Raw genomic sequence first — 125,379 nt, 5'->3', positions numbered from 1 at the left:
ATTTTTTTAAGAGGTTAAATAAACAAAAAAAATAATAAAAAAAAGTTTTTTTTTGTAATTACTAATTAGGAAGGACACTTGAAATCATTGCAGTCCTTTTCTAAAATTATGTGTCAAGATAATATTTTAAAACAATGCTCGCAGTTGTCCTTGGTGTTTTACCACATTAGTTTAATTTGAAAATGACTCCCACAATAATAATTTAGGAATAGGAGAAATGAGACATGGGATCAGATGGACAATAGACTTGTGTGGGACGGCAAATACTTATTTGTCGTAAAACAATCACTACTTATTTAGAGTGACATTTGTAATGAATTTTTGCTTTTTGCTGGGATATTAGTTTTCGCCGAATATAATTTGTTTTTTGGAACTCTACCTTCATCCACCATGAGTGGTACATTAACCTGATAATTCCCATTCTCCCAGCTGATTATTCCCTACAACACTATGTGTTGGGGGTATTATAAGTTTGATTGGGCCAACAATTTTGTAACACCTCGAAATATTGGTTTTCCCACATAGGAAAGTATATATGAATCTTCCTATCTCGCCGAGCTGAGTCGATCTAGTTATGTATGTCCGTCCGTATGTCCATCTGTCCATGTTAATTTGTAATCACTCTACAGGTCGCAATTATGGCCCGAAATTTCGAATGGAGGGCCAGAATAGAAGCCTATTGCTTTTGTAAATGATCGCATAATATTTAGGGGTTGAAATGGACCAAAAACTGAAAAATTTCCTGATTTTGCAGTTGCTCTACAGGTCACAATCATAGACCAACCGCCGCAAAAGTTAACATGGGGCTAGAACTTAGGGCTGGGCAGAAGTCATCGGGTAATATTTAGTGGGTATCCAGAATATTTGTGTTAAATAAAAGTCAAAATTTCCATTAAACCGCAAATATTTTTAATCGCTGTGAAATCACAAGTCAATTCTGACCGTTACATAGATGCCAATGGTAAATATATCGGATATATATCGAAATATATACAATGTATATATACAAAGGAAAAGGATGTTAGCTAGAATGCTTATATCTCAAGAATGGCTGGGCCAAATTTTGTCAAATCAGAATGCCCTCTTGGCATAAAAGTATAAAATCTAAAAAAAAATCGCATAAAAAGATGTCCATAATGATGTTAATATATATTTTGTAGTATTTTGTGACATATTTTTATTTTTTCATATTTCACATGCGATTTTTTCAATTTGACTTATAATATAGAAGTGCACATTTCGAAATATTTTTTCACATTCCAACACAGGTTGGGGTTATTATATACAGATTGCAATTATCGCCCGATTCTTACGAAAATTTTCACAAGGGTAGGGTTAGACTCACAAGGGCTAGGCTTATTGTTTTCAAAGATGTCCGCAATATATTTATGGGTTGAAATGGACCAACAACTAAAAATGTTCCTGGTTTTGCGGCCGTTATAAAGGTCATCAATAGAAACCAAAGGACACGAACTCTCGCATGAAATTAGATTTTCCATTCTACCGAAACGCTGAAAATAACTTACTGGCAATATCCAAAATGCTGATTTCATTAACGAATATAACCAATAATGATGTTGTTATTATTTTTTAAGAAAAATAAAACAACATAATTTTATTTCACGAGTATCTCTTTATTAAATTGCGGTAATGCGCAATTATAGCCAAGATGAAAACTAAAACTATATGTTTTTGTGTCTCTTATTTATATCAATAATCATAGAATGGAAAAGAGGAAATGGGCTCATTTGGCTAGACAAAATACCGGGAATTGTTTATTTGTTAAATAGCTGATAGTTCAATATTCACATTAATTAATTATAGTCAGCCACGATTAAAGTGATACAAAGCAATTTCAATGAATTATTGGATCAACTTTGGTTGCGAAAAAGAAGTGCATTTGCGTATTAAGAATTTTATATGTGAATATTGGGTGATTGCAAAAAGTAAATTTCCAAGGAATTAATATTTTGTCGATTTTGACTGTTGCAAAAGTGCATGTTACTATTTTGTCGTTTGGACAATGAAAATTAGTGGCCTGATAAAATTCTGGGTAATTATTGGAAGACTGATTCGGATTGTGGCGGTTGTGTTACACGTGCCGACATACAAAAGAAATTACATACATACATATGCTAAAGTGTGTGTATGTGTTCATTATATTGTGAATACTGGCGTGGCCGTAACTCCCCCACCGTTAGTTTGAGGCTCCGATGAAGACAATATGTAAATCCTCTTGTTCATTCTAGTATAAATAAGAAAAATAATGGATATAATGACAATAAAGGCACTTATATTACTACTGATATTTAACATATTATTACTATATAGTTTTCTGTTTACAAGGGTTATAGTGTATTTTTTTTTTTGTTTTTTAGTTTTAATTGATTTAAATGTAGTTCTGGAAATGATTCATTATTCTCATTAAGTTTTTGTATAAAATTTTCTAAAATAAACATTTCTATGACATTAATTTTAAAGTTTTCGTAGGATGAATGTTTTGTTTTCACATGACAATTTTCGAATTTTATAAGGAATGTTTTCATCTTTCCAAAGTTTACAGTAGTATTACAATTAGTTTCAATTCTGCTATTATAATTTTTAATTATCAATAATCCAGGGTGTATTTCTTTTTCTTCCTCTATGCTTAAATCTTTCATTTTGCAATTGGTTCTTCATTTTTTACAATTTTCTATATGCAACAGTTTTTTGACTTTTGTAACTTTTTATATTCATAGAAATCTGTATTGTATATTTCATTGTTGTGTATTAGAAAAGTATTATCATTGATATCTAGTGATCTGTTGGATTTGTTCGGAATCAGTTCTATTAGAATTTCAGCAAATGTTTCGTTTAAGAATCTGGGAATTTGCAGAATCAACATAACTATGTTCTGTCTGAATTGTATAGAAACATTAGTATGTAGACATGATTCTATTTCATCCATGAATTTTGTATTCTTCTATTGTCAGTATGTTGGATAGTATTTTGATAGGTTAGTTTGTCAATTTCTGACGATGTCTCGTTATTAAAGTTGTCTATTCGGGAAAAATGGTTCAGTATTTTTTCTTCGTCTTCGCTGTCCATTGTTCCGGTAACGTATTTTAGTCCCTTTCCTAATATGTTAATAATGCCGCGTTTCTGTCTAAATTTAGGTATAAGGTTATCAATTTTTGTCCTACAAAGGTCCATGCTCTTCTTGACGCTTTCTAATAGAGGAGTTACATTAGTGTATGTATTGGATAATTTTGAATATTGTAGTTTATCTTATTTGCCGTGTCTATGTATATAGTTGTGTTGATCACATGTATAATTTTTATGTAGTAGTCTATTATATCTACGTCTTTTATTTTTATGGGAAGATATCCGTGATTGTTGCTTAGAACTGTACGTTCAATATCTGTAGTTCAACTATACCAAGTAGGAGTAGAATACTTATAGGTTTCATCATTTCGTTTCTGAAAATAAGGGAGGAATTATTGAAAAGCTTTTTTCCTTTTAAGGTGGGATTTATAATATATATGTCCGTTTTTAGTAATGACATGATTTTCATCGAGTTCCTCCACATTAACTTTTCGAAACTTTGAGTGATTTTTCCCGCCCCGATCCTGTTTTATATAGACCTCACCGATTTGATTTTTGTTTCGCATTCTGCAGTTTTTCTTTTATAGTAAGGTACCTATCTTGTCCTATTTTCCCGTTTATAAAGTCTGACGTCGGAATTGGATGAATGATTGTTATTTGATGTGAAGTGAATTTCTATATTTCTTTCCTTTAGGAACTCCAAAAGGGGTAAAGCTTTAAATCCTAACTCATTATCTGTAACAATTTTCTTTATACTTCCCATAATACCTAAGTACTGAGTGGGTGCTCTTCTAAATTCAATCCATGTTCGATTTTCAATTTTGATTGCCTGTGCAAATTTGCTGAATTTATCGATAAATGTTAGGAATAAGGTTTTTCCTAATCTGTAAAATAAGTCTAAATGTATTATTTGTCATGGTCCGTCTGGTGTTTCCGCGATTTGAAGTTTCGGTTTTATGGGGTTCCTATCGTATTTTTCTCTATTACAGATGTCGCAATTATTTATGAATTGTGTTATTCGTTTTCTGAGCTTGGGATGATATATAGTGAATTTCAGTTGCTGGAAGTTTTCATTTATGCCTCTGTGATTATTTCTCGTATGTTCCTTTTTTATGTGTTCCGCAAATTCATTTTCATCAGTAATATCCGTGAGTATAGGATCGTTAACGAGTGGAGTCTTCAGTGTCGAGGATTTCATCTATGTTTGGTATGGGGTAGCGATCGTCTATAGTTTTCTCGTTTAGTTTACGGTAATCTACCACTAATCTCTATTTTTTCCTGTCCACTCGCATCATGTTTTTTGGGTACTATCCATATTGGAGCAGGATATGGTGAATTTGATGGTCTAATTATTTTATTTTTAGCATTTCCTGAATTTGTCGAGTCACCTCTTCCTTGTGTATGTACGGGTAACGATACGTTTTGGAATGGATAGGAATGTCATCAATAGTATTAATTTATTCGTAGTTCGTCTGATAGAACAAAGGGGAATATTTGCTTATTAAATGTGTAAATGTTGATTTTTCCTCGCAATTTAAATGGTCCATCCTGATTTGATTTAATAATGGTAGGTCACTACAAATTTCACCCGCCGTCATTTCGTCTGTCATTTAATAGTTGTCCATATTTACTGGCCATAAATTTCCAGGTTGCACGTGAATTATTCCGGGACATTTGATATTTGTGTCTGTTTCGACCTCGAAATTGTGGGAATTGTATATTCCTTCCCTAAGAATCAATTCCCCGCTTTGAGAACGGAAATCTGTAATGTGTGTTAGTCCGCACTCTACAGTGGTGACAAATTTAATGGTACGGGTACTTGGAAACTTCAGGGGAATAAGTTGGTTATTTATTTTCAAAATGTTTTGATCGTAATCTAGAGTTGCTTTGAATTTACGCAAAACATCATTCCCGATGACGCCATCGTATGTGTCATGGAATTTACACTCGATTAAATAAATCCAGTCCTGTGGGTTCCCTAACTCAGAAAACATTGGTATTTTATATACGGTGTCAGTTTTTACGTTACTTTGTAGTGTTTTGATATTCAATGGGGGAACATTGATTTTCCACTTGGGATTACATAGTCCTGGGTTAACAATCGAATGTGTGGCACCAGTATCTACTAGGAATTTTAGTTCGTTTTTTAATATTATATACGGTAGTTCGGCGGAGAGGCTGCTAAAGGAAAATTTTGAAAGTTTTCATTGTTATATTCGAATGGAGACGGTTGGTCGTCCACCGGTTCGGTTATGTTGTCGTCATTTTTATCAAAATTTTGTTCTAACAATTCATCTTGGAATATGTTTGATTCATCGGAATTTTCGACGAGGTTGACGTCCATAGGTTCAGGGGCTGGTACATTATTTTCCCTTGGGACGTACTGATGATTGTTCAATTGTCGTTGCTGAATATTCGGATTTGGATTACCCTGGTAGGTTCGGTTGGGATAATTAGGATTATACTGTCGCAAATTTTGGTTATTAAATTGTCTGTTGTAATTCTGATATGTTCGTCCGTCTGTTTGTACCTTTGTGTTATTGTCTGTCTTAATCTTATTATTTGATTTGACTGGTTTTACGCTGTAATACGCGTATCCTGACTTAAATAATATTTCCATGGCATCCTCTAGGCTGCTTGGATTACGACAGGCCAGAATAGTTTTCATGGGCTCTGGTATTTTTTCTTTAAAGATATTTAAGGCGCTTTGCATATTATTTAAAGCGGTTTGGCTAACTCCAGCGTTATTACCAATGATCATGCTGCTTTTATTGTTCAGATTCCTCAATCTATCTTTAATTTCATTATAAAAATCAAGTGTGTTTGTTTTAAAAGTAACTGATCTCATACGGTCAAATAGATCTTCTACGCTATACTTCTCCCCGAAGTTATTCATCAATATATTTTTTACATCGATCCAGGACTGAGCATGAAAATTGTTTTCAATGGTTTCCCTAGCTTTGCCCCTAAGACGACTTTTGATTAAATCGGAAAATACAAGCTGAGACATTTCATCGTATTGCCTGAGAAGCGGGTGTAACCTATCCACTAATGTTACAAAGTTGTATAGGTCTCGTTTGTCTCCGTTGAATTCGGGAAGTCTTTCAAGGTATTTGATAGGGCAAGTGATATTGTTGGGGCGTTATGTTGTTATTTTGAAAGAGTGTTAAATTAAAATGTATTAGAGGAAAAAAATGTATTTTGCCTTATTGTCCCAATCTCTGATGTGTTCGTTGACCTCTGTCAAGTATCCGTCATTAGAATCAAACCCTGGATCTAAGTCTATTTGCTGTAATTCTATAGACTCCTCTAATTCCAGATCTGACACGTAGTTTGAAGTTGTACTATCTGTATCACTCATATAAATACGAACTAAAATTAAAGTTCTATATTAGGGCTTACGGATTACAGGTTTTTGTTGATTGGTGGTATTTTTTCTTGGCTCCCTCTTCACGATCACGGTTCTTCTACAAGGCTTATATATATTTAAGGACTTCTCTTTTCCTGATGATTTGTTGGCTTCACAACTTCTCCTTTTCACAATCGTCGGTCTTCACTATTTTCACAGTATTACAAGAGTCAGTTCCTTTTTTTACGTATATATTGATCACACAGGCCCTTAGTATTGTAAGGGTAGTGTTTTTATTATATTTCTTTTGTTCTTGCTTTTTTCACAGGTCCAGAGTATTATAAGGACAGTGTTCTACTTCTAAGTTCTTAGTTAATTTTTTTACAAGGATTATAAGGATTTTTTGTTACGGATCCTTAGTATTGTAAGGATTTTTTTTCACAGATCCTTAGTATTATAAGGTTAGTGTTTTTGAGTCCTTTTTGGGTTATGACTTCACACATCCTTAGTAATGTAAAGATAACGTTCGCGATTCGCGGTAGGCCTTGGTAATGCAAGGTTCGATTTTTTAAAAAGATACGCGTTACTTTCGTTGATACGAAAAAAGAGTAATGTCTTTACGCATATCCTACCGACTGCGCCAGATGTTGTTATTATTTTTTAAGAAAAATAAAACAACATTATTTTATTTCACGAGTAACTCTTAAATTGCGGTAATGCGCAATTATCTTATTTATATCAATAATCATAGAATGGAAAAGAGGAAATGGGCTCATTTGGCCAGTCAAAATACCGGGAATTGTTTATTTGTTAAATAGCTGATAGTTCAATATTCACATTGATAAATTATAGCCAGCCACGATCAAAGTGATACAAAGCAATTACAATGAATTATTGGATCAACTTTGGTTGCGAAAAAGAACTGCATTTGCATATTAAGAATTTTATATGTGAATATTGGGTAATTGCAAAAAGTAAATTTCCAAGGAAGTAATATTTGGTCGATTTTGACTGTTGCAAAAGAGCATGTTACTATTTTGTCGTTTGGACAATGAAAATTAGTGGCCTGATAAAATTCTGGGTAATTATTGGAAGACTGATTCGGAATACATAAAGCGCTTATTTGGCTGGCTTATGTCATCGGCTGGCTTCTTCGGAAATGAACAAAGGAGCCTAGGGCCAAAATCGAACTAGGTCAACCTAAAACTCCTTTGTTCATCTACGAAGAAGCCAGCCAAATATGGGCTTTATGTATTTCCAGCCTTACACGTGCCGGAATACAAAAGCGGAATCTTCCAAAATGGATTTGGACAAAAAGGGGCTTCTAACATATTGTACTGTTGTAGGGTATCACGTGGTCGGCCCCGCACGACTATAGTCTTTGCTTACTTGTTTTAATATGTTTGTGAGTGTTTAAATCATTTTAAAAATTAAAAAAGAAACATTTAAATAATAATAAAAAAACAACTTGTTGAATCTCATTTTGAAAAATTCTGACAGAAAGCGGCATAGTATTAGGGCATGATTATTCCATTTAGAAGACCTCGGAATGTTGGTGGGACATCAATAAAGTATGTATTCATGATCAGTACGCAATTGTAAACCCATCGATTGAAATAAGGAATTCTCAACTAAATTGAATGTAATTTGCTGTTTTTTAATTATCAAAAGACATAAATACTTCCCGCGGAGCATTGTCAATGTCTGCCCTCGTATTGACATACATCCTTAATATTTCGTCGGTTTTAGTGATATTTCGCAGCCCATTTAGCTATCCTGCTACTTTTTATATCCTTAGCCATATGTCTATATCATTTGATATATGTGATATATAAACGTGACTAATCGAAATAACGGTTTTACACCCCAGGTTTCTTGGACCAAATCCATTTCAGGACATTTGGAATCGATCTAGGGTTGTCCGTCCGTCTGGCTGATGCCCACGATAACTCTCGAAGAGATTATCCGATTTGTCCTAAACTTGGTACATCGTAATATTATTATCAAACTTCGGAGATGGTCAATATCCATCCACTCCTTCTGGTACCTCCCCCACAAAAGTTCACAATTTTCGATTTTCAAAATTTCGAATAGCCAAAAGCTCGTAAACCGCGAATATTGTCTTAGAGGTGTAAATCAGTTAACATTGGTAACTATGTTGTTATGATATCATAACAACAGAGGTATTTTCACAGGGTTGCCATATTATGACTAACAGCTTATGACAGGGGCATGTTAATATAAAAACTACACTTACAGAAACGAATGACAAATAAAAGTTTGAAAAATGTAAAAATGTGATTTCAAAAATTCTATTCCATAGACCTTTCCAAAAATTTGCATATTGCCTTAGCGTTTTAAATCAGTTAACATTATAACAACAGAATTATATTCACAGGGTTACCTTATTTTGACTCTATCTTGTCCTATATTTTACTGAGTGTGTGATAGTGTTTCTCTGGTCTTTCTTTTCACTGCGAACTTCATATCAGTTCGTCTCGAAAGAAAAATAAACATATAAAATCGGTCTTTAAAACGCTATTTGAAACAATAGGACTCTGCTGCAGAGTTGCATTTTTATACCCTACACCACAAGGTGGTCAGGGTATTATGTCTTTGTGCATTTGTTTGTAACGGGCAGAAGGAAACGAGATAGACCCATAGTTCCTTTTGATGATCTGCATAGAATCACATTCTGAGTCGATTTATGCATGTCCGTCCGTCCGTCCGTCTGTCCGTCCGTCCGTCTGTCCATGTATTTTTGTAAACAAAGTACAGGTCGCATTTATTGCCCGATCCAGATGAAATTTTGCACAGATCATTTGTTTGGCCCAAGGACGAACCCTATTGAAATTGGAAATAATCGGTCAAAATTTAGATATAGCTCCCATATATATCTTCGTCCGATTTGCCTTTTATTGTGCCCCAAACGTGTAATATCTGCCCGAATTGTATGGAATTTTGCATATACACCCAGATTAGGTCTGAAAATATGTATGCCAAATTTCATCGAAATCGGTTCAGATATAGCTATAGCTCCCATATATATTGTTCATCCGATTTGTTATTTGTGTCCACCGCCGCCGTAATATGCACTCTGCAACAACAATATTTGGGGAAATATTGAAGTGAGTCTAGAAGCTATTATGTCAAATTTGGTGAAGATCGGTTCAGATGTAGCTATAGCTCCCATATATTCTGTTCATCCGATTTGTTATATTTGTTACCCACAGCCGTCATATGCACTCCGTAACAACGATATTCAATATATCAAATACAGCTAAGAAATATCTTTGCCAAATTTTATCGAGATCGGTTCAGATTTGGATAGTTCCCATATATATTTTTATCCGATTTCAAATTAATTTCACACCAAATGGGCAATACAAGTCCGAATTTTAAAGATACAAATGCTTCGGCATATTTAGTCCGTTGAACTTTAAGTTATAATTATAATCATAGCGTGTATGATTGAATTCTCCCATAAAAACTTTTAATTGTTATGTGGAGCTCTACTAAATTAGCAAAGTGGTGTAGGGTATCATAAAGTCGGCCCCGAACGACTTTAAGACTTTCTTTACTGGTTTTACATAGAAATGGAGGGTGTATTATTTTGTCATTCCGTGTGAAAATATCTACTTTATGGAGTCTACCATAAAGTATATATATTCATGAGCAGGCCAAAATTCAATGTCGATTTAACTATGTCCGTTTGTCTGCCTGTATATTTTATTGTCCGTCTCTTGAGGTTTGAAATTTGGCACGATAGTTTGTATTATGTCTAGGATGGTTGGTATTGAAAATAATATATATTGGTTCACGTTTTGGTATGGCCCCCAATAACCCTTATATAACGGTACCTGCAGATATTCAGTATTTTTACAATTTTAGTCCAAATTTTGTATCGGGGTTGTATCAAATGCGGTCTTTGTAGTTCACAATGGGATCTACGACCGGTGTCAAAACATTGTCCAAATCGGTCCACGATTTCCACATAACTGTACCCACCAATGTTTTAATGATCCTAGTCAAATTTTTCCACAGTGTTTTGAATTCGGTTCACTGATATTTCGATCTCTCTGAAATTAGCAATTATAGTGAAACACGTTTGAGTCCAGATACTTTCATTAAAAACAATTTTACCTAACGGAGGGCGTTGAATGATTTTTACTTCTTCCTATTTCCTTCGATATTGTATTACCTTGCTGGTTGTGCCTTCAATATATTGCTATATGGTGCCACTCTAAATAATGTACTAGGAACATTGCTGCAGATCGGGTTCATATCCTTTGAAAACTTGAACCGTCCAATAAAAGTAAATTTTGTAGAAAAATGTATCAAGAACTTATCAAATCCTTTATAGAAAAGGGGGGGGGGGGGGGGGGTATACATTGGCAAAAGTTTTTTTTTTATCAATACATAAGCAATACATAAACGTGGTGCAAGTTTATCCATTTTCAATTTTGTACCAACTTTCAAATTCCCTCAGAGGGCTTAGAAACTGAGACAGACGGACGCGCTAGATAAACTTAAAATTATTCGTCGATGAGGAATGTATATACATTCTAGGGTCTAACATATTATTTCGAGGAGTTACAAATGATATAACAAAGTTAATATACCTTTCATAGTGTAGTGGATGGTATAAAAAAAAAAAACATTTGAAACTATTTCAAATTCAGTTGCAACAAAAAACCAGTTAGGAAAAGCCAAAAGTCGGGCGGAGCCGACTATATGATACCCTACACCACTATGCATATTTAGTAGAGCTCCCGTAAGAAAAGAATTTATATTGGGAATTTATTTGAAGTAGATCATACCACCCAACAACCGTTGGCTTTAGAGCAGTTATAATTTGGTTTGAGAGGGAGCTAATATATGGGAGGCATATCCAATTCTGAATTGATTTTCCCCAAATTTGACGAAGACATTTTTATATTTAATACCACATTACATTGCTATAGAGTGAATGATATCACTTCGAGAAGGATTATATTAAAAAACCAGTAAGGAAAGCTTAAACGTCGGGCGGGCCCGACTATATGATGCCCTACACCACTATGCATATTTAGTAGTATGCATGTTTAGTAAAAGAAAGGCTTATATAGGGCATTTCTGAGCTCTATGAGATATTTGGTACAAAATATGATTATGGTAGAGTGCATATTCCGAAAGTTGGAGATTTAAACACCAAATCGGATGAAACATATACAAGGAGCTAGAGCTATATCTGAACCGATTTTCACCAAGTTTTAAATGTTAACTTCTAGAATGAATTCGCTCGGTAATGCAACTTTTCACTCACTTTGGGCTGAAATTAGCCATTTGGTGCACAAGATATCTAGAATCGAACGAAGATATGTAGGGAAGCTATATCCAAATCTGAACCGAATTTGATAAAATTTGATCTATGAATTGCTAGGCTGTATCTGATATCTGGTGTTAAATATCAGTCTTGTGTAGTGCATATAACGAATGTAAGGGACTTAAACACCAAAATCGGATGAAACACATATATGGGAGCTATAGCTATATCTGAACCGTTTTTCTGATGTACTTGCTTCTAGACTGAATTCGATCGGATGTGCCGAAATTCAGGTCATTTGGATTGATATTGATCATTTGGTGCACAATTAACCGGAAATGAAGATATATATGGGAGCTTTATCCAAATCTGAACCGATCGTGATAAAATTGGATAGAGGTATTTCTGATCTGTATTTAATATATAGCACCAGATATCATTTTTGTGGAGTGTATATTACGAATGTGTGGGACTTAAATGAAACATATGTATGGGAGATATATCCAAATCTGAACTGATCTTGACAAAAGTTGTCAGAGTTATTTCTGGGCTGTATTTGATTTCTGGTACCAAATATCATTCTTATGGAGTGCATAATATGAATGTGAGGGACTTAACAACTAAATCGGATGAAACATATATATGGGAGCTGTAACTATATCTGAACCTATTTTCTCCAAATTTGATTTACTTGCTTCTAGAGTCATTTGAATTGATATTGGTCATTTGGTGCACAATTAACGCGAAATCGGTTGAAGATATGTATAACTACATCCAAATCTGAACCGATCTTCATAAAATTATGCAGAGGTATTTATGTGAGCTATATCTAAATTTGAACCGATTATCCCCTAGTTTGTATTGTGTCTAGTATGGTTGATACTGAAAATGAGATATATCGGTCCACGTTTCGATATAGCCGCCATATAACGGTGCCTCCCGATATTGGCGTATTGATGATTTTCGCAACTTGTTTCAAAGATTTGTCTATAAAATGGTATTTATAGTTCATAATGGGTTCTAGCTCCGGTGGCGGGATATCTATATCTATAAAAGAGGAATATGTTTGTATGTTTGGTTGTAATTTATGGTCTCGAAAACCGCTGAACAGATTTTCCTGAAAATAATACAACATCGCCTGAAAGTAACATAGGCTATATACATTTTTGAAATTCCACTTGAAACTGGAGGTATGGCATCACCTCCAAAATTTTGATTTTATATGCACATATCTATTGATCGATTACCGATACAGTCTTCAAATTTAGAATGTGTAACGGAATTTGGAACAAAAATAAATTTGCCAAATTATATTGAAATCGGTTTTTCATATGGATATAGCACCCATATATATTTTCGGCCGATATAATGTATTAAACTAACATCAAACAAGAAAGCAAAGGAATGTTGAAATGTCCAAGGTCTGCGCCAAAATGTTTGCGTGCCCAAAGCTTTAATACACCCTTCCGAATATTTTCGCGATAATATTCTGATGCCACGGTCGATTAATACGAGCGGAGAACGATCATCGGCTGTTATGGCGGCCCACACCATAACCATGGCCGACGCTTGAGTGCTGGTGGCCAACCCAATTGGCACATTTTCAGCTGACCTCTTTGGCAAGTGAACACGATCACTTTGTTTGTTTACAAACTGCTAGACAACGAATGTTTTCTCATCGGAAAACCAACCTCGGCAGTTCACCACTATCGGCCAAGCGAAGCAACTATTTAGCTCAATTGAATCTATTTTCTCTCTGTTGCGGTGAAAGTTCTTGCGCTTTTTGGAATTTCAATGACTTTACCCCGAGCTTATTTTTCAATCTTTGCCGAATGGAACATTGCGGCATGTTCAGCTCATGAGCCATTTTTCGGCCACTGCGACGCGGGTTTCGATCAAGTCGCTTCTTTACTTTTCGAACCATTTCAGATGATGTTGCTGTTTTCTTCCGGCCACTTCCTTGACGTCGGGCTACGCTACCAGTATCACGGTAACGAGCAATGATACGAAACACAAAAGACATCTAAATGCTGGAGTCCTCTAACGATAACCACTTGTGGATTTCCAGCCAAATATAAAGAAATCACACTACCACGCCTGAATTCCATCACGAATAACTTTTTTTTTTGGAAAATTCTCACCAAAATGCTTTTATACGCTTGTAAACAATAAAGTGAGCTATCACTGGAATAATTTTAACAGCAGTCGGACGAGTGGCTTAGAAATGACAGCGGGTCTGAAGTTGGTTGCAGTTTTTTCATCTCACCCTGTACTACTGAGTATTTTCTTTAATGAAAATGTTATTGTACTGGCTGTTTTTAATTGTTGGTCAATTAATGTAATTTGCGTAAGATAATTACAGTAATTATGGTATGGAAAGCCAAAGATTAATCAACCGATCGAAGATATGCACAAATATTTATACAATTGCAATCATAATTACACAATTATCTTGTGACTAACTTATGTAGAATGCGTCAGTTAAAGTAAAATTAATTAATACCAAAAGAAACTAAAGACTAATTTTCATTGGCAATCGTGACCGACAGTTTAATACCCTATACCGGCACTGGTATTTATAAAAAAATAATAATTGGCTTGCTTTCCTTAAAATCACAAGGGTTATTTTTTATATAAATGTTATATCTAGAGTCTTCTTGATTATAATGCCAACTCTAATCACAAACGGAACCCTATTGTGGCTTCGAAATGAGAAGAACTAAAAAATATAAGAATAAAGCTAAGATTTACATACATTTGAATTCTGCTGTATTTTTCCTTTATTCTTTTACCAGAAATGTAGCCAAGCAGGACATACTACTTATAAGTATTTTCCTTTAATCATACAAAAGGACTTCAATTATTTTACTAATTCTCTCCACATCATTGAATTTTGTTACGATCGACATTATATCCATGTTACAAATCCATACACAACACAAAATGACATTCAACAAAATAGGACTGGTATAATTTCCATATAAATACAGCAGAAAACTGTATTTTTTAACACTATCGAAATGAAACTTTTTGTAGTCATAGGGGTGTTAGCCCTTTTGGCTGTGGGTCAAGCCCAAGTGAGTAAAACTGTAATGGTATATCAACCCTTGAATGTGAAAAACTAAGAAATACATATATTTGCAGGACGAAGGTGCTGAAACAACTACTGTTGATCCCACAGAAGATGATGGAGAAACGTCATCTCCCCCACCACCACCTCCACCACCATCTAAAAGGCCAGGACCACCTGGACCTCCTGGACACCACAGATCGCATGGTCCTCCCGAGCATCATAGACCACATGGTCCTCCCGAACATCAAGGACCACATGGTCCTCTAGTAAATAGGATTCCCGGACCACCCGGTCGTCCTTTCAGACCAGAACATGGAGAAACTGGATCTTTTGGAGGACCAGGACATAGAGTGCAAGGATTATTTGAAGAGTTGAGAAATAGGCCAGCACAAGGATCACGTCCTGGTCCGTTTGGAAGCCGATATGAAAATGAACGTCCTAGTGAGCGTCGTCATTTCCCCAGACGTTTACCAGTTCTCTTTGATTTTGGATCTGGCAATGATTTTGGCGTGGGGAACATATTTGGCGGAAGAGATGGTGAACTACCAACAACAACAACTACTACCGCAGATCCTAGATACTGATTTTTAATTACGTAAAATAAATCATATTCATGAAATTCAATAAAAATGTTGACATATTTTAGACAGCAAATACAAATTGTCTTTACGCTCTTAACCTCTTCACAGAGATGTTGCAAGGAGTCACACTTGTTGTTGTTCCAACAGCTACACATATTTGTTAGATTTCTGCTAACTGCAGTATCAACAATTCGGCTACCTCCACGGGTTGTAAACAAAGACCTTCTGGATTGAGTGGGTAGGTTTTGTAGGGCTATTAAAGAGTACCACATAATTTGTGCCCAATACGAATTGAGATGCGGGGTGGACTCCATGAACGGCATTCATACTTTAATTGCTGATGGGATCTGTAAATGCCACTTAGACCTGTCTGATAGGGTTGAACCTCCCTTTATATCATGTATGTGCTTCCTGACACTCCCCCTGGGGGGAGTTTATCCACCATTGATGGTTTGGTTGGCTCCCACCCAAACAGGCAACAAAAGTATGTGGATATGATGTTATAAGAGGCCAAAAAATCTCTTTGTCCGCAACCCAAGTTCTGCCCGAGATACGCCTCGCCGTTGTCCTCGTATTTTTTTTTTGCAATCGTTTCATTTAGTGTGAGGATACAATTCCCATCCCCCACTCCGTCAGAATAAGACATATAGTATTGACATCGATTTTGAAAATTGTTCGTAAACAACACAAACTTTCGTTATAAATTGGAAATTTTTATTGAGCGGTTCAAATAATTTGAAAGATGTGAAATAAATATAAAGAATCATTAATATCGTTACAATGTATAAAAGGGATACTCGTTTATATTTTAATGATTTTCTTAGACAAAGACATAAATAAATTACTAAATATTTGTAACAACGAATACAAATGTAATGTTAAGAATCATACGCAAAAAATAAGTCTTTAATTCTGCTTTCCTCACGCAATACGATTATGACTTATTGTGAAAATGTGTGAAATATAAAAAGAACACCATCGACTTTATGTAAAAAAGCACAAAATGCTGACTTTATATGAAATGCTTCTATTTCTTTTTCTTGTTTTTGCCTTGAGCATTTGCATCTGGAGCCCCAGTCAAAGCGGACAATTGTTTTTTGAGAGCCAATAGAATCTCCACTTCTGGTTTCCATACTGATGCATCACCAGCCGCCTTCAATGTGCGTACCTTTTCACCCTATTTATATAAAATGCAAGTTATTGAATAATATATATATAAAGCTTTGATATTCTTAAAACTGTACCTGTTTGGCTATTTTATCCTCAAGTTCTTTGACTTGATTTGCATCAGATGCTGGGGCAGGATTTGTTGGGGCGGGAGTGGAAGTTCCAGATTGTGCAGCAGCCAATTGTTTCTTTAAATCCAAAAGTTTATTGACTTCTGGCTGCCATACGGACTTGTCTTTAGTTTGTGCCTTCAATTGCCTCACTTTTTCACCCTGCGCCTGAACAGCTGCTTCCAAATCTTTGACTGATGAGGTACCATTCTGCTTGTTCTCACCAGCAGCTTTTGCCTCAGATAGTTGTTTCTTTAAATCTAATAGCTTATCGATCTCTGGCTGCAATACTGCCTTGTCTTTTGTTGTTGATTTTAGCTGTCTTAGTTTTTCACCTTGTTCTTGAACAGCCTTCTCCAGATCAGCAACAGATAGGCCAGATCCTGAAGATGTAGTAACTTGGGGTCCAGAATACTTCTTTTTCATTTCATCAATGAACTGTTGTTCTAACTTGGCAAACAGAGGGGCTGGTTTACCAATCTTGTGTCCAGTTTGCAACAAAATAGAGACGTATGGTTTTCTGCAATTATAAATATTAAACAAAGATTTAGTTTAAGAGTTATTAAAAATGGCGAATGAACTTACTCTGCATTCAGTAATATCTGTTTTGTGTTTAATTGTTCAAACATAGTGCGTGCAGTGGAAGGCATGTAAGGGAATATCAAGTTGGCTAACCAGCAGGCGATGTTTACGCAAATACCAATAATTGTTGCTGCTCTGGCCTTTTGTTCTTCACTTCCCTTGAGCAGCACCCAAGGTTGCTGACTTTGCAAATAGCCATTGCCATGTCTTGATATGGATAACAAGTGACGAATACCGTCGCGCAAACGAGCCTTCTCCAGCGAACTAATGTATCCACGTAATTCACGGTTGATGAGAGCCAAGAGAACCTCCTCGTCATTGGTGAGAGTCATGGCCGGCACGGTACCGTTGAAGTTCTTTTCACAGAAAACCAGGGCACGGTTAACAAAGTTACCCAGATTGTTGAGAAGTTCAGAGTTATTACGGGCCGCCAAGTCATTCCAACTGAAGCTTGAATCTTGGCCTTCGGGACGAGCACAAGCCAAGTAGAAACGCCATACATCAGCAGGTATACCAGTATCCTAAAATAACATCTCAATTAGCAACCAAATGTTTAACAATGCTCCAGTGAACATTAAACTTAAGAGCGACTCTCATAAAAATCGACTTTATTCTTTTCAAACCAACCTGAGCATCATTACCAAAAACACCAATTCCACGGCTCTTGCTGAACTTGCCATCTTCATAATTCAAATATTCTGTTGCCATTATATGCGACACCATGGTGTTGCCCTTGTTTATGGCCAACAAAGCACTAGGCCAGACCACTGAATGGAACGGAACATTGTCCTTGGCCATGAATTGGTATAGTTCTACGTCAACACCCTTTTCGGGCTGCCACCATTGTTTGAAGTCCTTGGTGTAACGTTTAGTCATGGAGACATAACCAAATGGTGCATCAAACCAAACGTAGAATACTTTATTTTCAAATCCTTTGTGTGGTACAGGAATACCCCACTTCAAATCGCGAGTAATGCAACGGGGTTTCAAACCTTCACGTAGCCAAGCACGTGTGATGACTCGAGCATTGTTCGTCCAACCGTGTTCTGCGCGTTCAATCCATTCACGCAACTGTGGTTCAACTTTAGGCAAATCAAGGAACAATTGGTCTGAAGAACGTATGACTGGGGCAGTATTACAAACTTTACAACGAGGTCTTATCAGTTCAGTGGCGTTAACGAGTTTACCACATTTGTCACATTGATCGCCCCGGGCATCTTCATAACCGCAACCGGGATGGGGGCATGTGCCCTCAACAAATCTGTAAAAGGCATATAAAATAATAAATAATTTTAGGCACATGCTCAATTGTATGCATTACATACCGATCTGCCAAAAACCTATCGCATTTTTGGCACAACAATTGCTCAACACTTTCAGTTAGAATGTAACCGTTGTTATAGACATCATGGAAGGCCTCTTGGACAATTCTAGAAAGAAACATAAATTAAAAAAGTTTTAATTTGGAGGTTTGAACTTTGACTTACTCTGTTTGTTCCTGAGTTGTGGTACGTCCAAAGTAATCGAAACCGATGCCAAACCAACGGTAAATACCATTGTGTAATTCGAAGTATTTATCACAAATTTCCCTGGGAGTTAATCCTTCGGCTAAGGCTTTGTTTTCGGTGGCGGTGCCATACTCATCTGTGCCACAAATCAATAGAGTATTATAGCCCACTGAACGTGAATATCTAGACGTGGAAATAAAAAGATTTGACGAAGTTTTTAGTTATACGATCATAGATAAATCATAAATAATCGTATGTATTACCTTGCAAATATATCCGCAGATAGCACACAGCCAATTATGTTGCCCAAATGCGGTACATTATTAACGTAAGGTAGGGCAGATGTGATCAAGACATTGCGTTCACCAGCCTTTGGCAGAACTGTACGAGGCTCTTGACGTTCAGCAGGTTTCTTGTAAACAAAGTTATTTCGTGCCGATGTTATTTCCTCCTCCGTTACAGTATCAGCTATATTAGAACCAGCATCGGCCAAGAATTTACCGGCATCAGCTGATGAAGCAGATACTTTCAAAGGAACATGGTAAAGGCCGCCAAAACGATTCGAGTTTTGCAAAGCATTGAATGTCAAATCTTTCAATGGTTCTGTTGCCAGTACTGCTTGCACTTCTGGCATGGCACAAATTTTCCTATACCACACCAGAAGATTATCAATCTGTTGAGCACCTTTTAGGGTGCCATCAGGGGCCAATAAAGACCACACAGAGATATCGGCAGCTGACAATTTATCACCTATTAAAAATGGTGTTTTAGATAAAGTGTCTTCTAGTTTCTTTACTAAAGCATTGAGGACGGGCGAGGCATTTGGATTAGCACGGTGGCCCACACCCATTTTGTGAACTAATGCAGGCGCCAGCAATGTAGTGGACCACTCCAACCACTGCAAAACAAAGATAGGTGTCAATTAGTGTAACCTTGACAAGGTCAATAGGCATAGCAATGAAATATTTTCCATCTATAAACCGATTTTATTTGACAAACCTCATCCCTCTGCAATCCTTCTTCAGGAAAGAGATATTTTGCTACAGCATCTGTGGAAAACAACTTGATACCATTTTCCAGTTCATATGTTGGCAACAAAAGAAAATCCTTGCCGTTTGCATCTGCAATAATAAAGAGACATTTCGTAATTTTATTAAGAAAAAATTCCTGGAAATTCTATTATTTCACCGCGGTCTTTTTGCCTTAATTAAAAAATGTAAACACTCCCCCCTGCATCGAATGTAAAATGCCCCCTTTCCTATACTTACCATTTAGGTTAACTTTTTCCACAACCACCTCACGTTTTGCGAACTTGGCCAAAAGTTGCAGTTTAAGTCCAAAGGGATTCCCTTCATTTGTGTAGATCTTCATATTGAAATTGTTATTCAAAGACCAAAATCAATTAAATTCTGCGGTTTAATTCAGCAAATAACGTGGCAAAAAGGGTTAAAAATTCGTAGCACCAATATTTTCTTCTGCCAATTAGACAAATCTCACCAAGAATATATTTGACATTCGAATAATCGACTTTCAGTAGGAAAAATCGATAACAATTCTTATACAGTATAGGCCAACTACAGAACACAACAAAATAAGCACTGCCTGCATGGTAGATGAATACAGGTAGTCGCATCGAAACAGCTGTTGGGACAATGAACTGCCAAACCAATTTTATATTTGAAAATTTTGAATGAAAAATTATTCAAATTTGTCAAAAATGTAGAAAACTGCATATAATAAAAACTTCAGATTGGGGTCGTATAACAAAACATATAAAAATCCACTTATTATTGCAAAAAAAAAAAAAAACATTTTAAAACTTCTGACATTTCAATGTACCCAAGCGCTGATGCATCTACATGAATTCTTCTTCCGTCATTGCAAGCGTGGTACAATCGTGGTAGAAGGTAAAGTGATTGCCGATGTTTACAATTTTTTTAACATTATTATTTTGATAACATCTCATTGTCAAAATGCACATTTATAAATCCATTGTACATACACAAATCAGAGATGGGAACCTATTTTCTAAGCAGTGAAATTTAACAAGGTAACTTACAGAAAAGGCAGAGATGGGTATGTTTATTTGAAATGACTACAAACAAACACCGTTTTTGATTTCATGATTTTTCCTTCTTGATTCTACAATATTTGTTGTCTGAAAGTATATAAAGTTAAATTTGGGGGAAATACATCAATAAAGATTATAAATTCTTAAAAGGTACAATATAATAACAATGCAATCAATTCGAAATAAAAAACATGTGTAACTGCGTGATAGCAAAAATTATGAGTTATATATAAAATAGGAATTTTGACATACACAAAGAAATACACGTGGATAATAAAAATAATAGCACATATGTAAAACCCATTCCGTCTGATAATGCCTTAAAGCAAAGACCACAAGGAGACGTTTAGTGTCGAAAATCGGTCTCCCTGTTGTTCTTTTACCTACAATAATACACTAAATGGCCCATTGTGCCCTCTCTTTTAAGCCCTTTAATAATTTACAATATGAAAATGGATGCGCTGCGATACGAAAAAACATGTAGCACGTCCATTCTGTTATGCCATTGAGATTTATTTTTATTCTACAATGAAAAATTAGATCCAAGTGTGCCATAACAGTAATAATTCTGTCTGTTCCAGAACTGCAAGAATATAAAAGTTTTTACTACGATAACCGAATTTTCCATTTTGGTATCGAAAAATATTCCAAAACTAGCAGATTCTTCCAGGTTCTGAAAAAGATCAACTGTTGGGCAACGTTTACATTAAAGCCTTTTACCAGGACAATTAACTATTCAAAAATTCCTTCTTTATTGTTTTTATTCAGATTTGATTTATTATGATAAATTATTGTAAAACCACACTTGATGTTACATTTAAGAATTGTACCAATGATAATATGATCACTTGAAAAAATGTCATCTAGTGCAAATGTAAAGCCATGGTACGATTAAATCACGGTAGGTAAATAATAATATACAGCTCTGCAATTTTCTGTAATTTACGGTATCATATTTAACATTACTGAAAACAGTTTTCCACCTCTGATTTGTCTATATACAATGGATTTATGAATAAAAATGTTGACAATGAAATGTTGTTAAATGCATGGCTTACTTACAGAAGGTAGAACCATGGTGCAATAAAAAGGTAGGTAGAGCCATGGTACAATGAAGAGAAGGTAGGTCAACTTTGAAAAAATTGCAAGTATAGAGGTCTACCTGTTTGGCTTGTAATGTCAGAATTACTATCAAAACAAAACAAAAAGCAAACAACATGTTGCATTGATTTTGAATAAATAATTTAAAACCGCGAAAACTGAATGAATGGTCAAAATTTCTTTTCAATATCATGTTCTATATATATTTTATGGTTTATTTCGCGACAAAAACTGTAAATTTTGTCGATGCATTCGTTGCAATAAGTATTTTGAAAACACCCGAATTTGAATATTTTCTGAACAATTTTTTATTATTGAAAAGAAGACACACACACAAGCAAATGAAGTTGACATATTAAGCCAGAAAAATAAAAAAATTTAAATCATATGGTAGTTCTGCCCTACCTTGAATTCATTGTACCATGGGTAGAGCCATGGTACAATGATATCAAGGTAGGGCTATGATACCATATGATTTTAATTTTTTTAGTTTATTGGCCTAATACGTCATCTTTTTTGTTTATGTGTGTGTTTTCTTTTCAATAACAAAAAATGGTTCAGAAAACATTCAAATTCGGGTGTTTTCAAAATGTTTATTTCAACGTATGCATCGACAAAATCTAGAGTTTTTGTAGCAAAATAATCCTTTAGAGATATATAGTACATGATTTTGAAAAGAAGTGTTGACCTTTCATTCAGTTATCGCGGTTTTCAATTATTTATTCAAAATAAATGCAACAAGTTGTTTGATTTTTTATTGTTTTGATAGACTAAACCTCTATACTTGCAATTTTTTCAAAGTTGACCTACCTTCTCTTCATTGTACCATGGGTAGAGTTATCAGCTGTTTACGATTTTTTTTCTGTGTGTGCCCGACTTCTGCTAATTTTGTAAATGTATTTATTGTTTTAAAAATGAAAAAAAAATCCAAAACCAATGATTGGAAGACACGTACATTGTGGCTCGCGCAATAAAGCTATTAACCAGTGTAGCAATTAAATTAAAAGATTGAACAGTTTGGATAATTTTTTTGGGATAAAATTCGGACATTTCATTCATTTTTGGCGCTATTTGACTCATTAATAAATGAGGGAAAGTATGAAAAAAATGAAAACTACTTGTTTCGTAAAATTTTGAATGAATCTGAAAGAAATCGGGCATAGCCTCAGGGCTGTATTTCTGTAGTTTTACGAAGCTGTTCTACCTCCTTATTGTTCCATGAACCAAGCTACCCTAATTTTTTTCTTTTTGTGCCCTTTCTCTGTCAAAACGTGTACATATTTTGTGTATGTGTGTGTATTGTTTTGAATAAAAAATACAATAATTTCAAATTTGGTTGCAAAATAAATACAAATTTTCTACGAAATGGGTAAGAAATTGTACACTTTTGTGATAGAAATGTATTGTCCTACTATTTTAGATTTCATATTGTGGAATAACACCGAAATTCCATTCTTGTTTCGCGGGTTTTTCCAAATATAAGAATTTTGTTAAAAAAAAAAAAATAAAAATTAACAAATCAAACCATTTCCATTCTACAATCATGGTACAATTAAGAAGGTAACCCGGTGCAATCCTATTTTTACAACTTTTTTAAAATTATACTAAAATTACATTAAAACATCCATTGTAAATGCACAAATCAAAGTCAAGGTAACTTGCAGAAAATGTGGAGACGGATATGGTTATTTGCCATGAGTTTACTTTCTGCACTCTACAATGGGTACAATATCAGAAGTATGAATGCTAAAAGCAAAATGCGATATTTTATAACTTGGACAATATTTTATTTAAGAACATTTCATAAGAAATACTTCTTTAGTTTGTTATGGCATATAGCAACGTTTTCTTGCATCACTATTTTTTGTATGTTTTATATCGCAAAGTTGGACTAGTTTAGAGAAATAAATCACAAAGAGTATAAATTTTAATTTTTTCCACATTTTAAACTGTGTTAAAAATAGCGATAGAAAAATGATATTCCGGAATTTTCTTTATAGAATTGGATCTAAATAATTCTATAATTAAATTCAATTTCAAAGCTAGTTATTATCTTTAATGCGGCTCTCGCACTTTTTGTTTCTTTTAAATATTGATTTTCAAAATTCTTTGGTTTTATTTTCCTAACCACAAAAAATAGCAGAAGCGGGGCACAACCAGAAAATTTTTGTAATCATCTGGTTTTTTCACCATACCTTATTATTGTACCATGGGATAAGTGGAGTGTGCCTTATGAATAAACCATGGTTACAGGTAGACACAGCTGCTGGGACAATGAACTGTCAAACCAATTTTGTAATTGAAAATGTTGAATGAAAAATTATTTAAATTTGTACAAATTCTTCAAAAATGCATATCATAACAACCTCCGATTGACGTCGTATAAGAAAACATATAAAAATCTATTCATTTTTGAAAAAATTAAAATTTTTTGACATATCAATGTTCTCAAGCGTTGATGCATCTACATGTATTCTTCTACCATGCAATAATCCATGGTACAATGAAGAGAAGGTAGGTCAACGTTGAAAAAATTGCAAGTATAGAGGTCTACCTGTTTGGCTTGTAATGTCAGAATTACTATCAAAACAATATAAAAGCAAACAACTTGTTGCACTGATTTTGAATAAATAATTTAAAAACGCGAAAACTCAATGAAAGATCAACATTTCTTTTCAAAATCATGTTCTATATATCTCTTATGGTTTATTTCGCGACAAAAACTGTAGATTTTGTCGATGCATACGTCGCAATAAGCATTTTGAAAACACCTAAATTTGAATATTTTCTGAATAATTTTTATATTATTGAAAAGAATACACACACATAAACAAATGAAGTTGACATATTAAGCCAGAATAATAAAAAAATTGAAATCATATGGTAGTTCTGCCCTACCTTGAATTCATTGTACCATGGAATAAACTGCAAATAAAATCATATATTAAAAGGGTTGGCAACTCTTTTAGATGCACAGCTGATAGATTGTTTACATTTGTGTTTGATCACAGACATTTTGTGCGTTGCTCCTTTTAGTGAATAGCCCTATTGTGTCAATGTTTGTTTCCAAACGTTTTTTGAACTATCGAACCACTCCTGATAAATCAAACCATTGGAGCTACGAAAAATCTTCAGTTGAATACAAAAGGGAGATAATAGACAATATTTGGGAGAGCTGTACAAGTATTGGATCTAATCTCCCAGTTGCCAATTTGTATAAAAAGGAATAATAAAGCCTATTTCTGGTATGGAAACAACGCAAAACGTATACCTAAACAGATGCATTTTTCATCTTATTTTCTAATTGTTTCAGCTAATCGCAGTAATAACTAAACTAGGAAATCCTACATTAACGAAGTCGGTTAAGATTTGCAAAGATGGGTGAACGCAAGGGACAGAATAAATATTACCCCCCGGATTATGATCCACGAAAGGGAGGTCTTAATAAATTCCAAGGCACACATGCCCTTCGTGAAAGAGCCCGGAAAATTCACCTGGGCATAATTATTATACGGTTTGAAATGCCCTATAATATTTGGTGCGATGGTTGTAAAAATCACATTGGAATGGGAGTGCGATATAATGCGGAAAAGACCAAAGTGGGCATGTACTATTCCACGCCAATCTACAAATTTCGCATGAAGTGTCATTTATGTGATAATCACTTTGAAATACAAACGGATCCAGGTAATCTGGATTATGTGATATTGTCTGGTGCCCGAAGGCAAGAAAATCGATGGGATCCAACACAGAACGAACAAGTTGTACCAGAGACCAAGGAGGTACAAAAGCGTTTGTTTGATGATGCGATGTACAAACTGGAACATCAGGCTAAGGATATAGTTGCCGGTGAAAAGGCAAAGCCAATATTGGAGAAATTGATAGATCGAAATAAAACACTTTGGAATGATTGCTATGAGGCAAATTGCAAATTAAGATCAGAATTTAGGGTATGTATACAACGTCACTAAGTGCCTGTTTCTGTAAGACCATTCAAAGGTATTAAGAAAAAAAAAACAATGATTGCAACAACTGTGTGCATTTTCCATTTTTTTATTTGCTTTCGCATTCGATTCAACATACTTAAACGGACCCAAAAAATACTGAATTTAAGTAAATTGACCAATTATTCATTTTAATTGCAGAGCAAGAAAAAAGAACTCAAGGCCCTCAAGGAAATTGATGATAAATTACTGGCAAAAAGTAGCTTGGACATTGATTTACTACCCGAAACGCAACAAGATCGTCAAATGGCTTCTTTAATGAAACTGCAAAGTAAATCTGCCCATGAACGCGAAGAAGAAAGACGTCTAGATATCCTAATGAAACCTGCCTTACCTAGTGCCACACAGACTACATTCGGTGGTTTGAAGAGACAAAAAGCTTTAAATTCACAACTGCAATATGAGCAATTGGGTATAAAAAGAAAATTAAACACAGCTGAAACTGAAGCAAATACAAGTGAGGAGTTTGTTGAGGCTAAAAAGGTATCAAACCCAAGTGAGGTTCGTAATGAAAACGAAAATACCAAGGACAAGTCCAGAGATGATGAAAACATTTCTCAACACCAAACAGTTCCTGTATTAGTAGATTTACCCAAAAGTTTAGCCTTAGTTTGTGATTATGCCAGTTCAAATTCATCGTCGCCGTCTCCATCCCAACATTCAGATAATGATGGTGAATAAAGAGCTGTATCTATTGTATATTCTTAATTTTATATTTTATTAACATAACATTTATTAATACCAATTATGAAAAGTGAACAAAAATATATTATAAATATTTCATATATCAGTTTCTAATGATAATGCTGGCATCATTTCTTGTGCAAGATCATCAACAGGGCCTGGGGGAGTGTCATCTGTAGCATAGAGTATGGTCAAAGCACGATTACACCACTCAACGAAGATATTATTCTGCACTGACTCATTGAGGCTAGGAAAAAAGAGAAAAAGTAATACATTAAAAATTCAAAATTATAAAACAATGAATGATGTGCTTCAATGGCACAGTTAATGTAATTAGAATTCCACGAAGGACGTGAAGTATAAATACATAATAATTCGACTGCACAAATCTGATTTGTTTTTTTAAAATCAACTCGTATGCATCCATTGTAGTCATACATGCCAAATTAAGAGCAAATCATGAAAAAATATTAAAGTGAAGCTTCAAAAATACAGTAGCAAAAAAAGTCATAGGCATATTTGATTGGAGATTTATACTGGTTATGAAAGCTTCAGGAAATGATCTTGCTCTGCTGTTTTGACTATAACAAGCGCCATCTTGATGTTAACTAAACAAAATAAAATAGGGAGTATAGTTTTAGGCGGCCAACATTTAGCTCAATGCTGAATGTGATTTTAGAATGTTTACAGAACTAATTTAAAGAAAAGTTAATGTGACTGGTATTAAAATATATTTAAACAGTAAAACATATAATTCAATTAGAGTTAGAAGACACGAAAAATGGTCACCACTTACTAACAGGGCTTAATACAGGGTGAAATTAAAAAACTGCAACCAATTTCAAACTCCTGTCATTTCTAAACCACTCGTCCGACAGCTGTTAAAATTATTCCAATCACAGCTCATTATATTGTTTACAAACGTACGTAAGCATTTTGATGAGAATTTTATAGGAAAAAAGTTATTCGTGATTGAATTCAAGCGTGATAGTGTGATGTTTTTAAATTGGAAAACCACAAGTGGATATCGTTAGTTAGACCACTCCAGCGTTTAAATGTGAATAAATCTTTTGTGTCTCGTGCCATGGCTCGTTACCGTTATACCGGTAGCGTAGCCCGACGTCAAGGAAGTGGACCGAAGAAAACAGCAACATCAGCAGAAATGGTTCTAAAAGTAAAGAAGCGACTTGGTCGAAACCAGCGTCGCAGTGAACATATCGCAATATTCCATTCGGCAAATATTGAAAAATAAGATCGGGATAAAGCCATTAAAATTCCAAAAAGTGCAAGAACTTACACCACAACAAAAAGAAAATTGATTCAAAAGAGCTAAAGAGTTGCTTCGCTTGGCCGAAAGTAAACTGCCGAATTTGGTTTTCTCCGGTGAGAAGACATTAGTTGTCTAGCAGTTTGTAAAGAAACAAAATGATCGTGTTTACTTACCAAAGAGGTCAGCTGAAAATGTGCATCTTCGGTTGGTGTGGGTGTCATAACTGTCGATGGTCGCTCTCCGCTCGTATTAATGATATTATGAAAGGTGTATTAAAGCTTTGGAAAAGCGCTTCCCTTGACAAGCGCTTCGCCGGGATAGGCCAAAATACCGCAGAGCAACATTCGGGCAGCGTGTGACGGTTTCATTGGCCGTTTGAAGGCCATAATTCGTGCCAAAGGTGACCAATTCGAACAAATCTATCAAATCAGTTTTTTCTCACCCTGTATTTCATATTGAAAACAAATATATTCCTAAAACCAAGTTCTACGTATTCTATATGGTACACCAATTCCTCAGAAACTGCAAGAATCTACAAGTTGCACAATATTAGGCAATTTTCGCTTTGTAAAATGAAAATTTGAAAAGTTTTACCAGTTTTTGGTAGGAAAACCCCCTTAGAAATTTGGAAAATTTCTGACGTTTACCACTTTTTCTACATCTTAAAAGCCGAACTAAAATAGTTCGGTGGATGTGTCGATAAGTATGGTATTTTGTATTATCGGCAAGTAAATAATCTCTACGCAAAAGTGTAATTTTCATTTTATTGAAAGCATCATAGAGCTTTCAAGGACACAATACATTATTTGATAGATCAATTTTGTTGATCTTTACCACCATAATTACTATACCAAGAACTTCTCTCAAAATATGTTATTCATTTGAGTTATTATCAAATATGGGTCTAGAGATTTCGTCCAATCTATTGATGCATTTTAGTATTTTAAATTGATTTTTTTTTTTTTGGTGGGTACTTACATAACTTCAATTTCGGCCAATTTCTTATAATATGTATCTCTTTCATGTTCAACAGACAGTATTTGCTCGGCCAATTGTTCTTGTGTCTCTTGCAGGGTGCGTATTGTCGAAGGTGATACCTGGCGTTCGCCATGTTGTTGTGTACCTTTAGGAGTTTTCAGCATGTCTGGTTTTGCCGCAGGCGTTTTGGCGCTACCCAATGTTTGATTGCCAGGCTTCTTAATAGGTTTCGGAGCATTTTGTGCTGCTGCCGCCATGGCAGCTGGAACTCTCAGGTTCTCCTTACCGGCCGAATGAGTATCGAAGAACTTTTTGAACCATTGTAGAAATTCGAAATTATCTTGAAACTTTCCCTTCATTAAGCGATCAATGGGAACAGATTTATCGAAATTAAGTTTTATGAATGCCGCTTGGAATAGTTTCAAATTGTAGAGAAATTCATGTTCCAATTTCGCAGATGTTTTGATTCGTTTCAAACCAATGCAATTGGGAAATAATAATTCCATCATTTGACAGTAGGCCACACCTAAGGATGTAAAAGGAAAAATTAATCATGCACAAAGCATTCAATCTTCCTTATAATTACTCACCGGAGCACAGCTCTTCAATTTTCTTGTGTTGGCCATGAACTGTACTGTTAACCCACTCCAGCATATCATGACGTGACATTTTGTCCACTGTGGCGCTGGTAAGAGCCACAGTTGGCTTCAGTTCGGTTTTATTCATGCTGAGGGGGAAGTTTTGTTCTAATTTTATTTTTGACTAATTAAATATTTAGATGGCGATCGATGAATGATTCGATTTGTAATGAAGATCAATATCTAACGGTATCACGATTAATGTGTTATGTAAATTGTTTTTTTTTTTTCTTCTTATAATGTTGGTACCGGCACTAACTCGCTGGATGTGTGCTTATGTCTCCTACTTTGATCGATATGAATTCGGTTTTTGTTTGTGGGTAGGTAGGTATGTATGTACTGCAACTCTTCTTTTTTCTTGTTGCACTCTATTCTTAGGATTCTCACAAATGATGAGTGCAGAGACGGGATTTGTGAATGCATGCCTTGTGCAAAAAACAATGCAAATAAAATCCGAATGACAGGCAAAGGATAGCAAAACATGGAAAAACACAGTGGTGGCTAAATGTTACCGTATACATGTGTACATATGTATGTAGAAGGGATGATCTCTTTGTTGATACTTAGATATTTTGGGATCATTCAGCCAATTATTAACTATTACCTTTTTTAATTATTTTATCATGCAAAATATAGAAAACATTTTGCAAATAATCTTTAAGTACCTAAATAAAAATACCTATAATAAATAAAAGTACCTAAATAAAAATAAATCCTAAATAAATCCTCCTTGCGAAAATAAGAAAATAATTCGCAAAAGTATGATACAGAAACGAAAATACGAGACACGAAGCAGTCGAAAGCATGTGTTTTATGAAATTTATTAAAACGTATTCTGAAATAAAATCTTGTGATCTAAGAAAGCATAACTTTGCTGCTGCTTTTCCATAACTAAGTCGACATAAGCATTTTGTTGGTCACAGTCAGAGATGCCAACTGCTCCGACTTAAAAATCCCTAGTGATAAGTTTAAAAAAACACTATGAGAATTTGTAAAAACAGAAGAAAGAAGAAAAAAAAAAACAAAAATCATAATTATATTTATGTTATTTTAATCTGTCTTGAACATAAAGCAAATAAAAAATCAGTAAAAGTACGTTTATATATATGAGGGTTAACCCACTGGATTTGGATTTAAATTGTCATATCCATTACTTTTACTTCAAATAAATCCTCTCAAAGTAGGTTAACCCTACAAAAAGTTCTAACGTAAACATGGCATAAGTTCGGTTGGACCAAATTTGCAAATTTTCAAAAAAAAAAAAAAAAAAAAAAAAAAAAACGTTTGCAAAATATTCCTAAATTTATAAAAATATTAAAAATGGACTACGGAAATTTTCTGTCAAAGACGGTAGCACTCATTAGGCGCCTCGAATAGGAAATTTGAAAAAATTCCAGTGAATAATGTCGTTAAAATCATCAAATATAGGGAGGTACCATTATATGGGGGCTATACAAAGACGTGGACCTGCATAGGCAATTTTCTGTCGTAGATGGTAGTACCCATTAGGAACTTTAAATTAGAAATTTGAAAGATTTCCGACGAAAAGATAGTTATATGGGATACAGTTATATGGGGTCTATATCAAAAATTAGACCTACATTGACAGTTTTACGGAGGGATGTTTCTTACGTAAGGGGAACATATGCTGCCAATTTACAAATTGTGACTAAAGCAGCCAAAAAAAACTTAAAAATATATATACTTTTGAAAACAAAGACCGTCTATGGGGAGGCACTAGAATGAGTGAGTTTATATAGGCGCTCTCTTCGCGAACCTTATTCATACTTATAACTTAGGACGCTATACGTTTGGCCTAACAGCGATATGTCGATAACACCTTTTAGGCTTATCAAATATATATCCTCTGCAGCGTTAAAAGAAAATATCCTATGCCATTATCATTACATAATTTCACTATATCATATGTCCGTAATATTTATATATTAACATTTCTAAATTTTAATTTCCGACTCTGCTCAATTATATTGCTCATTCTGCCCGCTCGATGGAGGGTCTTGTACATATCTGCAAACGTATTAATCCGTAATTATTATTAATAGGAAATTACGCAGCAAGCCATTTATGACTTGTCGACGAATGACACACCATTATGGTATTTAACGGCTAGAGTCAATGTTATTATGTTATCATGAAAGACACTGAATTTGTGGTCAGAACATTCATATATGTATATCTATGGTATTCTGCAGAATATTTAAATTAACTAATAATGGGTTATTTGGCTCGTGCAGCTTCCAAGTTCTTGCTGCGTGACATATTATAATATTGTACATAAATATGTAGGCTCCATTACAGTACATTTTTATTGGTAAACGTAGCAAAAGAGAGAGCTATCAAAAATTGTTTTTATACGCTTTCATAAAAAAATTGTTGAAGAAGTACGGGAACGGAAAAGTTTTACAAAAATGAATCTAATTAATCTTATACGGGGTGAGATAGAAAAGCTGCAACAAAGTCAAACGCCATAATTTTTACATTTTTTTAAATTTTATTGAATGAAAGAAAAATGTCGGAAATAGTATTAAATTTTAGAATAAGTTTAGATCTGTTCGAATTGGTCACCTTTGGCACGAATTGTAGCCTTCAAACGGCCAATGAAACCGTCATATGCTGCCCAAATGTTGCTCTGCGATATTTTGGGCCATTTCGGGCGAAGCGCTTGCTTGAGGTGATCGACACTTTGGTATTTTTTAGTGCCAACCTTGTTTCCAAAATACCCCAAACAAGGATTGGTATCCGGAGATGTTGGGGGCCATTTTGCCCTGGAAATGAAGCGAGGAAAATCATTTTGTAACCATTCTTGGGTCGCGCGAGATGAATGCGATGGTGCTGAGTCCTGTTGGAATGTCCAAGGTCTGCTGCCAAAATGTTTGCATGCCCAAGTATTTCATACACCCTCCAGAATATTTTCACAATGATATTTGACACTTATTCCGAAGCCGCGGTCGATTAATACGAGCGGAGAGAGACCATCGGCAGTTATGGTGGCCCACACCATCACCATGCCCGCCGCTTGAGGGTGCACATTTTTAGATGACCTCTTTGGCAAGTAAACACGATCATTTTGTTTGTTTACAAACTGCTGGACAACGAATGTTTTCTCATCGGAGAGAATCCAATTCGGCAGTTCACCACTTTCGGCCAAGCGAAGCAACTCTTTAGCTCTTTTAAGTCTATTTTCTTTCTGTTGCGGTGTAAGTTCTTGCACTTTTTGGAATTTCAATGGCTTATCCCTGAGCTCATTTTTCAATATTTGCTGAATGGAATATTGCGATATGTTTAGCTCACGAGCCATTTTTCGGTCACTGTGACGCGGGTTTCGATCAAGTCGCTTCTTTACTTTTCGAACCATTTCTGCTGATGTTGCTGTTTTCTTTCCTCCACTTCCTTGACGTCGGGCTACGCTACCAGTAATAACTTTTTTCCTGGAAAATTCTTACTAAAATGCTTTGGTACGCTTGTAAACTATATAATGAGCTGTCATTGGAATAATTTTAACAGCTGTCGGACGAGTGGCTTAGAAATGGCAGCAGTCTGAAGTTGGTTGCAGTTTTTTTCATCTCATCCTGTATATGTTGTACTATAAACCGTTTCCTTTCAGATGACAAACTTTGTGAAGTGCCTTAAAGTATGTTATAACCAGTAAGGAAAGCTCAAATGTCGGGAGGGACCGACTTTGCAAATTTAGTAGTACTATGCATATTTAGTAGTACTCTCGTAAAAAAAGGTTTATATGCAATTTGTGAGCTCTATGGCATATCTGGTACAAAATATCATTATGGTAGAGTGCATATTCCGATAGTTGGAGATTTAAAAACAAAATCATATGAAACATATGTATGGAGCAAATTTGAAATTCTTCCTTCTATGTTAAACTCGGTTGAATTTCGAAAATTCACTTCATTTGGGCTTATATTAGCTATTTGTGCACAATAAACCAGAAATCGAATATCTGAGCCGATCTTCATAAAATTGAAAACAGGTATTTCTTGGCTGCATCTGATATCTGGTACCAAATATTATTCTTGTATCGTGCACCAAATATGAAGTACTTATTTCTATACTAAATTCGGTCTAAAGTGTCAAAATTCACACCATTTGGACTGATATTAGCCATTTGGTGCACAAAAAACCTAAAATCGGATGAAGATATGTATGGGAGCTATATCCAAATCGGAAACGATCTTGATAAAATTCGAATCATTAATTGCTAGGCTCTATCTGATATCTGGTGAAAAATATCAGTTTCGTGGTGTACATATTACGAATGTGAGGGACTTAAACACCAAATCAGATGAAACATATATATGGGAGCTATAGCTATATCTCAATCGATTTTCACCAAATTTGAAGCACATGCTTGTAGGCTGAATTCGGTCGGATGTAGCAAAATTCACACCATTTGGACTGATATTAGCCATTTGGTGAACAAGAAACCTAAAATCGGATGAAGATATATATGGGAGCTTTATCTAAATTTGGACCGATTTTCACCAATTTCAATAGGGTTTGTCCTTGAGCCAAACAAATGTCATTTAGAAAATTTCATCTCAATCGAATAATAAATGCGACCTGCATTTTGTTTATAAAAATACATGGGCAGACGGACGGACATGCATAAATCGACTCAAAATGTTATTCTATGCTGATCACCAAAAGGAACTATGGGCTTGTCTCACAAAGACATAATACCCTTACCACAATGTGGTGTAGGGTATAAAAATGCATAATATAAATGTAAAAAATGTAGATTTACATAAGTCTCTAACATTATGTATAAGGCTATATACATACGTAGCCATTGAGTCAAAAATGAACTTCTTCGAGCAATGGCAAAAAGTTCCATTACCAAATAATGGGGGTTTAATCCGTTTTAGTAAACGGAACTGATTACAAATTAATCTAATCTAACTCATTATATTTACAAATTCATATCAAGCTAAATGTAATTTGTTCATTGCATATTAATGTGAAATTATAAAAGCTTTGTGAGCGGCTATGACATCTCTTTCTGATATGTCACCAAATATGCCATGCCATGATGCCAAGTTGCTTGTGTATCATCTTCTCTACACCTTGGCTCGTATTTTATTTCCAACACACTGGTAATGCGCTAGATTGTTTGTTTACAGTAAATTTGGAAGACCCCCATTATTTTGAGACTGCTGGTAATACAGAAAATAGTTAAAATAGAAAATATTTAAAAAATAGAAAATAGTACATTTCAGGACCAGTGAACGGCAGTACAATTGCTGTTTACAATGATGCTTTCCGTTAATATTAAAGATATTTTTTGGCATGGCTCACTGGTTAAATAAATGCGGATTAAACAATAATCAGTCTTTGTTGGGTTGATCCACCGTGGAAGAATATAGGTAGCCGCATCGACACAACTGATGGGACAATGAACTGCCAAACCAATTTGAATATGTATATGGAAATTTTTGGAATGAAAAGTTATTAAAATTTATAAAATTTTCATCATCACAACCTCCGATTGGCGTTGTATAGGAAAACATTTGCAAATCTACTCACTTTAAAAAAAAAAAAAACAAAACTTACAACCAATTGATATTTTCAATAGTTGTTTCTGTTCTACTACTCCTTTTAAGTTGTTAATTGTCACAATATCCCATAAAAACAAAATAAAATAAAATATTTTTTTATTTTTTTTGAAAAATCTTTAAAAATAAGAAATAAGACTTGAAAACTATCGTCTTATTTACAGTTCTCTCTTGTAGCCAGTAATTTTCTTCACCTTCTCCACTTTCTTAACAAATTCAATAAAATCTAGATATAACACATTTGAAACCTCCATGGCCGCAAAGTGGCCACCCTCCTTGTAGTAGGTGCTGTGTATCAGATTTTTGTACTTATCCTTCAATTGAAGATCCAAGAAATGCATCATTTCATTCTGAAAGCGGGCACAGCCAGTGGGTACATTCGTAGGAACGCGATCCAATTTCAAAGCACGTTGTTCCTCGGACACTGCCTCTTTGTAAATACGCACCGATGTGGTAATGGAATTTGTTAGATAATAAATCATGACATTATCCAGCAGAGCGTCTAATTTATAACGTTTCTTGAGACCACCATCGGGCAGATGACGATAGGTGGCATTTGTCCACGTTGAGAATTTTTCCAGTATATAGGCTGCCAAGCCGATTGGATTGTCATGCAAAGCACTTCCCAATGTATCGGGTTTGGTGGACTGTAAATGGGCATAACCAGTTTCTTCCAAGAGATATTGTATTTTTTCTGATACTGGCGAAAAGAAGTCTTCGTAGCCCTTTGGTGCAAAGAGTCCAGGGAAAGTGCCAGCTATCAAACCTTTTACCATTGATTTGGGACTTGAAACAGTGCACATATTCGAGTGGTAGCCAAGCACATTCTCCGGAAACAGTGTGGCAATGTGTGAGCCAATAATAGAACCCCAATCACCGCCTTGAATAAAGAATTTTTTATAACCCAAACGTAACATCAGATTTCTCATCATTACAGCGATTTGAGCTGGACCAAGACCACGTTTCGATGTGCCCTGAAATGAATAAAAAAGTGTACATTTGTATGTGTGTGTGTATTACAACATAAATTTGTATCTATATGTGTTGCTTTATTTATTTATTGAAAGGTTGAGTTGCATTAACTAACCTGTCGTATAATTTAATCTTTGGACTATTATTTATAATTGATTATAAATAAGCATTAACAATGTATTATTTTAATTAGAAATTGTTTTCTACAGCATTTGCGGAAATAATATGTACATTAGGTATAAAACTTTTTATAACCTTCCCCATAATATATGTGAAGGGTATATTAAATTTGCCATTCCGGTCGCAACTCCTCCAAATAAGCATTGTAGACCCTTCAAAGTGTGTATATTCTTGATCAGCATAAAATTCTATATCAATTTAGCTGTCTGTCTGTTCGTAGGTCCGTAGAATTTTTTATATCGCTTTGGTATAGCCCCTATATAACGGTACCGTAAGATTTAAGGTGTTTTGGGTGTTCCAATCATTGTTTTAAGTCGAATTTGCTTTAAACTGAAGTTTGTATTCCCAGTATGTAGAGAAATCCCCACAAAGAATAGGCCGAAGTCGAAGCTTTGAAATAGTCCTCATATAACTGTTTCTTAGAATCTTTTACGTCTACGTTTCCCACCCTTATGGGGGTAGCACTCGTTTTTTATCGTATAGCCCCCAAATAATAGTGCCTCCCGATATTCGGTATTTTGACGATTTAGATCATATTACATTTAAGACAGAATTGTCTTAAACTGGGTACTTTAAGTTTGTAACGGATTCCACCTCCTATGGCCCAACATTGTCTATATAGGTTAATTTTTCTTATTGCCCCATATAATTGTACCTCCCCACAATTAAAGCCAATTTTTCAAACGGAATTGTTTAATATTCGAAATTTAAAACTTGTAACGTTGATTTGGGATTCTGACGGTTTTGGCCAAATTTCCCAGTGAAGTCGTGGAAAATTCGGTATGTGGAGTTTATAATGGGTTCTGTCTTCTTTGACAGAAGACTGCTGGGGCTGGATTCTTGTTCTATGAAGATATGAAGTGAAAAATATTTCCTTTATACAATTTCTCACTTGACATTTCTTTCCTTTAAAAAAAAATTCATTTCACATTTTCATAGAACAAGAATTGAGGCCCTGGATTATTAATATTTTTTATCACTGATATTACAAAATATTTGAGGTTTTGTTGGGTTTAGCCACATTTTTAAACAGATTCTTTTCTAATTTGATTTAGATTTTGGATTTAAATCCCGAAATAGATAACAACCACTGTAGCAGGAAAATGGTACCATCAACATTACGTTATTCTTAAGACTTTACCAACCGATTTCACTGGCATAAATTCAATATTCAATCCCAATTCTTTTATATTTAAAACGGTGGAGGGTGGGTTTGAGGTTCAGCCATTCCAAACTTAATGCTTTTTTACTTGTTTTTTTTTTTTAATTGTGTCAGTGCGGAAACTATACGACTTTGGAATGTACCGTAAAAGTAATCTGGAACCCAGTGATGTTTTACGTTAATATGTAGATTTTACACCGGATTTAAAATAAAACGGGTTGAATAAATCCGGTTTAAGCAAATCCTGATAATTTGGGTTAATCGAGATAATAGATAATTTAATGCGGTATGGGTTGAAAATGTTAGGGCGACATTCTCTTAAATTAAAACATTAAGGAAAAAGTTCAAAAAAATCTCAAATAAACTAAATGTTGCATTTGTTATTATTAAATTTGAAGTCACAATGAACTAGCTTGTGAGGTATCTGATCGTATTATTTAGATAAGACATAGGTCAAGGTGTGAAAATGGACGCCACAAAGGGTCAAAATCTTGCAATCAACCTGTGGTCATTGTCCGATTTGAATCATACTTAGCACATTTTAATATTTTTGGCTATTTTGAAACCATTGTTAAAATGGAATTTATTGGTCTTTTAATTCTGGTACCTCTTAAAGGGCATAAATATTACCAAAAGAAAACCAACAAAGAGAGTCCAAAAGTCCCCCCTTGCATATTAAGTAGAGTTTCATTTAACAAATAAAAATATAACAAATCTGATGAACAATATATATGGGTCTATTGCTATATCTGAACAAATTGGACGAAGATATATGTGGGGCTAAATCCAAATCTGAACCAATCGCGATTAAATTTGGGAGACGTATTTCTGTGCTGTATTTGTTACATTTCCCCTAATATCGTTGTTACAGAGTTCATGTTACGGCTGCAGAGGACAAAAATAACAAATCGGATGAAAAATGTATATGGGGGATATAACTATATCTGAACCGATTTCGATCAAATTCGGCATACACATTTTCAGGCCTAATTTGGGTGTATATGCAAAATTCCATACAATTCGGGCTGATATTACACGTTTGGTGCACAATAAAAAGCAAATCGGACGATGATATATATGGGAGCTATATCTAACTTTTTTTGTGTAAAATTTCATCTGGATCGAGCAATAAATACGGCTTGTACTTTGTTTACAAAAATGCATGGACAGACGGACAGACAGACGGACGGGCATGCATAAATCGACTCAGAATGTGATTCTCTGCAGATCATCAAAAGGAACTATGGGTCTATCTCGTTTCCTTTTGCTCGTTACGGACAAATACACAAAGACATAATACCCTGACAACCTTGTGGTGTAGGGTATAAACATAAAAACCTCATAATGAGAGATGGAACTTTCCAATATTGTTAAAACTTGGCAAATAATGTTTAGATAAAATATAGGTCAAGCCTAATACTTCAAAAAAAAAAAAAAAAAATGAATCGCGTATCCGTGGTAGTATTGACGTCAGACTTAAGTCAAGAGCGAACATCGGAAAAAACATTGATTCACTGTGTATTGTCCTCCCCCCCCCAAAAGATAATGTGAAATCAGTGTCCAATTTACTTTAAACTTCGCATATCCCAATCGGTTCACCCCCTATGTTACATTTCCTACAAAGGGCCAACAATTTTAGTAAATTATATCTCTTGTTTCGTTCATTTATTTATGGAAACGCCCATATACTTTACGCTAAAAAGTTCTACCGCATTCGCTGCGTTGAAAACGAAAACGTAAACATATTTGGTAGATATGCAAAAATTATGGCACCGTGCGTGACAGCAATTCAAATTTATACATATTTTGAAAATAACTTATACTATCCAACAATATTAAAAAAAAACAACAAACAATTAGATATATTTCATTGCAAAATCTTATGTTTCTTCTCTGGAGAACTGGATTCGTAGAAGCCTATTTCGTGTGGGGACTAATAATAGCCAGGAAAGATCTCAGGATTTACTTAATAGTATGGTAGAGTAATTTTTTTCTTAGTGTGTCCCTTTATATCGAGACGGAGAAGACTACTTGCGGCCACGAGAGTTGAAGCTGCACTTCGGATCAGAATGGATACCAATCCGTAAACATCCTCCTCATCCGATTCAGTATGTGGACGAAGTTGGCAAGTGTAAATAAACCAGCGTCACTGAAAAGTTTATACTGCTGATCTCCTACATATATTACATCAAATTAAAAAGTTTCAGTCGAGTATGACAGATGTATACCCTCAGCAAAAGTTCGTTTATATTTTGACCTGCGTTATTATTATTATTCAAAATGTTGAGGTTCCGTGCAAGATTTGGACTATTTCGTCTACTTTCTTCACTTTATATGGGATATGTAATAACTTTTGAAAAATTTTAAAATGTGTGTGAGATACCAGACAAAGTGGACCGAAGTATTTCACTTCGTCTAATACTGATAAAAATATTGGAATGTAAATTTCATACGAATAATTGCAAATCAAAATTTAAAATTTTTGAGGAGGAGGTGCCAGAAGCATTGGGCAGATAAATTAGCGACTCTTTGTGAGGGTGGTATCTTGTGTTAGTAGAAACATTGAGATGTCTGAAATTGGAAGAGTATTGGATGCTTATTTCGCATTTTTGAGCGTTTGGTTATTCAAAATTTTGACCCTTTGTGGGGAAGGTACCAGAAGGAGTAAACCTATATTGGTTTACTCCTTCTGGTTCACAGATATTGAAGAAGAGTATCTAATGCAATTATTCAAAATTTTGACCCTCTTAGGGGAAGGCACCAGATGAAGTGGTCCGACAAATTCTATCTTTACATCTGATCTTGTACTAATAAAAATATTTGAATGTTGGAAATATTGGAAAATAATCGGATACTCATTTCGCGCTTAATGATATTCATTGTTATTCAAAATGTCGACCCTTTTGTGGGGGAGGTACCTGAAGAAGTAGATCGATATCTGCTCAATCTTCACACCTGACCTTGTGCTAGTAGAAATATTGGAATGTGTGAAATTTGAAGAAAATCTGATTAATTGTTCAAAATGTTGACCATTTGTGGGGGAGGAGTGGGCCGATGTTATCCATTTTTCCAGTTGACATAGTACTGATACAAACATTAAGTTTGCACAAAATTGGATTATATTTTTTTTGTTCTATACGATAAATTATAGTGGAGTTATTAGAAGGAGTGAACCGATATTACCCATCTCCCAATTCGATCTAAGTTTGACAATACTATGGCGATATACCAAGTTTGGATCAACTCGGATACTCCTTTCGATAGTTATCGTGCAAACTAATAAGAGAGACCGTACACAGCACAGCTTTAGGACAGATCGACTATAAATGTCCTGAAACGGATTTTGTGCAAAGGGAGGTCTAAAACCGTTATTTCGTTTAGGCACGTTTTGGCCGTATCAAATGGTCCTGAGATGAAAAAACTGCAACCAACTTCAGACTGCTGTCATTTCTAAGCCACTCGCCCGACAGCTGTTAAAATTTTTCCAGTCATAGCTATTATATTATTTACAAGCGTACAAAATCATTTTGGTGAGAATTTTCCAAAAAAAAAAAAAAAAAAAAAAATATTCATGATCCCAACATGCCAAAATGGCTTGAGAATAATATTACAATAAGCTTATGAACATAAGCCTTAAGCTTGAGAAAATCTTGAGAAAACATTGAAAAATGTTTGTGTTACAAGTATAGAATAATCGAAACGGAACCCTTATTTATAAGCTTACGAAAATAATATTATATTAAGCTTATTTGTGTAATAGTATAAAATATTTTTTTTTTAATTTTTAATCATATTTCACATTTTTTTCTTGATGGACATCCCAGTAGTCACTGCCTCATGTGGCCTTCATACCCTGACGCTTTTTTCTCCCTTATTTGAGCTTCTGCATCTCTTCCACTTAGACTACACATCGATTGAATTCCTGAAACTTTTTTGATGCTTCCAATCTGAAATGGGATTGGAATAATTTATGTGAAAGATTCCCGGATTTTTTATTCATCCATACCTTAAGAGTTCGGTCCAGAAATGGGTTCTAAATTCGCATGATTTTGTTTTTTACCAAAGAAAATAATTTCTTGCTGACAATTTTTACAAAAAATCCAAACTAATTTGTCAACAAAGGACAGATTTGAGAAAAGTTTGTGGAACATAAGTGTTTCTCAAGCATTGTTGAAAAATTATATTTTTATAATATTGTTCTCAAGCTGTATTGTATTTTTGGTATGTTGGGATGGGATTCAAACGTGATAGTGTGATTTCTTTATAATTGGCTGGAAAACCACAAGTGGAAAACCACAAGTCGTTAGAGCACTCCAGCATTTAAATATCGACAAATTTTGAAAAATAAGCTCGGGGTAAAGCCATTAAAATTCCAAAAGTGCAAGAACTTACACCGAAACAGAAAGAAAATGGACCCAAAAGAGCTAAAGAGTTGCTGTCGAATTTTTGGTTTTCTCCGATGAGAAAACATTCGTTATCCAGCAGTTTGTAAACAAACAAAATGATCGTGTTTACTTGTCAAAGAAGTCAGCTGAAAATGTGCAACTTCGGTTGGCCACCAGAACTCAAGCGCCGGCCATGGTGATGGTGTGAGCCGCCATAACAGCCGATGGTCACTCTCCGCTCGTATTAATCGGCCGTGGCATCAGAATAAATACCGAATATTATCGCGAAAAATTTCTGGAGGGTGTATTAAAGCCTTGGACTCGATCACCTCAAGCAAGCGCTTCGCCAGGAACGGGTCAAAATACTGCAGAGGAACCTTCGGGCAGTGTGCGACGGTTTCATTGGCAGTTTGAAGGCCATAATTCGTGCCAAAGATGACCAATTCGAACAAATCTAAACTTATTATACTAAAATTTGATGTTATTTCCGACATTTTTTGCTTTCATTCAATAAAATTTTTAAAAAAAAATATGACGTTTGACTTTGTTGGAGTTTTTTATATCACCCTTTTGTAGCCATATGGCTGTCACTCCTTCATCGTTCTTTACTAATTTAATTTGGTCACTAATTCAAAAAATTGCGTAGAAAATTCCACTATTGACCAAACTTGCATATGGTGGAAAATATCTCTTTGAAAATAAGTTTTTCTCAGTTTTTAGAAGTGGTCTAAATTTTGTTAAATCTTTCATACAATTCTACTACTTCAATTCCATTTCAAACTTACCTGTGACCAAGCAAATCCTGGCAAACTTGGCACAATGACATTGAAGATATATTTGTTGTTTTTGTCCTTTTTCGTTTGATGCAATTTATGGATTAGACTATAAAACTCCCGAACTGAGCTGGGCCAGCCATGAAGCAGGAGAACTGGATAATGGTGTCTATCGACGGTGTATTCATCATAGACCATCAAATGGAGGAAGTGCATACGTAGGCTGTATAGGATTTTTTTTAAATTAGAAGAGAATCACAAATCCAGGTGATAAGAAATGATTGACAGTTAACAAAAACAACAACATCAACGAATAGTGATAAGACACTCGGACACATGTTTGTGTATAAAAACCTTACCCTTGAATATCGGTGGTAAAGTGATTGAACTGCCATAGGAAAACTTCACGTTCACGCCAACGCGGCATATAGTCATCGCGCCAATACTCAACCAATTCTTGCAAGAACTTGGAATTGAAACCGTATTCGAAGTTAACATCTTCCAGAGGTTCAGTTAAATGCAAAGTTCTGTTAAGTAGTGATTTCAAATCGTCCAGTGTCTGAGGAAAAACGAAAATTAACACATCACACACACACGCAAACCACAATCAATCACTTGTTCGAAATCAATTTTAAAACATTATTCTATTACCGTATCGGAATACATTAAACGATTGCCAATTACTTCCGATGAATTGGCCAAATAGGCCTGCCAGTCTTTGGGTTCTTCTTCATCGCCCCACCATTGATTCAGCGGCAGTTGGGGTGCCTCCACATCACCCATTGTGTCGGAGATTTTCTTGTAGAGCATTCCGCCAGCCATGGCGAGCGCAAGGATCAAGATACGTGTTATGGGCGACATTGTTATCACCTGTTGTAGTGACGTGTCTGCGAAAATTTATTACCCAAGCGTGCCACCGTTATGTTCCAGGTATTATAGACAACTGCCATCCAAAGCATTTACTAGCGTTTATAGCACGGCGCGATTGAGTGCTGCTACTACAACCCTAATCGTCATTATTAGCTGGATTGTTTATTTGTTATTGTTTTCCCTATTGGCCGTCCGTCTGCTGTTCGGGTTCTATTCCTAAACAAAAACAGTGACGACGTATCTATTTAGACTTGAATATTGTTATCGCATGATAAGTGCATTAAGCCATAAACGATCTCTATGGGCGATCATACCCCACTTCGTCGTATCTCGTTCCAGCCACAAAATGTACGTATGTACGTACATTTTGTTCACATTGTTGTGGGCAGAAGTCGGTTTTGTTGTTTATGATACGTGTATGTACCTCTTTCGTCCGTTTATTCGTTGGCCCAGTGCGTCCATTGATTTGATTTGTTCTTATCAAATTCTTTTGGCGTTTTTGCTAGTGAATGAGTAAAGTACATCAATGAACACAATTATAGCACAGCGTTTAAGAGTATATTATATAACCAAACATTTTTTCCACTCATTTATACTCTTGCTCTATTTCGAGCGATTTTGCTCCGACTTTAATTTTTCATGACTCGGAAGAGCATCCACTCAAAACAAATGATTGAAGAGTATGCTCCGTAAAAAACTCCTACACTTCTAACAATCAAATCTAGCAATGCCCGTAAGCAAGTTTCGCTCCTGAGCGAAAATGAGCAATTCTGTGCTATGTATTTTCTAAATGTTCAGCATAATATTTTTTCATGATTGACCCTTGAGCAAAATTGAGCATACTCGATCTCGTTTTTTACTGGCAGGAGTGCTCCCACTCGAATTCGAGTAGAGAGTAAAATGTTGTTTTAGAATCTTCTAGAATGTTTTCAGGCAGTTATAATTAATATAGTTATTCCAATTGTAATAATTTAATGAAGAATTTTGTTGAGCCCATTAAACAAAGAACAAGGATAGCTAAAATTGAAATGAGGGTCACTGATGGAGTGTATGATGGATGTACCAAAGGGTTTTTGGAAACTCGCACTATAAGTTTACGAAGAGCACTAAAATGTACTACATTTGGTATTATGTAAACGGATAGAGCTAAAAACTTGAGATTAAGTATGAGAATCAACATTTGGAAAGTAAGTTTGATATATGAAGGTGGTTTAAGAAATGTGTACTTAATGTGCGAACTTTACAAAATGGTACTAAATTCGGAACAAATTGTTTAGGGTAAACGGATGAAGGATGAATTTTGAAATTTTGTATTGGGGTCTCTGTTGGTGGTAGGTTTGTGACAAAGAGGTGAGTTTGGAAATTTGCTATAAGTGCACGAAAAGTATTAAGTAGTACTATATTTGGTACAAATTGGTTTTGGGTGAACAGAGAGGGCTGAAATTTTGTATTAGAGTCGATATTAATGTGTAGCCTGGACATATGGAGTTGGTTTCGGAAATGTGTACTATAACTGCAGGGAACTTACTAAATTTGGTATTGGGTGAATAAATAGAACTAAACCCTTGAAATTTGATAAAGATGTCAGTGTTTGTGTCTGTGGTTGAGATATGGAGGTGGTTTTGAAAAGTACTAAATAGTAGCAAATTTGGTGTTGGTTGGTTGAGTGGTTAGTGTCTGTGGTTGGCAGAAGCAGCTGGTTTTGGAAATGTGTACTATAATTGTTCAAAAAGAACTAAGTGGTTTTAAATTGGGTATTGGGCGAATGTATGGGGCTGGAATTCTCAAATTTGATATTAAGGTCTCTGTTGATAAGTGGGATTGATATATAGTTTTTTTTTATTATTTTTTTTTTTTTTTTTGAAAATGTGTATTATAATTATACTGAAAGTATTAAAGGGTTCTATAATGGATCACTGTATCTGTGCTTAAGATATGGATGTGGTTTTAGAAACGTGTACTGTAGTTGTATAAAACTGGAATCTCGAAATTATATATTGAACTCTATTTTGGCATCTGGTTGGGGTTTTGCAAATAATTTACAAAAGTTCTAAATGGTACTAATTTTGGATTACTGTTGGTGTTGAGGATGTAGATGAAGAAGATGCATATTGGTTTGAATATGTTACTAAATTTGTTATTGGGTGAAGGGGTAGAGCTGAAATTTGTAATTAAGTTCACTGTCGGTTTCTAGGGTTTACATATGGAGACGTTAAAATAGTTTTAGGCAGAAAAATTTGAGGTTAGTCCATTCTGCAACGGTTTTAGTAGTGTCCTCCTCGGATTAAGAAATTTTGTCAAACTTAACAAATTGAAAAACTATTTGGCATTTGCCAGTGGTTGATAAAATTTATAAGGTATTTGAAAAATTTGAATGCGGATATGGTTCCCTAAAGAGAAGAAAACTTTAGCTATTGCACACGGTTATAATTTCACCGATTCTAGTTCCGCAGAAAACTTATTTTCTAATAACCAACCCACGCTTCCATCACAGTATTCGGCTGCAACAACTAACATATTTTTATTCCGTTTGTTACTCCTCGAAATACTCATGTCAGACCCAAGAAAGTATATATATTCTTGATCAGCGTAAAGTTCTAAGTCGATTTTGCGATGTCCGCCTGTCTGTTGTAATCACGCTAACGAATTGAAATAAAAGGCTAAAATTTTGCACACATGTTTATTTTGTCAATAGGCAGGTTAAGTTCGTAAATAGGTGATGAAGGTCCATGTTTTCATATAGCCCCCATATAACGGTACCCCCGATATTCGGTATTTTGATGATTTTAGCGACATTATTCACCGGAATTGTTTCAAATTTGATATTTGAAGTTCAAAATGGATACTACAGCCTAAGACAGAAAATTGTCTGTGCAGGTCCACGTCTTCGTATAGCCCTTTTATAACGGTACTTCCCAATATTCGATATTTTGATGATTTTAGCGTCATTTTTCAACGGAGTAATTTCGAATTACGTATTTATAGTTCGTAATGGTATTTCGGTATTTTGACGATTTTAGGTACAATATTCACCGAAATTGTTTGAGATGTCGTATTTGAAGTTCGTAATGGATGCTACAGCCTGTGACAGAAAATTTTCTATGCAGGTCCAGCTCTTCGTATGGCTCCGATATAACGGTACCTCCCTATATACAGTATTTTGATGATTTTAACCACATTATTCACCGTTTATTTCAAGTTTCGAATTTGAATATGGTAATGGCTTATGACAAACAGTGTTTATGTAGGTCCACGTCTTATAGACCCCAATATAACGGCTTTATTCGGTTTTTTAAGATTTTAACAGAAATTTTAACGGATTTTTTTTGAATTTTTCCAATTTTTTTTCAAATGATGGAGGGTATTCAATGTTCGGCCCGGCCGAACTTACTGCTTTTTAACTTGTTTTTAATTTATGTTATTTGTTGCAGACGAATACTGCAATCGAAGTTCAATCTTCAGAAACAGTTCTAGTTCTAAATTGCCTTCAGCCATATAACTAGCACCTGTTAGTACACCGTGAAGTTCATAAAAACCGAAATCAACATCCGATTCTATTCCAGACATGGTACATCTTAATCTTCCCATCAATACAAGATGTTTTATAAAGATGGTAGAGATCGGACCATTTCTTTGGCTACCTGCTCCACATAGTGTTCAAGATTTTGAAAAACGAAACGCTCAAAATAAGCGAAATAAGCATCCAACTCTCAAATTTCACACACACACAATCATTTTTGTTAACACAAGATCTGTTGTGAAGATGCTATATATCTGCGAACCCCTTCTAGTACTTCACCCACAAAGGGACACAATTTTCAATACTTTTATCTGCCATAAATTGCGAAACAACTCAGCGATTCTTTACAACTTGCTATATCTAGGTCTAATTATTTAGGTCCGATACGAAATGGACAATATAGACCCATTCTTTAAAAACCCACTCCACAGAGGTTCAAGAGGGCTGAGGGTATACATCTGTCGACAAAACCGAGTGATATTTTTTAATAGTTAATCTAAAAACAAATACTTAATAGCATAGTATAAATAAATATTATGGATACAGGCATATTCTGTGTGCACCACACTGTGGTACAGATTATTATGATGAGTAGGTCCATAGTTCCTTTTGACGAACTCCATAGAAACACGTTCGGGGTCGATTTATATACGTACATTCGTCTGCCGGTCTTTCTATATTTGTCGCATTCATGTTCGATTGGGAGTGGGATTGAAATGTTGGACAGCACATTTGTTTGGCCCAGAGACGAAATCTATTGAAATTGCTGATAATCAGTTACAGATATGTACGCTCAATTTCACTTTTATTGTACGCTAAATGCTTAATATGTGACAAAATACAATTGATTTTGGCTCATATGACCGAATTCAATCTTGAAATATATATATGAAATTTTGAATAAAATAACTCCCATATATGCGTTTCATCCGATTCGTTAACAATCTTGTTTAGCAATCATATTCGACACAACACATCAAATTCAGCCTCTGTCAAATGTTGTCCGATTTAAATATATATATATATATATATATATATATATATATATATATATATATATATATATATATATATATATATATATATATATATATATATATATATTTAAATCGGACAACATTTGACAGAGGCTGAATTTGATGTGTTGTGTCGAATATGATTGCTAAACAAGATTGTTAACGAATCGAATATATTTTATATATTTCCCTTCAATTTTTCATAAATCATATACCAACCATACAACGTACTAGTCTATCAAGTGTATTTCAGAATTAAAGTTAAACTTTATAACCTTTGTTGTTGTTTTATAAAATATATTTCATTCCATGAAAAACAAAAGTTATAAAACATTCCAAAAAAACTAACCAACTAACTATGAAATATTTTGAATCACATCCACAATTATTAATAGAAAAACAAAATAATAATTTATAATTAACATATCGATCAAATTTATAAATTAGCTTTCTTAACAAATTCGATGAAATCATTGTACAATACTTGTGGCAACTCCATTGCAGCGAAATGGCCACCATCTTCGTAGTATGTGCTTGTAACCAAATTCACGAACTTGTCTTTCAACTGGCAATCGGTTGTGTGCCAGAGGTCATGGAGGAAACGAGCACAGCCAGTTGGTGCTTTAACTGCAACACGATCCATTTGCAGTTCCATTTGTGGCTTGTTGAATGCTTCGGCATAGAGACGTTGAGAGGTCGTGATTGAATTGGTCAGATAATAGATCATAACATTGTCGAGCAGACCGTCGAGAGTGTAACGTTTGGTCAGGCCACCATCGGGTAAATGTTTGAATTCAACATTGGTCCACGTGGAGAATTTTTCCATGATGTAGGCAGCCAAGCCAACTGGATTATGGGCCAGAGCAGTACCAATAGTATCAGGTTTGGTGGCTTGCAGATGCATGTAGCCGCTTTCTTCCATCATATAGCCGAAGAAATCGCCCAAAGGTTTAAAGAATTTCGAATATTGTTTTTCATAGAAGAAGCTTGGTAGGAAGTTGGAAGCAAGCATTTTAATCATGCTAACAGGACTCATGGTGCCGCACATATTAGAGTGGTATCCAAGTGTGTTTTCGGGGAATAGGGAGGCCAAGTTGGAGCCAATAATGGAACCCCAGTCACCGCCTTGGATGAGGAATTTGTTGTGACCCAAACGCAACATAAGATTGCGCATCACAACAGACATCTCAGCTGGACCAAAGTTTTTCTTAGAAGCAGGCTAAAAAATTGGAGAATGCATACTTGAGTATATGAAAATTGCGTGTGTGGAGGACAAATTATAATTTACCTGCGACCAACCATAACCTACCAAGCTGGGAGCAACAACTTCAAAGACATAGTCACTCTTGTCATTGGGTGTCGTCAACAAGGGAATAATGTCGTAGAATTCGCGTACAGAGCCTGGCCAGCCATGCAATAAGAGTAAGGGCAATACCTTTTTACCTTCAGTCTTCTTGGGCTTTACATGGATGAAATGAATTTTCAATCTGGAATAAAAAACAAAAATTTCAAATTAGAGATTAGATGGACACATTGTATTCACTATAACAGCGAGATAAATAAATATTTTTTAAACACTACATGACAGATCTTTATTGACTTTCATTGCAGACAAAACATCTAAAAGAGATTTTTAACAAGGCGTGGTTCTAGAATGCAGAAAACCTATTTTGCTTTGGGCGCCAGAATTGTACTACGTAGAAGGATATGATAAAGCTGGCGCATTGGCGAAATATACTTAAAACTTTAGGAGTCACAACTTCCAATTCAGGCCTTTTGTGTTATTTTTTGGAGCCCAAGATTTCGTTTTGCTTTGGTACCCCAACCCATGGTGCAAGGAATCAAAATTTATTTGTTAGAGGTAGAAGTTTAACCAGAAATATTAGGCTTTGCTGTGAGGTGTGGCAGTTTGAGACAGAGTACAGATTGACGCGTTTTTACTCAGGAGTGAAACTTGCTCGTGAGCGAAAGTGCGAGATTTATAAGAAGATCACTCTCTACTCTTCTGTTTTGTACACCAAAGTCAAGAAAAGAAAAACTGCAGAGGCAATGAGTAGCGATATTATTAACCGGAATCGTTTCAAGTTTCGTATTTGAATATCGGACTGGCCTATGACAAAAATTGCATATACAGGATGAGATGAAAAAAGTGCAACCAACTTCAGACTGCTGTCATTTCTAAGCCACACCACAGCTGTTTAAATTATTCAAGTGACAACTCATTATATTTTTTACAAGCGCACAAAAGCATTTCGGTGAGAATTTCCCAAAAAAAAGTTATTCGTGATGGAATTCAAGCGAGATAGTGTGATTTCTTTATATTTGGCTGGAAAACCACAAGTGGTTATCGTTAGAGCGCTCCAGCATTTAAATGTGAATAAATCTTTTGTGTCTCGTACCATCGCTCGTTACCGTGATGCTGGTAGCGTAGTTCGACGTCAAGGAAGTGGACGGAAGGAAACAGCAACATCAGCAAAAATGGTTCGAAAAGTAAAGAAGCGACTTGATCGAAACCCGCGTTGCAGTGGCCGAAAAATGGCTCGTGAATGAAAAATGAGCTCGGGGTAAAGCCAATGAAATTCCAAAAAGTGCAAGAACTTACACCGCAACAGAAAGAAAATAGACTCAAAAGAGCTAAAGGGTTGTTAGCTTGATCAAAAGTGGTGAACTGCCGAATTTGGTTTTCTCCGATGAGAAAACATTCGTTGTCCAGCAGTTTGTAAACAAACAAAATGATCGTGTTTACTTGCCAAAGAGGTCAGCTGAAAATATGCAACTTTGGTTGGGCATCAGAACTCAAGCGCCGGCCATGGTGATGACGTGGGCCGTCATAACAGACGATGGTTGCTCTCCGCTCGTATTAATTGACCGTGGCATCAGAATAAATGCGAAAATGATTGCGAAAATATTCTGGAGGGTGTATTAAAGCCTTGGGCACACAAACATTTTTGTTGCAGACCTTGGACATTCGAACAGGACCCTGCAACATCGCACTCAGCACACGCCACCCAAGAATGGTTACAAAATGAGGTTCCTCGCTTCATTTCCAGTGCACAATGGCCACCAAAATTTCCGCATACCAATCCGTTGGACTATTGTGTTTGGAGTATTTTAGAAAGCAAGGTTGGCACTAAAAAATGCCAAGCGCTTCGCCGGGAATGGGTCAAAATACCGCAGAGCAACATTCGTTTGACGGTTTCATTTGCCGTTTGAAGGTCATAATTCGTGCCAAAGGTGACCAATTCGAACAAATCTAAACTTATTCTAAAATTAATGTTATTTCCGACATTTTTTGTTTTCATTCAATAAAATATTAAAAAAATTTAAAAATTATGGCGATTGACTTTGTGGCAGATTTTTATCTCATCCTGTACAGATCCATGTCTTCGTATATTTTTTTTTGATTTACTTTTGTTTTGAAAATTTGCAATATCTTTCTAAATAGTAAAGGGGATTTAAAGACCGTCCGGCCAAACTAACTGCTTCTTTTATTTGTTTTAGTTCGACTGAGTTCCACTCTCTACTCGAATTTGAGAGGGAGAACTGTAGGGAATAGAAAAAATCGAGCCTATTCTGTTTTCGATTTCACTCGAATAAGAACGAGCATGCTTTCGAGGGTATGGGCACAATTTAAAGGTCATATGTGATTTGTGAACAAATAGATGGGGCAAATAAAGTAGCCAATCTTAACCTGTTGTGAAATATAATTAAAATGACGATGTCTAAATGTATCATTACACAGCAGAATCTTATAATCCAAATTTTGACACGTAATATTTCCCTTCTGATATGCTATAATTATTTTATTTCCTTTTTTTTAATATCAACCCTAAAACCATATGGGATTCAAATTCCAAAAGTCTCAATTGCTATCACATATGCAGGGTCATACTAAATTTAGTCAAGTCATTAATTGAGCTATTTTTAAATTATGTCTACTATTCTTATCAACATTTAACTACCAAAGTTTTACGATAGAACAACAGATTCACCAGCCATTAAATAAACACCCAAACTTTATAGAATCTTCTCGAATCTTTGGACGTGCTTCAGCACGTTTCTTATCACATTTTATTGATAAATTGGCAAACCTAAATCCAATAAAACAAAAACATAATTGAAATTCAATCAACGGCTACTGTTCGTCGTCGATTGGCGGAAAGTATTTTGAATAAAACACGTCCCCTCCGCCAATTACCATCAGGTGTGTTTGAACGCACCTTGAACTATAAACTTTGAATAAAAATTTTTAATGGACTTATAAGTGGTGGATGTTGTGTGTACAAAATAATTGTAAACATATCAATAACAATCATTAAAATTTATCGGTATGGTCGCCGTAATAGCTTAACCTACAGCTGACCAAAAATGCACCAAGTGGTCAATGGCCCACCAAGCAGCTGACGCTGCGCATGTTGATACAATGTATGGAGCTTCTGTGCATACATAATTAGGAAACCAAATCAAAATTAAAGACAGATAAATACACTCGCAAAAAATCAACACAAAATTAATGGAATACTGGGAAATTGACTTAAGTTTAGAAAATTTGCTTAAAATTATTTGGATTTTTAATTAATCCTTGTGTTGAAATCAGAAACGTAGATGAATTAACCTAAGAGGACAAGGGCAGGTTACTAATTTCTAACATATATGTTTTAAACATTCCATGATGCGGCAGAGTCCGTTATATTGTATGGATAAAATTTCGAAATCGAATACAAATTAAAGGTGTTGGCGTGGCGTACTCCAAAAGAAGTCTATTTGGTCAGGGTATTATGTCTTTGTGGGTTTATTTGTATAGGATGGAATTTGGCTCATACGACCAAACTGAGCTTAGAAACAAGAATCACAAAGCTATAGCTCCCATATATATTGTTCATCCGATTTGTTATTTGTGTTCTCCGCAGCCGAAGTATGCACTCTGTAACAACGATATTTGGGAAAATATATCAAATACTGCTCAGAAATACCTTTGCTTAATTTTATGGAGATCGGTTCAGATTTGGATACAGGGTGAGCTGAAAAAACTGCCACCAACCTCAGACTGCTGTCATTTCTAAGCCGCTCGTCCGACAGCTGTTAAAATTATTCCAGCTCATTATATTGTTTACAAGCGGACAAAGGCATTTTGGTGAGAATTTCCCAGGAAAAAAGTTATTCGTGATGCAATTCAAGTGTGATAGTGTGATTTCTTTATATTTGACTGGAAAACCCCAAGTGGCTATCGTTAGAGCACTCCAGGATATAAATATGAATAAATCTTTTGTGTCTCGTACCATAGCTCGTTATCGTGATACTGGTAGCGTAGCCCGATGTCGGACGGAACAAAACAGCAACATCAGCAGAAATGGTTCGAAAAGTAAAAAAGCCGAAAAATCGCTGGAGAGCTGAACATATCGCAATATTCCATTCGGCAAATATTGAAAAATGAGCTCGGGGTAAAGCCATTGAAATTCCAAAAAGTGCAAGAACTTACACCGCAACAGAAAGAAAATGGACACAAAGGAGCTAAAGAGTTGCTTCTCTTGGCCGAAAGTGGTGAACTGCCGAATTTGGTTTTCTCTGATGAGAAAACATCCGTTGTCCAGCAGTTTGTAAATAAACAAAATGATCATGTTTACTTGCCAAAGAGGTCAGCTAAAAATGTGCACCTTCGGTTGGCCACCAGAACTCAAGCGCCAGCCATGATGGTGGCCGAAGACCTTGGACATTCCAACAGGACGCAGCACGTGCCACTTAAGAATGAATACAAAATAAGGTTCCTCGCTTCATTTCCAGCGCACAATGGCCACCAAAATCTTCGGGTACCAATCCGTTGGACTATTGTGTCTGGAGTATTTTGGAAAGCAAGGTTGACACTAAAAATACCCAAGTGTCGATCACCTCAAGCCAGCGCTTCGCCGGACCAAAATACCACAGAGGAACACTCGGGCAGCTTGTGACGGTTTCATTGGCCGTTTCATTCAATAATGCTTTCATTCAATAAAAGGAAAAGTTATAGCGTTTGACTTTGTTCAGTTGTTTATATCACCTTGTATTTAGGTATGACTTAGGTCACGTCCGAAAATGGACAATATTGGCTCTCTGTTTTTGTATCTCCCCCACAAAAAGTAAAGAATATGAGAAATACCTCTGTAAAATAAGAAATGAAAATCCGATTTGTTCATACTCAAAATTTTACAAGAACATAAAAATCTCATATTGATGCCAGGTAGTATGTGATGTTGTTCCATCATGTCACATACTAATGTTTAGATAAGACTTAGGTAGCTGCCCTAACCTTTTTGTACCTTCCCCAAAATTTTGATTAATAACTGTCTTGAAGGGGAAAATCAATGTCCGTGTTATCTATACTTTTTAGTATCGGTACACTCTTTCTGGTGCTTCAAAAATATGAATAAATCTTTATAAACATCATTCTCCACTAATAAACAAACGTTGTTTTTATAAAAACAACAATAAAGGAATTAAGCCTGACCATTTTGCAACAACAAAATGTCTCATATAGTTCAAATATCTCATATTGTTCAAAATTTTTATAAGACCTTCTGCTTTACTTTTGCACATTGCAATATTTCTACTAACATTAATCTAAGCTAAAGATACGATATGTGGGTTCAATATTCATGGGTCGTCAAATGCTGGGGGCACAATTTAATTTCTCAACAATCACTAGACCGTTTCTTATTCTTTATAGCATGTTTCCATTGGAAACCGAACAACGTTGTTCGCTCTCAGAATTATGTACACGAATTAACCCGTTCATACGGCACGATTCGTAATTCATAGTAAAATAATTCCTTTTTTCAAAAATTTTGTTTGTTGATTTTAATGGGAATTTATACGAAAATACATGAAATTCTCACTAATATGAATAGAAGAAATGATTGTTTTTCTCCCAAAGATTTATTATATCATTAATTTTATAATTTTCATTCACGTTTTCAACTTTTTGTGTAAATGTTGACATTTTGAACATATTTTTATATTTTTCTATTTTTAAATTTTGCTGGAGAGACACTTGTCAAACATTTTTTCTGCCGATACAAAGTTTTTGAAAATATTGCCTCTTTTGTTTGCAGTTTTCTGTGGAAATTTCAACTCGTGGATAAAATGCGTACCTCGAATGAGAGAGAAAACAAAATGTACTTTCGTTTGAATGTACATACGCCATTCAACATTGTAGTTTTCATTCATAATTTTCAGTCTTCCCAAAAAATTTTAAAATTTCATTAAATTTTTCTATTTTTAATTTTTAAATGTCATAATTTATTTTTCGATAAATGCTCTCATTTGTTAGGGATGGGACATATTTTTTCGTTGTTCTGAGAGTGATTTGATTTGAACAACGTACAAATATGAGTGTTCGCTCAGGTAATTTTGTGTGAAGAATAATGTAGTTTTTTCATAGTTAAGGGTCAAACAACGAATAGAGAGCGAATCAAGTGCAGTGGAAACGCTACATTAAGTAATGAAATATACTTGCATTATTCGTGTTCGACATTCTTTAATATTACTATTCTTCTAATTAATGATACTCAGTACAATGTTATCAGTTTCACAATCATTTTCTCATTTTCTCTATGCCCACAAGCTAATTTTAAATTGTTCATTAAATATTATGTTTTACTGTAATATTACATTAACACCTCAAGGATGCTGTTAAAACAAAAATATTTCTCCGCCTCATTGGACTACACTCATATTTACATTCCACTTAGACTAGTTTCTATGCAAAAATCAAAATGCAAATTGTTTTGCAATATGAAAAGTGAAAAAGTAAACTGAAATAGCTTCATTAACATGTGGTTTTTATAAGAAACCAACAGCTTACTCATAACAGATTATTTAACCAAAATGGAGCGGACAAACTTACAACTAACTACCACTAGTCTCTAGTCGATTAATGCTTTTTTGTTTTTTATTTCTCTTTTTATCTTTGGCATTTTCATAATCATCGACTTGAACTTACCCTTGAATTTCGGTTTGGAAATGATTGAATTTTTTCAAAAAACTTTCACGTTCCGACCACTTTGCCAGATAATCATCACGCCAGTATTTGATAACTTTTTGCAAATATTTCGAGTTGAAACCATATTCGAATGCCACATCTTCCAATGGATCATGTAATTTGTATGGTCGCTGTAGTTGTAATTTAAGATCTTCAATAATCTGGAGAGGAGAAAAAAATGGGAAATTTATTATTGTTGGAAATTGGAGTTAGAGTAAATCAATAAACAAATGTGAAATTAAAAACTGATAAAAATTCGTAATGTGACCTCGATGGTATGTAACTACTACGGGTAGCACAGATGTTTCTGGATTCTTCTATTTGTATAACTAATTTAATGTATTCAAAATTTAACAATATAAAAATCATTAATTATGGACGGCCCTAGTTTACCTAATAATAATAATAAAAACGATTTATTTTAGGATTATCTAACATCGACAATATTCCAAAAGAGTCTGAAAAATATATGATATTTTGACATTTGTTATTTCAAATAATATGAAAGACGATTACTTCTCAAAGATGCCATTGATTTTAATCGAAATTATAAAAATATACAATTTTTTGCCTGTCAAAAAGTAATTAAGAAAAGAGGAAAATAAAAAATCCCCGATACGTATCTGGGTTAATAACAAAATTTTGCATAATTAAGTGGTGGCCGAAACATAACAACTTCAAAGTTGGGTCAATGCGATCTAATCTGAAAACGAGTTTGGGAAATTTCATACAACTTGAGAGAAAAGGTCACTGGCCGTATTGCAATGGATTCAAGTTCGGCGATGTTAAGTAAAACAATACAACATGTTTGGTGGTGTGTGAGGCATACTTATCAACAACCAATTTATGTTTATAAATAAATATGAAAAAAAGAAACAAATAACCAAAATATATTAGTTATCGTATCTTTTGACAGTTATTAATAATTTCCTTTATATATTTTTTTTCAAGAGTCGCATCGAATAACGAAAAATGTGAATCTATGGGCCTAGATTCTTTTATTTAAAACATTTGAAGTCTAATTTCGAAATGTTTGCAAGTGAGACCAGCAACGAATGAGAATTTGGGAAATGTGAAATGAAAAGTGGGCGAAAATCTAAGATATGGTAAAAAAAACTTTTTGCACATTGTGTGTATGTAGTGTGCAATTAGACCATACAATTTGAACATGGCTAATATAACTTTGACATTACTGGTGGTGGATGATACTAATGACCAATTGTGGAACACATGAGTTATATCTTTAACAATATTTCATAACTATGTCAAGTTTGTGAAGATTGGCCGAAGTTTCATAAGCCACAGCATATGTACACTCACATAGTTAGTATAAGTATGCCATGTTACCATTGTTTATTCAATTATTGAAATATTCACATGCAGAACTGTAATTATTTGCAATATGTTCATTGTGGTACCACTTTTCCACAAGACAAGCAAACAAGTTTTCTACGGTACGCTTACAACATTTTACCAATCAGCTAGTTTTTTTTTTTTCAAGTTATTTATCTAATAATCTATCTGTGTAAGAGTGTGTACAAAAAACATGTTGCAAAATGCATGAGACATACAAATTTATGTTGTTGCAACATAATGTGACATTTCAATAACGACACACAGCGTGCATACCGTTTGCAATAGCACCGTACTAATGAAATATTGATATTTTGAATATGTACGGATGGGCGGTGACTTAATAAATTTCAGACGTTTCTGCTTATATTTTTTTTTTATTTTTGTCGATAAATAATAGACCGAGCGATCACAGACCTTTTTTATTTTTCTTATTTCAGTTCCTCACAAGAACACTATTTCTACGATATATTTCATTTTCAGACTTGGTCTATATAGCCTTGCACAATTTTTTAACTGACGATGAATATATTCCATTCTCGAGTGGGTCTGAATGATACGCAGGAATTGTCCGGCAAAATCTTTCTGAGAGAGTAAGGTAGTTTTATTCTCTTTTGCGAGGAAAATGCAGCTGATTTGTCAAAACAAACCAATTTGCCCCCATTAAAAGAAAGAAAGAGTCACCAATTTTAAAATTTTTATAAATAAAAAGGAAATTAGCAATAAAATAAAAATATGAGCAATAAAAGGAAGATAGATTTGATGTGTTCCCCGGAATCCCTTAAACATGTTGCTAATGGCGTTTGTGTAAAAATGTTGGAAATATTTTGTGTTTTTATGGCTTTTATACACTCTATTTAAGAAGAATCTATATCTATAAAAGAGGAAAATGTTTGTACGTTTGTTTGTTTGTTTGTTTGTTTGTTTGTTTGTAATTTATGGACTCGAAAACTGCTGAATAGATTTTTCTGAAAATTTCCATATATACTGCAACATCGCCTGAAAGTAACATAGGCTATATACATTTTTGAATTTCCACTTGGAACTGGAGATATAGCATCAGAATCGGAGGTACCTTCCAAAAATTTAGATTTTATATGCACATATCTATTGATCGGTTAAAGATACAGTCTCCAAATTTGGAATGTGTAACGGAATTTGGAACAAAAATAAGTTTGCTAAATTATATTGTAATCGGTTCAGATTTGGATATAGCTCCAATATATATTTTCGACCGATTTCGTTCATTTGATGCCTCAAACACAATATGAATGTTCGATTCCAATGAAACTTGGAATATGTGACGGGATTTGATCCGAAAATAAATTTGTCAAATTATATTGAAATCGGTTCAGATTTGGATATAGCTCCCATATATATTTTCGGCCGATTTCAAGCATTTGATGCACCAAACACGCTATGTATCCCCAATTTCAATGAAATTTGAAACGTGTGATAGATTTTATCTAAAAAAAATTATTTCCCAAATTATATTGAAATCGGTTCAGATTTGGATATAGCTCCCATATACATTTTCGGCCGATTTCATGTATTTGGTGGACCAAACAAGATATGTATGTCCAAATTTAATGGAATTTAAAATAAGTAACGGAATCGGGAGCAAAAATGAATGAAATCGGTTCAGATTTGGATATAGCTCCCATATATATTTTCGACCGATTTCATGTATTTGATGCACCAAACACGCTATGTATCTCTAATTTCAATGAAATTTGAAATGTGTAGCGGAAATTAAAACAAATATACATTTGTCAAATTATATTAAAATCGGTTCAGATTTGGATATAGCTCTCATATATATTTTCGACCGATTTATGCACCATACACGATATGTATGTTCGATTCCAAAGAAATTTGGAATATGTAACGGGATTTTGATTAGAAAATAAATTAGTCAAATTATATTAAAATCGGTTCAGATTTGGATAGCTCCCATATATATTATCCGCCGATTTCACATATTTGATGCACATTTGACAAATTATATTCAAATACGCTCAGATGTGATTATAGCTCCATATATATACTCAGCCGATTTCACATATTTGATGCACCCAAAGCGAGAGAGACAAAATCTGGCACCAGCAAAAATTGCCAAATTATATTGAAATCAGTTGAGGTTTGGATATAGCTAACATATATATTTCGGCCGATTTCATACATATTATGCACCAAACACGATATATATGACCGATTCCAATGAAATTCAGAATGTGTAGCGGAATTTGGTTACAATAATAAATGTGACAAATTAATTGGAAATTAGTTAAGATTTGGATATAGCTCCCATATATATATTCTCGGCCGATTTCACATATTTGACGCACCAATTTCAATTAAATATGAAAGGTGTGGCGGAGTTTGGTGTAAAAGTAATTTTTTTTAAATTATATTTAAATCGGATCAGATTGGGATATGATTTTAATAAGAACCATTGACCCACAACGCCTTAGGCTAACACTAAAAAACAACACAACAATTTATTTGAAATACGCTTATTACGGCGAAGTATGTTGCTATCTCGAATTCACTACTTGCAATAGAAATGCCACTCTACCTAAAAAAATTGCAGTTTCCTGCACTTTGGTATTTGCTATGAAATAAATAAATCCAAAGGACAAACCCTTCGTGTATGTATGTCATGTTACTGCTTTTCTAATGGTTTTGGTTATTTACGCATTAAATTAGTGCAATATTTTTTTTAATTTTTAAATTTGTTTTTCTTTATCCAACATATATTCGTAAATAAAATTTTGAATGCATATAAAATCAAAAGGGGTAGCGAAGCGCACCGGGTTCAGCTAGTATATTCTAAAGCAGAAAAGTAAGATATTATTAGCCCCATAAGTAATGTGAGACTTGATTTTGGAATGGTTGAATTTTGCTTCAAAGTATAATCATTCTGATTTTACTCTAAATCAAATTTGTAGGGTAAGTGCGCTTAAGTTAGGCATGTCCCAGTAGCCGGCATTTTTCCTATTTTAACTCAAATAAATAATAATGTTTATAAGTAAATGTAAATAAAAGGTTATATTAGCTTCGAATATAATTTAATATATTTTGGGTAAAATTTCGCCAAGGAAAAATTATGTATTCTATTTTTGTCTATAAAGGTCATTCAGCACGAACGAGACATTGCACATTCTTAAGAAATAGTGGAGAACTCAACTATTAAAGACGTTCTGATAATGGCGTATGCGATTCTGCATCATACATTGTGCTATTAACTTATTGGTTCTATTTTTTATGGACAGTCACCATTTTTGGTATTCGACATTTCCAAGAATTTCTGTAAAAATGTTCAAACGCGTGGAATTAGCAAATAAATGGATTAAATGTTGTTCTGATTATCTTTAATTCTGCTATAACTTATTGGTTCTATTTTTTATTGATAGTCAAAATTATTGGGATATCGACATTTTTACGAATTTCTGTAAAATTGTTAAAACGTGTGGAATTATCAAATCATTAAATGTCTTTCTGACAATGGCGTATGCGATTCTGCAACATTCATTCTGTTATAAACGTATTGGTTCTATTTTTTATGGACAGTCAAAAAATAACTATGTTGTGGCCCGAACTTTCAAAAAATTCCGAAAACTACCACTTAAATGAAAACCGTTTTATGGGGACTCTACGAAGACGTGGATATGTATACGAAATGGAATGTCATAGGCTGTAATGCCCATTACTAACTTCAAATACGAAATTTATTACAACTACGGTGAATAATGTCGCAAAAATCATGAAAATACGGAGTATCGGGAGGTACCGAAGACGTGGATCTGCACAGACAATTTTCTATCTTAGGTTGTAGTACCCATTATGATCTTCCAGTAGGAAATTTGAAACAATTCTGGTGAATAATGTTACCGTTATATGAGAGCTATACATTTACGAACTTAACCTGCCTACTTATAAACTATGCATGTATGCAGAATTTTAGCCTCCTATTTCAATTCGTTCGAAAGACAGACAGACGGACATCGCTAGATCGTCTTAGAATTTTACGCTGATCCAGAATATATATAATTTGTATGGCCTATTATGAATATTTTGAGGAGTTGCAAACGGAATGACAAAGTTAATATATTCTCCATAGAATGGTGGAGGGGATAAAAAATGTACACAGTCTTTTTGATACTGTCAAAAGAACTATTTAGACGAGGATATTTTTGTAAAATTGTTATAACTATGCAATTTTTTCTGATGTCGACCAGTGGAACACAAAACATTAAGACGTAGCCTAAAGTCGATTTGTAGGTGGAAAACATGGACATAACTACAACCCAAAAAATTAAATAATTTTTAAATTTAAATACTTAGGAATAATTTTAAATATTTAAAGTTCGATCGTATTTACTACGAGCCCAGCGTCAACTTTCAAAACATTCGGGAGGATAACTTTATTTCATTGCCCTCACGAATGTTAATGCGAATTCTAATTTAAATTTGCATCGCTTGAAACAAAAACATAAGAGCACTGTAATCTCAGTAAAACTGGACCCTGGTATTTTTTAGTAATACACAGGGTCCAAAGGTCTATATCTGTACATACACTGCCTCATATAAGTATCAGCAATTACTAGATCAACTACCTGTGCGTTGCAATCATTTGTGAATTCTCCTCAAGGTTAACTAACCAGCATTAGTTACGCACTCTTAAATGTAAGTTTATTTTCCAAAGAGACGAACAAAATTTATTTTTCCGTCATACTATTTTTCCCAAGACAGTAGTCCTTCTAAAACAGCTAATATCACCCTCAAACTCACCTCCGGCTTAGCGGCAATATCGAATGGTTTAATGGAAACATCTTCCTTATAATCAGCTCCACTACCTGGCCCCCAGTATTGTTTCTCGTCTAATTTTGGTGCAGGAATGGGTTGATTTAGTAGACGGTAATTCTGATACAAGGCGGCCAGACCCAAGCAAAGGCCTGCAATTAATACTCTGACCATTACACCCATGGCTAGATATTTGGCAGGAATGACGTTCTCCTTGCTTTTTGTGGTTTTTTGTTTGTTTGTCTTTTTGCGACCGTTTTCTACCGAATACGACGACGATGGGGGAACACCGAAACGCACGGAGACGATTAGTATGTACCTAACGCTTCGAGTAGGTAAAAACAACTGAAACAGCGACTTCAAGCATTTGTTTCTTGTTAAATTAATAAAAAAAAACTTTTGAAAAAGCACATCACTTCATACATTTCCAAACGCACACACCTCCAAACATACGTACATACATGAGCCGGCATATGCTTTTCAATTTTTTATTCGCATCATGCGAATTGCATGAACGATCCCAAAAATTAGATAAGAGAAGAAGAGAGTGTTAATATATTAATGTCGTTCATATACAATAGCCGCGTTTTATAAAAATGTTCTGGGCTATTGATATTTTTAGCAATACGAATGGAAATTATTTGACTTAAACTTCTCAATTCCATGGAAACTCAAAATGAAAAATAGTAGTATTGTGCAATATTAGAAAATGAAATTTATTTAGCAAAACACATCTACTTTGGTTGATATAATCAAGGCTGCTCAACAACATTTATCATTTACATATTTTAAATCGATCGTGTTAAATTATAACAAGTAAAAAAGCACCTAATTTTGGTCGGGCCGAACTTTGAATACCCTCCGTCATTTGGAAGTCATATGGGGGCTATATGAAGACGAGGACCTGCATAAGTAATTTCATTGGCTGTAGCATCGATTCCGAACATCAAACACGAAATTTAAAACAATTCCGGTGAATAATGTCGCTAAAATCCTCAAAATATCGAATATTATCGTTATTCGTATAGCCCCCATATACGAAGACGTGGACCTGTATATGAAATTTTTTGCAATAGGTTGTAGTACCCATATGATCTTCCAATACGAAATTTGAAACAATTTCGGTCTTTAACGTCACTACCGTTGTATGGTAGGTTCACGAAAACCAGATTCATAAACGCCCAGAAGAAAAGGTTCAAACACGAATCTAGAAAATTAGGCAAAGGTTAACTTTGGGGCAGAGGTAACATAATTCTGCGTTTTCGAAATTGCTTATATAAGGGTAAAGAGTATACACTGAGTGGGTACGCTTGTCTATGATAAGCAATAAGTTGTTTGGAAAAACATTTTAGACGTACAAGAGAGTACGAAATGGACTAAATACGGCAATGTTGGGGAACAGACAGAGCAAGAGTGCGGAATCTTAGCAACAGAATTCACTGATGGATTTTTATCATAAATCTACCAAATGGTTGTACGGAAATTCGAATTTGAAGTGTACGAAAAGTACACTTATACCTATATGTATAAATTTTAACGGGCCTAAAATCTTGACATTTTATGTGGGAATCAAAATTTTTGAGGTATGCCTGATATAAGGAAGTAATTTAGGAAATGTGTACTCAAGTGTATCAATCGTTTTGAATAGTACTTATTATTGTACAAAATGGTGCTCTTAATAATGAAATTTGCTGTTAAGATAGTTGTGCATGCGAAGTCTTGAAATAAGGTGTACATATGAAAAGTATTAAATGGTGCTAAACTTGGTATATAGTGTGGGAAAAGAGCTGGAATTGTGCCTTTTGGTATTAGAATCACTAAGAGTATCTAGTTTATAGATAAGGGGGTGCATTTATAGTGCACGAAAAATATTAAATGGAACTTGATGCTATATAGTGTACGAAAAGTACTAACATTTTGTATAAGGGTCCATTAACAAGTTGAATTATACGGACAATGCGATTTTTTAGACCATATTTCAACCGAACTTCCAGTTATGGAGTACCCATATAGTGGAGACTCAAGCCGAATTTTTCCGCGGAATTATTTGAAGTTTTCAATAAGGTAACGCCTTTTCTAATTGATAAATGGTCATATAGGTCAACGTTTTCGTATAGTTCTTATATAACTGTACAACACGATATAGGGTATTCTTATAATTTAAGCGCCATTATTCAACAGATTTTTTTAATTCTGTTGCTTTATGCAAGTTTCTCATACGTCCTCTTTATCACTCATACATGTATGTTCTGACTTTCAACCTTTTCCAAACCAACATTCTCGAAACTTAGCTAGTTTTATTTTAGAACGAACATAATTGCATCATCCCAAATCTATCCTTGTTGAATAAACATAGCATGGTTCAATGTGAATCAATTTCGTTTAAATTTGAAAGAATTATTTCCAAGCTCTATGTGATATCTTGCACATAATATTGTTATCGCAATCCTCTTGGTATGACTAAGAATCACAAAAGGTTTCACATTAATCACACATGCAATTAATTAATAATTTATTGGGAATTCGGTAAAACGTGTTACTTCCTCTTAGCGCGAAAGACCAATTAAATATAAAGTGAGGAAAGTATTTAAAGACTAAGTTGAATTTCAAAATTGTTCTTCGTCTTGGCACTAATGTCTAAAATGCATAATATGTTTTAATACTTTTTGAGTATATACTTATGCTAATGTGCTGGGCGAGGATTTCCACCTCTAGATATTCTTCCATCTAAGATGTTCATGATATAGAGGGAGAGTCTTACATTAGAGATAGTTGAACATTTTTTCAAAATGATACTTTTGTGGAAGAACAGACAAATACAGAGTTTAAATCGTCTTAGATATCTTCCGGTAGCCTTTGTTCGTTAAACCATTCAATTTTATACTATCTTGGCATAATATAATGAAAACTGCAGCACATGTTCTTTAATATTCATTCTTTAATAAGGTAATAGACCTTTGAACTTAATTCAACCTTGTTCAATGTCATATAATGTATATGTTATCAATAATATCATAGACATTTTTGTGTCGGTATAATATGTACATATATACGTAACAATGTATATTCGATTTGGGATTTAATTAATATCAACGAATTATGCAGTTTTGAAATGCATAAGACACAATGGAGAGAGCAAACAAAAAAGTATGATCGAAACAGCACAATATGACAATTTTGAATTAAAACACAACTAATGTCGTTTAGTTTGTCTCGCTCATTCTCTATCCGCTCTCCGTGATCTGAAAAGCTTTTGTTTGTTTCGATCTTTGCACTTTCGTATATTTTGTTGAGATTATTTTTAGGGAGAGTTCGGTCAATGAAAACAACAACAAATTTATGTTTGTATTCCTGTTTAGAATGAGAAGCCGGCATTTTTTTTTTAGAGGGAATGAATTGGCATTTTTTATTTGACTACTTTTTTTAGGTTTTGCCATCTCATGCCGGCTTCCAGAAAATACTTCAAGTACACGCTCCTAAACAAATTGTGTGTTATGTACAGTCACGAAAAATTGTATTCGTACATCCCTTAAAAGTGTTTCACAAAAATTAAAAACTTTAAAATAATCACCCAAAGGGATAGAAGAAAAAGAGAAATATAAATGTCGTTGTAGTAATTGGCATGCACAACCCAGTAGGAACAAGTAACCAATAAAGAAAGGCCCAAAGTCGGGCGGGCCGACTTTATGATACCCTACACAAATCTGCATATTTAATAGAAAAATAAACGTTTTTATGGGGGATTTATGATCGTTTTTGGATGTGTATTATGGCTTTAAAGTAGATATATATGGGAGCTATATCCAAATCTGAACCGATCTCGATAAAATTTTCAGATTTCTTTATATTTGGCTGGAAAACCACAAGTGACTATCGTTAGAGCACTCCAGCATTAAAATGTGAAAAATCTTTTGTGTCTCGTACCATCGCTCGTTACCGTGATACTGGTAGCGTAGCCCGATGTCAAGGAAGTGGACGGAAGAAAACAGCAACATATGCAGAAATGCTTCGAAATGTAAAAAAGCGACTTGATCGAAACCCGTGTCGCGGTGGCCGAAAAATAGGTCGTGAGCTGAACATATCGCAATATTCCATTCGGCAAATATTAAAAAATGAGCTTGGAGTTAAGCCATTGAAATTCCAAAAAGTGCAAATACTTACACCGGAATAAAAATAGACTCAAGAGAGCTAAAGAGTTGCTTCGCTTGGCCGAAAGTGGTGAACTGCCGAATTTAGTTTTCTTCGATGAGAAAACATTCGCTGTCCAGCAGTTTGTAAACAAACAAAATGATCGTGTTTACTTGCCAAAGAAGTCTGGCAAGTGCTCAAAATGTGCACCTTCGGTTGGCCACCAGAACTCAAGTGCCGCCATGGTGATGATGTGGGCCGTCATAACAGCCGATGGTCGCTCTCCGCTCGTATTAATCGACCGTGGCATCAAAATAAATGTCGAATATTATCGCGTAAATATTCCGGAGGGTGTATTAAATCCTTGGGCACACAAACATCTTGGCCGCAGACCTTGGACATTCCAACAGGACTCAACACCATCGCACTCAGCACACGCCACCCAAGAATGGGTACAAAATGAGGTACCTTGCTTCATTTCCAGCGCATAATGGCCACCAAAATCTCCGGATACCAGTCCGTTGGACTATTGTGTCTGAAGTATATTGGAAAGCAAGGTTGGCACTAAAAAATACCGCAGAGCAACATTTGGGCAGCATGTGACAGTTTCATTGGCCGTTTGAAGGCCATAATTCGTGGCAAAGGTGACCAATTCGAACAATTCTAAACTTATTCTAAAATTTGATACTATTTCCGACATTTTTTGCTTTCATTCGATGAAATTTAAAAAAAAAAATGTAAAAATTATGGCGTTTGACTTTGTTGCAGTATATTTACCTCATCTTGTATAGCTATAGCTAACATATGTATGTTTCATCCGATTTGATGCTAAGTCCCCCACATGCGTAATATACATTCCACAACAATGATATTTGATACCGGACATCAGATACAGCTCGAAAAATCAAATTTTATCAAGATCGGTTCCGATTTTTGGGTACCTTCGATGTACATCTTCATCCGATTTTATGGTTATTGTCCACCATATATGTAATATCAGCCCAAAGTGGATAGGTTTTTTTATATTCAAGCGAATTTTACCATTTAGTGAAATTCAGTCCGGTATATCTATTACCCCAAAAAAATATTTTTTAATGTTATTTGACATCAGAGATCCCATCAGAGCCATAATGCACATTCAAATTAGGTTAATAGTTTTTTTATTACGGGAGATCTACTATATACGCATAGTGGTGTAGGGTATCATATAGTCGGTCCCGCCAGACTTTTGACTTTTCCTTACTGTTCTTTTTTTAACAAAATCCTCGTTGTATCTCAATATTTTCAACAAAGAAGTAAAAACTTGGCTTTGAATTCCTTAACAATCACTGGATCTATTTTTTATGAAACATAGATTGAAGGAAAGCTTAAGATTTCACAAATCCAGCAAAATTATGAAAATATCTTTGCTGTTTAAAAGTTATTGATTTTGGGCCAGGGAAAATGTTTCTTAAGCACTGTGCGCCGTAAGCAAATTCAAATTTTTGTCACAGCAATTAATACAAAAACAGTCATTTATTAAATTGAATCATTAAAAAAAAAAAACAATAAATATTCTGTACAAAACAAAAACAACAATATTTAAAGAAATAACATATTTCATCCGATGCTCTCGATTTACTTGAATTCGATTTTATTGACAAATTCCGCAAAATCAATGTACAGCATTACGGGTGCCTCCAATGCGGCAAAGTGGCCGACTTGATTGAAGTATTTGCTGTGGATCAAATTTGGATACTTATCCAACAACTGCCAGTCGAGAGCTGGTGGCAAATCATAGCGGAAACGGGCACAACCCATTGGCACTGGCGTTTGGACACGTTCCAATTGTAAGCCCAAATATTCCTTTTGCATGTTCTCCTTGTAGAAGCGGCCTGCAGTGGTGGCACTGTTGGTCAGATAATAAATCATGACATTGTCCAAAATCGCATCGAATGTGAACACTTTGCTGATGGCATCAAATCGTTGATTGTGGACCGGGCCAGTTGCCGCCTGAAATTTTTCAATGTAATACGAGGCAAGTCCAACTGGGCTAGTGAGCAGAGCTGTACCAATAGTATCGGGTTTGGTGGCTTGAATGTGGAAATAACCACTTTCTTCCAAATAGAATTTCAATTTTTCCGATAACGGGAAGTGATGGTCATGGAAAAAGCGGGACGGCAGGAATTTTTCGGGCATAAAACTGGCCACAATGCTCTTCATAATGGCCAGGGGAGTTTGCATCACGCACATATTTGAATGGTAGCCCAAAACGTTTTCCGGGAAAAGTGTGGCAACATTACTGCCAATAATGGAGCCCCAGTCGCCGCCTTGCACCAAGAACTTTTCAAATCCCAGACGCAGCATAAGATTACGCATAACAATGGCCATTTCGGCAGCATTGAAACCAACTTTGCGGGCGGGCTGAAAAAGGGTAAGATTGCATTATTGGATTCGCAAGATTTGAGTTTGTTAGACTTACATCTGACCAACCATAACCCACTAAGGATGGTGCAATAACTTCAAAGACATAGTCACTCATCTCAGCCGGTTCAGTCAGAATGGGAATGAAATCGTAAAATTCCCTCACCGAACCGGGCCAACCGTGCAACAAAAGTACAGGTAGGACTTTTTTCTTTTCCAAAGCATCAGCACTGGGTTTGGCATGAATGAAGTGGATTTTTAATCTGAAAAAAGGGAACAGAAAAGTGTAAAATTGCATATGAGTAAGGAAGCTACAATTAACCTTTGAGGAAATACAATTTAATTTAATGCTGCAGATACCATAAATCGGAAGTAAATGCAATAAAAAGTTTGCCTAATAGTATTGGATCTTAGAAAAAAGCCAAACCGATAAATACAAGCATTCGAGAAGTGTTTCTCCCATTCAGCAGAATTTATCACAAAACTTGGGCTTGTGTTCCTGAGCGTTTTAAAATAGTTTAATTGCCTAATTGAGGGATTGACTTTTTGATTTTCCCTGACATATTTAATACTGAAAATGGAATATATCGCCCCACGTTTAGGTATATTACTGTACATCAGTTGCCCCATATTTTCTCTTTTTGTTTTTTGCACGACAAATATTAGTTTTTCCTTTAGTTTTCAAGTTGATCATTTTCTTTATTGAAATGTATCAATACATTTTTCAACCTTGTTAGCCCTGCCAATTAAATGTCAAATTTACAATATGCACATTTCTGCTCGGCCAAATTCATGTAGCTAAAACAAGCAGAAATGTACACCACTCAGCGCCATTTTTTTCTCGAGAGAGCTGCAAGTTTTGCTAGTTTTTGGAGTACGGGAACGCGTTGTAGCAGAATTAGTGCTAATAAGTACTAAATTGCAGGTTCTGGAACACAACTAATGTTACAATCCCATGTAAAGCTACGTTTTCTATAACAATCTTTAAGGCGCTTCAAATAAATTGTTTTGTGAAAGGAAACGCTTTATTGTGTAGTAAATATTGATATATTCATAGTATATGTGCAATATAAATATTATATAGCATTGTACATTATATATTTCAAAAAGTATAGCGTTGCGTTTAAGTTTTAAAGTTGATGGGCACGCTTAAAATTCTGCTTCAAAATTGTTAATAACAAAATGTTAAAAAATCACCTTACATATGGCACTAACAACATGTGGAAGCCTAGCCTTTAGTGCGTAATACGGTATCTCCTGATACACAAACTTCCAACCACATAAATTTGAATATTATATTTCGGGTTCTTTGTGGGTAGATCAGCCGATAGCTTTTACTGCTAGTGCTTTTTTAATATTATTTTAATATAATTTATAACAAAAAAAAAAAAAAAAAAAAAATAAATAAATAAATAAATAAATAACTCATCCCAAATAAACTAAAATCAAAGTAGCTGCATTATAATTATGAAACATATTAAGTTCAGTGGAAATTCAAAGAGTTCACACAGGAACTGGATTCCGATCTTAGTTGTCTTTTGTTATCTACAGTTTTTTATTCAGCGAAGAATCTTCCATAACATACTATTCTTAATCGTCCACGTACATGTATATATTTTTGAAATTGGTATATATTTTTAATGAAAACAATTTGACAGCAAAAGAAGGCAGCAGTCACTTTTATCCTATCATCTTCGAAAATAGAACACTATAACAGTAACCGTTGCACGTTTCCTTTATAGTTTGAAATGCATTGGGATTATATTTCTCTGTAATATCAATTGTTAAAAAACATGGCATACATTAAGGCGGCTGTCTTTACGTTAAGGGGTTACCCCATTTGCAATTTTGGAAGCCCCAAATATTTAATCATTGGGAACCACCAGTTTTACTATTTTTACTGCTGATATTTATTAATTTTGGTATTTAGTGACTGAAATATCGGCGTTACTATGTTTACCAAAATATCAGGGAATATACATTTCAAATTGAAGAAGATCGATTGAGGTATGCTATTGAAAAAAAGGAATTCGTTGTGACAACGATAAAAATCAAAAATTTATTGACGAGGTTATTAGACAACTTGAAACCTAAATAATTATTCTTCTTGCATGCTTGAGAATAAATAAAGATTAAAAAGTCCAATAAGTAAACAAGTAAAAACAGTACAGAAAAGCCAAAGTCGAGATGGACCACTTTGCACATATAGTAGAGCTACATATAACAGATAAACTTTTTTATGGGGAATTTATGAGAATTAAAACATACCAAGTATGATGGGTTCTGAATGCGTATTATTCATAAAAATATATCCTATTTGAGCTGATATTGTACTTTTTAGGCAAAATAAACGTGAAAACGTGTGAATATATATTATGGGACCTATATCCAAATCTGAATCGATCTCTAAAAAACTTAACAGAAGTATTTCTCTGATTAAACGTATAGCTTTATCTTAATCGAATTTAACCAAATTTGATACACTTTCTGCCAGGCTAAATTCGTTCGTATGTGCCATTCAGTTCGGGTTTATATTTACCATATGGTGCACAATGAACTTCAAATCGAATAAATATATGTGTGGGAGCTATATCCAAATCTGAACTGATCTCGATAAAATTTTGCAAAAGTATTTCTAATATGTATTTGATATATTTCCACGAGTATCGTTGTTACGGAGTGCATATTACGGCTGTGAGAGAGAAATTTAACAAATCGGATGAAGAATATATTGGGAGCTATATCTAAACTGATTACCACAAAATTGGACACTCTTGTTTCTAGGCTCAATTTTGTTATTTGGACTAATATTGCATATTTAATGCATAAAAAAAGGCAAATCGGACGAACATATATGTGGGAGCTATATCTAAATTTTGATTATCTCCAACTTCAAGGGTTCGTCCTTGGACCAAACAAATGTTTTGTGCTAAATTTTATCTTGATCGGCAATAAATGTGTTTATTTGTTTACAAAAATACATGAACATACGGACGGACATGCGTAAATCGACTCAGAATGTGATTCTATACAGATCATCAATATTAACTATGGGCCTAACTCTATGTTACAAACAAATTCCTTTAAAAAATGAAGCTATAACTTTATGAATTTTGAATATTTGGTGTTACACGGGGCTATACGAAAACATGGACCTCTAAAGTAAATTATTTGCCAGAGAAGGGGGTGCCTTTTGCTCCAAACACACAATTTCAATCATCAAAATACCGAATATAGGGAGGTACCATTATGTACTGGAAATTGTCTGTCATTGGTTGTAGTAGTACTCCAAATACCAAATTCGATACGGTTCCGGTGAAAATTGTGACACAAATCAACAAAATACTGAATTTCTGAGGCACAATTACACGAGGACTACACAAAATCTCGATCTATATGCACAGTTCTATGCAAAGACGTTTGACGTTAATAGTAGTTTTCAGTTTTAGTATTGTCTGGGTAGAAAATTTCTGTGAGAGTGATTTGAAAACCCGATATTTTATCATTAAAAAAATTCAAAATTCATTCTCATACTAAATGGTTTTTGTGTTATGTATGACCTATCTTGAAGTTAGTTTACCATGATCGACTCAACTCTTTTTATATTTTTCAATGTTTATTTTCGTTTACAGTTTGAAATTGCACTGTCCGGCAATTTTCAAGCGAAATCATCAAGATATGCCAAAAGTATTGCATACTTCTAGGCATAGAGTTAAATACTGCCGTAAGTTTTGTTTTCATTCACGTTTAGATTTATTGGCAAGGAAGAACACAATATTCTACAATTGAATAATATCAATACGAAAATGCAATGCAGTCTAAGTATATTCGACAGGTGGCAATCAACTGTTTTCATTTTCCTTTTTTTCACGTTTCAAATTACCGACATTTTGCCACCAAAGTTTTCGACAAAAAGGATGGGTTCTATCACGACTAAACTATGTCTGCGAGCATATATGACTTTTCTTATTCTATTTTATGAACCAACCAAAAGAAAGTTCAGGCGCTGTTTTTTGCGTAGCAAAAGTTTATTGTCCACTCAAATTCGTTTATTATTAATGGCTCAATAAACAATTGATTGCTAGTTTAAATCACCCATTGCTGTTAACTTTTCACGCATATAAACGATTGAATTATTGATTTCGTTTTACTTACCCCTGAATTTCAGTTGTAAACTGTGGCAAACTATTTAGCAGAGCCTCACGTTCTGGCCATTTGGCCAAGTAGGTGTCACGCCAATATTTCACCACCTGTGTCATTGCCTCGGTGTTGTAGCCATATTCGAATTTCACACCTTCCAGAGGTTCAGTTAATTTTAATGTGCGGTTTAATTGTTTTTGTAAATCGGTAATGATCTGGAAAAAAATAGATGGAAGAAGAAAAACAAAATATATGTGAGAATACTGATGTTTTGGGTTGGAAATACAAGTGCTTATCAATCACAACAGTAGCATCCAATCAAATTGTAATGCGTTGTTGTTCACAACCATACGGTGCAACTTAACTATAGAAATCTAAGATTTTGCACAGAGCAGAATTTTGTCGGCAGACGGGTCAAATTCGAAGGTGGGCTATATCGTTCCATTATATCGTATAGACCCCAGATAACATTATATAGATGATTGGAGTCACTGTTTTAAAGGAATTGTTTAAAATTTAGTATTTGAAGTTCGTAATGAGTAGTTATCCCACTGGTGTCCGATTTCATTAGTCCGTGTATAACGAAAGATCCAATATTCTACATTATAATGATTTGGGGATAAATTTTGAAATAAACATCTCTAAAATTGGCATCTGAAGTTCGAAATGGGAATTAAACCATGTGACAGAAAATTGTCTAAATGGGTCTAGGTTTTCGTATATTATCCATATTACGGTATAACATTTCCCCAGATATTTTGATAATTATAGCAACCCTATATCTTAAGGTAAACAAGGCCTACAAAATTCGACAACTTTAAACATTATTCTATGGAACTGATGCTGATGTGCGGTTGTTGAGTTCGAGAAAAGGACCAAATTATCTGTCCGAATTGTCTGGAAGACTTTTGTCTTAAAAACGTAAGTTTAAAATATTAAGTTCCGTCGGGCCGAAGTTTTAGTATCCTCCACCTTCGGATAAAGAAAATATATTTTTATAAAAGTATCTGAATTCAATCGTGTTCCACTTTAAACTACAAATGCCTGTAAGACCGTTTGGATAATTCTGTTAAACTTTTCAAAAAATAGTAAATTGGGGAGGCCATTGTATGTGGACCATTCCAAAATGGGAACCTCTATAGCAGGGTTGGGCATATTGCACTAAATTTTTAGTGCACTAAGAATTAAATAATTAGTGGTAGTGCAATTTCTAATTCCACTACCACTAAAGGGTTAGTGGTAGTGAAAAATAAATTGCACTACCACTAACCCTTTAGTGATATTTAAAAAAAAAATTGCACTACCACTAAATTTTAGCGAAGCCAAAAAAGCACTATGTATATAATTATTATACCAGGTATAATGAAGTTTATTGAAGTGAGTAGGGAACAACAATCCAGAATATATAGTACATATTAATAAAATTTGATTACTTTTCTAAATAGCACTAATTTAGTGTTATTTTTTATGAAATACCACTAATTTAGTGCAAGTTTTTTTAAATACCACTAAATTTAGTGGTAGTGCTATTGAAATTTCACTACCACTAAAATTTAGTGGTAGTGCAATTTTTTTTTAAATATCACTAAAGGGTTAGTGGTAGTGCAATTTATTTTTCACTACCACTAACCCTTTAGTGGCAGTGGAATTAAAAATTGCACTACCACTAAATGAACAGTGATAGTGAAATGATTAGTGCACTAAAAATACAGTGCATTATGCCCATCTCTGCTCTATAGTCAATTCTATACTTCAAGGATTGTCATCTACCAAATCTTCCAATGTACCAAATTTGAAACAATTTCGTGGGTAAATGTGACTAGCTTTTTAAAAACACCGAATATCGGGAGGTACCGTTGTACCTATGTATACAATGTTGCGCCAACGGATCTAGAACGTATTATGACCAACAACAATCCATTTTTAGACAAATCCGTGAAAAAAATGTGGCGAAAATCATCAAAATGCCGGATATCGGGAGGTACCGTTATATGTCGGCTATACCAAAATATGGACCGATATATCTCATTTTCAACACCAACCATTCTAGTCATTATGAATATATATACTATATGGAGTCTATGGCGAATATTTAGGGATGTTACAAACGGAATGACAGAGTTAATATACCCTCCTTTCAAAGGTAGAGGGTACAAAAATTTTTATATAGGGAATATTATACATTTTGGATCTTAATTCAACATTATGGTGTTACATTCACATGTAAAGTGATTTTTTGATATTTAATAATTAACACTTTCGTAGCAGACTTTTTACTTAAGCGAAGCGCTGTTCTGTAAAAAATGTATACTTCAAATAAGTCTTATACTATGAATATATTAATAAATCATCTATATCTAGTTTTTTTGGTAATTTATAGACTCAAAAACTGCTGAACAGATTTTTCTAAATTCATCATTCACTCATCAGAATCGGAGGAAAATCCAAAAAAAATTATTTTTTGTATGGACATATCTATTGATCAGTATAGATGCAGTCTTCACATATGGAACGTGTGATGGGATGCGGTACAAAAATAAATTCGCCAAATTATATTGAAATCAGTTTAGATTATGATATAGTCGCCATGTATATTTTCGGCCGATTTCATATATTTGATGGACCAAACACGATATGCATCCACAATTTCAATGAAATTTGGAAGGCGTAACGGAATTTGGCACTACAATTAATTTGCCGAATTTTATTGAAATTGCTTCAGATTTGATTGTAGCTCCCATATATATACATATATTTTCGGCGGTTTCACATATTTTATGCACCAAACACGATATGTATGTCGGATTCTAATGAAATTCGGAATGAGTGATGAAATTTGGCACAAAAATAAATTTGCCAAATTATATTGACATTGTTTCAGATTTAAATATAGTTCCCATATACATTTTAGGCCGATTTCATGAATTTGGTGTACCGATTTCAATGAAATTTGGAGATCAAATTATATTGAGATCGGTTCAGATTTGGATATAGCTCCTATGTATATTTCCGACCGATTTCGTGTGTTTGATGGACAAAACACGATATTTATCTTCAGTTTCAATGAAATTTGAATTTGTAACGGAATTTGGCACAAAAATAAATTTGCCAAATGATATTGAAATCGGTTCAGATTTAGATATAGCTCCCATATAAATTTTCGTCCGATTTCACATGTTTTATCCACCAAACACGATATGTATGTCGGATTCTAATGAAATACGGAATGAGTGATGAAATTTGGCACAAAAATAAATTTGCCAAATTATATTGACATTTTTTTCAGATTTGAATAAAGTTCCCATGTACATTTTAGGCCGATTTCATGAATTTGATGCACCAAACACGCTTTGTATCCCCAATTTCAATGAAATTTGGAGAGTGTGATTGAATTTGGTCTTAATATTTATTTGCCAAATTGTATTGAAATTGTTTCAGATTTGGATATAGCTCCCACTCATATTTTCGGCCGTTTTCATGTATTTGATGGACCAAACACCATAAGTATTTCGGATTTTCGACCGATTTCATGTATTTGATATAAAAGTATTTTTTGTCAAATTATATTGAAATAGGTTCGGATTTTGATACTATTTTATTAGGAAACATAGTCCCACCATACATTTGCAATGGTATTAGGCTAATACGAGTAATAAAAGAATTTCACAACAATTTAATTGATTATTGCGGGGAAGCATTACAATAAAAATGTTTTTTTTTTTAATTATTGAATTTGTTTTTTTTTTTTTTATTTAAAAGCCACAAAATAATCATAAATAAAGTTTTAAATACATATCAAATCGAAAAGGGTAGCGAAGAGCCCCGAATTTAGCTAGTATAAACGTAAAACTCTACAGGGTTGCCCATATTCGACTGAAATTTGCGCACTTTGGGCCCATTCCAATCGACGAGGCTTGTAAGCAGGCAACATTCTTTGCGTCAATTGAATTTTGTAAGAATAATAACTTTTAAACTTTTGATTTATTTGATTTCATTTTAGTATTGCTTTCTCAGAATGGTAATCTCCAAATTTGAATTTGTTTATGGTGAAGGATACCAAAAAAGCTGTTCGATCAAGCTGAAACGCACATTGTACGAAAGGTAAACTGTAGCCAGCGAACTGCCATATTGTGGGACAAGATTACAAATATCACAATTTTTCTAATAATTTTTCACACAAAAAGTATTTTTTGTTTACCGCACATTGCTCTTTTTTGTCAATAAGCACTATTTTTCTCCATTTACAAGTTCATTTCACTTCACTTTTGATATGACCCAACATTTGCCTACTAACCTCTGGTTGAATTTTAATTGCAAACGGTTTAATGGTTTTATCTTCTTTGTAATTGGCTGCATCTCCGGGTCCCCAATATTTGTTCGTATCGAACTTGGGTAAGGGGAGTGGTCGAGTCACTTCATCGAACTTAAGATAACCGTAACCGATGAGAACACCGAACAGTGCCACAAATATTAGGAATTTCATTTCTTCCGACCGACCGACCGACCGTGTGTTCCCTTTCGAAATGTTTATTCTATTAAAGCGGGCGAAACTAAATGCCACTCGAGCAACGAATTATCAAAATTTGCCGGCAACGACGACTGCGACAACGTCGTCCGTGTATGAGCGAGTGTCTCTCCAAAGCGTTTGACAAACTGACTGCGTAAGCATTGTCCCCACAATTAAATTTGAAATAGATTGGGATGACTTTATTTATTTATTTTTTAATGGTTTTGGTTTTTTTACACTAGCCTACAATGACAAATAAAAGGCAAATAAATAAAAATAAAATTATTTTCTATTTTTTCCACTTTTAATAATAGCTTCACATTGGGGGACTAAATAGACTAAATTGTAGGGAAATTGCTTGTTTCCTTACAACAAACAATTAATATTAACTATGAACTTAATTTGTTGGGAACATGTGATATTTTTCTCACATATATAATGAGACTTGATTGACGGGTATTCGATAAGAAAGGGTTGAGTTGTGTCATTTATACCTTCTTTCAGCATTTGGTGATAGTTGTACCAAATTTTGTTCACATAGTAAGAACTTGGTTAATTCATTGGATTTGAATTAGTTTCAAAGTAATTTGTTGCAATTTCGATTAAGAACAATATTGAAACAAGTAAAAAGTATCAGTCGGTTTTGCCGACAGATGTATACCCTCTGCCAATGTTCGATTATTTAAAAATATTTTGACTTCTGTTATGAATTTTTAAACTCTTGACCATCTATGGAGTGGGTTTGGAAAGAATGGGTCAATATTGTCCATTTCGTATCTGACCTAAATAAATATGATATAAATATTATTATGAATAAATAAGAAAATCGAATCGAAATCATCTCAGGTTTCTGGATGAGAGACATATATTTAGATATAGCAAGCTGTAAAGAATCGCTGAGTTGTTTCGCAATTTATGACAGATAAAAGTATTGAAACTTTTGTCCCTTTGTGGGTGAAGGGGTCCGCAGATATCTATCATCTTCACAACAGATCTTGTGTTAGCAAAAATGTTTGTATGTGTGAAATTTGAAGAGACTTGGATGATTATTTCACTCTCTTTGAGCGTTATGTTTTTCAGAATTTGGAATCCATCTTCACAGCAGATCTTGTTTTAGTAGAAATAATGGGATGTGGGAAATTTGAAAACAATCGGACTCTTACATCATATTTTTAGAGTTTTAATTCAAAATTTAGACCCTTTGTGCTAGAGGCACTTGACGAAGGGGATTTTAGCTTCCCTTTTCTGTGCAGAATATATATATATATATATATATATATTCTACACAGAAAAGGGAAGCTAAAATCCCCTCCGTCAAGTGCCTCTCCCACAAAGGGTCCAAATTTTGAATGATAACTCTAAAAATATGATGTAAGAGTCCGATTGTTTTCAAATTATATATATATATTTTTTTATTTGTTTATATATTTTTATTTATATATATATATATATATATATACATATATATATATATATATATATATATATATATATATATATATATATATATATATTTTTTTTTTTTTTTTTTTTTTTTTTTTTTTTTTCTTTTGGAAAATTTCGACCATTTGTTGTGGAGGTACCAGAAGCGGTGGACCGACTTTGCCCATCTTAACACCAGACCTTGGATTAATATAAATATTGGTAATGTGAAATTTGAAGACAATCGAACTCTTGCATCACATTTTATGAGAGTTGTAATTATTCAAAATTTTGACCATTTGTGGGGGAGGTACCAAAAGTAGTGGACCGATATTGCCCCTCTCCGAACTCGATCTAAGTTTGACAAAAATATTACGATGTACACAGTTTGTACCAAATCGGATACTCCCTTCGAGAGTTAGCGTGTGCACCAGCCAGACTGACGGACATCACCAGATCGACTCCAAATGTTCTGAAACGGATTTTGTCCAAAGAGACCTAGGGTCTAAAATTGTACATATATACCCTCGAATTCCAAATAAAATAAAATAAAAAACTCTGCAGTGTGATTAAAGACCAAAAATAGGAAGACTATTATCCCGCCGTTTTTCCCAACACTTTGGCAGTTATAGGTCCTAGTGTTTTGAGACTTTGTTGTCAAAATGGATAAATTTTTCGGGTACATGTCTTCCGAACTAATATGATTGTTGGTTATTTGTTCGAAGCAAAGATGTAGCGCTTGTCAGAAAAATAAAAATCACTGATACAGATTTGATGGAGATTTATGACCTCCATCAAACTTAATTTTCATGGTAAATTATACCCTTAGCCATATGCTTATAGATGGTATATCGAAATAACGGTTTTAGACCCTAGGTCCCTTTGGAACAAATCCGTTTAAGGACATTTGGAGTCGATCTAGCGCTGTCAGTCCTTCCGTTTGTTTCAGGCGATTTTGTATTTTTTGATTTTTCAGGGAAATCTGTTCAGCGGTTTTCGAGTCCATAAATTACAAACAAACATACAAACATTTTCTTCTTTTTTATATGAGATTCAAGTTTAGAAGGTATGGTTGTTATTTGGGTATGGTTTTGGAAATGAGTACTAAGTGTAAGAACTGTACTAAATAGTACTAAATTTGGTACAATATGGTTCAGGGCGAATGGATAAAGGTTGAATGTTGAAATTTAGTGTAGAAATGAATGAAAAGTACTTAATGGTACTAAATTTGCAATATAGTGTGGGAAAAGAACTGGAATTCTGAACTTTGGTATTAGGATCACTGTGAATGCTAAGCGTTAAATGAGTGGTTGAATTTTGATTTTTTTGCCTTTTGTGGGAGAGGTACCAGAAGTGGACCAATATTTAAGTCGGACTAACGGGAAGCTGTAAGGAAATAGGTCTCTACTGATTTGACTGAATACAGGCCTTTAAAAAATAATAATAAACTACGGGATCACCAACAAACAATTCATAACGACATATCCAAAAATGTTATTCATGGCGAATTTTTCCATTGGGCCCCATAAAAAAATTGTCCAAGCCTTCTATTCCAAAAATAAATTTTCACTCTCAGGCTTTGAACTCCATTTTGGTGAATGAATTATGCAACATTTTTCAATGAAGACGCTTCATGTTTTACCCACTGAAAACGAACAACACCAAATGACAACCATTTTTTAGAAATTGTACCAGAAGCCTTCAAATTATTGGAAATTATATTTCTTTTAGAAATGTATTTTATTTTTTATTGCTATTTTAGAAATCCACGCATGCAGTAAAATAATTTACAATTTCAAGCAGTTTAATTTCGTTTTATTGGAACTCTTCGTCCATTGGAATTGGAAAAATCTTCAAGTATTAGGCTATCAATGACTACCAGTAGTCGATAACACAACACTTGTTGATTGGTATTCGAGTGTATAGGTGTTGCCATTATCTTATCAGTATTTGGACTTGGAATATTTTTGTCATTTCTTCTACAAACACTGGATTTACGAACTGTTGTTTTCAATTTAGTCTACGGTTATGGGATTTTTCGATCAACGATCGGGTGGTATATGGTTTTGTATAGTGGGTGATTTTTTGATCAAGAGATAGCAGAGACTACAGAGACAATCCGAGTAGAAGTTAGAAATGTGTTGAAATGGCAGAGAATATATTTTGAAATTTGAAATTACATGCGAAGGTACAAAAATATGTATGTGTTGAAGTGTTACTCTATCTTTGGAAACTATAGCAAAGGGCAAACTTATCTGAGAAGCAAAAAAAAAATAAATAAATAAATAAATAAAACAAGTAAAAACGTGCTAAGTTTGGTCGCACTGAACTTTCAATAATAAATTTTCCCTCCAACCTACAGCCCACATTATTTGACATGGAGCTTCAAAATTTGGCAGAACAATTTGTATTATGTCTAGGATGGTATTAAAAATGAGATACATCACGTTTTTGTATAGCTCCCATATAACGGTACCTAACGATATTCGGTATTTTGATGATTTTTGCCACATTTTTCCACGGATTTATCTAAAATTTCTTGTTTTAAGGTCATAATGGGTTCTAGCTACGGTGGCAGAACAGTCCACGTTTTCCTATGGCGCACATATATCGATATCCACCGATATACGTGATTGTGATAATCCTAGATAATCCGACGAAATTCTTTCAAATTTCGTATTTAAAAAGTTTTGGTAGATGACAATCCTTGAAGTATAAAACTGTCTATATATTTTTCCGGTTTGGTATAACCCCTATATAACGGCATCACCCACTTTATGGTTTTTTGAAAAGTTTTACTGCATTATTCAAACAGGTATTTGTAGTTTAAAGTGGAACACGTTTGAATTCACATACTTTTATATAAAAATGTTGTCTTTACCCAATGGTGTTTTACTTGTTTTTATATTCTCAGCCACATGGCTTCAGAGGGTATATACATATTAATACGGTCAAAACGTGCCTAGCCAAAATAACGGTTTTAGACCCTAGTTCTCTTTGGACCAAATCCGTTTCAGAACATTTGGAGTCGATCTAACGATTTCCGTCCGTCTGTCTGTCTCTCTGGCTGGCTGGTACGCACGATAACTCTCGAAGGGAGTATTCGATTTGATCCAAACATGGTAGATCGTAATATTATTGTCACAAATGGCAAGTTTTTCAAAGAAAATAATTTATTGTACAGAAAGAGAAAGGAGAATCTGATTTTGCTCCAACTTTGCGAATCCTAATATGTTCATCAGTGCTAGGTCAGGTGCGAAAATGGACAATATCGGTCCACTCCATCAGGTACCTCCCCCACAAAGGGTCAATATTTTGAATAAATAAAACTCTTATAAAATGTGATGTAAGAGTCCGATTGTCTTCAAATTTCACACATCCCAATAATTTTATTAACCCAAGGTCTGGTGTCAAGATCGGCCCACTCCTTCCGATACATCCCTTACAAAAGGTCTAACTTTAAAAAAAAAAAAATTTTTTTCTGAACAGAAATAGAAGCAAAAATCCGATTTCGTTCCATCTTTGCAAATCCTAATATTTTCGTCAGTTCTAGGTCAGATGCAAAAAATGGATAATATCGGTCCACTCCATCAAATGTCCCTCCCACAAAGGGTCAACATTTTGAATAATTACAACTCTTATAAAAAGTGAAGTGAGAGTGCGATTGTCTTCAAATTTCACACATCCCAATATTTTTACTAACCCAAGGTCTGGTATGAAGGGGGAATATATCGGTCCACTCCTTCTGGTACCTCCCCAGAAAATGTCGAAATTTTCAAAAAATATATTTTCTGCACAGAAAGAGAAAGGATGATCCAATTTTGCTCCAACTTTGCAAATCCTAATATTTGCTGCAGTGCTAGGTCAAGTGCGAAAACAAATAATAACGGCCTACTCCATCAAGTACCCCTCCCACAAATGGTCAACATTTTGAATAATTACAACTCTTATAAAAAGTGAAGTAAGAGTCCGATTGTCTTCAAATTTCACACATCCCAATATTTTTATAAACCCAAGATCTGGTGTTAAGATGAAATATATCGGTCCAGGTACCTCCCCCACAAAAGGTCGATATTTTGAATGAGCTCATAAGACTCGAAATTAATATCGATTTCCATTTAGACTTGGCACATCTGAATATTTCTATCAACACAAGACCTGTTATAAAAATGGTAGAGATCGGACCATTTCTTCTGGTACCTTCCCTACAAAGGGTCAATGTTTTGAATAACCAAAACGTTTGTAAAATCCCAAATAAGCGTCAGATTCTCTTTTTGTTTCACACATCCCATTATTTCCACTAACAAAAGATCTGTTGTGAAGATGGGATATATCGGTCTACTCCTATACCAAATAATCCAAACCTGGCACGTCGCAATATTTATATCATATTTATTTAGGTCCGTTACGAAATGGCCAATATTGGCACATTACTTCGAAACCTACTCCATAAGGGGTTAAACATTTGAATAATCATAACAGAAGTCAAAATATTTTTAAGTAATCGTACATTGGCTGAGAGTATACATCTGTCGGCAAAACCGATATATACTTTTTAACTTGTTTTTTTTTTTTTTCAAAATTCCAATAGCTAGTCTGTTAATAAAGAGAATTTGGTAGGACTATATTTTGTAAATTAATGGCGCAAAAGTGTTTCTCAGGTCAAACTAGTTTTAATATCTTTTTTTTGGCCTTGACCAAATACCAAGGTACGCCAACAATTTAAGATTTCTTTTGCAACATTTAATATTGAAAATATAGAAAGGTTCGGATTACTTCAAGAATCATTAGTTTAAATAGATAGTTCATGTCCCCCCATTTTTATACCCTCCACCTTGGAAAGGAGGGTATATTAACTTTGTCATTCCGTTTGTAACATCCTTAAATATTCGTCTTAGACCCCATAAAGTATATATATTCATAATCAGCATAAAATTCTAAGTCGATTTAACGATGTCTGTCTGTCTGTCTGTCTGTCTGTCCGTCTGTCTGTCTGTTGAAATCACGATACAGCCCACATTATTTGACGTAGAGCTCCAAAATTTAGCAGAGCTATTTGCATTGTGTCTAGGATGGTTGGTATTGAAAATGAGATATATCGGTCCACGTTCTGGTATAGTCCCCATATAACGGTACCTCCCGATATTCGGTATTTTGATGATTTATGCCACGTTTTTTCACGGATTTGTCTTAAAATTGGTATTTGTAGGTCATAGCAGGTCCCTGAGCGTGTGGCAAAACATTGCATGTATGGGTCCAAAATTTGGTATAGCCCCCATATAACGGTACCTCCAGATACTCGGTAATTTGATGGTTTTTGCCACATTTTTTCACTGATTTGCCTAAAAATTGGTATTTGTGGGTCATAATGGGTCCTAGTTCGTGTGGCGAAACATTGTAATTATAGGTCCAAGTTTTGGTATAGCCCCCATATAACGGGACCTCCCGATATTCGGTAATTTGATGATTTTTGCCACATTTTTTTCACGGATTTGTCTGAAATTTGGTATTTGTTGGTCATAATTGGTTCCAGCTTCGGTGGCGAAACATTGCATGCATGGGTCCATTATTTGATATAGCCCCCATATAAAGGTACCTACCGATATTCGGTATTTTGATGGTTTTTGCCACATTTTTTTCACTGATTTGTCTAAAAATTGGTATTTGTGGGCCATAATGGGTCCTAGTTCGTGTGGCGAAACATTGTAATTATAGGTCCACGTTTTGGTGTAGCCCCCATATTACGGTACCTCCCCATAATCGGCATTTTAATGGTTTTTGCCACATTTCTTCTAATGTTTATTTTACCCTAAGGTGGAGGGTATTAAAAGTTTGGCCCGGCCGAACTTGATGTTTTTTTACTTGTTTGATATTATCTCTATATAATCCTGGTTTCAAGTATTTTCTACGTCTTAGTCAATTTTCCATTTATTTTATCTACATTTTGATATTTTGGGTTCTTAAAGTCCTGTGGCAGAACATGTCTATATAGGTACAAGTTCTTCGATAGCCCCATACGTATAACAATACTTCCCAATATTCGATATTTTTACGATTTAGATCACATTTTCTAAAAGAATTGTTTAAAATTCGGTACTTACAGTTGGTAACAGGTTCTATCTCCTGTGGCAGAACATTGTTTATATAGGTCCATGTTTCATTAATAGCCCTCATAAAACAATACCCCCGATATTCGGTATTCAAATGATTTTAGCCACATTTTTCAAATATTAATCGGTATGTAGGGTATGTAATGTGTTCTATCTTCTTTGGTAGAAGACTTTTTCTTGTCTTTATTTTATCACCCGAAAGTCGAAGGCGATGCCTCCATATATTTGGTATTTTGTCGATTTTAATCATTTTTACACTGGGAATTCCGACGGAATTCAGCCCAGAAGCAAGTACTTAAAATTTTGCTGAAAGTCTGTTCAGAAATAGCTATAGCTCTCATATATATGTTTCATCCTGCACTCCACAACAATGATATTTAATACCGGCCATCAGATACTGCTCGAAAATACCTCTTCCAAATTTTATCGAGATCGGCTCAGATTTTTATATAGCTTCGATGTACGTATTCATCCAATTTTACGGTTATTGCTCGCCCTATATGTAATATCAGCCCAAATTGAAAAGATTTTTCATATTTAACCAAATTTTACCATTTGATGAAAATTGGTTCGGTCTATTGCTTCAAAAAATATTTTTTAATATAATCCTTATCGAAGTCATACTATCCACTATACAGCAATGTTATTTGGTTTATAGTTGGTATGATCTATCTACTTCACATAAATTCCCAATAGAAACTTTTTTGTTACGTGGGACCTACTATAAACGCATAGTGGTGTAAGTTATCATATAGTCTATATATATATATATAGTCATATAGTCCCTATGGACAAGATACGTATCATGAACAAGATAGGTAACAATTTCTTTTTTTCTTTTGTCTGACTGTATATATGCCGTTCAACATCATACTTTTCAATCATGATTTTAATTTTTTCTGAAATGTTTTAAAATTCTATTAAATTTTTCTACTTTGCATTTTCAAATGTCATAATTGTTTTTTCGATAAATGCTATTATTTTGTTAGGGATGGGACGAATTTAGTGATTTGATTTGAATAAAGTGCAAATATGAGTGTTAGCTCAGGAAATGTTGTGTGGAGAATTAGAGCGAATCAAGTGCAGCGGAACATTTTATTTCATGTTCTGGACTGGTCAATTAGTCGCCTAGATCGTGCGATTTAACGTCTTTGGAGTTTTTTCGGCTATTTTGTTCGGCTATGTGAAAGCTCATGCCTATACAGAAGATTTCGCTTTAATTGGCGCATTATGCGACAACATTGAAGAATTTGTTGTATTTGAGGTGCGGTCAACATTTGCATGGAACAATCTTTAATTCTATCTGAATTTTATGTTTTTTCTAAAAATTCTCCATTTATTTATGAGCTCCTGAATAGACCATACGGACCCCTTTGAATTCTTGAGTGAATGTTACAATTTTCGGCCAAAATAATCGTCGTGTTTTTGTCAGTAAAATTTGCTGTCAATGTAGTCAATGTATACCTAAAATGGAAGGATTGCAAGTAATCAGAATCTGAAAATAAATTAAAAATGTAGAAAGGGGGAGAACATTACCCCTATATTTTGGTTTCTGTGCGATGTAAAATTTCAAAACCTGATACACGTGTCTGCCATTTTTTCCCTATTTTCATTAACTACTTATGTTTCCAGGAAATGTTTGTAAATTTCAGGCTGTCAGGCAGTATGACTATCAATGTTCGAAACGGGGCCATCATTTTAAGATAGGGAACTTTTTTACTTTACATCGATCTCTCGCTAATGTCACTGAACTGTCTTTACTTTTATTATGTCGTCCTTAGGTTGGTAACACTCTTGTGCTGCTTTGTTAAATATTTAAACTTAAAATCTTCATAAAAATAAATATCCTCTCTTATATAAGTAAGTATGTAGGTATATTGTTCATTGCAAACCATTGTGGCTTGATTGATAACGTGATTGTAATTATCGCCAAACTGCAGGGAAATATGGGCACCTCCTGAATTTCTTTGAACCGTATACCGATTTGTGGGCAATTTAACTTTTCAATTGTTTCTTCAATATTCTATTAATTTCATGTAAAGCGGTAAAGGAGTGTTTGCTTGGGTTCACTAGAATCGACAGGTATTACTCGTGAAAAAGAAAATAAAGTATATAAATTGTACAGATTATGAATACTCGAATTAAAATTATCCACGTAAGCATAGCGAGCAAAAATTAAAAAAAAAAAAGTAAAAAGCAGTTTGGCCGGGCCGAACATTGAATACCCTCCACCAAATGAAACAAATTTGGAAATTTTCAAAAAAAGCGTTAACAATTCTGTATAGTATTTAAATACGAAACTTAAAATAGTTCCGGTGAATAATGTCGCAAAAACAGTAAAATACCGAATACAACGAGGTACCGAATATGGAGGCAGTACGAAGGCGTGGACCTGCATATACAATTTTATGTCACAGGCTGTAGTACCCATTACTAAGTGCAAATACGAAATTTGAAACCATTCTGGTGATTAATATCACTGAAATCAGCAAAATATCGAATACAAGGGAGCACTGTTATATGGGGGCTATACGAAGACCTGCACCTGCATAGGCAATTTTCTGTCACAGGTGGTAGTATCTATTAGGAACTTAAAATACGAAACTGAAGAAAAAATTGCACTGAACAATGTCCAATGGTAAGTATTTTTACCCTGATACCGGGAAACAATTTTTTTCTTGGGGGACGGTCCCGGGACCCGAGGTTTTTGACCCGAAAGTCAGGGTTCAAGACCCGGATCCACTTATCCGATGGAAAGGTTATGAAAATACCTACCCAGTAGTAGTAACATGATGGGGTAATTTTAAGCGGTTCGGTTAAGTTATTGTCAAATTATCGATTTTTTGGACCCGGATTTTTATTTAAACTTCAAAAAATGGTCCTTTATGGGGGTCAACCAAGTTGATGCCAAATTATTGCTAACACTCTTACCTTTCTAAAATGCTACATTTTGTACTAATACCTTTTCTGGGTCCAGAGACATGGTTATTTCCACCTGCATAACCCAATCGGGTTAAGAAGTTCAATCAAATTATTTTTTCAACACAAAAAGGTTAATTTCGTACCAAATATCTCATAGAGCTCAGGAATGCCCAATATAAACCTTTCTTTTACGAGAGCTCTACTAAATATGATACCCTACCCCTATAAGGATATATATGGGAGCTATATCCAAATCCTAGCCGTTCTCGATAAAACTTGGCAAAGGTATTTCTGAGCTCTATAAGATATCTTGTACCAAATATTTTGTTGTCGAATGCATATTACGAATATGAGGAACTTAAACACCAAATCGGATGAAACATATATATGGGAGCTATAGCTATATCTGAACCGATTTTCTAGGCTGAATTCGGTCGGATGTACCAAAATGTAGGAATTTTTGATAGATATAGGAGCTAAATCTAAATCTGTTTCAATCTTGATAACATTTGGCAGAGGTATTTCCGAGCTCTATAAGATACCTGGTACCAAATGTCATTGTTGTCGATTGCATATTATGAATGTGTGGGACTTAAACATCAAATCGGCATATGTATGGGATCTAAACCGATTTTCACCAAATTTGATATACATACTTGTTTCTAGACTGAATCGGTCGGATGTGGCAAAATTCAGGTCATTTGGACAAATATTGGCCAGTTGGTGCACAATTAATCCGAAATCGTTGCTGGCGTTGGAATTACAAAAGTGTCATATTTAGGTAATTTTGGTTCGCATTAGCCGGTGTGGGACGTACCCAGAGAAGAAAATTTTAAGCCCCTGGTACTTACAACAACTGTTAAATTTAGAAAAACTTTAGTTCGCGTAGCCGGTTGAACGTACCCGAAAAAGGTATTAGCACAAATTGTAGCATTTTTTTGAAAGGTAAGAATATTAGCTAAAATTTGGCATCAATTTTGTTAACCCCATAATGGGCCCTTTTTCGACTTTATGGAGTTTTTATAAAAATTCTGGGTCCAAAAAAATCGATAATTTGACTATTACTTCCGAACCGCTTATAAATAACCCCATCATCCGAACCGCTTATAAATACCAATCATTGGATAGGTATTTTCATAAGCTTTCAAACGATACGATATATCGGGTAAGTGGATCCTTTGGGTCTGTCCCCCAAGAAAAAATAGTTTCCCGGAATCAGGTGAAAATACCTACCTCTGGAAAAAAATTCGAAAAAATCGAAGAGTTTTTACTAAACTAGAGTTGTGACAGAGGTGACACATACTGAATACCAGGTGCCCTCTATACTTTACATTACATTTTTTGAGGCTCAGCTGTAATTTCCTATTTGCATGCCGACAAAAAATGTTTTATTTCAAGCATTTATGTTTCGTTGTGGCTTAGCATTAACGCCCCGTCATTTGGTGGCCACAATGGATATTGAGAATGTGCCCTTAACATGTCAGATCATATGCTTGTACGTACATGTACAACATTCCTAGACATAGAAAACAAGGAATCTTTGGCGGTCTCCTCGAAACTCAAACGTAAAAATGGGCGGAAGTTCTTGAACACACGGCAACCACCGGTAAATGCGGACAGGTTCACCACATTCAAATTCAAAGTAAATGGGAACAAAAAACTTTTTAATTCTGCCGCAATTATTTGCAAATTGAAGTGTAAACTTCATAAAAGTAATTTTGTTCTGCCCTTCGACAGAGGCTAGCCGCTGTGAACACCTATATAGGTGTGTCGGCAGCCGGGCAGAGAGTTTCACTTTGTTATTTCATAGGAACAGGATGAACAGAGGCAGTTAGAGGTAGCTTGCCAAAGCTTTTAATGGAAATGGGTACGGAAATTTTAATTGTAAAACGTTGCAAAGGCTAGCTAGGTGGGTGTGGGTTAGGGTAGGTAAATCAACAATTTTCGTTCAACAATACTTAATGGGTTAATGAGTGTTTTAATGCTGCATGCCTAAAAGTATGCAACGTTAAGTAATATTGTATTATGCGGGCAAATGAATGATTGTGAATTGTTTTTGTTGGCAAACAATCGGAGACAGACACCAGTGGTTCGTGTCGATCGCATATCAAACATGTTTTCAAAAGTTAATTAAGTGGAAATTCTGAATGAAGTGCAACACACTGTTGGTATTTTCGACTTGTTTCTTGAATTTTCGCTTGGTTAGTGAACGGACGTATTAATGGATATGTTCCTTAATTAGTTTGTAGCACTTGGAAGTAATTACAAATTTTTAAACAAGGTCTCTCTTATACCCTACACCACATAGTGTTAAGGGTATTATGTCTTTGTGCCTTTGTTTGTAACATGAAGAAGGAAACGAGATAGACCCATAGTTCCTTTTGGTGATCAGCATAGAATCACATGTCATGCATGTCCGCCCGTTTGTCTGTCTGTTCGTCTGTCCATATATTTTTGAAAACAGCATTCAGGTCGCATTTATTATTCGATTGAGATGAAATTTTCTAAATAACATTTGTTAAGCTCAAGGACGAACCCTATTGAAATTGGTGAATATCGGTCAAAATTTAGATATAGCTCCCATATATATCTTCGTCCGATTTAAGGTTTCTTATGCACCAAATGGCTAATATCAGTCCAAATTTTATGGATTTTGCTACATCCGACCGAAGTCAGCCTACAAGTATGTGCTTCAAATTTGGTGAAAATCAGTTCAGATGTAGCTATAGCTCCCATATACAGGGTTGCCCATATTCGACGGACCCATGACTCTTTGGGCCCATTCCAATCGACGAGGCTTGTCCGCAGGCAACATTCTTTGCGTCAATTGAATTTTGTACGGGAAAAAATGCAAATCAATGCGAATAATCCGTTGTAAAGTGGACCGAGCCATGCCCAACTGCTGAGAACGGCGTTTTTGGGATGTTATTGGGGACCTCTCAACACTGGCTCCTACGGCATCGATATTCTCGGCCGATCGCCTTGGTCGACTTTTATATGGCCTCTTCGGATTAGAAAGAGCCTTACCAGTCGAACATTTTTCGTATAAGCGCTTAATGGTGTTCTTAGGAGGTGCACTTCTCACATTTTTTAATGTTTTAAAAGCACGCTGAGTTTTCACAATTGACTTCTTCTGTTGAATGTAAATTTCAGAGCGATCGCGTGGCGTGTATTGGTTCATGGTAAAAATCTGGTGGAAATCGGTTCAGATATAGCTATTGCTCCCATATATATGTTTCATTCGATTTGGAGTTTAAATTCTCAACTTTCGGAATATGCACTCTACCATAATCATATTTTGTACCAAATATCTCATAGAGCTCAGGAATGCCCAATATAAACCTTTCTTTTACGAGAGCTCTACTAAATATGATACCCTACCCCTATAAGGATATATATGGGAGCTATATCCAAATCCTAGCCGTTCTCGATAAAACTTGGCAAAGGTATTTCTGAGCTCTATAAGATATCTTGTACCAAATATTTTGTTGTCGAATGCATATTACGAATATGAGGAACTTAAACACCAAATCGGATGAAACATATATATGGGAGCTATAGCTATATCTGAACCGATTTTCTAGGCTGAATTCGGTCGGATGTACCAAAATGTAGGAATTTTTGATAGATATAGGAGCTAAATCTAAATCTGTTTCAATCTTGATAACATTTGGCAGAGGTATTTCCGAGCTCTATAAGATACCTGGTACCAAATGTCATTGTTGTCGATTGCATATTATGAATGTGTGGGACTTAAACATCAAATCGGCATATGTATGGGATCTAAACCGATTTTCACCAAATTTGATATACATACTTGTTTCTAGACTGAATCGATCGGATGTGGCAAAATTCAGGTCATTTGGACAAATATTGGCCAGTTGGTGCACAATTAATCCGAAATCGGTTGAAGATATATATGGGAAACCGAACCGATCTTGATAAAAATTTGGCAGATGTATTTCTGTGCTGTATCTAATATTATTTTTGTCGAATGTATATTACGAATGTGAGGGACTTAAACAACCAATCGAATGAAAAATACATGTGGGAGCTATAGCTATATCTGAAACGTTTTTTTTTATCAAATTTAATGTACTTACTTTTAGACTGAATTTTATCAAGATCAGTTCAGATTTGGATATAGCTCCCATATATATCAAATGGGCAATACAAGTTCGAATTTAAAAGATACAAATGCTTCGGCATATTTATTCGGCACTTTTGAAATTTCATTTCCAGATTTGGACTATATCGACTACTTCCTGTACTTTATATTAGATATGTGCAAATTTTTTGAAAATTTTAAATATGCGTAGGGTAACAGATATAGCAGCCCGAAGTATTCCATTTTCACACTTCACCTTATACAGATAAAAACATTGGGAAATTGAACATTTATATTCAACTTTATGCAAAATTATAAATTCCATAATCATCTCAGATTTCTGGTTAAGAGAAATATTTAGATATAGCAAGTTGTAAAGAAAATTGTGACCCTTTGTGGGTGAGGCACCAGCAGGGGTTGGCAGATATATATCATCTACACAACAGATCTTGAGTCAGGAAAATATTTGGATTTGTGAAATTTGAAGAGAGTTGGATGCTTATAACGCTTTCTTTGAGCATTTTGTTTTTCAAAATTTTGAACCCTATCAGTGGGAGGTACCAGAAGACATGGTCCGACCTCTACTATTTTTATAACAGATCTTATGTTGATGGAAATATTGAGATGTATCAAGTCTGAATGGAATCGGATGTTAATTTCGCGTTTTATGAGCTTCCTGGATATTCAACATTTTGACCATTTGTGGGGGAGGTACCAGTAGGAGTGCACCGATATATTCCACCTTCACACCCGACCTTGGGTTAATATATTTACTCTGATGTGTGTAAGTTGAAGACAATCGGACACTTATTTTTAAAAATGTTGACCCTTTGTGGGGAGAGGTACTTGATTGAGTGGACCGATATTGTCCATTTTGGCACATGACCTAGCACTGATGCAGATATTAGGATTTACAAATTTGGAGCAAAATCGGGTCATACTTTCTCTTTCTGTGCAGTAATTTATTTTTGTTGAAAATGTTAACATTTTGTGGCGGAGGTACCAGAAGGAGTGGACCGACACTGTCCATATCCGAACTCGATCTAAGTTTGGTAATAATATTACGATGGATTTAATCGGGTACTGTCTTCGAGAATTATCGTGCTCACCAGCTAGCCAGACAGTCGGATATCGCTAGATCGACTCCAAATGTCCTGAAACAGATTTGGTCCAAGGAGACCTTGGGTCTAAAACCGTTAATAAACCGTATTTTCACAGACAAATTTGAAACTTGAATGAAGAAATCTATATCTATAAAAGAGGAAAATGTTTGTATGTTTGTAATTTATGGACTCGAAAACCGCTGAATAGATTTTCCTGAAATTGTCCATATATACTGCAACATCGCCTGAAAGTAACATAGGCTATATACATTTTTGAATTTCCACTTGGAACTGGAGATATAGCATCAGAATCGGAGGTACCTCCCAAAAATTTAGATTTTATATGCACTTATCTATTGATCGTTTAAAGATACAGTCTCCCATTTTGGAATGCGCAACGGAATTTTAAACAAAAATAAGTTTGCCAAATTATATTGTAATCGGTTCAGATTTGGATATAGCTCCCATATATATTTTCCACCGAGTTCGTTCATTTGATGCCTCAAACACAATATGAATGTTCGATTCCAATGAAATTTGGAATGTGTGACGGGATTTGATCCGAAAATAAATTTGTCAAATTATATTGAAATCGGTTCAGATTTGGCTATAGCTCCCATATACATTTTCGGCCGATTTCATGTATTTGGTGGACCAAACACGATATGTATTTCCAATTTTAATGAAATTTAAAATAAGTAACGGAATTGGGAGCCAAAATGAATTTGTCAAATTAAATTGAAATCGGTTCAGATTTGGATATAGCTCGACCAATTTCATGTATTTGATGCACCAAACACGCTATGTATCTCTAATTTCAATGAAATTTTGAATGTGTAGCGGAAATTAAAACAAATATACATTTGTCAAATAATATTAAAATCGGTTCAGATTTGGATATAGCTTTCATAAATATTTTCGACCGATTTCATGTATTTTATGCACCATACACGATATGTATGTTCGATTCCAAAGAAATTTGGAATATGTAACGGGATTTTGATTAGAAACTAAATTAGTCAAATTATATTAAAATCGGTTCAGATTTGGATATAGCCCCCATATATATTTTCCGCCGATTTCACATATTTGATGCACAAAACACGATACGTATTTCCAATTCCAATGAAATTCGGCATGAGTGGCTAAATTTGGTACAAAAATAAATTTGACAAATTATATTCAAATACGCTCAGATTTGATTATAGCTCCCATATATATACTCAGCCGGTTTCACATATTTGATGCACCCAAAGCGAGAGAGACAAAATCTGGTATAGCTAACATATATATTTGACGCAAATTTGGTGTAAAAGTAATTTTTTTAAAATTATATTTAAATCGGATCAGATAGGGATATGATTTTAATAAGAACCATTGACCCACAACGCCTTAGGCTAACACTAAACCAGTAAGGAAAGCTCAAAAGTCGGGCGGGGCCGACTATATGATACCCCACACCACTATGCATATTTAGTAGAGCTCTCGTAAAAAGGTTTATACAGGACATTTCAGAGCTCTATGAGATATTTGGTACAAAATCAAAATCTATCTAATTCTATCGTGCATTTTACGAACTATAGCTATCTCTGAACCGGGTTTCTCCAAATTTTACGTATTCTTCTTCTTCTTCTAGACTGGTGATTTGGGCTGATATTGACCATTTTGTGCACATTTAACCCGAAATCGAATGAAGATATATATGAGAGCTATATTCAAATCTGAACCGATTTCGATAAAATTACAAACATCTATTTCTGGGCTGCATCTTATATCTGGTACCAAATATCATTCTTGTGGAGTGCATATTACGAATGTGAGAGGCTTAAACACCAAATCGGATGAAAGATATATATGGGAGCTATAGCTATATCTGAACCGATTTTCTCCAAATTTAATATACTTGCTTCTAGGCCGAACTCGGTTGGGTGTGCCAAAATTCAGGTAATTTGGACTGATAGTGGACATTTGGTGCACATTTAACCCGAAATCGGATGAAGATATATATGGGAGCTATAGCTGTTTCTGAACCGATTTTCTCCAAATTTGTTGTATTTGCTTTAAGGCTAATCTCGGTCACATGTGCCAAAATTCGGGCCATTTGGGCTGATATTGGTCATTTGGTGGTCAATTAACCCAAAATCGGATGAAGATATATATGGGAGCTATATCCAAATCTGAACCGATTTCAATAAAATTTAAAACAGCTATTTCTGTGCTCCATCTAATACCTGGTACCAAATATCACGGTTGTGGAGTGCATATTGGAATGTGAGGAACTTAAAGATCAAATCGGATGAAAGATATATATGGGAGCTATAGCTATATCTGAACCGATTTTCTCCAAATTTGATATACTTGCTTCTAGGCCGAACTCGGTTGGGTGTGCCAAAATTCAGGTAATTTGGACTGATAGTGGATATTTGGTGCACATTTAACCCGAAATCGGATGAAGATATATATGGGAGCTATATCTAAATTTGATCCGATTCTTACCAATTTCAGTAGGGTTCGTCCTTGGGCCAAAAAAATATTGTTTGGAAAATTTAATCTCAATCGGATAATAAATGCGAACTGCATTTTGTTCACAAGAATACATGGACAGACGGACGGACGGACGGATATGCATAAATCGACTCAGAAAGTGATTCTATGAAGGTTCTCAAAAGTAACTATGGGTCTATCTCGTTTCCTTCTCCATGTTACAAACAAATGCACAAAGACATAATACCCTTACCACTATGTGGTGTAGGGTATCAAATTTGGAGAAAATCGGTTCAGATATAGCTATAGCTCCCATATATATCTTTCATCCGATTTGATCTTTAAGTTCCTCACATTCCTACTATGCACTCCACAACCGTGATATTTGGTACCAGGTATTAGATGGAGCACAGAAATAGCTGTTTTAAATTTTATTGAAATCGGTTCAGATTTGGATATAGCTCCCATATATATCTTCATCCGATTTCGGGTTAATTGACCACCAAATGACCAATATCAGCCCAAATGGCCCGAATTTTGGCACATGTGACCGAGATTAGCCTTAAAGCAAATACAACAAATTTGGAGAAAATCGGTTCAGAAACAGCTATAGCTCCCATATATATCTTCATCCGATTTCGGGTTAAATGTGCACCAAATGTCCACTATCAGTCCAAATTACCTGAATTTTGGCACACCCAACCGAGTTCGGCCTAGAAGCAAGTATATTAAATTTGGAGAAAATCGGTTCAGATATAGCTATAGCTCCCATATATATCTTTCATCCGATTTGGTGTTTAAGCCTCTCACATTCGTAATATGCACTCCACAAGAATGATATTTGGTACCAGATATAAGATGCAGCCCAGAAATAGATGTTTGTAATTTTATCGAAATCGGTTCAGATTTGGATATAGCTCCCATATATATCTTCATCCGATTTCGGGTTAATTGTGCACCAAATGGCCGATATAAGTCCAAATGGACTGAATTTTAGTACATCGGACCAAATTCAGCCTAGAAGCAAGTATATCAAATTTAGTGAAAATCGGTTCAGATATAAATATAGCAACCATATATATGTTTCATCCGATTTAGAATTTTAGTCCCATACATTCGTAATATTCACTCCACAACCGTGATATTTGGTACCAGGTATTAGATGGAGCACAGGAATAGCTGTTTTAAATTTTATCGAAATCGGTTCAAATTTGGATATAGCTCTCATATATATCTTCATCCGATTTCGGGTTAAATGTGCACTAAATGGTCAATATCATCCCAAATCACCAGTCTAGAAGAAGAAGAAGAATACGTAAAATTTGGAGAAACCCGGTTCAGAGATAGCTATAGTTCGTAAAATGCACGATAGAATTAGATAGATTTTGATTTGTACCAAATATCTCATAGAGCTCTGAAATGCCCTGTATAAACCTTTTTACGAGAGCTCTACTAAATATGCATAGTGGTGTTGGTTCAGCTAGTATAATATAAAATACAGGGTAAGATAAAAAACTGCAACAAAGTCAAACGCTATATTTTTATTTTTTTTAAATTTTATTGAATGAAAGCGAAAAATTTCGGAAATAGCATAAAATTTTAGAATAAGTTAAGATTTCTTCGAATTGATCACTTTTGGCACGAATTATGGCCTTCAAACGACCAATGAAACCGTCATACGCTGCCCGAATGTTGCTCTGCGGTATTTTGGCCCATTCCCGGCGAAGCGCTTGCTTGAGGTGATCGACACTTTGGTATTTTTTAGTGCCAACCTTCCAACGGATTGGTATCCGGAGATTTTAGTGGCCATTATCCGCTGGAAATGAAGAGAGGAACCTCTTTTTGTAACCATTCTTGGGTGGCGCGTGCTGAGTCCTGTTGGAATGTCCAAGGTCTGCGGCCAAAATGTTTGCGTGCCCAAGGCTTTAATACACCCTCCAGAATAATTTCGCGATAATATTCGTCATTTATTCTGATGCCACGGTCGATAAATACGAGCGAAGAGCGACCATCGGCTGTTATCGCGGCCCACACCATCACCATGGCCGGCGCTTGAGTTCTGGTGGCCAACCGAAGGTGCAAGTAAACACGATCATTTTGTTTGTTTACAAACTGCTGGACAACGAATATTTGCTCATCGGAGAAAACCTAATTCGGTAGTTCACCACTTTCGGTCAAGCAAAGCAACTCTTTAGCTCATTTGAATCTATTTTCTTTCTGTTGCGGTGTAAGTTCTTGCAGTTTTTGGAATCTAAATGACTTTACCCCGAGCTTATTTTTCAATATTAGCCGAATGGAATATTTCGATATGTTCAGCTCACGAGCTGTTATTCGGCCACTGCGACGCGGGTTTGATCAAATCGCTTCTTCACGCTTCTTTTCTTTCGTCCACTTCCTTGACGTCGGGCTACGCTACCAGTATCACGGTAACGAGCGATGGTACGAGACACAAAAGATTTATTCACATTTAAATGCTGGAGTGCTCTAACGATAGCCACTTGTGGTTTTCCAGCCAAATATAAAGAAATCACACTATCACGCTTGAACCCCATCACGAATAACTTTTCTGGGAAATTCTCACCAAAATGCTTTGGTACGCTTGTAAACAATATAATGAGCTGTCACTGGAATAATTTTAACAGCTGTAATAAGAAAAGCAGTCTGAAGTTGGTTGCAGTTTTTTCATCTCACCCTGTATATCATTACCCAGATTTGGAGTTGAGTTAATTTCATCGACTCCGATTCTAGCAAAATTGATCGACTCATAGACTCCGATCGTGATCTCAGATGTATTAATATCCAGGCTATATTGAAATTGTACCCGAAATATGAGTTGTACACTATGAAGAGGAATTTGTTTTTTTTAAGGAAATAATTTTGTACATGCCTCAATTTTACTGACATACTTAATTACAGATGATTTTTAGTTCTTTTTTTTTTGTCCCAATGCTTCTTGTATATCTCTATCTTCAAAAAAAAAAAAAAAACTTAGTTTTTCTTTGAAAAATTATTTATGAAAATGTATCTCAAGGATTTCAATTAGTTACAAACGAGAAGTGATGTTAAAAGTTTATCAGCCCCGGAAGGGAAAATACAATTATGTTTTTTGTTTAGCATTAATTTTCTAAAATTATTTATAGAATTTGTTAATTGCTGGCTTCCCGAGATGGCAATGTCATCGTCACTTAGACGCACCAAAGAGGTGTATACGAGCATTTAATCCGATAATGGCCAAGACGCAGGATGACGTGGCAGAAATTCCTCTCAAATGAAAACATTTGATTCCGATGCGTCAGCAGTGAGAAATATTTTGCCGTAGTTAGCTGTGGTATCAAATGGTGTTTTTAGCTCATCGAACTGTGTGTTGATGTTCTCTATGTTTACCTGGCCCCAACTTAATGTTCTAACCCCCCCCCCCCCCCTCCTAACGTTCAACAGAACCCTTCTTGATAATTATTAGATTTATTTAATGCTAGTTTTTCATATTTCTGCTTGAGGTTTTGTTTACTTTTAATCTCGAAGATGCGAGTTATGAAAGAAGCATTTGATGGAGCTAACGCAATAATCATCATCGCCACATCTTCGGCCTTTGATGAAATTTGTATTTATTTGATAGTGGAAGCGTTAAAAAAACAACAAAACAAAAGCAAAAGCAAAAACAAAACAGCATGCCTAGGTACAGCCATTAATATCTTTCAGAATTATTGCTCAATTACCCGACGATGGCCTTGACGATTATTAATCCAGCGACGGACAAGTCTGCCAGCTAGCCAGAAAGACAACCAACCAAACAGCCAGCCATTAAGCATTAAAGCCACATGGCAAATGAACCGCATCATGATCAGGTCGAACGTATGGACACGTTCTGAAGAATTAAAAGCGAAATTAACGAAAGTGATTCTTGTGGATTAGCAAATGAGCAGAGGCGCACTTCGAAGAAGGAATTTAAATTGAAATATTATAATGAAGAAGGCCATTAGTGTTTTCTGGGAGGAATTTTGCGAATAAATGATACATATGTATATTTTTGTAGCACACACGTATACATATTTTTAGAACCTACGACGCCACACTGTGGTTCAGGGTATTTTGTTTTCTGCACTTGTTTGTAACATGCAAAAGAAAATGATATACTTTTTTATGGTTGTCAGAGACACACTTCCGATATGCATACACTGTTGCTCTTTGGGCACTAGAGGACTATACCTTTTATCGGACGGAATATTAATCCAGCATTTTCAACCACAGCCAAATCTCAAACACAGATAACATAAGCAACCTAAATATCAAATTTCAGAATTTCCGTTAGTACTTTTCGCATAATTATAGTACACATTTCCGAAACCACCTCAATATGTCCAGGCTATACATGAACAGCGATCCTAAGACCAAACTTCAGATTTCAAGCAATATACAGCGTGAGATGAGAAAACCGCAACCAACTTCAGACTGCTGTCATTTCTAAGCCACTCGTTCGACAGCTATTAAAATTATTCCAGTGACAGCTATTATATTGTTTACAAGCGTACAAAAGCATTTTGGTGGGAATTTTCCAGAAAAAAAGTTATTCCCCATGGAATTCAAGCGTGATAGTGTGATTTCTTTATATTTGGCTGGAAAACCACAAGTGACCATCGTTAGTGCACCATCGAATTGCACCAGCATATAAATGTGAATAAATATTTTGTGTCTCGTACCATCGCTCGTGACCGTGATACTGGCAGCGTAGCCCGACATCAAGGAAGTGGACGGAAGAAAACAGCAACATCAGCAGAAATGGTTCGAAAAGTGAAGAAGCGATTTGATCGAAACCCGCGTCGCAGTGGCCGAATAATGGCTCGTGAGCTGAACATATCGCAATATTCCATTCGGAAAATATAGAAAAATGAGCTCGAGGTAAAGCCATTAAAAATTACAAAAAGTGCAAGAACTTACACCGCAACAGGAAGAAAATTGACTCAAAAGAGCTAAAAAGTTGCATCGCATGCCGAAAGTGTTGAACTGCCGACTTTGGTTTTCTCCGACGAGAAAACATTCGTTGTCCAGCAGTTTGTTACAAAATGGGGTTTCTCGCTTCATTTCTAGCGCATAATGGCCACCAAAATCTCCGGATACCAATCCGTTGGACTATTGTGTCTGGAGTATTTTGGAAAGCAAGGTTGGCACTAAAAAATACCAAAATGTCGATCGTCTCAAGCTAGCGCTTTCCCGGGAATGGCCCAAAATACCGCAGAGCTACATTTGGACATTGGCCGTTTGAAAGCCCTAATTCGTGCAAAAGGTGACCAATTCGAACAAATCTAAACTTATTCTAAAATTTGATGCTATTTCCGATATTTTTTGCTTTCTTTCAATAAAGTTTAAAACCAGTAAAGAAAGTCTTAAAGTCGGTTGGGGCCGACTTTATGATACCCTACACCACTTTGCTAATTTAGTAGAGCTCCACATAACGATTAAAATTTTTTTGGGAGAATTCAGTCATACACGCTATGATTATAATTATAATTTAAAGTTCAAAAGACTATAGAACAGTGTTTGGCTTGCTTGTTTGGGATACCATAGTATTTTGTTGTTGCAAAAATCGTCAGGCAAAATCCCATTATTGTTGTTTTTATAAAAACAACGTTTGTTTATTAGTTGTAAGTTTGTTGTAACAGACAAAACAAACTTACATGGTTATGTTACTTCGTTCAGGTTGAACGAAAACATAACAAGTGGAGAAAGATGTAAATGTTTATAAGTGCGGTTGTAAGATTTAGAAGATTTTCCAAAAGAATTTTAGTTTTATGTAATTCTTTTGTTCCTCTTCTATTGAGCTTACGATCTCGTCACTTGGGTAAAAAATGTTTTTTGTCATAGAAGTTATTTTTTAAATAACTTCTGGGGAGAATATCCCAGACAAGAAACAAGGGAACTGATGAGGATTGGTGGCTCTTTCCGAAACCTAGGTATTCCCTGCCTTACCCCCTGGTAAACATTACCATCGTTCTCCACTAATAAACAAACGTTGTTTTTATAAAAACAACAATAATGGGATTTTGCCTGACGATTTTTGTTCAAAAGACTAAATATGCCGAAGCATTTGTATGTTTTAAATGTTTTTACCGATTATTTCCAATTTCAATAGGGTTCGTCCTTGGGCCAAACAAATGATTTGTGCAAAATTTCATCTGGATCCGGTAATAAATGCGAACTGTACTTTGTTTACAAAAATACATGGACAGACGGACATGCATAAATCGACTCAGACTATGATTCTATGCAGATCATCAAAAGGAACTATGGGTCTATCTCGTTTCCTTTTGTCTGTTACAAACACATGCACAAAGACATAATACCCTGCTCACCTTGTGGTGTAGGGCATAAAATGTAAAAATTATGGCGTTTGACTTGTTGCCGTTTTTTTATCTCACCCTGTATGGTAATGTTCAGTACTTTTCTTGCATTTGTGGTACACTTTTTCAAAACCACCTATTCATCACAAACCTACCATCAAGAGGGACCCAATACAAAATTTCAAAATGACACCATCATCGGTTCACCTTAAACCCAACCTTTTCAAATTGACTAACATTTTGTACAGTTTGCACACTCAGCACATATTGCCAAAACCATCTTCATATATCAAATGCCAGCTTCGTCCGCCAGCTTCAACGTTTCACCCTAAACCCAACTTTTTCAAATTTAGTACCATTTTGTACAGTACACATTGCCAAAACCATTTTTATACCCTACACCACAAGGTGGTCAGGGTATTATGTCTTTGTGCATTTGTTTGAAACAGGCAAAAGGAAACGAGATAGACCCATAGTTCTTTTTGATGATCTGCATAGAATCACTTTCTGAGTTGATTTATGCATGTCAGTCTGTCTGTCCGTCCGTCCGTCCGTCCGTCTGTCCATGTATTCTTGTGAACAAAATGCAGGTCGCATTTATTATCCGATTGAGATGAAATTTTGCAAACAACATTTGTTTGGCCCAAGGACGAACCCTATTGAAATTGGAGATAATCGGTAAAAATTTAGATATAGCTCCCATATATATCTTCGTCCGACTTGCCTTTTATTGTGCACCAAACGTGTAATATCAGCCCGAATAGTATGGAATTTTGCACATACAACCAAATTAGGCCTGAAAATAAGTATGCCAAATTTTATCGAAATCGGTTCAGATATAGCTATAGCTCCCATATATATTGTTCATCCGATTTGTTATTTTTGTCCTCCGCAGCCGTAATATGTACTCTGTAACAACAATATTTGGGGAAATATATCAAATGCAGCTCAGAAATACCTTTGCTAAATTTTATCGAGATCGGTTCAGATTTGGATATAGCTCCCATATATAACTTCGTCCGATTTACCATTTATTGTGCACCAAACGTCTAATATTTGTCCAAATGGGATGGAATTTGGCACATACGACCGAATTTAGTCTAGAAGGTAGTATGCCAAATTTGGTGAAGATCGGTTCAGATATAGCTATAGCTCCCATATATACTGTTCATCCGATTTGTCATATTTGTTACCCACAGCCGTGATATGCACTCCGTAACAACGATATTCAGGGAAATATATCAAATACAGCTCAGAAATATCTTTACCAAATTTTATCGAGATCGGTTCCGATTTGGATGTAGCTCCCATATATATCTTTATCCGAATTCAAAATAATTGTGCCCCAAATGGGCAATACAAGTCCGAATATAAAAGATACAAATGCTACGGCATATTTGAACTTTAAATTATAATTATAATCATGGCGTGTATGATTGAATTCTCCCATAAAAAACTTTTAATTGTTATGCGCAGCTCTACAAAATTAGCAAAGTGGTGTAGGGTATCATAAAGTCGGCCCCGCCCGACTTTAAGACTTTCTTTACTGGTTATATATCAAACTTACTTTCCAACCTTGATTCTCATATTCGATTTCAAGTTTTTAGCTCTATCCGTTCTATCTAAATTGTACGATTTTAGAACCGTTCGTAATCTTCGAATTCACAAAAACACTTAACTAGATCTATCCTGTATTCCGATTTGTCCAATACAAAGTATTCAATTTTTGTACTTTTCGTAATCTTTTAGTAAGAATTTCAAAAAATTTCGAACGGATCACATGAGGTTGCGATTTTTTAAAATGTGTACTATAACGGTACGAAAAGTAGTAAAAGGTACTAAATATTATACCATTTTTATTTGAGGAAGCAGTAGAGATAGAACTCTTAAATTTGGAATGAGGATTCCTGATGAAGTTTATGATAGAGGTACCAAAACGTTTTTGGAAATTCGCACTATAAATGTGCGAAAATGTACTACATTTCGTATCATGTGAACGGCTAGAGCTTAAAACTTGAAATTTTAAATTGGAATCCAGGTTGAGGAGTAGAGTCGATGTAAGGAGGTAGTTTTGGAATAGTGCATTCATAAATACGAAAAGTACTAAACGGTACTAAATTTAGAACAATGTGGAGAAACGGAAGGAACTGAAATCCTGAAATTTGAAATTAACATTACTGGCCGAGTGTAGGATTGGGATATGGAGGAAGTTTTTGAAATTTGTACTTATGTGCACAAAAAGTACTAAATGGTACTGAATTTGGTACAATTTCGATTTGTGTGAACCCATAGAGCTGGAATTCCGAAATTTTGAAATACTATGATTACTATTACATTCGAGGACTGAGAAATGTAGGAAGTTTTGGAAACTCGAACCTAAGTGTACTAAATTTGGTACAATTCAAATTTTGGATAAACCGGTAGAGTTGTAGCCCCGAAATTTGAAAATTAGATTTCTATTGGGCTGTATGATGTAGGAAGATACGAAAAATGTGCTTTAGTGGACAAATGGTACTAAATTCGAAACAATTTAGATTTGTGTGAACCAATAGAGCTGGTATCCTGAAAATTGGAAATAAGGTCAATGTCGGAGTGTAGGATTGGGATATGTATGTAGTTTTGAAAATTGACCCTTATATGTACTAACCAATTGGATTTATGTGAACCGATAGAGCTGGAATCCTGGAATGATTGGGTTGAGTAGGAACTTTTAGAAATTTGTACTTATCTGTACTGTATGATACTAAATTTGGCACAATTTGTATTTAGGCGAGTCGATAAGGATGGAATGCTTTGGAATTGGGATTGCTGTGGCAGTGTAGGATTGGTGTATGTAGGAAGCTTCGGAAATTCGCACTTATGTGTACAAATAGTACTGAATTTGGAACAATTAGGACCTGAGTGAACCGATAGGACTGGAATTCTGAAATTTAGAATTGAGATTACTGTAGGTGTGTAGGATTGTGGTATGTAGGTAGCTTTGAAAATTTATACTTATGTGTATGGAATTAAGATTACTCTTGGAGTGTAGGATTGGGGTATGAAGGAAGTTTTGGAAATTCCTTCTTGTGTTCCTTCTAAATTTGGTACAATTTGGTTTATGTGAACCGATAGGGCTATAATACTGAAATTTGGGATGGTAGTAATTTCAATGGTATTAAGTTTGGTATTTGGTAAAAGAATAGAACCGGAATCTTCAAATTTGGAATTAGTTGAAGAGATAGTGATTAATTTCTTAAATATGATATTTATATAACTATTGCTATTTCAGGTTGATATTTGAAGGTGGGTTTGGAAATGCTTACTTTAGTTGTTCGAAAAGAACTAAACTAAACTAAATTTGGTATTGGGGAAGGGATAGAGCTGAAACCGTGAAATTTTATATTACGATAGCTTTTGGTGACTAGGATTGAGGTATTGAACGTGTTTTTAATGAGTACTAAAATTGTACCAAAAGTACTGAATAGTACTAATTTTGGATCACTGTTGAAGTCTATGATAAAAATATGTATATTGTTCTGGATATGCGTTCTAAGTGTTATTAACTTTGATATTGATTAGAGCTGAAATTTTGAAAGTTGATATTGAGGATTTACATATAGAGACGTTGAAATAGTTTAGGACAGAAAATTTGGATGTGGGTCCATTGTGCAATGGTTTTACTAATATCCTCCTCGAAAAACTTTAAATGAAAGATTTTGAAAACTTCTTTGTGTCAAAGGTAAATATTTTCTTCCCATTTTTTTGAGAAAGGAGAAAGTTGAACAATGTACAAAACTTTGAAAGTCTGAAAATTTTGTACGATGTATGAAGTTTTAATAAAACATTTTTGGAAAACTGAACAAATTGTGCATTTTGCGTCCTAAAAAGTTCTAAAGAGAGTTGACTGTTGTATTAAATTTGTCCATGGTATTTATAATGATTCATCACTTGGTTGTGGTGCTCTACATTGTTTCGATTGTTTGTTTGTTATATATTTCAGATCATGCTTAATCAAAAAAAAAAATTTAATGCTAATTTTTAACCATCACGGATGCACAGATTTATTTAATTATAACAAAAAAGATGATAAGTTTTCAAAGTGAAATATAAAATGCTGATGAATTTTCCCAAGTTCCATTAGTTTCCCTTGCTTTTACTTTCTTGTTCGGTATATTCACCATTCGCATCATCCCACACTGGAAAGAATTTCTTTTCTCGTTTTCTGCTACTGCCATTATCCGTTTCTGATGGGCTGTCAATATTTTGAGATCTTTTGACACGTCTCAGGGGAACATCCTAAAAATGCATTTGAATTGTTTTTAAGCTTCAAAATAATAACCTTCCTGATTCTTTTTTTTTTACTGACCACTTGATTGTAACCCCCTTCGAGGGGAGATACAATTCCACTTTTGACAAAGGAAATCAAACCCAGAAGCAACAAAATAAAAAAAATATTTAAATTCATTTCAATTGATCTGAATTAGTTGTGACGTTTAAACCACGAACGCTGCAGTGACACTGAGTCATGACACAATTTATTCACGCTGTGTAGCAGCGATTGAAAAGAAAGCAGAGAAGATTCTGTTTGGAAAACACAGGGTATTTAGTCTGTGGTTTTTACAGATAAGCGCTCATGTCGAAAAGTCAATATTTTCAGATATGTATTAAGGTTATTAAAAATATTTTATAAAAAATAATATGTCATTCAATGAATTAATTAATTAAAAGTTTTTTTTTTATCAAATTACAATTAGTAAAATATTTGTGCAAAGGACTTGTGTACAATTTCGCAAGCAAAAAGTAAATATTTGATATTTGTTATAATATATTTTTGAGTTAAAAAAAAAATCTGTATTACAGTTTATTTGAGGCAATTCACTTAAAAGCTACTTTCGTTAAATTACCAATATATTTATTTTAACCCAAGTAATCGACTGAATGATTGAAAATATCAAATGATCTATAAGTCGACTTAGGCTATTCTCTTCGAGAATCACAAAATTTGTAATGCAATCATTAATATTTGTGTGGCTAAAATTTAGAAATTTCATCGAAATTAAAGAACATCTGAAGCTGATAAGAAAGTGAATAGCATAGCATCTATAAACAGAAATGACGTAGTTGGAGAGTATAGTGGGCTTATCACTTGAACCTGAATTGTTTTTATATTTTCCTGATTAAATTTTTATTTAATTCTCCATCCACAGATGACGACATAAAATAAATATGTGTTGATAATCCATTACACTACATTTACATAAGGAAATAATAACGATTTATTCGTATGTTTGGTCCATCTGAAAATACAGCTTCACTCAATTTATGAGTTGTTGAAGTCTCAGTTAATATACGCTTATTTAAATATATTTTGACTTGTTTTATAATTTTTCAAACTGTTGACCCTTAATGGGGGAGTTTCCGAGGGAGGAAGCCAAAATTGTCCATTTTCATCACTTTATATGAGATGTGTGATAATTTTCGGAAAATGTTGATATGTGCGTCAGATACCATTTAATATTTATTCCAATTTTTTGAGAATATTTGTTAATCAAAATTTTAACCTTTTGTGGGTAGGTTCGAAATAGGGTGACCCGATATATTCTATCTTCACATCAGATCTTTTGTTGACAGAAAAGTTGGAATGTGCCGAGTTCGAAAGGAAGCGGATGATCTATTTGCGTTTTACGAGACTAATGGCTATTCAAAAAAGTCGACCCATTGTCGGGGAGGTACCAGCAGGAGAGATTCGCTCTTTTATCATATTTTGCGTTGATTGAAATAACCATATATGCGAAATCAATCATACTATTATTTCACATTATATAAGACTTAAAATTAATCAAAGTGTTCACCCTTTGTGGGGGAACATATATATCCTCTGCAGTAATATGGCTACGGGTATAACAAGTAAGGATAGACCAAAAACCGGGCGGGGTCGACCATCAGTTCGGCATTTCATCATAAAATAAACATGTAAGAAAGCAGTTAAGTTCGACCCGGCCGAATTTTTTAAATAGCTGTTTTGCTACAGAAGTAAAACACTTCACGAAATCCAAATAACCAAGTTTAAGTAATTTCCTTAGAAAATGTGTCTAAAATCCTCAAAATACCGCATTTCGGGATGTACATTTTATTGGGGGCTATACAAAAATTTGGACCTGGAACTTATAAACTCCAAATTATACTAACTGTGGCTAAAATCTTCAAAATACAGAATATATACGGGTATAACCCGTTATGAACTCTAAATTCCAGATTTTTAATGATTGCTATGGAAACTGTGTCTAAAGTCGTGGAAATACCGAATATAGAGTGGTACTGTTATATGGGATATATACCACAATGTGGGCCTGTATTAACATAAATAAGGAAACATTTTTGCATTAAAGTATCCGAATTCAAGCGTGTTTCACTTTAAACTTCATACGCCACTAAGGCCTTTTGCATAATGCAGTTAAATATGTCAAAAAAACCATAAAGTGAATGAGGTCGTTATATGGGGCCATACCAAAACGGGAACACCTACAGACAATTTTATACTTCAAGGATTATCATCTATGAAATCTTCCAAGGTACCAAATTTGAAACAATTATGTGGGTAAATGTGACTAGGATTATGAAAACACCAAGTGTCGGTGGGTATTGTTATATGTGCGCTATAGAAAAATGTGGAACTAAATATTCAATAATATTATTGAATATTAATATTATTGAACTAAAAATACCAACTTTTATCAAAATATTGAATATAGGCAGGTAAGTTTTATGGGGACTATGCCAAAACTTTTATATCTCATTTTCAATACCAACCATTCTGAGCGTAGGCAGTGATAAGGCTGAGTGTTTGCAAATTTGAGCTAAAAGGGTACGAAAAGTACTAAAATGTACTAAAAATTGTTGCATACGTTTCATTGAAAAAATGGAGGGAGCTGAAATTCGGAATGAGAGTCACTGATGGAGTGTCGGATAGATGTACCAAAGGGATTTTGGAAATTCGATTGTTAAGGTTACGAAAAGTTCTAAAATTTTACTAAAATTCTAAATGGAACCATTTGGTGTTATATGAACGGATAGAGCTAAAAATTTTAAATCTGGTATGAGAATCAAGGTTGGAAAGTAAGTTTGATATATGAAGGTGGTTTTGGAAATGTGTATTAAGTGTGCGACCTGTACTAAATGGCACTATATTTGGAATAGATGGTGTCCGTATTGTACTAAATATTACTATATTTGGTACTATTTATTATTGGGTGAACAGATAGTGCTTGAAATCTTAAATTTGGTAGTAGGATCGCTGTCCATGTGTAGAATGGACATAATTAGGGGTTTCGGAAATATGTACTATAATTGTACAAAAATAGTGTCTGGTACTATATTTGGTATTGGGTGAGGAGATAGGGATGCAATGCAATCTGATATTTAGATTACTGATGGTATCTGTGTTTGAGATGTGTCGTTGGTTTGGAAATACGACCAGTATTTGTACAAAAAACAAAAAAAAATAAATAAATAAAAAATACTAAATTTAGTATTGGGTGAATAGATAGAGCTGTAATTCCAAAATATGATAATGAGGTCTCTGTTGTCCCTCTGTTGGTATCTGGAATTGAGATATGTAAATGTGTACGATAGTACGAAAAGTACTAATATTGGATCACTGTTGGTATCTACGATGGAGAGATGCCAATTTTTTTGGTTAGGTGTACTAAATGTTACTAAATTGGGTATTAAGCGAAGGGATAGAGCTAGAATCACGAAATTTTATATTGAGATCTCTGTTGATATCCGCGATTGAGATATGGAGGTAGTTTTGTATGTACGAAAAGTGTGTGTGTATTGTACGAAAAGTACTGAATTGAACTATATCTGATATTGGGTGAAGGAATAGATCTAGAATTCTGAAATATTGATTTTTATGAAATTTGGCGGTGGTTTGGAAATAAGTTCCGTACTCCGTCCGATAAAAGTTCTAGTCCACTAAAATTTAGTACCTGGAGACATATAAAATAACTAAACTTATACAAACGCTATGGTAACTTACAAACATGTTTTTTATAGACAAAAATTCTTCCTATCTTACAAATTTATTAGAAAGTTTAAGTCAGTGTTCGGAGAGATATGTACCTTCATCATATGACCATATATTGATATATACCCTTTGCGGTGGACGTACCATAGATATTGGACCTACTCTCTTTATACAGATCTACAGATCGTAATGCACTTTATGAGAGTTTTATTTAAAACAAGTAAACACGTTGTAAGTTCGGCCGGGCCGAACTTTGAACACTCTTCACCCTTCACAAATTTGGCAATTTTCAAAAAAAAAAAAAAAAAAAAAAAACAGGTAAAAAAGCAGTAAGTTCGGCCGGGCCGAACTTTGAATACCCTCCACCATTTGGAACGAATTAGAAAATATTCAAAAAAAAAAAAAAAAAAATAAAATACATTGAAAATTCTGTTAAAATCGTTAAAATACCTAATATCGGAAGGTGCCGATATATGGGGGGATATACGCTATTGTGGACCTATATAGACAAATCTATGTCTGGGGGTAAAGTACTCACAAGGAACTCCTTGTGTGGATTTTCAGATAATTCCATTGGGAAATGTGGCTAAAATCATCAAAATCCCGAATATCGGGGGTACCGTTATATGGGGGATATACGATATCGTGGACCTATACAGACAACTTTCTTTCAGGGAGTAAAGTACTCGCAAAGAACTCCTTGTGTGGATTATCAGACAATTCCGTTGAAAAATGTGGGTAAAATCATCAAAATACCGAATATAGGGGAGTACTGTTATATGGGGGATGTACGATATCGTGGACCTGTATAGACAATTCTCTCTCAGGAGGTAAAGTACTCACAAGGAACTACCGTTATTTGGGGGCTATACGATAACGAGGACCTATATAGGTAATTCTCTGCCGAGGTATAAAGTACCCACAAGGAACTACTTGTGTGGATTTTCAGACAATTCCATTGAAAAATGTGGCTAAAATCATCAAAATACCAAATATCGGGGGTACCGTTATATGGGGGCTATACGATATCGTGGACCTATATAGACAATTCTTTTTGAGGGGGTAAAATGCCCACAAGGGACTCCTTTTGTGGAATTTCAGACAATTCCATTGAAAATGTGGCTAAAATCATCAAAATACCGAATACCGTGGGGGTACCGTTATATGGGGGCTATACGATATCGTGGACCTATATAGATAATTCTCTGCCGAGGTATAAAGTACCCACAAGGAACTACTTGTGTGGATTTTCAGACAATTCCATTGAAAAATGTGGCTAAAATCATCAAAATACCAAATATCGGGGGTACCGTTATATGGGGGCTATACGATATCGTGGACCGATATACCCCATCTTCGACCTGCCTGCAGACAAAAGAGAGATCTGTGCAAAATTTTAGCTTCCTATCTTAATTCGTTTAGACTGTAGCGTGATTACAACAGACGTAGAGACGGACGGACAGGGCTAAATCGTCTTAGAATTTTACGCTGATCAAGAATATATATACTTGTTGGGTCCAAAATGATTATTTCGATGAGTTACAAACGGAATGACGAACTTAATATACCCTCCATACCTTTTTTGGTGGAGGGTATAAAAAAAATAGATAAAATCCGTTAAAAATTTAAAAATATCAAATGGAGCCGTCATATTAGGGTCTAAACGACGACGTGGACCTGCATATGCAATTTTTGTCATATTCAAATGCGAAACTTGAAAAAAAAAAATCGGTGAATAATGTAGCTAAAATCATCAATATAGGGAGGTACTATTATATGGGGGCTATACCAAAATGTGGAGCTGCACAGACAATTTTCTGCCTTAGGCTGCAGTATCCATTACGAACTTCAAATACCAAATTTCAAACAATTCCGATTAATAATGTCGCTAAAATCAACAAAATACGAAATATAGGAAGGTGCCGTTATATGGGGGCTATACGAAGACGAGGACCTGCACAGACAAGCTCCTTTTCAACACCAAAAGTCATGCAGACATAATATACATTTGAGTAAAATTTTATCAATCTACTTAATTTCGTTCGGAAGCTAGAGTGATTTCCCCAGACGGTCAGACGGACAGATGGATAGACGGACGGACATCGCTAAATCGACATAGAATTTTATGTTGATCAAGAATATATATACTTTGTGGGGTCTAAAATGTATATTTCGAAGTGTTACAAACGGAATGACATACTTAATATACCCTTCATACTATGGTGTAGGGTATAAAAATGTTATCACTTGTGTGAGATGTCTTATAACATCTCCCGTACTAATTTTTCAGACTTTCAAAGTTTTATATATAACTAGCTGAACCCGGTGCGCTTCGCTACCCCTTTTGATTTTATATGCATTCAAAATTTTATTTACGAATATATGTTGGTTAAAAAAAAACAAATTTTATAATTAAAAAAAAAAAATTATTGCACTACTTTAATGCGTAAATATACAAAACCATTAGAAAAACAGTAACATGACATACATACACGAAGGGTTTGTCCTTCTGATTTATTTATTTCATAGCAAATACCAAGCGTGCAGTAAACTGCAATCTTTTGAAGTTGAGTGGCATTTCTGTTGCAATTAATGAATTCGAGATAGCAACATACTTCGCCGTAATATCATATTTCAAATAAATTGTTGTGTTGTTTTTTACTGTTAGCCTAAGGCGTTGTGCGTCAATGGTTCTTATTAAAATCATATCCCAATCTGATCCGATTTAAATATAATTTTAAAAAAATTACTTTTACACCAAATTCCGCCACACCTTTCATATTTCATTGAAATTGGTGCGTCAAATACGTGAAATCGGCCGAGAATATATATATGGGAGCTATATCCAAATCTTAACTAATTTCCAATTAATTTGTCACATTTATTATTGTAACCACACATATGTTAGCTATACCCAAACCTCAACTGATTTCAATAAAATTTGGCAATTTTTTCTGGTGCCAGATTTCGTCTTTCTCGCTTTGGGTGCATCAAATATGTGAAATCGGCTGAGTATATATATGGGAGCTATAATTAAATCTGAGCGTATTTGAAAATAATTTGTCAAATTTATTTTTGTACCAAATTTAGCCACTCATGCCGAATTTCATTGGAATCGGAAATACGTATCGTGTTTTGTGCATCAAATATGTGAAATCGGCGGAAGATATATATGGGACCTATATCCAAATCTGAACCGATTTTAATATAATTTGACTAATTTATTTTCTAATCAAAATCCCGTTACATATTCCAAATTTCTTTGGAATCGAACATACATATCGTGCATGGTGCATAAAATACATGAAATCGGTCGAAAATATATATGAGAGCTATATCCAAATCTGAACCGATTTTACTATAATTTGACAAATGTATATTCGTTTTAATTTCCCCTACAGATTCCAAATTTCATTGAAATTAGAGATATATAGCGTGTTTGGTGCATCAAATACATGAAATCGGTCGAAAATATATATGGGAGCTATATCCAAATCTTAACCGATTTCAATATAATTTGAAAAATTCATTTTTGCTCCCGATTCCGTTACTTATTTTAAATTTCATTAAATTTGGACATACATATCTTATTTGGTCCACCAAATACATGAAATCGGCCGAAAATATATATGGGAGCTATATCCAAATCTGAACCGATTTCAATATAATTTGGGAAATAAATTTTTTTAGATAAAATCTATCACACGTTTCAAATTTCATTGAAATTGGGGATACATAGCGTGTTTGGTGCATCAAATGCTTGAAATCGGCCGAAAATATATATGGGAGCTATATCCAAATCTGAACCGATTTCAATATAATTTGACAAATTTATTTTCGGATCAAATCCCGTCACATATTCCAAATTTCATTGGAATCGAACATTAATATTGTGTTTGAGGCATCAAATGAACGAAATCGGTCGAAAATATATATGGGAGCTATATCCAAATCTGAACCGATTACAATATAATTTAGCAAACTTATTTTTGTTCCAAATTCCGTTACACATTCCAAATTTGTATACTGTATCTTTAACCGATCAATAGATATGTGCATATAAAATCTAAATTTTTGGGAGGTACCTCCGATTCTGATGCTATATCTCCAGTTCCAAGTGGAAATTCAAAAATGTATATAGCCTATGTTACTTTCAGGCGATGTTGCAGTATATATGGAAATTTTCAGAAAAATCTATTCAGCAGTTTTCGAGTCCATAAATTACAAACAAACAAACAAACAAACAAACAAACAAACAAACGTACAAACATTTTCCTCTTTTATAGATATAGATTCAAGTTTTTCCTTTTTTGGAAAGAATTATAGGAACATTTTTACTTTTACACAAACAAGTCCTCAAAATATTTCATTTAAAAGTTTACAAAGGAGGACATTAGTAAAATCATCCAATTTTTCTGTTCAAAAGACTAGAAACTAACAAAGACCACAATATGAAATTTCGGTATTTCAGCTCTATACATTCACACAAATTTTAGAAACCTTAAGTACTTGTCGTTTGATGGTAATATCTATAAACAAACCCGTTCCATTTTTCAATCATAGACACCAACAGTTTCCACAATAAAACATTTTACGGTTTCAGCCCTCACCCTTCAACCAAAATCAAATTTAGTGCCATTTAGTATTTGCCTTACATATAAAGGACGTAATTTCAAATCAAATTTTACAATTTTATTTCTACCCTTTTTACCAAAACCGAAAAGAACATGCAACATTAATAAGTTTAAGATACATGCTTAACACTGGGTAAAACACATTGAATCTGAATCCCTGTTCCCATCGATTTAAAAGGAAAATGTAGAAAAAAAAAACAACAGGGAGATCAGCCGTTGTTGAATGATCCTCATACTAAATAATAAGGTTACATTTATTTTAAATAACCTAACATATCATCATAAAATACTTTTGGTTGAAAATTTACAAATGCTTAGTACTCATTATGTGACATTCTGTGGTAAACAGCCAATTCAAAATGTCAACAATTGAACTGAAGACATTTTCCTATTATGGAGAGTCAAACAAGAGTTTCAGTCCCAGATGAATAATCTACCAAGCAAAAGTATAAACGTAGCAGCGATGTATAAGTGCACAAAGGTGAAAAGACTAATAGTCAACGAATATCAATGGCTATGGGTATATGTGATTTAACATGGGAAAATATAACAAACTGTTGAAATTGTCTTACACCATGTAACTTATCAAAAACTAATTATTTATAAAATTATATCTTAGATTATGAATAGTATTTGAATAACATGAATCACACACGCTACTACATCTTACATACTATTAAATAAAGGTCACCTTTCGGGCAAGGCCGACTTTGTGGTTCCCAACACCACTTTACATATTTAGTAAAGCTACCGATAGCAAATAAACTTTTTTATGAGAATTAAAACGTACCAATTATGATCGATCGCTGCCCGAATGTTGCTCTGCAGAATATTTTCGCTATAATATTCGGCATTTATTCTGATGCCACGGTCGATTAATACGGGCAGAGAGCGACCATCGGCTGTTATGGCGACCCACACCATCATCATGGCCGGCGCTTGAGTTCTGGTGGCCAACGGAAGGTGCACATTTTCAGCGGACCTCTTTGGCAAGTAAACACGATTATTTTGTTTGTTTACAAACTGCTGGCCAACAAATGTTTTCTAATCGGAGAAAACCAAATTCGGCAATTCCCCACTTTCGTCTTGCACTTTTTGGAATTTCAATGGGTTTACCCCGAGCTCAGTTTTCAATATTTGCCGAATGGAATAATGCGATATGTTCAGTTCCTGAACCATTATTCGGTCACTGCGACGCGGGTTTCGATCAAGTTGCTTCATTACTTTTCGAACCATTGATGTTGCTGTTTTCTTCTGTCCACTTCCTTGACATTGGGCTACGCTACCAGTATCACGGTAACGAACGATGATACCAGACACAAAAGATTTATTCACATTTAAATGCGCTTGTAAAAAATATTGAGCTGTCACTGGAATAATTTTAACAGCTGTCGGACCAGTGGCTTATAAATGACAGCAATCTGAAGTTGGTTGCAGTTTTTCATCTTACCCTGTATATCTTCATTCGATTTCACCTTTATTGTGCACCAAATACGTAATATAAGCTCAAATTGGATGGATTTCTGCACCTTCAATAGAATTTTACCATTTGCTGAAACTTGGTTCTCATTTATGTTTTCTCCTATATATATTTTTTACTATCCACCTTAAAAAGGAGGGTATATTAAATTTGTCATTCCGTTTGTAACATCCCTAAATATTTTTCCTAGATTCGTCCTAGTATATAAGCATAATTGCATAAAATTCTAAGTCGATTTAACGATGTCCGTCTGTCTGTCCGTCCGTCTATTGAAATCCCGATACAGCCCACATTATTTGTCCTAGAGCTGAACAATTTGTATTGTTTCTGGGATGGCTGGTATTGAATATGAGATATATCGGTCCACGTTTTGGTATAGACGTCATATGACGGTACCTCCCGATACTCGGTATTTTGATGTTTTTTTGCCGCATTTTTCCAAGGATTGTAATTCTGAATGGGTTCTAGCTCCGGTGACAGAACATTGAAAACGATACCCACCGATATTCGGTATTTGGTGGTATTTAAGAAGATTTGTCAATCCTTTAAGTATACAATTTCCTATAGAGTTTCCCGTTTTGGTATGGCCTCACATAACGGTCTCGCCACTTTATAGTTTTTTGAAAAGTTTAACAGCTTTATCCAAACGGTTTTACTGGTATTTGTAGTTTAAAGTGAAACGAGTTTGAATTCAGATACATTTATATAAAAATGTTTTCTTTACCCAATGTTTGAGGGTATTGAAAGTTCGGTTCGGTCGAACTTAATGCTTTTTTTACTTCTTTTAATATAATACTTCTCGAAGGAACGAGAGGTACAAATGCCTCCGCCAAGTGTGGTGGAAATAGATTCAGATATGAATATGCTTTCCATATATTAGTTCCCTTTTTATTCGGAATTAGAACTGCTCTGAGGCCATAATTCACATAAAAAAAGTTTCATAATTGATATGATCTACTTTACATAGCTCTAGTAGCTCTACTAAATGTGCATAGGGACCATATTGTCGGACCTCTTGTTTGCTGGTTTTTATATAAAATATTTATACTTTTGCTAACCCAAATTTCTAAATTTTAGAACAATTACCATCTGTTAATATAAAGAACTTTTAATGGCTTATGTGACCGAAGATGACGAATGTTGGGCTAAAATACAAACTCTATGTAATTGCATATATTTTAAAGTTTAATGTTGGTTTCATGAAAATTTGAGGCCAAAATATCAAAAAATAAAACAAAATGAAATGAACACCAGCACAACGGTCTCGATGATGTACAGATCCATTAATATCTGCTGTGCAAATGGGCGAAATGTCAAGCGTTTCTTTTGTTCGAACAAAATGATTAAAATGTCTTCAGATGTTCACTTCGCTCATTTGTTTAACAAAAAGGCCAAAAGTGTACAGAGAACCCCCTCGACCTTCCGAACAAAGAACGAAGACATTTTACATGAAAACATTTGTATGTTTGTTTGTATGTGTGTGTTCACAAACATAAATGTCTGTTGCTTCAGACATGGTTGAGCGCCAAGCGGGCATGAGCCAAGACAAACGATTAAAAGCCACAATTAACAAAGAAAGCTTTCATTTCACTTGTAAAATTGCATTGTTGCTGTTGTTGTTGTTGCTTTTCTTTTCGCTGCTGTTGTTGTAGTTGAGTGAAATATCGTTGACGCTCTGAAGTTGGCAAAATTGCTTTTTAATTGTTTTCTAAGTTGTGATAATAACTTCCGTTGCCGGTTGCCGGTCATTTGCGAACACATTCGGCATCATCAAGAGGAGTGTCAACAAACTACTGGCGATGGTACTTGATGACGTCACGACGCCTGACACTACGATGTGGGTGAGCACTGTCACTTGAAATAGTTTAATAATGACGGGAGAAATTTGTGCGCAAGGTGTTAATTGGCTGAACTTTGTGCGGAATAATGACATAAATAATAAGGTATTTAAAACAAAACAATATGAATTTGGGGCGGCTTTGGGGATTCCTACATCACTTAACCCAAATATGAATGAATATTGACTGTTTGACCCAAAATGTTATATTCAATGTTTCTGATATTTTACTTTTCGAAGGGAATAACTCACAGATGTAGAAAGAATGTGGCACCAAATAGAAGTTAAATTTGAAATAGATAATTTACACTTGTTTTAAATTATTTGCATGAATATATAAGTCAAGCTGAAACCGGTGCGCGTCGCTACCCCTTTTGATTTTAAATGCATTTAAAATTTTATATACGAATATTTGTTGGTTTAAAACAAATAAAACAGATTTTAAAAATATTGTAATACTCTAATGCGTAAATAAAGAAATAGCTCGGTCTACAAACGCGCGAACTTGACAGGAACAGCTGACCATGAAAAAAGCAGTGACATGCCAAATTTAGTCCGCATATATTAAGGGATTGTCCTTCAGATTTATTAATTTCATAGCTAATGCCAAGCGTGCAGGAAACTGTAATCTTTTGAATTTGAGTGGCATTTCTGTTACAATTAGAGAATTCGAGGTAGCAACATACCTCTCCGTAATAAACGTATCCTCTATTGAATTGGTTTGCAGTTTTTTTACTCTTAGCCTAATACCATTGCAAAGGCGTTGTGGATCAATGCTTCTTAATAAAGTCATATCCCAATCGGATATATGGGAGCTATATCCGAATCTTAAGCGATTTCCAATTAATTTCTCAAACTTATTATTGTAACCAAATTCCGCCACACATTCTGAATTTCATTGGAATCGATCATGTATATGTGTTTGGTGCATAACATACATGAAATCGGCCGAAATATATACGTGGGAGCTACACCTAAACTTCAAACGATTTCAATATAATTCGGCAAATTTTTTTGGGTACCAGATTTCGTCTCTCTCACAATTTCATTGGAATCGAACAAACATATCGATTATATATATACCGTCACACATTTCAAATGTCATTGAAGTCGAACTTGCATATCGTGTTTGGTTTTGTTTTGGGAGCTATATCTAAATCTGAACCGATTTCAATATAATTTGGCAAATTTATTTGTGTTCCACATTCCGTTAGGTGTTCCGTTAGATACAGTCTCCAAGACTGTATCTGTAATCGATCAATAGATATGTGCATATAAAATCTAAATTTTGGGAGTTACCTTCGATTCAAAAAATTTTATAGCCTATGTTACTTTCAGGCAATGTTGTAGCATACATAGAAATTTTCAGGAAAATCTGTTAAGCGGTTTTCGAGTCCATACATTACAAACAAAAAAAAAAAAAAAAAAATACAAACATTTTCCTCTTTTATAGATATAGAAGATTTGTGATCAGTTATTTGGGAACGAAATATTAAATATTTTAAAATGGCCATAACTCCTTAAATATTGAGTTTTCGGCGTTTTTAGCTATTATTTGTGTCAGTTTTTTAGGAATAAAATATTAAATATTTAAAATGGCCAAAACTCCTTAAATATTGAGTTTTCGGCGTTTTTATACCCTCCACCATAGCATGGATGGTATGTTAAGTTTGTCATTCCGTTTGTAACACCACGAAATATACATTTTAGACCCCACAAACAAACATTCTATGTCGGTTTAGAGATGATCGCCCGTCTGTGGAAATCACTCTATCTTCCGAACGAAAACAAGTAGGCTGATAAAATTTCACTCAAATGTGTATTATGTAGGCAGGACGTAGGTCTACGTTTTGGTAGAGCCCCTATATAATGGTATCTCCCTTTTTTCGGTATTTTGGTGATTTAAGAGATATTATTCACCGGAAATGTTTCAAATTTGGTATTTGAAGTTCATAATGTGTACTACAGCCTATGACAGAAAATTGTCTGTGCAGGTCCACGTCTTCATATAGTCCTCATATAACGGTACCTCCCGATATTCGGTATTTTGATTATTGTAGCGATATCATTCACCTGAATTGTTTCAAATTTAATACTTGAAGTTCGTAATGAATACTACAGCTTAAAACAGAAAGTCGTCTGCACAGGTCCACGTCTTCGTAAAGCCCCTTCTAACGGTACCTCCTGATATTCGGTATTTTGATGATTTACCATGCAGGTCCATGTCGTCGTGTAGACCCTAATATAGTAGCTACAGTAAGAATTTTTAAGTTTTTAACAAAATTTTTAACGGATTTTATTGTTTTTGAGAATTGCCAAATTCGTTCCAAATGGTGGAGGGTATTCAAAGTTCGGCCGTGCCGAACTTACAGCTTTCTTACTTACAACGCTTTCTGCGTTGCCGGCCCGTAGTTTTTGTCTATTATGCATATTTGTCAAAGCATAATTATTCACAGATATGACTGATATAAGAGATCACGTAGTCGATTAAAAGTTTTTTAAAATACCAGCACCCATATTTAAGCCGTGGGCTTCAATATTTAAACCAAGGGCTTCAAAAAGTATATAACAATCTTATCCCCATGGAAGGGATCAAGTTAATTTTTAGTATGGTAAAAATCGTAGCAAAATTTTCCAGTCAAATGAGCAGTAATTTGGAATTTCCTGTATTTTGTACACCTCATAATTGAGGGGCGAATGATTTAAGAATTTCCAAAGTTAATTACATTTTTAAACCCATTAACACCTTAGATTGTACATTAGAGTCCTCATAAGTCCCCCTAACCATGTCGGTCGGTTTGTCCGCGAAAAGGTGGACTTGAGGGGGTACTATTACATGGAGAAAATTCTAAAACTTGTAGATATGTTGAAATTTTTGTGTAAGATTTTCACCCCCCAAATACACATTTTTAGCCAAATCCTTTGAAATATGGTAAACTCAGGAGGTGGTATGGGCACTACTCCGAAACATCGACCTACATTGAAAACTTTCTTCTACCCCTTATAATCCAAGATGACAAATGGAGGCCAAATCAAAAATATAGCAGAACAACATAGCATATCAAACTGGAAAAAAATTCGCGTGATTTAAATAAGTAAAATAGTTTTATCCACCTCATAATTGAGGGCAGAATGATTTCAGAATAGTCAAATATAATTACTATTTTACACCCATTACCGTAAGATGGGAACTAATTTTATTTGTCATTTAAATTTTAAATTGGAGACCCCATAAAGTCCATATTTTTCATCACATTATAATTCAATGACGATTCACAAATATTCGGTCCCGTGCTACTTTCTTATATTTGTAACTTGTTCATGTTTTCAGATGTACACCCAAATCTACGTTCCCAACCAATATTCTCTTGGGGGTTACATATTCAATAGAATACAAATTTTTTTTCTGACCACACATTAGATGTGAAAGTGGACTTGGGGATAGTCCAATGTGGGGACTTTACTTAAATAAATTCCAATGTGGCAATTATCTGTATGATAGTTCCCAGGTCCCAGGGTAGCATAAATACAATTTTTTAGCCAAATCAATTGATGAATGTGATCAAGACCAATATGGGCCCTACTCTGAACATTTCAAATTTTATGCGAAGAGGTTCTCTACCCCCTTAGAAACAAAGATGCCAAATAGGGGCCAAAAAATGAAAAAAGTGGCCAAGACCCCAAAAATAGCTTAAATCATACAATGGTTATATAAATATGAAATCGGGTTGTACCCTTATCCGTGAGTTATGATCGATATCATGACCTGCAAAAGCGATTTAAGGTATCTTGAATGTTTGGGAAGAATTTCTGGAAGGATAGAGATCCTTTTCTTGCTAAAAGTCCCATTCGCTCTACTATTTTGCACCCTTTATATTTGTTATTTTACAGATTGTATTCCCAAAGAATTTTGCAGTTTGAGCTCTCATTGGACGGATTATTGTCACATGAAAGGTCCATGCTTTGAAATTAGCCTCATTAGGCTTTTTCGGTCATTTTTGTTTGTTTAAATGTGTTCGCATCTTCCAGCTGAACCACGATGTAGGCCCTGGAGTTGAAAGGTAGATGTCAGTTAACATTCTACTTCGCACTTATTTCTTTTTTTGGTGATAGTGAAAAATTATTCTTATTTTGTTCACAAAAATTTCAATAAATTCAATATGATAAATCAAAAAGAAAAAAAATTACAAAAGAAGAATAACAAATTGAAAAAATCTTCAACTTGTTCGTTGATTTTTACAGCAAATGTTTAAAGATCCTTACAAAGTTTGTCAATAGAATGTACCGTTATTTTAAAATTTGATTCTATTGAAAATTTTTTCGATTTTTTCCCGATTTGAGAATTTTCGCAATGAGATCTCTTTTTTGTAATTTTTTAGGGATTTTGAAAAAGTAATTATCTTTTAACTTTGGTGTGACCGCGTTAAATTATTTCGATATCATCTATTCCACTTCGCCACCACACAATTCGGTACCACACTTCTATTTAAGCCACCATCAATTTCAGTTCTTAAGAAATCAAGTCAATTAAATAAATTGGTATTAATATTCGAATTCAAAAATAAAATAAAAAAACTCTACAAATGTACATTAGGAAAAAGTAAGTCAAAATGGAAAAAAATTATGCAAAACAAACATTACTATTGTACATTTTAAAAGTCAAAATGAAGATGTTAATGCATAAGATTTTTACGCGATTTTTTTTTTGTATATTATCCTTTTTGGACAGGAGACAATTCCGAATTTGTATGAATCGTTAAAATCAGTCCAGGGGTTCTTAAGTTATAAGCGTAGTAACTAACACAACTTTCTTTTATATATAGAATTTAAAATGGCCATAACTTCTTAAATATTGAGTTTTCGTCGTTTTTAGCTTTTATTTGGTAATGAAATTATAAATGTTTTAAAATGGCCATAACTCATTAAATATTGAGTTTTCGACGTTTTTAGCTATTATTTGTGATCAGTTATTTGGAAATGAAATATTAAATATTTTAAAATGGCCATAACTCCTTAAATGTTGAGATTTCGGCGTTTTTAGATTTTATTTGTAATCAGTTATTTGGGAATGAAATATTAAATATTGAGTTTTCGGTGTTTTTAGCTATTATTTGTGTTCAGTTATTTAGAAAAAAAAAAATTATATATTTTAAAATGGCCATAACTCCTTAAGTGATGAGATTTCGGCGTTTTTAGATTTTATTTGTGATCGGTTATTTGGGAATGAAATATTAAACATTTTAAAATGGCCGTAACTCTTTAAATATTGAGTTTTCGGCGTTTTTAGCTATTATTTCTGATCAGTTATTTAATATTTTAAAATGGCCATAACTCTTTAAATATTGAGTTTTCGGTGTTTTTAGCTATTATTTGTGATCAGTTAGTTATTTAGGAATGAATTATAAAATATTTTAAATGACCACAACCATATTGACTTTTGCCATTTCGTTTTGCTACTAAAATCTCCAGCTAATAAAAACAATGTTCCTCCAAATCTTGAAAAGTACATCCAAGAGCTTCCAAGGATTTGTCGTAAGCCATTGTCACTCATCATAACTTATAATTTTGCATGATTGGAGTACTTACATACAGAAAAAAACAAAGTAGACCCGTAGTTCCTTTTGATGATCTTCATAGAATAACATTCTGAATCGATTTATGCAGGTCCTTTCGTCCATGTATTTTTTGTAAACAATATAGAAGTCTCGTTTATAAATTTACAAATAATTTTTTGCCTCGTGAAATTTGGTGTGGGTGATTTGTGACTAGTAGAGCGACTGGAAAATCAGCGGAATTGTAATTTCTTAGTCCATTTGAACTCCTAAAAAAAATCTTAAAAAACAATATGCTTCTATTCTGACCCTAACCCGATCCCATGCAAAATTTCGTGATAATTGCGACCTGAATATAATACCCCCAAAGGGTGAAAAAATATTACAGAATGTACATTTTAATATTGTAAATCAAATATGAAAAATCTCATGCGATAAAAATGAGACAAAAATAAATTGTAACGAAAAATATGCAAGTTTTATTGGCATCTTCTTTTTTGTCAAAAGATCATTCTGAATTGGTGAGAGTTGTCAAAATCCGTCCAGCCGTTGTGTATATAAGGTTGTATATATTTTGCTATATATGCGATATAATGTATATTGGAATCAATGTCAGAAGTGACCTTTTCGCAATTATAATTTCGTTGGAATTAAAAATATTGGCGGTTTAATGGAAATTTTCGTATATTTTGTACATAAAAGTCATGGTCTATTCCGCCCGCTAAATGTTATTCGATGACCATCCAAATCTCAGCCCTAAACTCTGGCCTCATGCAAAGTTCCAAGTCGATTGGTCTATAATTGTGGGCTCTAGAGCAACTAAGAAATCAACAAATTTTTCAGCTTTTTGTCTATTTTAATCTCTATTTTGTGATCATCTTCAAAAATAATAGGCTTCTATTCTGACCTTAACCCCACCTCCACGAAAGCGTGATTACAATTGAACATAGACAGATAACGGACATACTTAGTCAGATTGCCTCAGTTCGGGGAGATTGGAAGATCCACATATAGTTTCCTATGTCTTGGACCAATGCTTTAAGGTGTAGCTGAATTTTTGGCCCAATCAACATATAATACCCCCAACAAAAAGGGATTGCGATGCTGCTTTGTTTATAGTTAATGGCGCCAAGATTAACTGCGAGTTTTTCTGAGTATTGATCAGAATATCGACAATTTCAAAAATCATCTAAATATCTTAAACTGGGCGGTTCTGGATCTTGTACCGGTTGAGGAGGTAGAAACCATTGCAAACTCTAAATGCCAACAATTTCGTCGAAAATGCAGCTATGCGATCATCAAAATACTAACTCATTGGAGGTGACAGCTATAGGATAACGTAGACCTATATAGACCATGTTCTACGACAAAATATCAGGTCTATGTCTTCGAAATACCGAATGTCGGGGGATACCGTTATATACCAACTACAAAACATCATCTATCGAACGAATTGAGATATATGGCTGCCATCATATATCTCAATTCGTTCGATAGATGACGTGCTTAGTCGAACATCGCTACATTGACTTAGAAGTTTACACTGATCAAGATTCTATACAGGGTGAGATGAAAAAATTGCAAACAACTTCAGACTACAGAAGTGGACGGAAGAAAACTGGAACATCATCAGAAATGGTTCGAAAAGTAAATAAGCGACTTGATCGAAGTGGCCGAAAAATGGCTCGTGAGCTGAACATATTGCAATATTCTATTCGGCAAATATTGAGAAATGAGCGCGGGGTAAAGCCATTGAAATTACAAAAAGGGCAAGAACTTACTCCGCAACAGAAAGAAAATAGACTCAAAAGAGCTAAAGAGTTGCTTCGCTTGGCCGAAAGTGGTGAACTGCCGAATTTGGTTTTCTACGATGAGAAAACATTCGTTGTCCAGCAGTTTGTAAACAAACAAAATGATCGTGTTTACTTGCCAAAGAGGTCATCTGAAAATGTTGGCCACCAGAACTCAAGCGCCGGCAATTGTGATGGTGTGGGCCTCCATTATAGCCGATGGTCGCTCTCCGCTCGTATTAATCGACCGTGGCATCAGAATTAATGCC

General features: G+C 34.7%; 8 protein-coding genes and 1 long non-coding RNA gene across 9 annotated transcripts in view; 3 read left to right on the top strand and 6 right to left on the bottom strand.

Annotated features, from left to right (window-relative positions):
• Positions 1-44, top strand: part of LOC101900960 (mediator of RNA polymerase II transcription subunit 15) — a 775-nt gene extending 731 nt beyond the window's left edge. The window contains exon 2 of the mRNA XM_005182319.4: positions 1-44. This exon is cut by the window's left edge and continues 558 nt beyond it. The gene's annotated coding sequence lies outside the window, so the exon portion shown is untranslated.
• Positions 45-14,711: 14,667 nt separating this feature from the next.
• On the top strand, positions 14,712-15,471 carry LOC101900844 (collagen alpha-4(IV) chain). Its single transcript, XM_011293716.3, has 2 exons — positions 14,712-14,815; positions 14,883-15,471. The coding sequence occupies exons 1-2, from the start codon at positions 14,759-14,761 to the stop codon at positions 15,393-15,395; spliced, it is 570 nt and encodes a 189-aa protein (XP_011292018.1). The 5' UTR covers positions 14,712-14,758; the 3' UTR covers positions 15,396-15,471.
• Positions 15,472-16,084: 613 nt separating this feature from the next.
• On the bottom strand, positions 16,085-20,270 carry LOC131803994 (methionine--tRNA ligase, cytoplasmic-like). Its single transcript, XM_059126089.1, has 9 exons — positions 20,028-20,270; positions 19,759-19,880; positions 19,023-19,657; positions 18,739-18,942; positions 18,577-18,681; positions 17,879-18,512; positions 17,255-17,772; positions 16,637-17,189; positions 16,085-16,569 (listed from the first exon to the last, which is right to left on the bottom strand). The coding sequence occupies exons 1-9, from the start codon at positions 20,128-20,130 to the stop codon at positions 16,420-16,422; spliced, it is 3,024 nt and encodes a 1,007-aa protein (XP_058982072.1). The 5' UTR covers positions 20,131-20,270; the 3' UTR covers positions 16,085-16,419.
• Positions 20,271-24,969: 4,699 nt separating this feature from the next.
• LOC131803991 (coiled-coil domain-containing protein 130 homolog) lies at positions 24,970-26,714 on the top strand. The gene is made up of 3 exons (XM_059126075.1): positions 24,970-25,176; positions 25,245-25,881; positions 26,077-26,714. Exons 2-3 carry the CDS (start codon positions 25,309-25,311, stop codon positions 26,614-26,616), a joined length of 1,113 nt encoding a protein of 370 aa, XP_058982058.1. The 5' UTR covers positions 24,970-25,176; positions 25,245-25,308; the 3' UTR covers positions 26,617-26,714.
• Positions 26,630-29,909, bottom strand: LOC131803993 (microtubule-associated protein RP/EB family member 2-like). The gene is made up of 3 exons (XM_059126081.1): positions 29,458-29,909; positions 28,868-29,393; positions 26,630-26,866 (listed from the first exon to the last, which is right to left on the bottom strand). The coding sequence occupies exons 1-3, from the start codon at positions 29,591-29,593 to the stop codon at positions 26,716-26,718; spliced, it is 813 nt and encodes a 270-aa protein (XP_058982064.1). The 5' UTR covers positions 29,594-29,909; the 3' UTR covers positions 26,630-26,715.
• A 5,271-nt stretch (positions 29,910-35,180) lies between these two features.
• Positions 35,181-43,581, bottom strand: LOC101900491 (juvenile hormone epoxide hydrolase 1). The gene is made up of 4 exons (XM_005182317.4): positions 43,217-43,581; positions 42,925-43,124; positions 42,578-42,788; positions 35,181-36,067 (listed from the first exon to the last, which is right to left on the bottom strand). Exons 1-4 carry the CDS (start codon positions 43,424-43,426, stop codon positions 35,252-35,254), a joined length of 1,437 nt encoding a protein of 478 aa, XP_005182374.1. The 5' UTR covers positions 43,427-43,581; the 3' UTR covers positions 35,181-35,251.
• A 4,666-nt stretch (positions 43,582-48,247) lies between these two features.
• LOC101900320 (juvenile hormone epoxide hydrolase 1) lies at positions 48,248-62,508 on the bottom strand. The gene is made up of 4 exons (XM_005182316.4): positions 62,133-62,508; positions 55,947-56,146; positions 49,260-49,458; positions 48,248-49,190 (listed from the first exon to the last, which is right to left on the bottom strand). The coding sequence occupies exons 1-4, from the start codon at positions 62,325-62,327 to the stop codon at positions 48,408-48,410; spliced, it is 1,377 nt and encodes a 458-aa protein (XP_005182373.1). The 5' UTR covers positions 62,328-62,508; the 3' UTR covers positions 48,248-48,407.
• A 5,260-nt stretch (positions 62,509-67,768) lies between these two features.
• LOC101900145 (juvenile hormone epoxide hydrolase 1) lies at positions 67,769-77,498 on the bottom strand. The gene is made up of 4 exons (XM_005182315.4): positions 77,110-77,498; positions 72,831-73,030; positions 68,734-68,938; positions 67,769-68,675 (listed from the first exon to the last, which is right to left on the bottom strand). The coding sequence occupies exons 1-4, from the start codon at positions 77,296-77,298 to the stop codon at positions 67,890-67,892; spliced, it is 1,380 nt and encodes a 459-aa protein (XP_005182372.1). The 5' UTR covers positions 77,299-77,498; the 3' UTR covers positions 67,769-67,889.
• A 28,322-nt stretch (positions 77,499-105,820) lies between these two features.
• LOC105261748 (uncharacterized) lies at positions 105,821-106,366 on the bottom strand. Its single transcript, XR_009342648.1, has 2 exons — positions 106,155-106,366; positions 105,821-106,084 (listed from the first exon to the last, which is right to left on the bottom strand). It is a non-coding gene; the product is annotated as an uncharacterized LOC105261748 (long non-coding RNA).
• Between the last annotated feature and the right edge of the window lie 19,013 nt (positions 106,367-125,379).

The sequence above is a fragment of the Musca domestica genome, unplaced genomic scaffold, assembly GCF_030504385.1.
Source record: "Musca domestica strain aabys unplaced genomic scaffold, Musca_domestica.polishedcontigs.V.1.1 10, whole genome shotgun sequence".
NCBI lineage: Eukaryota > Metazoa > Arthropoda > Insecta > Diptera > Muscidae > Musca > Musca domestica.
This window is presented reverse-complemented; position numbering and strand designations above follow the sequence as displayed.

Coding starts and splice junctions, on each gene's coding strand:
- LOC131803991 (XM_059126075.1), top strand. CDS start 25,309: ATGGGTGAACGCAAGGGACAGAATAAATATTACCCCCCGGATTATGAT. Junction 25,882..26,076: donor AATTAAGATCAGAATTTAGG/GTATGTATACAA, acceptor TTTTAATTGCAG/AGCAAGAAAAAAGAACTCAA.
- LOC131803993 (XM_059126081.1), bottom strand. CDS start 29,593: ATGAATAAAACCGAACTGAAGCCAACTGTGGCTCTTACCAGCGCCACA. Junction 29,394..29,457: donor AATTGAAGAGCTGTGCTCCG/GTGAGTAATTAT, acceptor TTACATCCTTAG/GTGTGGCCTACTGTCAAATG. Junction 26,867..28,867: donor TTGGCCGAAATTGAAGTTAT/GTAAGTACCCAC, acceptor CTTTTTTCCTAG/CCTCAATGAGTCAGTGCAGA.
- LOC101900320 (XM_005182316.4), bottom strand. CDS start 62,327: ATGGGTGTAATGGTCAGAGTATTAATTGCAGGCCTTTGCTTGGGTCTG. Junction 56,147..62,132: donor ATATTGCCGCTAAGCCGGAG/GTGAGTTTGAGG, acceptor TCTCCTCTCCAG/ATTATTGAAGATCTTAAATT. Junction 49,459..55,946: donor TTCCAAACCGAAATTCAAGG/GTAAGTTCAAGT, acceptor TTTTTATTCCAG/ATTGAAAATTCATTTCATCC.
- LOC101900145 (XM_005182315.4), bottom strand. CDS start 77,298: ATGAAATTCCTAATATTTGTGGCACTGTTCGGTGTTCTCATCGGTTAC. Junction 68,939..72,830: donor TTTACAACTGAAATTCAGGG/GTAAGTAAAACG, acceptor CCCTTTTTTCAG/ATTAAAAATCCACTTCATTC. Junction 68,676..68,733: donor TGGGTTATGGTTGGTCAGAT/GTAAGTCTAACA, acceptor ACCCTTTTTCAG/CCCGCCCGCAAAGTTGGTTT.
- LOC101900491 (XM_005182317.4), bottom strand. CDS start 43,426: ATGTCGCCCATAACACGTATCTTGATCCTTGCGCTCGCCATGGCTGGC. Junction 43,125..43,216: donor GTTTAATGTATTCCGATACG/GTAATAGAATAA, acceptor GTTTTTCCTCAG/ACACTGGACGATTTGAAATC. Junction 42,789..42,924: donor TTTACCACCGATATTCAAGG/GTAAGGTTTTTA, acceptor AATCCTATACAG/CCTACGTATGCACTTCCTCC.
- LOC101900844 (XM_011293716.3), top strand. CDS start 14,759: ATGAAACTTTTTGTAGTCATAGGGGTGTTAGCCCTTTTGGCTGTGGGT. Junction 14,816..14,882: donor TGGCTGTGGGTCAAGCCCAA/GTGAGTAAAACT, acceptor ATATATTTGCAG/GACGAAGGTGCTGAAACAAC.
- LOC131803994 (XM_059126089.1), bottom strand. CDS start 20,130: ATGAAGATCTACACAAATGAAGGGAATCCCTTTGGACTTAAACTGCAA. Junction 18,513..18,576: donor GATAGGTTTTTGGCAGATCG/GTATGTAATGCA, acceptor TGCCTTTTACAG/ATTTGTTGAGGGCACATGCC. Junction 17,190..17,254: donor CAGATATTACTGAATGCAGA/GTAAGTTCATTC, acceptor TTATAATTGCAG/AAAACCATACGTCTCTATTT.